Source organism: Melospiza georgiana, chromosome 1, assembly GCF_028018845.1.
Source record: "Melospiza georgiana isolate bMelGeo1 chromosome 1, bMelGeo1.pri, whole genome shotgun sequence".
NCBI lineage: Eukaryota > Metazoa > Chordata > Aves > Passeriformes > Passerellidae > Melospiza > Melospiza georgiana.
In genome coordinates, this window is record NC_080430.1 from 147,880,452 (window position 1) to 148,024,630 (window position 144,179).

Here is a 144,179-nt window from a genome sequence, read left to right on the forward strand (position 1 = left end):
CAGCAATTCTTACTTGCCCTCTATTCTCCCTCCTTCACCTTTATGTGCTAAGATGTTAGCTAGAGGTAATCATTTTTCATATACAAAATTTAAACTATACATTTTTATTTCTCAGACACAGCTCATGCAAAACCCAGTTTAGAAATGAATGTTTTGATTTAAACATCCATTACTAGGCTCAGATTGACAGCAAAAAGAATTCACTGAGAATTTCTAAAAAAAAAATGTCACACAGTTCTGGTGACCTTGTTAGAAAATATAAGAGATTGCTGTTTCACAAAGTAAATAGCAAGTCTCATTTTCCTAGAAATTCTCCTCTGTTAAGATTCAACACACTAAAATTGTTCTCCAGTGGTAGAGCAACACCTGCCTGCAGGGGAGCATTGCAGGAAACAGACTTACACATTGTACTAAGACCACACCCTGCAGACAACAGAGGGGTATAAACAAAAGCTGCATCACCTCACTGAATATTGAAATAATGCCATAAATCTGAGGATTCCAACTACTACTACCAAAAAAAAAAAAAAAGGCAAAAACCAAAACCCATCAAAACCGCCCAAAACACCACCTATTTTAAACAAGAGCTCAACAGATGATTTATTGCATGTTGCTCTCAGACCCTATTATGATGGAAAGAATAAAACCCAAACCAAATGGTCCTACATGATGTTAATAAAAAAATCTTCTTTGCAGAAAGAAATCAAAACACAGGCTCTAAACCCACCAGATAACCCTGACCAAATGGACCACAAACAAGGCTATGGATCCTTGTTGCACTCTAAGGCTCCCTTGCTTGTGTCACACTCTTTAACTGTAAGACACAGTTTTACAACACACTACCAACTCTTCATCTCCTTTTTCCCAGGGTGTTAATAAGGCTTAATTAGCAAAATAACCATCAACAGTAGAACTACATTTCCCAGAGTGGTCTTCTTTTTGCAAAGCAGTTATTTTTCAATACCTGTCCAGATCCCTATAACAGAGAACTTTCTTCTTGAACCTATGTCAGGGAATGGATTTTAAGACCCGATTGAATCAGTCAATACAATTGGTATTGTAGAGCTGTTCTCAATTCAGGGTTTTCAGGTATTTGTAAATGAAGACAAAAGATTAGGTTCTTACAGGGACCCTATCTTGTCCCAGCTTACTCCACTGTTGCATCTGTACACTGCTTTATATTATAACTACTTCATAACAAAATTTAAAAGAGGAATAAAATTTTCTAAGAATTTCCTCAGCTCGGGAAGTGTTAAATGACATGTGGCACGGGAATCATCTAGGGCTACATTGTGAGCTTTTTGGGGGTGCCTTAAATTTTTTTAAACACACACAAAGGGTTTTTTAATATGAGATAGTATTATTTTTCACATTTTTAATGCATATTAACATTTATTTCTTCCAAAATTTCTGATATTGGTGCTGATGTCCTTTTTTGGTGGGTTGGTTCTAAGACACTGCAGAAGCAGAAATTAATTCAAAACTTCAGGGCTTCTTTTTTCTCAATTTGGATAAAGAAACACATTATAAAAAGCAATAGATGTGTGTGAGGCCTTAGGGTTTTGTGGGTTTTAAGGGTGGACGTTGATAGCTTTTTTAAAACCAGGTTAGAAATAATTCCAGTAAAGACTCCTGCAGTGTCAGCAGATCTGGATAAAAGTAATCAGTACAAAATGATGTATAGGTTTCTTTTCTTTAATAAAAAACCCTTACCAAACCAAACAAAGCCCCAAAAGGAAACAGAAGTTGAGAGTTCAATGTAAATAAGGAAAAGCTAGCTGCTGCTGCCACAAATGAGTGGTTTAGGTTGCTTAAAGAATCACCAGCAAGGGATCAGCAAAAACAGGTTTGATATCAATTTGCAAAAGCATGGCAAAGTTTGGTGGCAAGATTCACTCTACTACTTACTATATAAATAAGGCCCACAAATAAAAAATGGCTGGGGAGTAACCTCTGAAGAGTTTTGCTGAGAACAGGGACACAGATGAGTAAGGAGGGGAAAAAGTAAGGGATGCAATGGATAACAGAGATCCTCCTGTTGATTCTCAAAGTCCAGAGTGGATGCCCTTGCCAAACTTATCCTGAGACTGGATCAGCAGTTTAGGTCTAAAGGATTTAGCATAATGAGACTACAGAAAATATTTTCCATATATTTCCATATATAGTGAGGGGTACTATAGTGGCAGGTAAATTTAGGCTTTTATCTTTAGTTTGACATAAAAAAGGGTAACTGGGCACTTCTAGGTTTGAAAAATATCACATAATTGTTCACAATCTTTAGGTTGGGTGAACATTACCAAGCAAGATACAGGATGCATAAAATCACACCTGAACAAGTGGGATACACTTTATTGTCTTACAGCTTCAGGGCAGAAGCTCAGGTCCTGCAGTGAGCTCTGTCCTGGTGCACTTGCAGCCCCCCATGCTTTACATAAAAGGAGGTTTGAAAGTGAAGGGCAGGCTGTCACTGGGGGCATTGTATCCAAGTTTTGGCCAGGCAGTTCAGCAGGTATTACTGTTCCCTGGACTCTTTCATTGTGCAAACTGTTGGATCAGATGACCTTGTGGGGTCTTTTTCACTCTCCTTTTCTTTGGTTCTGTATCATGCAGCTCCCTGTAAGATTGTGCTGTTTGTGCTGTCAAGAAAAAATATTCATGTTGATGATAATATTCTCCTGCATGTAAAAGACAACAGCATCTGGCAAAGCAATGTTTTATACAGCTGCACTTGACCACTAACCTGTTATGTTAAGGACATTTGAATAGTCTTCCATATTGAAAAACCAGCAAGACTTTTAACACTGCTGTAGATAAATACCATAATCTTGAAATGAAAGCATATGTTTCTTTCACACATTCCCACTTCTATGCTTTAATTTGTCCCAGCCTACCTGAAGTGTTTTTACTGAAATTAGATCTGTTACTAGTGTAAAATTATAGCTGTTCTATTTCTGTGATATAAAAAAAAAAGAAATGGAAATGTATCTGGTTATACTTAGCATTGGATATTTTTAGTATTGTTTCCTAATCTTGCTGTGGAAATCTAATGCAATGCAGAACATAAGAGATCACATTATTATACTTATAGCTACAATATAAGCAATCAAAAATAAAAAAACCCTCACAAACCCAAACAATAATGGATATTAAAAATCTAATTATTTGTGTCGTTTAGAGAATAGTATTTGTTTTATTGTACAACCATGAATATGGCACATTTGTGTAACACATTCTGTTTATTGAAAAACAAATCCAAGATGAGATAATTTTAACTGCATATGGTATCATGGGAACAGGAGATTTGTGGCAAAATACCAGGAAAAAAAAATCTCAGTAATGAATGAAAAAATCAGTAGCTGATAAACTTACAGCAAGGGACCCATTTGTCCTTTAGGATTGTTATGCTAATTTTTGGGACTTGCTGGAGCAGCAAAGTAGAGATTTTAGGATGAAGGCATCAATTACCAAATACTAATGCTATAAAGATATCATTCCCTTCTCAAGGTAATTTCAAACACCCATTCATACCCTACTTTTCAAGCACTGCACTTTTACTTGAACTCTGTAAGAGGTAAAACTCTTCAAAAGTCAATAAAACTTAAAAGTTTCCTTATGAAAACAAAAGTGGTTTCCTTGGGAAATATTATGTTCTAATCCTCCACTAATTTGAAAAAAAGATAATAAAATATCTAGAGGCCCCTAAATGAGACCCAGGATTGAGATATTAGACTACTGAGGTATTATTTTTAAGGAAGTGTGTGCTTGGATACATTTTAAGCCTTAATAAGCACTTCTCACCTGAGTTTACATTTGTGGCTGTTCACTGCCAAAATAAGGCAGTGCATGAATAAAATTCAAACTATGGATTTTTAGTAACTTATTTTGACAAAAATTTATTTCTCAATATAAGTCACATAACTGCGTTAAGTCAGAATCCCAAATTAATAGGGGAAATGATGGGGAGGGAAATGAGGGAAGGACACTGCATCTAATGAAAATATTCCAGCAGGAAAGCAAAGATATATTTTTGCCTTAACATTTCACTTTATACATTGATCTATAATGAAATAGTCCTGCTATAATGAAATTGTCCTGGTTCTTACTTTCCCTCATTTTGCGAAAACTTAATAAATAGATGGAAGTGCTGTGATACTTGGGAATGCATGGTCAGGACTATTTTCTTTCCATTTGAGTTCTAAATTAAAAATCTGAAATCAGGCCATTATCACCCATTGAATTCTCAGCACAGTTTATAGAAAGAGGTGTTTGGGGGTTTTGCTGGGTTTTTGTTCATTTTGTTTTGTTTTTCTATTGACTCCTATTTCTCTTCTCACAGCCACATTTCCTTTAACATTCCCTAAAGCAACAGCTCTTCTTGCTGTGTCATGCAGGGCCAACTCTTCTTGGGGTGTCCTGTGTAGGGCCAGGAGTTGGGCTCAATGATCCCTTTGGGTCCCTTCCAACTCTGAATATTCTGTGATTCTATCGTTCTATGTACTGTCTAAAGCTAAAGAAGTACTAACTTAAATACATAGTTTGCTTACTGCAAAAATTTAAAGTAAATTTAAGTAAGTAAAGATTTGATTTCAAGATATAGGACCAAAACAAAATGATTAGAAGTTTCAATAGAAATTAATCTAAACTTATGTAACAGATTTAAGGAACAGATTTCTTGTGAGATAAAATTCACAAATATAGCAGGTGACAAAACTCTGCCTTGCTATCCAAGATATTTTTTAAAATTATTAGCATTTACCAATGTACACACAGCTGAAATATTTTTAAAAGTAATTGTTTTGCATATATCTTCTACCTGGCTTTGTGATATTAAAAAATTAAGCAATGAGATACACAAGCAACAGTCATATCAACATTGTGGAGATGGTATTGATAGGTAGATTGAAAAAAATTGACTTTAGAAAACATTAGACCTATTTAGAAACATTTAGACCTATTTTGTGTTATAAGTGCAAATGTCACTATTTGGAGTTGGACATAAAAACACAGCAGTCTCCTCAGGAACTGCTGGTGAGCTGAGCAAACCTCTCATGGCAAAGACTGATGATTCTCTCTGTTCCTTAACTCTTTGCATCACAAAAGATAGCAAGGACAGGATGCTGAGAACATTTAGCATTGTTTGATCCATCCACTGTGTCCTGGCAGAGTGGGTGCGTGTGTAAAATCCACGTTTCACAGACTGATTTGCATGTGTGCTTTGAGTGGGAGCTGAGTCTTGCTGTCTTACGTGGTGAGTTCCTCTGTCACGTGTTGCCTTGTAGAAGGTACAGAAGGAGAATGGATCCATTTCCAAACAGAAAATGCTCTATGCCTTTTTTTGTTTGTTTTCTCCTCCCCCCCAAAATTGCTTCTTTTGGGGGTCTCCTAAAGCTGCTGCTTTGCTTCATAATCTCACTTCAAGTATGCAAGGCCACTTAAAAGCAGCATTACTTTTGTACACAGTTCGGTCTCAACACAGTCTGCAGAGTTACTGGCTCACCCTGTGACTTTTTAAATAAGATTTTTTTATTCCAGAAGAAGAGTGGACATTTCACTGCTAACCCTCCTCCCTCTTAAGAGAAGCTTAAGAAATGCTTTTTCTAAGACTGCTTTACTATTACTGTGTAGAGTTAAAGTTTAAAAGTAAATACAATAAACCACCATCACCAAATGGCCTCTATTATATAATAACTTTAGTTTACTCTGACTCTCTGAGGATCTGAGCAGTCTGAACAGTGTTATTTTCTGATATATTATCAGAAGAAAAGAAACTGTGGTTTTCATGCACAATAATGAAAGAAATAGGCCATGGGTAAATCAGAAATGAAATATTGCAGAAAATAGTGGTATATAGAAGATATTAAGGCAGCAGATTTATTTCAGGGTTGGAGTAGCTAATATTCTTCACCTTGGTTCCAGTCAGTAACAAGGAAAAAGGCACTGATATTTTCAAAGCTCAAGTTTCCAGTAAACTCATGCAAGACAGGAAAACACAGATTACAATTTTGAATTGAGTTCTGTTTCTTTTTCAAGAAAACATCACCATACAAAGATAAATGTTGGGAGCCACATCACAGTCTTACCAAGACAACAGATAACTTATGGCTGATGAAGCCTTGGCAGTTAGGAAAGACAGTCTGTGAGAGACAAGCTTTTAATGGATTGAATATAAGAAGAAAAAATTAGCCACAAACAATTTCACCCTGTAAAAAGCTGTCCTAAGAACAAAAGAGAACATTCATTAGCACACAACACAATGTGCTAAAAGATGTGAAAGCAGGAAGAGGACAGGTATAACAGAGATAAGGGTGTACTGGATTTGGCATCACCCACGTTCGGAGCAATAAAAGAGCTATGTGGGAGGACCAGATGCATCAAGGTTTGTAATACACGTTGATTGTCCCAGCACCAGAGGAGGCAGTCACAAAGTGCTCAAAGCAAACCACTTTTGTAAGTGCACTAGGCAGGAATATAGGAAATTAAAGAGTGCAAAATTTTGCAAAAGCTCCTAGCAGAGGAGTTTAGCAATGGTACAACATTCCTTTATGGTTACAGTGTAAGATCAAGAAAGGATTACTAAAAAAGTATTTATATTCAAATATGACACAAGAGAAAAAGACTATCTAGAAAAAGTTTTCTTGCCATGATAATGTTAATATCTTTTGCATCATTAGAACTACAGGAAGTGTGTATTAGCAAGTACATAATAGAAAATGCCAAAAATCTAGATTTTTAACAAATACCTGTACAAAACAAATAATGTGCTGTAAAATCATTGCACCTTATTCAAAGCAAGATTAGAAAAGACCCTTTTAATATTACAAAATGCTTCAGAGCAGAGTATACAAAGTTCCTCAAGATGCCTACAGGCACATCATATGACCAAGACACAGGTGTGTGTGCAGCTCCAGGACTACACTGCTCCACAGGACTACACTGCAGCTCCACTGCTACAGCTGCCATGAGCAAAATATCCAGAGGAAAGAAAAAATCCTTCAGATCATGGCATACTTGAATATAATGACAAAGGTGGTGAACTCACTGCAATGTATTGACTCAATTACTGCACTAGAAATCAGAGAGACTGCTCTGATACAGTGTGTTAGACCTAGAGAGAAAGTAAAGTAGAATGATAAAATTTATCTGCTCTAGATGATGTAATTGTTTTTCTCTACAGGTTTCATCCATTCTATGTACTGTGTTCTACCTTGACTTGGCTGATTACCTTGATTAGGTCCAAAAAAAAGCTTAAACTTTGAATTATGAGGCAAAAGGTATAAAAGAGAAAGATGCAAATTTTTAGAGAAAAGCTTTTGAAAACAATTTGTCATGGGTGTTTTGATATGACAGCACTCTCTCAGCGGTTTTTTCATATTTTGAAACACATGCAAGTTGAAAAAAAATAAAAGGAAAAAGCCACAGGAAAATTGGAGAAAGGAGTGCCATGGTGCTTTCATCACGCCTAATAGAAATTGGCAAGTAACAGACTGCAATATTAAGGAAGCCAGAACCCACTTAGCAACATGCTAGTCAGAACTATGGTGAGTCACATCAATCACTAAATGTGGTATTTGTGACAAACCATTTATCCAAACAGACCCTGCTTCTACAGGTCTTCAGCTCTGTGCTCTTTAGTGAGTTGAAGTCTCAAATAAATAATGATTCTGTGACAATCTGTTGTGGTCTGAGATTTAAATGAGGAACCCAGGAGTTAATCAGAGGCAAGGACTACATTAGAAGCATGTAAATTCTGCCACAGAATTGGAAATTCTGTCACCCCAGCAGGGTGAGAGCCTGTGGGTGCAGTGCCTTCTGTATCTGAGTGAGGGTGCTGCAACAGACCCCCTTGATCAGGTGCCTTGTGGCAGATTCCAGCCACAAGGTTGATTTTGCCTAATTACTGCCCACTCTGTTTGGTTCCTCCCCTGTGACAAATGTTCCATCCATTCAATGGTCACACCAAGCTGCCACTGACTGCTGTGCTCAAATCCCACAAAGCCAACCCTGTCCTGGGCTGCATCCACACCCTGTGGGCAGCACAGAGAGAGGTGATTCTGCCCCTCTGCTCTGCTCTCATGAGACCCCTCCTGCAGTGCTGCATCCAGCTCTGGGGTCCTCAGGACAGGGAAGACTGGATCTATTGCAGCAGGTCCTAAGGAGGCCACCAAGATGGTCAGAGGTCTGGAACACCTTCCCTGGGAAGACAAGGCTGAGTGAGTTGGGATAGTTCAGCCTGCAGAGGAGATGGCTCTGGGGAAACCTTATAGCATTTTGGCACTTAAAGGGGGCTTATAAGAAAGATCAGAACAAACATTTTAGCAGGAGCTGCTGTGATAGGGCAAGGGGTAATGGTTTTTAAGCAAAAGTTAGTAGACTCAGACTAGATTTAAAGAAATTCTTTACAATGAGCATGGTGAAACACTAGACCAGGCTGCCCAGAGAGGTGATAGATGCCCCATCCCTGACAACATTCAAGGTCAGTTTTGATGGGGCTCTGAGCAACCTGATGTAGTTGAAAATGTCTCTGGTCATTGTAGGAGCAGAGTTGGACTAGATGGCCTTTCCAACCCAGAGCATTCAATGATTCCAAGGAAATGACAAATACTTAGTTGTACTTGCAATAGTTGGAACAAAGACTTTGGTGAAATTACTGCCTGTAATCACTGCTTGTTATGTTGATCCAACAAATAAAGAAAACGTAAGTGGATTAATTTGTATGGAATCCATATTTCAGAGAGAGGACACTGCTCAGTTTCTGCCTCTTTACACATGGTCCCCTCACAGCCTGCTGGTACAAGAAAGTGAATCTCACTCCTAAGAGTGAAGATACCAACACATCCTAATGCTTCTAGCACATATGAGTATTAATTTTGGCACCTACAATTTTAGCTTGTAGATAGACACACTGTCAGGTCAGATAACTGGTGCTAAAAAGGCAGCAATGAATATTAGTCTGACATGGTTCCTGACTGATGTCCACCTACCAAACTAACTTCCTGAGACTACCACATGCATTAAACAGCAAAGTAGATGTGTGCTGTTAGAGAGAAAACACGTTTCAGTCATGAGTTTTAGAAGTCTGGACTCATGGATTTTCAATATTCATGAATCCTACAGCTAATACTTACTGGGCAGCTCCTTGAGCAAGGCTGCTTTGCAGGCTCTGCATAGATTTCAGCAGTAAAAAAGCAATCAATCCTTAAGAAGATGGTGTTTCCTGCCTTTCCTGGACAGTAAAAGTGATGCTCAGCAGGCTTTTCCCAGCTAACCACATCCTGGGCTGCTTTCTAGGGCCCAAGGCTTGTAATTTCCCATCCTGTCTGGCCTTGTCTTACTTTATTGCATCCTAGTGAACTTCATTGGAGAAAACAATATCCTGCATTTGTTATGTGCAGGTTTGAGTTTGAACAATAGGGTACAACATGGATAATTTTATAATTCCTATATTATTACAGACCTGGAGAGACCCAAGTCTTCAGACTTCCAGTAAGTCTTTCTTTGTAGAAAGCCAGAGGGAACTGGTATAATATGGGAAGAAATACTGTGGTTTCTTGAAACAACAAATGTTTGTTTAATCAGTTACCAGGGAGAATAAGACTCTTTCCAAGAAAGGTGGATTGTTTTTTACACAATTTGTAATAGCTACCGTTCTGTCTGAGGTCCTGCATGCTTTAGTACAACTTTAAGTACATTTAGGCTTAACTGGAAAAATAAGGATTGTTTTGCTCCAGGTCACTCAATAAAGATTACACTCCTACATATTGTTCTGTGTCAAGAGTTGTATGTGCCTGCCTGCTTCACAACAGATGGCTGCATTTCAGTACTTTTATATAGAAGACGTATATGGAAGGTTGAAAAAAACATTCATTTTAATTCAAATTCTTCCAGCTGCTTGTATGCTTTAGTTCTATCCATTGAGCTTGATGTCATGCAAAAGAAGTTTTTAAATAGAACTTTGCAAATTTGCTCCTGTTCATTTTGTATCAAGATTTATTTGGAATGGTTGTACAGTGAGTATAAATCAAGTATATTTCATGTTGTAACATACCAGACATTGTTTCATGGGACATTGAAATATGTGAAATGCAACAAGGAATAAGACACCTTAAAATATAGTCTTTTGGTTATCAAAGTGAAAGAGCACTTACGGTTCTGAGAAGGGAGCCTTAACCTCTGCTTCCAAGCTTTGAATGAGCATTTCTCATGCTGGTTTACTTTTCAGAGCTTTTTTCCCTCCCTGTATTGCAGGGATATGAGTAAGATATATCGCAGATTTTTTTTCCCCCCATGAAATACAGAAGTAAACATTTGGTTATTCAATTCACAGACATATGAGTATTTTTTCATGGCCTTTTAAGTCTAGATCATCAAAGTCCCTTATTGGCTTACCCAGTAAACACTGATTTAAAATGCTACTTTATGGCTTTGGCTTCAGTGATTTAGTAATTTTCCTCTGCTTTGCCCTTGTGCTCTGTGACAGAGCAGAGCTGCTCCGGCTTCCTCCGGGCTTTTGTCACCCAAGATTCATTGATGAGACACCTAAGGACTAATAAGGGAGCGATGTAAAGCATCAAAGCTAAAGAACAGAGCGAATCACCACCTAGAACAACAAATGCATCCTCTGAAAAAGGTCTTTTTAAGGTCCTAAAAGTCTTGCAAGCGTCTTTTAAACTTTGCTTCTCTTTCCTGCTTTAGAGCAGGGTGAACCCCAAACCCACTTAGAGCCGCACATCTGAGGATCAGAAATACAGTTTTTTGGCAGGTATTTATGAAGTGATTTGTATTACTAGAGGCAAAAGCACAGAACGCTGGATAGAGAATACGCTGTTTGTGAGGGGAGAAAAAGAAAATAAAACCGCGTTTGCGCTACTTGCAACACAAGGTCTGCCTTTCTCCGTAAACGTGACAGGGACGGAAAGGACGCCGTCCTGGATCCTCGACCCCTTTCACAGATCCTACGGCCCTGGAGAGGGTCTCGGAGAGGACTCGTGTGTGGGAAGGGTCGCTGTGGGGTCTGAGGGGCTCTGTGAGTCTCGCCAGTGCAGACATTGCCCTTAAGGCAGCCGGCTCCCGCCCAGCTCGCGGTGCGGAGCGACTCTGGGAGCGCCCCTCAGCACGGGACCCTCACCGACCGCTGGGAGGCGGGGCCAGCAGCAGCGACCAATGAGAAATGGCGGCTAGTCTCTGACTGACAGGCCACGCCATCCAATAGCAGCCTTCACTTGAGCAAGGCGGGGACACTGGGGGAGCTCTGCTATCCCCGCCCATTGGAAGGGGCTGGGGCGGAGCATCGCCCCTGGGCGGGGCTAAAGGCCTCAGAGGGGCGTGGTCTAGGGCGGTATATAAAGCTGGTGCGGCGCGTTTTCTGCGCTCAGTGAGTGCAGTGTCGCTGGCGGGGCTGTTTGTGGTGTTGGTCTGTGCGCAGCCCCTGCCGCCGCCTGTCTCTTTTATTGTGTGCGCGGCTCTCGTCTTGCCTGGGTCAGCGGCTCCCGGGGCGCGCCTCTATCCCTTCTTTTCCCTTGTGCGCTTCCGCAGAGCGATTTGTCCGCGCCCCTTGTCCGCTGAGGGGGGGCGTCCCCCCAGCCCGCGCCCCTTTTCTCCCCCCTCCTGGCCGGGGGCTTGCGGCGCTTCCTTCTGGATGCGTCCCCGCAGCCCCGGGCGGGAGGCGGCCAGGGGGAAGCGCTGCCTCCGAGGATTTACCGCTGCCTGGGACTCGGACCCGCTCCTTCCCCGCGGGCGCACCCGGCGCCCCGGCTCCGCTGCCGCTCCGGGCCGCCGCCGCTGCCATGGACGAGAAGTACCTGCCCGAGCTGATGGCGGAGAAGGACTCGCTGGACCCGTCCTTCACCCACGCCTTGCGGCTGGTGAACCAAGGTGAGGGGCGGCGGGGCGGAGCGGGGCTCCTTGTCCTGCCGTGGGGACGGGCCGGAGTGAGCGGCGGATGCCCAGCCCGAGGTTCTCCTTCCCTTATTGCACCGCCTGGAAGGGTTTGTTGTGTTGAGGTTCTCGGTGCGAGGCTCACCCTTGCCTGGCACCGCTTGGGGGGTGTGTTGTGTTCAGGCTGTCGGTGTTTGCCGGCTCCGGGCGCCTTCCCCTTCCCCGGCCGGGCAGCATCGCCCCGGCGGCCGCGCTCGCTGGGTGCCCGCCCGCATTGTGCCCCTCTTCCCTCCGTGTGTTCTCTGCCGTCGCTCGCTGCTCGAGTTAGAGGTTACTCCGAGTTGAATGGCTGTGTCTGCTGTGCTCTGCTCGGGCTGCATGTCAGTTAAAACCCCAGAAGGTTTTCCTATTTTACCCCGTTTGTGAACAATGAGCAGCCGATTGTTTACATGTGTGTGAGCCTTCGGAAGAACGAGCCTGCTGCCAATGGCCTTTCCTAGGAACTTTGGGCTCTGCTACATTTTAGTAAACCTTTATAAAAACACAAAGCATATTTTGTTTTGCAATTATATAACTCCAGATAACAAATTGCTCCCACCCCTTCTGCATCTGTCAAGTCAGATGTGCTTTAAAGTGCTATCTTTTTGTTTCAGTGATGCAGTGCTGATTAGAAAAGTCATTCTGTGTGAATTAAAGTATGATTTAATGTACATTTGGACATACTGTATAATTGGCAGGCGACTTTCAAGTACAGCACTGGAGAGACAAATGCTTGCTCTAGTGCTTAGGATGCTCAAGTGAAACAAGCTATGAACTGATCCTCTAACACACCAAACAGAGTGATAGCCATAATGATTTTGGCTTTAATTGCAATGTTTACAAAGCCGTGCTTGGTGTGCTTTGCATTCTGTAATAGGAACAAGTTTAAGTTGATGTGGGTTCTTCTAATATGTTGTAGGTTTTGCTGTGTAGTAGGTGCAAATGCCTGTCTCAGAATCAGAAGGAGAATTGCTGTTGTCTGAAACACTCTGGAGTTAGGGGTAGCTGTCACAGTTTAAGCTGTAGAATGCATATGCTAAGTGAATTGAAGGTCCATGTCCATGGGTGGATGGAATATTGCATATTTTTCCAAACTTTGAATCTGTAAAAATGTCCCTGTTGATTGTGGGAAAAGGAGAATTGTGTTAAAAAACAGTTATTTGTTGTAAATGAAAAAACTTGTAAAAATTAAACTTGATGGCTATAAATTATTGAAGTCCCTCTCCAGGTAGTGAAGAATCTTTTTGCATGTGTAAATTAACTCAGGGAGTTACAGAGCCATGTGATTTACTATTTTGTAAACAGTGTTAAAGAAGGTAAATCTGTCTTTCTGACTGAGTTTATGATATTTTTTGAGGTTCTCATTGAAATGATAAATTGGAGGATGGAAACTTTTGCTTTTCATTATGGTATCTGCATGCATATATTCAGCTCCAGAAAAAGAACCTATATTTTCAGTGTAAAAATGCAGATGTATGTGCATCCAACCTCTGTAATCTAGTAGGTGTCTTGATTTTTTTTTGTTTACTTTGAAAGTCAGGTCTTGGATTGAATTGTATCTGAAGTGTTTCACACATTAGAGGTGGAGAAAAGAAAGATTGAAGGTGACTAATCAACTGGTTAGCTCCAGTTTAAAATGGAAATTTGTATAATATCTATGTATAATAGTTTAATTGTAGAATGCCCAAAGAGCCAGATCAGATGAAGTCCCTGTATAATACAGGTGGGAAATATGACTTCAGGAGGGGATGTTTCACTAACCCATCCTGCCATGATACTAACTTTATCAGGGGTTGGTTTTTTCTCAATTGTAATAATTCTATGCACTTAAATGAATGACAATTGTTAGTGCAAATGTATATGTAATGGTTGTGGCTTGGATTTTGTATGCCAGGTCTACTGAGTATTTTCTATACTAGTTCATGGGGAAGTAAATGAAATAGTTTGTCTAGTTTTTTTTTAACTGGGTTTGTTTATCTTTTAAGTCTAGAATGAAATAGGTTTCTAAGTTTGGCTTCTTTTGGGTATCTGTGAGAGTATGTCTTAGCAAAGGTTTTAAGTGCTTTAAATAACCAGCTTAATTATGTAATAGCATTTTGGTGTCTTAGTGGCATTAAATTTGCTATCTGTATTTACTTAAACTGAAATACTGTACATCAGCTGGCTTTCTTCAGAAACTCAAGAGTAATTTGTAAGAGTGGTATGGATGAAGAATCCTTCTGAGATGCTGAAGTAATTGAGGTGTGTTTGCTGCTTACACAAAAGAGCCACATGGCTAACAAATTTCCAGTCATGTTGAAATTTGGTTTCTAGGGAAAATCCTGGGTCTAGGCTTCTGAAATGTGACAATTACAGCTTTCAAATGGAAGTGGGTGGATTTGCATATTATGCTTATAATTACACATTATAATTTGTGTACACACAAATTACATAATTTTAAATTTAAAAAGTGAAGCTTGACCTGCTTCAAGTTCCTGGGTAACATTTCAGTTAAAAAAGAACAATGTGGAAATAACTAAGATGCTGTAAGAATATTTTCGTGGGCAGTATTATTAATCTGTCTTTCTGAATTAAGATATGAGAGGAGTTTCTCTGCCTTGAAATACTGTTTGGAAAGCACTAAAATCAAATATTAGTATCCTTCAATGTTCCTGCATAGTAAGTCCTGATTTTTCTTGTTGAGAACTCTGTTCAAGGATTTGATGCCCTGTTTCCTTGAGACAGAAAAACAATACTTATTGCTTAAATTTGTTTTAAGCAGTCACTGAAACATTTAACTGCTGCTTAAATTGTAGAACAGTGGGAATCTTTTCCAGGAGACTAGACTTTATCCCTTGTTCTAATTAAGAAGATGTATTTGTATAATTGAACATTAAGCCATCCTAAAAAGAGGAATTTTTTTTTTGCCCATAAACCCTTAAGCATGTTATAGATTGGAAATGGACTTATTTGCATGTGTGGTAAGATGACCATGCTAATAGGATTAATTTGCAGCTGGTATCAGACACTGGGAACTGGAATTTTGTCCAGTTATTAGTTTATAGTAAGTTCTGTAAATGAGGAACCTGGGGAAAGATGGGCTTTTATGAAGAAACAAGAGCTTAGTACATTTGTGTTTTCCTATTTTCTACTCTCATGGGCTCATCTTTATGCAAAATCTGAAAAATATTTGTCTAGGAGAGTGATGGTAGTTCTGAAATCCAGCCTTATTTCAAAGGCTGTGTTTGCAGTTGTGGTTGTTTGTAAATGTTGGTAAATGTGCAAGTGTAGTGTTGATTCTCATAACTTGGTTCATGAGTGATGCTCTAAAAATATTCAAAGATCTGAGACAGAAAAGTGACTTTACCTTCTTTCACGTTTATTTATAGTAGTGATTCAAGACGAGCAGTTAGTGAATGTTGAATGAAGTATGTGAAACTGCAGATGGAAGAGGCAAACTGTAAATAAAACATGGTGATACCAGACACATTTCCAACAGGGGAGATGTGAAAATGGGTGCTTGGCAGTTGTTTGGTTTGTGTGGATAATTAAATGTGTACATAATGAAAGTTAGAGTTGCTTCCATTGCTGAAAGACAACTCTCTTGTGCAGACTGGACCTCTGCAATATTTCCTTATGAGCTCATTTTAGCTGTTTTGATACTTGCAGTACCTGAATTTGGCAAGGCTTCCTTTAGAATGTCGATGAGATGATGTTCAGGAATACCAAGCCTTGCTATCAGTAGATGGCTGTATGTGCTAACTGTGTTGAGTGGCTTCCCTGAGCCACGTGGCTAGTGGTGATCAGCTGGGGATTGCTGTCTCTTGTGTCAGATTTTGCTTGGAATTCAGTAATCACAGCTGTACCTCCCTAAAATCAGGGAGAATAGAGTGTAAGGGAGTGTACTCACTTTCTGCTTTGTGGAGGATATTAGTGGTCTGATTCTTATTTTTTTTTTCTTTTTAGTAGAGATGGCTTTGTAGAAATGGTTGAAGTAGGAGCTAAGCAGTAAATTAAGGTTCCATATATATTACTGATTTTTGTTGTGGTTTAAGCTCAGCTTGGTTGGTAGGTATTGTGCAGCCACTCATTGCTTTTCCCTCGGTGGAATCAGGGAATTGAAAAAAGGTACAATTTGTGGGTTTAATGACTGAAATAAAGTAAATTATAATAATTATACTGGAAATTAAAAAGAGGACTAAAACCCAAGAGAAACAAGTAATGCCTAATACAGTTGTTCCCCAAATGCTGACTGATGCCCAGGCTGTCCCTGAGCAGCAATCAGTGGCTCTGAGTCAACTCCCCCCAGTTTATATAGTGGGCATCCATCCTGTGCTGTGGAATATTCCTTTGTCCAGTTCAGGTCACCCCTCCTGGCTGTGCTCCCTCTGGGCTTCTTGTGCACCTGCTGCCCAGCAGAGCGTGAGACACTGCAAAGTCCTTGATTTCGAGTAAGCACTACTTAGCAACAACCAAAACATCCCTGTGTTGTCAGCTCCTACTGAGTCGGAATCACAGCACTGTACCAGGCTCTAGGAAGAAAATGAATTCTATCCCAGCCAAAACCAGGACAACTTTGAATAAATCTAGGTATGCAAGGGGATTTGTGCTTTTCTTTAGTTTATCAAAAATAAATGTGATTGTGGAGTGACATAGCTGTGTTCTAACATAAGTAATGACACTGAAGCATCCGCTTTCCTGTGTGGACAAGTTTTGTGGCATGGCACAGACACATGGTGCTGCTCATTCAGTCACTAATGGTGTTGAATCACCATCAGTGTAACCCCAAACTCTCTTTTCTGTCATTATAGTATCGATCACAGAAACAATACTAGTTGTCCTACTCTCTGAGGATTTCAGAGCACTTCATGAAGGTTATAGGTGTTTTGAAAATGAGATATGGCTGGAGAAAGCTGACTGTGTTTTTAAATTACTTGGAGCAATATAGAAATATAGTAAGTTTTGTGCTCCTCAGGTTTTTTTCAGACAGCTGGTCACTTTTAGTTGCTATTCGTAGAAGTTAACCAGAAATAAACTCTTGCGGTTTTAGTCTTATTACTAGAAGACAAGAGTCTAAGCAAAACATTTAGGTGGAATTGGATATTTCCACGCCAAGTGTGATGAAAAATTCAAGTGGTTGTAATAGGAATGGATATGATGTAATGGTTCCACCGTCAAACTAGGGAAGGCTGACTTGGCTTTTATTTCTGTTTTCTTAAAGCAGCATGAGAAGTAGAAACTCTTGGAGGGCAGAAGGGATATTTCAGGGTCTGTCTCTCATCTCAGCTATCTGTATCTGGTAAAACTTCAGAAGTTCACATTTTTATTATGATTGCTCTTTGCTTTTACTACAGTGAAACTGTATTGGAGCAGTCAGAGGGCTTCCTAAAAGTTAAATTTCAATCTTGCTCTCTTAAAAGGCTGCGGAAGTGGTTTATCAGATATTCCAGTCATGTTAACAGGGCTTCTGCAAAATGCAGCTGAAGATAATCATACTTTGTTCACCCCTGGGCTCATCTGTTCTGAAGCCTGACTGAGCCTAGAGCCACTCACTGCAATCACAGTTAGTGTAAAGCTGACTCCTAATTCACTTGCACACTCACTTTGGCAGTCAATGAGAGAGATTGAATTTAAAGGTTTCAAATGCAGCCTGACATGGTTTGTCACTTTCAATCCTTTTTGACACCAGCCATGCAAATTAAAGCTGTAACCTTCTGAGTACTTATTTACTGGGGAAATCAGGAAGAAGGTCACAGCACTGTTCCTCTGGCCTGTGGCTTGTTTGACTTTTCTTGCATATACTTAAAATTTATGTATGTGACCTTTCTGCCCTCTAACTTCCAGTGTAATTAAGAAACAAAAGAATTTAGGATGCACTTTTGTTTGAAAGAAGCAGGTATCAAGGTTCAGAGTTGAGAAGAGTCTGTAAAGTATTCAGTGTGGTACTGCATGACTTTTTAATTAGTATTTAGCAGGGTTCAGTAAAAAGCATGTTTAAATAGATTAACTGGTAACTGACCTAATATTTTATGGTGAATTAACTGACTGTTCTTAGCTGAGCTGTGCAGGAATCTTGCAGGCTTAATGTTTACATTATTAATACTGTTTTTCAAATAGAAGATAACAAAGGACAGGGCTTCTATACTGGGCATGTGGAATATCTTGATAAAGTGGATTGTCTACCTCTGAGTCCTGGGAAGGCAAGTCTCACCCATGCTATGGGAGCTGTTTGGTAGGGATGGTGATAGTTCTGGGAATTATTTTAGAGCCATATATTTCTAGCCAAGTGTGATTTTTTTTTTTTCCCCAAGTGTAACAGTAGCTAGAAAATTAATATCTTTATGGCCTTAAGCTAAGGCCATAAGGGCATATGGACTCAGGAATTTAATTTTCTTGTGACATTCTACTTGCAGAAGTCCATATGTCTTAATCTTTGAGGAAATCATGGAAAAATACAATGCTTTGCAAGTTTGAGAAGGTCTATAGGCCTCTTGCTTGTCTGATTGGTGTGTGAAAGGGGTCTTTGACTTGTGCTTTGAGAGCTTGGCTGCCTGCAAGAGTGAATAAAGGTGCAAAGAGGCTCTGAAAACCAATGGTGAAATGTCTGGCCAAGAAGTACAAATGAAAAAATGCACAATGCTTTAGCAATAGATGATTAACTCTTAAAGCAGATATAAGGACCAGTAGATTTTGTGCCTTGACATCTTGGCCTCAGAATGAGTTGCATGTATGGATATTTGATCCCTGCTAAATTGTTAAGCTCTTTGAACTGTCAATGACTTGGGCTGTACAGTAGCTGTAGGTTGGCTGTTTATGCCAAGGAGCAAATTAAAAAGCAGTAACTGGAGAGGTAGCATGAAGAAGCATTGTTAGAGTGACTGATGTATTTTGTACCTCCACAGCTGAGCAGTGCATGTTTTATTCTTTGTGTGTTTATCCTATCTTAAATTTTTCCTTTGCTTAAACTTGTCTTTGTCATATTTATCACTTCTGGTTCTTTTATGTTGTGTTGTTGTTTTTCAGTATTTTTCCTTATTGTCAAGGCAAACTTATTAAGAAACTAGGCAGTTAAATGGATTTCCTTTCTATCCTCCATCTCTAGTTGCTATTTGCTGGATGCCTTTCATTTCTTATTTTGATGTGTTTATCAGACTTTTGGCTGCAGGTAGCAACTCAACTTCAACAAAGTTGCAAGGCAGCAAAAAAATGTCAGTTTAATTCTTGTAGATGGTAAATCTTTCACTTTTTTGGCTTGTATAGGTGTTCTTTTATAGATCTTTATTTTCTAGGAAGAATTTGTTGACAAAGTAATTGGAAACCTAAAAGATTAGAAATCATTTCAGTAAACCCATTGTACTTGATCCAACAGAAAATTTGTTATAGCAACTGCTGCTGTGCTGATCTTGGTATAATATAGTGACAGTGAAAACCTGAAGTTGCAAATCCTTTGAGGATTTACTGATTTTCTTTGGCTTTAATAATCCGTCAGGATTGTTCAAAAGGAACAGTCTGAGTTAGATGCCTTTATGTGGACAAGACAAAGAGTATAGGAAAATGTCTTAAGCACTGTGTGCAGTTTCAGACCCCACCATATAAATCACAATATAGGAAAGATATAAAACTATTAAAGGGTGTTCAGAGGAGATAAAGATGAATGGTCTGGAGGAGAAGCCATCTGAGATGTGGCTGAGGTCCCTTGGTCTGTTCAGCCTGGAGAAGAAGGGACTGAGGGGAGACCTCATTGCAGTCTGCAACATCCACAGGAGGGGAAAAGGAGGGGCTGGCACTGATCTCTGGGGGTGACAGCGGCAGGACCTGAGGGAAGGGCCTGAAACTGTGTCAGGGGAGGTTTAGATTGGATATTGAGAAAATGTTCTTCACCCAGGGGAAGGCTGGGCACTGAAACAGTTTCCCCAGGGAAGTGGTCGCAGCACCAAGCCTGACGGAGCTCAAGAAATATTTGAAGTTTCAGCCACATGGTGGGATTCTTGAGCTGGTCTTGTGCAGGGCCAGGAGTTGGACTTCAGGCCTTGTGGGTCCCTTCTAAGTCAGGATATTCTATGATTCTGTAAATTGCTTCTCCTCTCACTGCTGCTGCATTTGTTGAAGGCTTAGAGAAGAAATGTGTCTGTAGCCTTTTATTGCCTCAAACCATTCAGTAACACTACTCTGGGAAGGAGATGTGTTTGAAAGCAAAAGGTTTTAGAGGTTGTCAGCCAATTTTTCCTACTGCTTTGGGATAAAAATGATTATTTTCAGATGTAGAAATGGAAGGACTGCTTCTAATGTGGTCATTCTTCCTTTCATGTGTCCTTTTCTGTTTGCTGGTAGTGGACAAAGGTTTTTGTTACTGGTTCATTTTGATCCATGTCCTAATTAACTAGAGGTGGTCAATACCAATCCTGATGTGTCCCTGGGAAGAGTTTCTGCTCCCTACAGTATTTGAGGGTTAAGGAGATTTTTGTTGCTTTTTTTCTGCTGTTAAGCAGAAATGTTATGGTGCCCTCTATGCTGACTTCAGTGATACAGCTCCATGGGGTAAAGCAGTGAAGTAAAAAAATCACCCTTTCCTTCTCTGTCCACCTCCAGGCTGCTGCTAAATGATAAATTTCACTTCTGTTAAAGGGAAAGGCACTATGGTTTTCATGTCTCTTTGGTTATTTGACTTCTATAGTGTTTAACTCTACCCCATCTTCCGTCCTGAGCTTGAAGGAAAGCAGATTTTTCTCAGCTATAGAAGCACAGTTTGAATATGATGTTCTTGATCCATTTGTAGAGTCATGAAAGTTCAGTAAGCATTTTGTCACTTTATTAAGTATCCAACTGCTTCATGACTACTTCCAGCCTATTATTTTAGGCTCAAGAAGTCCCAATTTTGAAGAAACTTGCTCACAGATCAGTTTTCTGCCTTCCTTTAAAGGATTCCCCAAAATCTTCGTGATAGTTGGAGATGTTTCTCAGAGGAAAAGTGTTTGTTCTTAATGATTGGTTCAGTTTCTCCATTTAAAGCCTGGTGTGCCTGGAGGAGCTAAGCTGTTTCACAGCAGATGGGCTGCAGTGATACCTTTAGCCCTTGTTAACACTTGCTCCCTATGTAGAGTTATCCCAGTAATATCCTAGGCTGGATAGTCTGCAAGGTGAAATGCAGCACCTTGGTATAGATCTTAAACACTGCAAAAGGCTCTTGTGGTCCAATTTGTCTTGTGTTACACAGATTAGTCTTAAAGATTCTTTTTGCTTATCATATACCCTTGACCTTTTTATTACACCATGCATCCATGGTCTGGAAAAATGATTAGGTTTTTATTGGCCTACTGTATAAAAGCATACAACGAAAGATTTATCATGTTTTTAAGGCTTGCTGTATCTCTTCTTTAGAACTTTTTGTTTCTGCAGGCCCCTGAGTCTTCACACAATCCTGTTAATACCATGTGAAACAAATGCTGGGAATGATGTAAGTGTAGTCATAAAATGCTTGTGAGGCCTGTGGTAGTTTTGGCTGGGGTTAATTTGTTTTTTTTCCCAGTAGCCAGTGTGGGGTTGTTTTGGATTTGTGAGGAAAGCAGTGTTGATAACACAGGGATGTTTTCATTACTGCTTAGCAGAGCTTACACAGAGGCCCTTTCTGCTCATTCAAGGCCTTTTCTGCTCCTCACCCCACCAGCGAGGAGGCTGTGGAAGAACAAGGAATGGGATGAGACACAGCTGGGACAGCTGACCCCACTGACCCAAGAGATGTTCCAGACCATATGGCATCGTGCCCAGCATATAAAGCCGGGGGGGAAGAAGGAAGAGAGGAAGTTTGGAGTGATGGTGTTTGTGTTCCCAAATCACCATTATGTGTGATGGAGCCCTCCTTTCCTGGGAATGCCTGAGCACCTGCCTGGCCATGGCAGGGGTGAATTGTTTTACTTTGCTTATGGGCATGGATTTTGTTTTACCTACCATTAAACTGTCTTTATCTCGACCCACCAAGTCTATTAATTTTACCCTTGCAATTTTCTCCCGCATCCTCTTGCAGGGAAGGGAGCACCTATGTGGGGCTTAGCTGCTAGCTGGGGCTAAACCATGACAGAGGATTAATGACCTCTGAAGAATTTTTCCAGCCTTATATGATCTGTTAACTTTAGGATCTTGGGCGATTGCAAACTATTAATATAAGCACACTTTGGAAAGAGCAGAAGCATTCCACAGTGGGCTTTTCCTACAACCTTCTAATACAGCGCCTTACATGTAGTGATGCATAGGTATTGACGATGCAGCTTTTGCAGAACGATTTTTGAATGCATCTTTGCCAGGCAACTCTATTATGATTAGGGCACTAGTTACTAGAGAAGGCGTTGTGTGTGCTTCATTTTCGGGGGAGCCGTTTCGCGAGGGTTTTAGAGCGTTTCGGGAATTATTTCTGGAGCGGTGCCAGGAGGGGGCGGCAGCGGCCCGGCCCTGCGGGGCTGTGGGATCGGGTGGGATCCTCGGGAGAGCCGGGATCGGGGCTGTGGGATCGGCTGTGATCCCTAGGAGAGCCGGGATTGGGGCTGTAAGAATGGGTTTGAGGATCGGGGCTGTGGGATCGGGTGGGATCCTCGGGAGAGGCGGGATTGGGATCGGGTGTGAGGCCCCCGGGAGGGCCGAGGGGAGCCGGGCTCGGGTGCCAGCCCCTCCAGAGAGCCGGGATCGGGGCTGTGGGATCGGCTGTGATCCCCGAGAGAGCCGGTATCTGGGCTGTAGGAACGGGTGTGATCCCTGGAAGAGCCGGGATTGGGGCTGTAGAAATGAGTCTGATCCCCAGGAGAGCAGGGATCTGGGCTGTACAAATGGGTCTGATTCCCGGGAGAGCCGTGGTCGGGGCTGTGGAATCGGATGTGATCCCCCGTGAGAGGCAGGATCGGAACTCCCGGATCAGGCATCAGCCCAGCGGGAGAGGCGGGACTGGGGCTCCCGGGATCGGGTGTCATCCCCCTGGAGCAGCTGGGCTCGGGTGTGAGCCCCTCCGGAGAGCGGGGACTGGGGCTGTACAAACGGGTCTGATCCCCCGTGAGAGCCGGCATCGGGGCTGTTGGGACCTGGCGTGATCCCCCGGGAGAGGCAGGATCGGAACTCCCGGGGTCGGGCATCAGCCTACCAGGAGAGGCGGGACTGGGGCTCCCGGGATCGGGTGTGAGCCCCTCAGGAGGGCCGGGCTTGGATGTCATCCCCCCGGGGGAGCCGGGCTCGGGTGTCAGCCCTTCGGGAGAGCGGGGATTGGGGCTGTAGGAGCGGGTGTGACCCCTGGGAGAGGCGGGATTGGGATCGGGTGCCAGCCCCTCGGGAGAGCGGGGTCGGGGCCAGGCGGTGCCGGTGCCATCGGTGTTGGCCTGTGGCAGCAGCTCCCCCAGCCAGATGAGTCCTGTCTGTCCCCAAGGCGCAGGTGTGTCCCTGTCCTGCTGTAGCCCCAGCCCCCGCGAGGGAATGGGGGCGGGAATCGGAAGAGTAAAAGCTACAAAACTCTGGGTGAAGAGAGGATACTTGGATAAGCAAGGTACAAGCTGCACACGCAAGCAGATGAAAACAAGGAATCCATTCTCCGCTTCCCATGAGCTGGCAGGTGTTCAGCCATCTCCAGGAACACAGGATTCCATCACACCTGACTGTGGCTCCAGGAGACCAATGCTTCCACCTGGAAAATCCTCCCCCTTCCTTATTCCTCCCACTCCAGATGTTCACCACTTCCTTCTGCCCCTCATCTTTTCTGCCCCACATCTCAACCCACGCATTCTTCAAAGCCATGCTCTTCCTATGCTCAGGCTCCATCATTCACAGCCTAAGTGGCGAACAAGATATCTGAAAAATAGGAGGGCTCCAAAAAATACTACCCACAACCACTGCATGCCTTACCATCGGCAGCCTCACCCTAATAGGAGCACCACTTCTAGCGGGGTTCTACTCAAAAGACCAAATCGTCAAAAGCCCAAACACATCCTAACTAAACACCTGAGCCCTTCTCCTAACCCTACTAGCCACATCATTGAGGATGACACCATATCATACATGGGGATGGTTTTAAACTAAAGGAGGAGAAATTTGGATTATATGTTAGGAAGAAATTCTTCTCTGTGTGCTGAGGCACTGGCACAGGTTGCCCAGAGAAGGTGTGGAAGCCCCATCCCTTGGAGTCTGCTCCAGATTGGGTTGGATGGGGCTCTAAGCAGCCTGGTCTAGGGGAAGGCATTCCTGCCCATGGCAGGGGGTATGGAACTAGATGATATTTAAGGTCACTTCCACCCTAAACCCTTCTATGACCTGGTAGCTTTGACCTGTGTTGTTTTCTTCATGTATGCTTGAACTGTTAAGACTGCTGTCATCCAATTTGAAAAATCTTGAATAAAATTTTAGAAGAAACTTTCCCAGACTTCTGAATTTGAAGTTCTTAGAATATTCCTTTTTTATCAGCTGATTAAATGGAGAGTACGAGGAAATTACCATAATGGTATTTATAAATTATTTATTTATAGATGCACTTATATGGTTTGGAGCTCTGAAATAATAGGCCTTGTTTGAAACCCTAAGTAATAGTTCACATAGTTCAGTATAACATTAATTAAAAATGCTGGTGTGTATTTCATTACCACAGAAGTGGCAAGTAGCTGGCTGTGGGATCAGGTCTATAAAGAACTGGAAGTGAATTATCCTTTAGATTAATGCCCTGATAGTGGAAAATGGATGTGATTTGCTTTCTTAACTTTTAGGTTATGGTTTAGACTTCACTGGTGTGCTGAGCACTGTGCTAACATAATGTATTTTCTTCCTCTGAGTAGGTTGTAGGTCCTGAAGGTACCAATCCCTTATTCCTGTTCCTGTGTTCAAAGCAATGACCAAAGCTTCCAATGACTGCCTGGGCTAGGAGGCTGCTTGCTGTGATGCCTTGCATGGGGCTGGTGCTGAGTATTTATTTAGTTACTCTAGGCAATAGCTAAAGTACTCAACTTGCTGGATAGCCTCCTGCTTGGTCATTTTTCTGGGGAAAGCAGTGAAATGGATAGGAAATAACTAAATCAAAAGTACTTTTTCTCCCATTTGGATGAAGTACAAGGTAAAACTGTAGGTTTAATTCTTTACTGTTCTTTCAGACTATTTTGCTGAACTTTGTATTATTGCACTGGAGTAGTAGTAACTGGCTGGAACTCAACCCTATAGCTTCTATTTCAGTAAGTGTTTTAGCTGTGACTTCATTATTTCTAAGTCTGTGCAAATGATGCTAATCCCATAGGTATGTCTTGTCAGCATCTGTATGAGGTATTTTTTGGCTTCTCATTTGGAAAGGTTTCATTGCTGCTATCAAAGCTGAGATTTGAAGCTTTTCTGCAGAGTCATTGGAAAAGAGCTGAGTGGAGGGAATGCAGAAAGCAAATGTAGTTCCTTTATTCAGGTTTGGTACCTTAAATATGGCTGTGCATACTGTTAGTAATGGATGTCAAGCTGTGCTGTAATAAAACAAATGTTAGCATTATTTTTCTTTCATTTTATTGATGACTAATCAGCTGTTTTAGCTGTATCAGTAATAGTCAATCAACTTTTAGTAATAATACCTTTTCCCCTTACAGTACTTCGTCCTCAAAACAGCCATCCTGTCATGGGAGAAATTTTACATATACCTAATTGAAATCCTAACAGAATAGTGAATGCAATTTCAATTTGAGCCACAAGATGAAGAAATAAGAGCAGATGGCCCCTTCAGAAAAATAGATTAAACAGAATAGATATTCCTGGCCAGCTACATAGTTAATCTCATGCTTTTGTCAAGGGGTACTGCCAATACATAGTTATTATGCAAGGATAAAGTAAAAGGTGTATGAATTTAGTGATAAAAGCTTTCCTTCGTTCCCAGCTCTTTCTGATAATTTAGTGTAATGTTCGTATTTTTACAGTTACAGTTAGAGCAAGTATGAGTAGTAATCTATTAAATTAGTTGTGTCTTGCTTTAGAAAGGGATCCTGCAAAAAGAGCAGCTCTGGGAATTTAGTTCCATTTATGATCTATGGAAATTCATGGTAGCATTTCCGGTATTTTCTGACTCTGTGACACACTGATGATCGAGTCTTTAAACCCACATGTCAGATTTGGTAGAGGGATTTGTAAGTGTGTCTCTCCTGTTGGCACGAGGAAGAGTTTCTATTCCCTATGGTTAAATGTTCTTTTCAGAGTGGGCAGTCAGATTTTTGAGTTCTGTGAAGCACCTTTATTTCTTGGGTGTATGCAAAATAACGCATTCCAGCCTCTTTAGGTGGTTATTCTGTATTTGACTGGACATGGCATTCCTGCACTTGCTCTAAGGTCGAGGGGGAAGTGAGATTTGAGACTTAGTAACACAGGACCTTTTCTGTAGGAAGACTTCAGGTGTGCACAAGTACCCATTGCAACTCTTGGAGTTTCTTCCCAAATGCTCTTTTTTCTTTGTTTCTCTCAAGTAGCAAGGAGCAATAGAAGTCTGCCCATGAATTGGTTATTGCTGTCTCAGCTGTTCTTCGTCTTTTAGGTACTCCAAATTTCTTAAGTAGTTGTATTTTCTTAAAATTCGTTCTCTTTGTCCTCTGCCACATCTAGAAAATAACTTCATTTTGTACTTTCGGAAAATGGAGTATCAACATTTTCTTTCCCATATAAAAGCAATTTAAGCATCACTGAATCAAGAAGTAATGGCACCTCAGGTAGTTTGCGTTGGCACTTTTCTTATTGTTTCTTGGCAGACAGAAGTGATGAAGGAGCAGAAACTTGAATATATGGGGCTGTGAAGGCAGGTGGGGGACAGGCAGGGCAGGTGTCTGGTTAGAAGCAGCTTCTGCAGGTTCCCAGCATGAGTGTTAAAAATATGACTGGTTTTGTTTTTGCTGTCTCACCTTGATTGTAGGTGAACTTCCCTGGCTGTGAATTGTTCTACTGCACTTAAAGGTGTCAGCTGTTTTGTGCCTGTGACACTTTGTAGTAGTTGATTTTCAGTGTGTAATCTGTAGAAATGTACTGAAATATGCTATTTAAACTATTGAATATAGGGATTGGTCCCCTAAGAACACACGTGCTCATCACTGGGAAAAAGTGTTCAGTGAAAGTTTGCATTCTGAAATTAGCTGGATGAAAACTAAAACAGTAACATGTCTGAAGTTGATTTATCAAATAATTGTGTGACATAATTTGGCTGCAGTAAAACTCAGGCATCACATTTTAGATTTCTATATAAACATTTGATTTTAAACTGTCTTCAAAACAAACCATTAAGACAAATGAATATGCAATGTCTTGACTGCTGAGTAGTTGCACAGAACATGCAGTTTTCCTGATTCTTACAGTTACACCATAACCATGTCTGTTGGAAAGAAACTTAGACCTTTAAAAATACTTTTTACTGAAGAAAGATGCTTTTTGTAAACAAATTTACTAGGTCAAAATATAACTTAACCAGAACTAACTGCTTAGTTACATTTAAGGTAAACATGAAGATAATTTCTTTAGAGAAAGATTTTGAGTCAGAGCTGTTTCTTACCACAAGTAAACCCACAACATAAATGCTACTAAAACAGTAGTGTATTTTAGCTTTGTAAGGTGTGTTTCAGCAAAAGCTTACTGGCATAAGTTGGTAGTTAATTCAGATATTTTAGGTATAAAACATGGTTTGTTTCAGTTTTTCTTAAATTTGGAAAGATGCATAATGTTTTAGTAGGTCAATGCTAGAAATACTAGTTTAAGAAAAAAAAAAAACCCTCTTTTTTCATAGATGCCATGAAATTTGGAAGATTGCCTTCCTCAAGGAAGGTGCTGCATGGACAGGCACATGGTCCTACAGAGGCAGAGATTTATCTGGAGCTGTAGATGTGGCTGCTTTCCTGCAAAAACTGGTCTGTTGAAAGATCTTTGGTCCTTTCCTTAAGATTTACAGCTGGATTGAATCCCTAAGATGGGACTTTCAAGTTTTATAACATTTCTAGGGAAGTCTGATCTTGTTCTGCAATTCTGCAAAGTGGTTCAACTAATTTCATGAAAATAAGTTTAATAGTATAATATTTGGAAAAAAAAATGAATGCAGTAGCAATATGCATTATTCTGTGTAATATATGTCTTCCTACACAGAAAATAATTCAGATTTGCCTGCTTTTGAGCACATGGAAGGGATTGTAATTAATGTTATCCCTCAGCTAGTTAATTTTTAATTTGGATGTTTGAAGTTTTTAACATCCAATTTATGTTGAAACTCATACAAAAAATAACCACGCAAATTTCTTTAAGCTGCACTTTCCCATAGGACAGTAGATATGCAAGCTGCCTTTTCCTGCCAAGTTACATTACTGCAGCCCAGGACTGTAATGGGTGACAAAAAATAAAAGTACTGTCTACAATAATTTTGTCAAAAGTGGTTCTTTACCTCTTTTATGTGCTGGCAGTGGAAGTCATTGCCTTCTGAAGGAATCATGAGGTGGTTTGGGTTGGAAGGACCTTAAAGGTCATCTGGTTCCAATCCCCCCTGCCATGGGCAAGGACACCTTCCACAAACAAGGACCAGCTTGTTTAAAGCCCAAAGCCCATCCAACCTGGCTTTGAGGTTAGAGGATTAGGGTTGTGTTAACCTAATCCAGGATGGCGTGTTGGAATTAGCCCCTTCTCTTTTACATGTGCCAGCTACAGTCTGTAGCTTTGTTTCTTACATCTGTGGGTAAGAATGCACAAATTCTTTAGGATGCTTTAGGTTGTTACTTTTTTCATAAATATTATGAAAGCATTTTTAAAATTTGTGATTTTTTTGTTGTTTTGCAGAGTAAAATATGCAACTCATCTATTTTATGACCCATGGCATACACCTGTTTTTGTGGTTTTGTGTTCTTTCTATACAAGATTACTTTTTCACAGCACACTTGCACATCAGTTGTTTGTGCTTTAGTAAACAAAGTTTCAGACAAGGAATTTCTCAGGATTCTGAGAAATTTACATCAAAGTAGCAGGAAGCTTGTGTTAAAAATCAGCAATTGGAGAAAGTTACAAACAGTAGGTTGAAACAAGAGATTGTACATGAAGGCTACTCCAGTCTATACTGTTTTCAATGGTTCATCTTCTAGAGGCTCTAAGCAGTGATTGCATTCACTTTGAGTTCATTCAATCACTACAATGCCACAGAATATATAGATGTTTTGTATCAATTCTATAGTAAGATTGAAGTTATACTTGTTGGTAGAGTTGTAGCATCAGTGGGCGTGAGTTTAAGTCATAGCAGTGTCTGATGCTAACTCTGAATTTCACTGAATTAAATATATAAGAATTATATATATTATATAAGAATATATATATAAGAAATATATATATATGTTATATATTTATAATTTAAATATAAGGATTATAAGAATTTAAAAACACTATAGGTACTTGGAATAGCTTTATCTCTGTTCCTTTCCCTAATCTTGTGTGAAATATGGACAGTGACAAGTTTTTATTGGACAGAAAATGCATTTTGGACAATATTGCATTCTGGGAAGCAGTGGGAAGAGCTGCGTGCTGTGTGCATTTTCAGCCATGGACACTGGAGAGGGAAAACAATGGACTGCTGTACCCATATCTGTTTCTCTGGACTGTTTTAGCATTTCTATGATGAATGAATAACATTGATTTCTACCATGCTTTCAGGTAACAAATCATGGCTTTCTATGTTCCAGTATGTCACGAGAAATAAATCTTGGGCTAGGGTAAGGATTTATTAGAACTGATATTTTTTTTTAAATACCAAAGATGGAACAAATCTTTCCTCCAAAAAAAAAAATTCCAAAACTCTTCAACAAAACAGCAGAAATCTTGCTAAAACTTGCATGAGAGGAAGGATCACCACTTCCACAGTGCTGGCAGTGCTGTTCTGGTGCAGCCCAGGTGCTGGTGGCCTTTGCAAGTGCACCTTCCTGATGGTGCTCATCTTGTTTGAACTTCAGGTCCTCTTCTGCAAAGCTGCTTGTGGTGTTTGGTTTCCAGGCATGGGGTTCTCTTGTATGGAGTTGTTCCTCCACAGGCTCAGGACTTTGCACTTCCTTTTGAGCTGCACAGGACTGCTGCCCATTCCTCCACCTCTTCCAGGCACTCGGAGTGTCATCACAACCCTCTGGTGTTTGGATCACTCCTGGTTTTCTGTTGTGTAAAGCTGCTGGAGCTGCACTCTGTGCCATCATCCAGGTCACTGATGATGATGTTAAAATATCATTGAGCTCACCACTGCTGTCCGGCCCCTGGCTGGCCTGTCTGTGGTGCCCCTGACAGAGTCCTTTGAGCCAGGCAGGTCAGTTTGCACTTTTCAGTCTGCCTCATGTCTCCATCCTGTGCCTCATCAGTCCACATGAGGATGGGGTGTGGGAAGCTTATCAACAGCCCTACTACAGATGGGGTGGACACATCAGCTCTCTCTCATCTCACATTGTTCCATTGTTCATAGTGCTGTTTAGTGTGGGTGACTTCCCTGCCATAAATTTGTGCAAATTGCTCTCATCCTGATCTTCTGTGCTTGGAAATGGTTTTCAAGAGCTGTTTACTGCATCACCTTCCAAGAGATCAAGGTGAGACACACCTTGCTGTGGTGTCCCAGATCCTCCTCCCTGCTCCTGAAGACAGGACTGCTTTGCCTCAGTTATCGGTGACATTCCCTGATGACCATGACCTTACCAAACAGTGGCCTGTTGATGGCATCAGCCAGATCCCTCAGTATTTGGCCATGTTTCCTGAAACTTCTGCTGTAGTGATGGTTTCAAGTAAATTGTGACTTACAGAAGCTGTAAGTTGTGTTTTACTAGTGTTTATCAGTGGGATATGACACATTCCTGAATTAAGGATTGCCAGAGTGTGAGGCTCTACCCTGGCCTTCTGTCATTGGAATGGAGGCTCTGGCAAGGCTCTAGTTGCTTAAAAATGATTTTTAGAGAAGTAGAAGATAACACTTCTTGGTCTTGCTGATGGCTACATAAATCTTGCATAATGCTAAGGAAACAGCTGTACACTTATTTATGTAAGTATCAGTTATACAAAACACAGGGATGTGTTTTGTTAGCATAGCTATCTTCTAGTATTAAGTATGGTTTGTTTCTATCTGCTGGCAGATTCTTAGACTGCAGACTTTGCCAGTGCCTTAAAGTGTGGTCTTAATAGTGCTCAAGTCTATTTAAGGGTCAGCAGCTGGATGTGCTATGGCTACTGCCTCACCTTGGTAATAGTTTAAAATGTGATACTTGCATATGGAGAGCTGCAGGTTGTGTCCATTTTTCAGCTGAGATCTGATTTACACCTTTTCTTGTGAAAGTTGTCAGAGGAGTCACAGAAAGTTTGTAGTACTCTGCAGTGCTATGTACATGATAAGGAAGGAAGATTATAGGCCCTTCTTGATGTCTCACCAAAATGTCAAATGAAATCTTGTGTAAGAGCGACCTGGCTGTGTTCATATGCTGGAATAAAAAAGGTGAAACAGCTGCTTGTAACAACTCTTGATACAGAATATTAATTTCATTTTGCCTGGGTCCTATGCACATCTTACAAGTTATGTAAGATGCTCTGTACATTGGATTTTATTTTTAAGGTACAGAACAAATGAGTTGACTTTTTGTAGTTAGTGAATGCTTGACCTTGCTAATTTAGAAATATTCATGCTTAGGGAAAGATCTGCAGTAGGTAAATGTACAGTAGGTACAGTGGGTAAATCACAGATTTTAGCATTTTGTTATAAGTTATCTTCACAATGAGATAAATAATTTTCAGTGGAGTAGGTTGAGGATATGGGACTGATGTCTACATCTACATCTTATTTTCTTCCTGAGCAAGACTGATTAAACATCTCTTAATACCTTATACATGATTTTTACAGTTCCTACTGTGCTACTTCCTCCCTTACTGCTAATATTAATCAGCTCAAACAGATTTTAGTGGAGTCATTTTTGATGTGAAGGTAATAGGTGTTCATTTAGATTTGAATTGCTTAAATAAAAAAGCACATTCAAAATATTTGTCATATTGGTGACTGCAATGTATTTTCAGATTAGTGCAGATAGTAGTACCTAGACTGTCAAATAGAACTTATAATGCCTGTGAATGCAATTTAAATAAAGATTGGTTTGAATCCTTCAACAGGGATATTATTATTAATTTGAGGATTCTGAATGCTGTAGACATCATTCTGGCATGAACTGCTTATTTTATTGTAAATTGAAATTAGATTCATTGTCAGTTGCTTTTACAAAATTAAGGTGGCATATGAAAGACAGTTATTTGGAATTCAGCTATTGTAATAATGAGCATTAGTTGAAACAAATTAGTGTGGTTTTTTTTTATGCACAATTCACACTCTTAATGCATTACTTTCTCTGCCAGTTCAGAATTAGGACCTATTATGGATGCAAAACTTGCAGTTTTTGAAAGGACTTTTTAAAGGATTAAAATGTTGGCTGAGGAGAATATGAAGTTTTCTGAGGCTCTTAAAGGAATGGGGGTGGGTACATTAATAGAAAAACAGCATTAAAAATTGAAAATTCTGTTGCATTTTTTATTTGTGTTTTAGACCCATTCAGGATGAGTTTAAATGTTGCCATTCCACATATATTAGTTTCCTTATTTTAAATATTTTGAAGCTATTTTTGTTTGGTTTTTCCTCTTTCCCTAGTTTTCCCTTTTTTATTTTTTTATGAAGACACACTAATTAGTATTTACTTTGGAAACAGAGGGTACAAAAAGGGATATTTGTCTAAGCATTTACTCATATCAGCAACTAGACATTGTTTTTCTGGGGTATTGGGATGCCATGTACAGTTGAAATTGGGAAATTCTGCATTTTTTTGTGTGTCTACACAGAGAAACTGCTTTGAAGCAAACTGAACTATGCTAGACATGTTTTAAGATGCTCAAAAGTAGGAGGATAAAGTTGTCTCTTCTGTTTAGTGCAGAAATTGGGAAGGTTGTGCAGCTTCTGCTGGTCAAGAGGACAGGGAATGAGCAGTGGGTCTCTTAGAGGCTGTTGTAAGGAAGTCTATGAGGTTTATTTCAGCAAGCTTTTTGGAATGTATTAAAGCCTTGGTGTGTGATTCTAGTTCAAGTTGGTGCTGTGCAGTGCTGTTTTCAGCTCAAAACATGAGAAATATTGGTTGGAGAGGTGCTGATTCAAAGAACTTTGAATCATCCTCTACTAGGACAGGGATTAAAGGAGTCCAGGGTAAAAGATGTGAAATCTAAAGCACAATCAAGACCATTTTACCACAACAGTAATGAGATTAAGCTCTCATCAGTTTAATCAAACTTAGACTTGTAATTGGGTTCACCATCTTGTGTACTTTGGATTTACAGAACTCCTGGAAGGCAATTAGTCTCTGTGGGCAATTAGTCAGCATCCAGCACAGCAGATTTCTATGACTTGGCTTCATTGGGAAAGTTTTCATTTTATTCTTTTATAAGAATAGGTATTCTTAAAATATGTCTTCTTGGATAAATGATGGGTTTTGCCACAGTGAAAATTTCCAAATAAACAGTATGGAATGCTGATATTGTCAGTTTTTTGTCCATTAAGGATTTTTTTTTTCCTCTGAAATTCCCGTACAACTGACTTGGAGTCCCCTTTTCCTCTGGGAGCTTGTCTCTTACCAAAGCTTGACTGTGTTTTTTAAAGGGGGTCTTCATAAAATACAAACTACTAAGTTAAGGTCTCTTTTTTGTAGTGCCATCACTTTGATTTGTTTCTGATGTGAAAGCAAAAGGAATCAGGCTGCCAGGGGAAATGGCCATCGAGCTCAGTGTTCTGTCTCCATCAATGGGCAAAAGCAGTGAGCTTTCAAGAGCTAAAAGGACAGTGCAAATATGTAAAGATACTTAGTCTTCAGTTTGACTTAAGAGCTTTCTGAACTGAGGAGGGTGTGACATTTCTAAGTCAACTGTGAAGTTGTGAGAATTCACTGAGAAATGTATTGCTGTTGGGCTATGCTTCAGTAGTTGCACAACATGCTTGATTGAGTCAGTCTAAATTTTGATGTTCCCTTTTCTTAGATACAAGGCAATAAAATTGCCTAAATAAAGCAAAATCTATTGCTTCTATTGTATCATGTTAGTAATTTGCAAACCCACTTGATTTAGGAGTATTTTTAAAGGATAATGTAATTCTTAGAATATTTTCACTTTCAAAAACGTGGAAACTATTTCTAGTGCAATTGCAGTGCAGTTCCATCAATGCCCTGTTCTCTTAAGCTGTGATCATGTGGATATCCTTGAATGAGCCTTGCATTTTTCACATTTTCTTCCATCCAAAGCAGATTTATTTGGATATAATGGTGTGCTTGATAAGACATCTGAATGTCAGGAATTAAAGTAGAAAGTTTCTTAAGGATTTGCAGGCAAATTGACCTGGTTCCTGTTTCTCCTGATCTTGTGTAAAGGAAATATTGCCTTAAGGACAAATGCAGTAAACATTTCTGTTTACTTTGAGGTTGACATTAGTTCTTATATCTATGATATTGATTTACTACAGACAAATAGGGCATCACTTTGCTCAGCATTTAATACAAGTATTTATATTGGCTTAGCTGAGGGAGCTGGAATCCTGGATTGTACTTCTGCCCCAGGAAGATTAATTCTAATTGAAGAATAATATGAAACAATTCTACTTCATCATTATCTGATGTATTTACCACTGTTGTTTGGTGAATTAAATGAGGACTAATCATTGCTTAGATCTCTGCTATGATTAAATCTAAAGAAAAAAATCCATCCATGCAGTTGTTACTGCATGCAGTTAAATTCCTGTTGCATTAGCTGCATCCTTGGTCTGAGAACATGAGATTTTAATCTCTGGCATTATGGGAAGCTTTAATCACATGTTTATTTACTTTTTGTGATCTAGGAAATGGCATTGCTTCATATAGCAAACCAGTGCAGAATGTAATCTAAGGATTAAGAAAAGGCAAATCTTCCTATCCATTTGACCTTGAAAATCTGATTGGATTTCCTGTGTGATCTGGCATGATTTTTCCCTAATTATCTAAAGCTTGAGATATGTGAATGATATTTCAAGAGCTGTGCAGATGTGGATAAAATTCCAGTGCTCTGCTGTATTTCATGTTCATCTTACATTTGAAGTGCAAAGAAATAAAAAACAGTAAAATCGGAGATAAAATGTGATCAGTGGACTGGACTTTGTTCATATAAACCCAAGTCTTTTACAACAGCAATGAAGAGGAAGAAAGTCTTAAATCAGTTTGATTAACATTAGACCATAGCAGGAAAAAATTACTTAATCTTACTTTGTACTGCTTTGGCAATGGACTATAGCTGTTTGTTAGTAAAGTAATTTGTCTTTAAAACAAACGGGGAAAATTGTGATCCATTTTGCTGAGAGCTGATTTGCAGCCTCTTAATGGGTTTCAGTAGCTTCTTCAAGCAAAAAAGAAGTTGTTTAAACAGTGCAAGTAAAAGAATAAAGGGTTTTTGCTTAAAATGGTCAATAAAGTGTGTAGATACTTGGCTTAGGAAAACTGATTTTTGGAGTAAGTAATGTGTTTCTTTTAATAATTACTTTAGTGACTTGAAGTTCAGTATCTACCAGAGGAAGAAGAGAATGGTCTTATGTTTTTTATCAGCTCAAAGTAGTCCCATATTATGAACATATTTAGCATTAATCACATTGTTGCAACCAAGTCCTTCAAATACCAATTCAAATAACTTTTCTGAGCTAAAGTGTTTAGGAAATACAACTAGCACTGTATTGATCTCTTAAGGGATTTATGCAGCTGGCTCAGCTGAAGAATGTTACTGAGGTAGAACTCTGTGCTTAACTCTTCAACTGCATTTTAAGTGCATCTGAGGTATCTGAAACAACTCATTTCCAGGTGTAATATTTTTTGGCAATTTCTAGGAAGTTCCTTAAGCCACTGCTGATTCATAAAGTTGTGATTCTCAGTTTCAGGTGGGCAGGGGGATTGCTGTGCATGCCATGCTGTGTATTTGGGGATAACAGCATATGACTCAACATGAGAAAACAAATTTTTAGCATTACCAGTTCATAAAAACTTGGTGGGCTTTGATGCTGAAGGTACTTTTATTTTGTAAGTTTAGATTCTTCAGGAAAAAGTCCTTTACTGTAACAGTGATTACAGTGACTGAAAACTCGTAAGTGTCTTACATCAGGCTGGGGTCAGTTGAACTGCCTAGGAGGTCTTGGTGCATTTCTCTGTCACAAAAAAAAAAAAAAAAAAAACAAAAAAAAAAAAAAAAAAAACAGCAAAATGCATTTATTTAATTTAATATTTAATGGAGTTTACCTGTGCTTTTCTGACTTAGAAAAATTTTCATCCTAACATTTAAAATCAATATTAAATCAAATCATATCAAGTTTTGTTGCAACTGCATTTGCCTCAATCATTACAAATGGATGTATTTTTATTGCAGTTTTAATAATCAGCATTTCATGGTGTAAAATATTTCTAAGATTAGCAAATTTCTGGTCAGTTTTAAGCTTTGAATGTTTATACTAACAGAGTAATGCCAACGGCAGCCTTAAAATTTAGTGTTGTGTTTCTACTTGTATAATATAAAAGCCTCTAAGTACCTAATCTTGTTTTTCAAGAGAAAGCAAAAAGCTTTGTCACTGCTGCCCTTGTTATATGAGGAAAGAGCAGTGTTACAGGTATATCTGCATTTGAATGCTGTGACAGTATTATGGTTTTACACCTGAATCTGATCTTTGGAAACTTTGACTTCTAAATGGTATCAGTCACCTGATTCCTGAATGGGAACATCGCACCAATCACACTATAAAATTTTAGTATTAATTTCACCTGGAAATGAGTTCCAAATGAAATTGATGTAACTTTATATTTGTTTAATTGCCCATAATTCCCTATTCGGTAATGTGGCATTTCCAAATTTGCATTTTTACCTAAATTTTGAATATTGAAATATTCTTGAATATTGAATATTCTTCAGTTGTTGTTAGCTGGTGGGATAATGATGCTGGAGACTTTTTTTTTATTGAGCATAATGTAACAAAGGACATGCTGGAGTAAGGTTGCTTTGATAGGGCTTCACCAGAATTTTTACATTGCTACAATCCATAGGAATCAAAACTTCACAGAGGCTTGACAAGAAGTTTTAGAAGTACAGCTGGGGAATTCTTTTCCTTCAAGAAGCCTTCAGATAGTCTGAGGCTGGCTTGACTTCCTTAGTTTTCAGGACTGAACAGTAACTTGGATAAATTGTTTATTTCCTGTTTTGTGTTAGTGAAGTTAAAGCTTGCATGGAAGATAAGTCTCAGTTATTAAAAAAGACGTTGGCATCTTAATTCTGTAGTGGTAAATTGAAATGGACTGGTATTATAAAACAAATCTGCTAATAACGCATGGATTTTTTCCATAGTTAGAAATTTGTTGGTTTATTCTGCTTTTCATTGGACCTAATTTCAAACCAGACTGTCTTTGAAGGTGTACTAAAGGCTGGTTTCTCCTATATTTTTGATTGGATTCTTTGTGTTCAGGTTTTCATTACAGTCTCCTCTCAGCCTAATATCACATTCCCATTAGAGAAACTGCAGGGTCTTGATGAATGTCTTTAATTTCTAGTGGTCCAGTAGAGTAGAAGGGTGTTTCTGTTGTAACAGATGAACTGTGGAGATGCTTGTGGAGGACAAGTGCTAGATTCCCACGGGAGAGCTTCTCTGGCACTTGTGAAATGGGTTGGGTTTTGGTGTGTGCTAACATCTTCAATGCTGCAGCGTGATGGACCCAGTCCACAAAACTGCTTCACTTCATCTCCCTGTGTGCTCCTCATGAATCCTCTCTAATGAAATGAAATCCGCAGCTTTTCATTAGCACACTGGAGAGTCAATATTTGGAGAAAAGTATAATCAAGAGTCAGTTTTGTGTGTATCTCTGGAATGAATTGAGTCATGCAAGCCAGGGTTTGAACTTGTAAATACCATTCCTAATAATGTCATTGTTGGTATAACACTAATCTCGGATTTTTGGGTATGATCTATGTGCCTCAATTACATTTCTGAAATTCTAAAAGATTAACTTGACATTTGTTCCTCAGTCCGCTGTAGAAAGCCACCATTAAAACTGATTCTTTATTTATAGAAGAGGAAGAAAATTGTTGAATATTAAACTATGCTATGTTTTTTAATTTATACACGCTCAAAGGTATTTAGGAATAGTTTTCACTAATTGAGCCATATAAAAAATGTATCCTAAGTGTTAAATGAGTACACTATTTGCAATGCTAATTCAAGGTGCTGATATAAACATGAATATACAAAAAAGGGAAACATGCTTTATCCTGTTGGCCTTGTATAACCAATTACATGTATTGATTACACAATATGTCATAAGTATGCCCTACAGTATTAGCTTTGAAATGTATTTATACTGAATATGAAGATTCTTGGCTTTGTTGCATTAAACTAAATTGTTGCATTAAACTAAAAAAATAAATTTTTTCTTTAACAGAAATTGAAAAATTCCAAAAAGGGGAAGGAAAGGAAGAAGAAAAGTATATTGATGTAGTCATCAATAAGAATATGAAGTTGGGACAAAAAGTTCTGATTCCAGTAAAACAATTCCCTAAGGTAAGCCCAGTTTTCATACTTGATAAATATTAGTTCTTATAAAAGATATTTCACTAGTATCTTAACTATTTTTTAATGTAACATTTGAAACTATTACCTTACTTCTACTAAGGTAGAAGTGATTCTACCTTAGAGCTCCTACATTCTTTATTTGTTGGAATAAATGTGCAGGAAAGGGGTGGTGGTCACATACTATTTTATGTTGAGAGCAATAATTGAGCCATGTTTTTGGGACAGCAAGATCCTCTTCTTCTGAATATCAAGAGGAAAAACAAGTTTTGAAGTTGAATCTGATGCCAGACTTTGAAACTTTCTTATTGTAGCTGGAAGTGCAGCTTAAAATGCACCATTAAGGAACTAATTGTGAAAATTTTCTTCTCATCCTCTTAAGTTTCAGCCATTGTTATTCTTGAATGAATTATAGCTTGACTGCTAAATTATGCAGTCTGTTCTGGAGGGGTAGAGACTGCTTCATTAATATCTTTGCCCACCATGAATTCTTAACACTTCTTTACTGCCAAGTATTATCCTGCACTAAAATATTGCTGCCTGGAAGCATTTATGCAACATTCAGTAGGCTGTGGAACTTTATTATTTTGGTGCTGCTTAGAATTTTAAGGTTAATGTTATGACAATCAGATTAGCATTTTTTTTTAATTTGTTTGAAATGGCTTTTTCTTCCTAGTAGAAATTTCAAGACTAGCTGTTCATGGAGGGGAAAAAAGTCACCATTCCTCCCTTCTGTTTAGGAAAACCTTTTAATTGTTTGGTTTTTTTTTCTGCACAGTATCAGTGTTTTTCTCACAGGCCTGTGCAGGATAACTTGCAGGGATTTCTTTCCTGCTGTTCAAAATTTCATTAAATATTCTTTGAGTGAGTGCAAGGCTGCGCATCATGTGGGCACCTCTTTGGAACTCTGACTTAAGTCATCTTTATGGCTAAGTAGAGCTATAAATGAGCATGCAGAAACATGAGAATGGGAAGGTGAAATACATGAACCCCTTATTCCATGGTCAGTGTTTGCAAACAGGATGTTTTTCTTCTAAATGTTGAGATGTAGATACTTGAGCTCAGGGGCAAGAAACGCAAACTGGCCATTAAAAAGGGAAACACTGCCTGCTGAAAGATACTTCTGCTTCTTTATCTAGTGTCAACTTTCCTTATAGGATTAAACACTGAAATTATTTAGGATAGCTAGTAGGAAAACCTTTGCCATATTTTGAATGGCTAGAGATGCTCTGCTGTTTGATTCTGAGCCATAAAGACACTGAGCTGGAATAAAGCCTGCTGTGTGCTATGGAAAGAACCCTGAACTTATATCCAGGCAGGTCCAGAGGTGCAAAATAAAGCAGCTGTGCAGAACAGACATGGCATGAGAGTTCCTGCATCTCTAGTAGGACTACTCCACAGAAAGAAAAAAAATCTATTCACATAAATCTCTCTTCTGCCTGGGTGAATAAAATCCTAGATACTTAATATTTAAGAATAATTTTACCACAATATTTGGGAGTTCAATTTCTCTCAGAAATTTCCATTTTATTGCATGTAAATGGATATTTGATGAAGGTTGCTCATTAAAGATTCTGTAGAGTCAAATGAACTAAAATTTCTCGCTGTATAGGGAGTATCAGTTCAGAATTATGATAGGTACTCCTGATACGTCTGAAAAGCACCTGCCCTAAACCACAGTAAGTCACTGCAATTTGCTGTCACTTGGTATTAGAACCAGACTTGTGGTTTTATTTTTGAGATTGAATAAATTATGATACATTGTATGAAATTACATAACTTCAACATGGCAAACTAAGAATCTTATCCTGGCATACTGTAGTCTGCAATAAGTGACATGAGTTTTAGATGCCTGAACATGGGAGAACAAAATCTTTTTGCATCAATAAACTTTTGAAGTGCTAATCCTATTTCTATTTTATGTGTTCAGAGGAGGGATCAGAAGTTAGAGATGCTTTGTCAAGATTTGTGTGATGGATATGGGGTTGTTCCAATCATCCTGGTTCCCCTGAACTCTATGTAGAGTGCATGTGTTGGATATTTATCCATGTTGGCTGATTGGTGACAGCCAAGGTGGCTTCACTAAGGACAAGCTGTGTGTGACAAAACTGGTAAACTCCTTTGACAGGGTTGGTAGATAATTATTCCTTGGTTTACATTTGCCAGGGATGACTCTGGGAAAGAAAGATGCCTCTGCTGTTTGTTTATATTGATATTTAATTAATCGTATCATAATTTCTTGTTATAGAAGACATCTGTGAACCAAAACAACCCATCAGTGCCCTGCCCCCAAGCAAGACAACTTGCTAGACCTGAAATGTGTATTACATTGCCTTTTCCTTCTTTAAAACTTTTCTGTAACTCTGATTCCTTGAATAAATCATAATAGCCTCAGCACAGGTCAGGCAGTGCAGGCTCTGATGAGATCAGCCTGGCATGGTAATTCCTGCTCACATTTCCTGTCCTGTCACATCCATTCTCATGAGCCCATGGCTGGGTCCTGTGCAATTACCTCTGACAGCCCTGCAAGGTGACAGGTTAAGTGCAGCAGAAGCTCTTCAACTAAAGTGCAGAGCAGCTGGGTTTCTGTTGGAAAAGAAACTGGCAGACCTCACATTCAAAAGTGTGTATTGCACTTTTTTGGGCATATTTGCTCACCCCTGAAAAATGATGAGGTTTTGATCTTTTGCTTAGTGTACAAATAGTTGAGTGTTCCTGGTGATGTGGTTGATTGGCCTCCTGCCTGAGAGCTCTTGGTTCTTTCTGTGATGCTCTGTAATTAAATACTTTAGCTGGGAACCTTTGTCTTACTCAACCCTTGGCAGTGTTAGTTAACATGCTTAATCTAATGCTACAGATAGTTGGTCTAAATGGGATTTTTTCATACCTGGGCCTTGATAGAAGGTGATGGAATAACCAAGACAACCTGAATTTTGTCTGTGCTATGAAATAACTCAAGATGGTTAGTCCCAGGAATTATGTTCAGTTTCTCCTTGATGCTGAATTATTAGTTGAATAAATTTCCTTGTGTTATTTACAGACTCCTGTAAAAAAAGTCCCTGATTTAATATGTCTTGATATGGTGACAGATAGCTGGTCTTACCTGGTAAGACAAAACCTTATAGAAGCTCCTTTATAGATTACAGGCCCAGTCATATCTTTTCAAAATATGGTTGTGCAGGGTCTTAGAGTTTTTTGGTTTGGTTCAGCTCTGCAGATGCCTCCAAGAGGCCTGAAGAGCTGTGATACAGAAATTAATCTGAGGTATTTAGAGGAAGCTTGAATAAGCTTTGGTAATGCTGTCTGCAATCCTGTTGTAACTGGGACAATCTACTACCAGTAAGGATTAGCCAGGTTGGGCTTTTATGCAGCCTTATAGGAAAAGGGCCAACTTTTTGAGGTAGAACTGATTTCTAAATCAAGTTACCTGTAGAAAGGAGTCCATGTGCATGCTGGGTGTTGAAGCTGCAGGTAGTGGAATGAGATCTTGTTAGCTTAGGGCACTGAGGTTAGAGTGACTTGATCTTCGATCTGCTGAATACCTCGGCTGACTCTGGGTTGTTTGTGAGAATGTGATGCTTAAACCTGTATTTCTGTTGTGTTTCATGCTTGAAAATAATCTTCAAACTTGCATGGACTTAAAGGCATACAAAGTGAGCTGGCCACTCAAGGAAGGTCCTGATGCTGTTGTGGAGGGACTCTGGATCTGTCCCAGCTCTGCTATGACGAGCCATCACGTGTGAAAGGTGTTTCAGAGCTTTGTTGTGTACTTGTGAGGCAGGAAGGTGTTACCCCCTCCCATACATTTAATGAATATGCATTGTGAAGTAGTTTTGTCTCAGAATCTGATTTTGCTTTGACAGTTTGCTGAACTTGGGTGTTCTGAATTAAGTGGAAGAAATAGCTTCCATGGGTGGTAAATGGAATCATGATGGCTTTCCATGAGATGGATCAAAACTGTGGGGAATAATTATTTCCATTTTGACAGGCTACCATTTTAAAAATTGCCCATAGATCTACACTTAAATACTGGGTAAATCTCAGAAGTTAGGAAGAAATGGTCTGTTTTTCCCCAAAGTGATACTTTAAATGTATTTTCTCAAAAGTTACTGACTTGTAGAACTGGTATCCATTTAAGCCTTTTAGCTCAACTTTTAAAGTGAAAATACCTGTTCTAAAATATCACTGTCATATACAATATAGCTGTCATTGTTATGTAAAGTCATTGAGAGATTAATATTTTAATCATATGACTAGTTAGAAAGCAATTTTTTGTAATAGCTCATTTCTTAAAGCAGAAATGAGAAAATGTCATTGCATGACCAGAAGTAATGTGGAGAAATAAGCATCAATAGTAATCACAGAGAAAACTTTTGAGCAGCTTTATAGGAAAATTGACCAAGCTTTCTGCTATGAATAAATGTTTAAAGACCTATTATCATGTTACATGAAGCAGAGTAGTTTGTGGTGTAACAATGATGCTTGAAGCACTTACCTTTCTATAAAAACTTTATCTTTCTGAGATGAATAGGAAAAACCTTGAAGCTTGCCTTGTTTCAGGTCATTCCAGAGGAAAGTGCTCTGAATCTTAACTTTTTTTTTTTCTAGTGACCCTGTCACAGAGAAACCATTGCAGAAAACTAATATATGAAGATAGCTTTCCATGGCTTTAATAACAATGGAGTGCTTAAAGCTTTACAGGAAAGCATTTGGTCAAGCATTTATACTTTCACTAAGTGTTTTAAGCTGGATGAACCATTCTTAGCAGACTTGCCTTGGTTGGGGATAAACAAGGATTACTTTTTCTATTATATCCCCTTTTCTGTAATATATACATTTAAAAATGTGGTAACACTGGCATTAGATTTTTTGTTATTATAATTCATATAGTAGATCAAATGGTTCTTAAGAGAATATAATGTTATTTGAATGTTCTTTGTAGCTGTGTTTCTCCAGAAATGTGTTCAGGGAATAGTTTCAAGCAGTGCTATGGTAAGGAAGCAAATCTCTAGAAAACTGTTCAACTCATGTTTTGATTTGGTGATTCTGAGGAAATGGGTGCTACAGAGTGATGCCCATAATCTCCATTGTATGATAACTGAAAAAAATGCTTCTTAAAATGAGGATTTATGAGCAGCTGAGAAAGGAGATAATTTTGAAGCAAAAAGCTTAAAATAATTTTTTTGTTGCTTCTGTTGTGAAAGATGTTTTATATTTAAGATGTATTTGAAATTGGAGATTTTTGTTACAGACTTCAGATAATCTGTAAAAGGGAAATAGATACACTCCTTCAGTACAGTGAACCAGTATTTGCCAGCCAATAGACACCACGGTCAAGATAAAAATCCCATGTCCCAGGGATTTGAGGAAGGGCTGTTGTACTGCATGTTGTAGCTTTACCCACCAAGTAAACCAGTTTTCAGATTTTAGGAATCTTGCATCCTTTTGCTCAAAAAAATGTATTATCAGATGATACTTTGTTCAGAAGGTACCATTTTTCAACAGCAGATATTATTTGGTTAGAAGTGTAACTGAGATGCTAATTTTTCCCATTTTATCTAATTGTTTCCTCCCAGGTCTGTTTATCAGAGTCTTGATATTGTTTTTGCAAAGATGTAATTTTGCTTGAGATGCCATATTTGCCAAATCCTTCAGAGCTGGTCTAGAAGCAATTTTGATTTGGGGACTTTATCTCCTCTTTTATATGCCATTGTCCATAGTTTACTGGAACTTGCCTTCTACATTAGAAGCTGTCTTAGTGCAGAGACAATTCCTAACTTGACAAAGGTGATCCAGTGTAGAGTGACATTTATGGTTGTCTCTTAAGAGTTCATCTGTCCTGTAGAACTGAAAACTTCACCAGCTTGCACTGGAGTACAGTGTGACTGCTTTTATACAATGTTAAGCTGAAGTTGGTGAAGGTGAGGGCAATTTTTGGTATATACAACAGCTTGAAGGTGATTGTGCTGTTTGAGAGGGGTGAGTAAAGAGGGCAGTCTGGCATGTCTGATTCTGTTCCAGCACTAGTGAGTGTGGCTGGTTTGACTGGGGCAGAGCAGCTCAGATGCCTGTTTGTTACTATCCACTGTATCTAATTCAGAGATAGTGTATAAGCTTGAGTTCAGTAATAATAATGAATTTTATTCTTTGTTCTTGTGCTCTTGGGGCAAATAAACCCTAAAGGTGGAACATGGATAGCAACTTGTACGTGAGAATTCTTGTGTAAGAGCTTACCTGGATCTGCCAGGCTTACTTGCTTCTGTAACACCAGCATATAAACAGGATTTGTTAATTTTGTAAGTAATGTTTCTTTTACTGTGTGCTGGATTTGTACCTTCAGGTTTGAGATATTCTATTATATGATTGAAAGCAGAGTATAAGTAATAGTAGTAACTTAGTGACTGATAATTTGAGTGTGTCTGTATCTATGAAATATCTCAAAATAAACCTTTGACCACATCTTCCAATTTGATGTAAAAGGGAAATAAACCAATAGTTTGAACAAAATGCATTACATGTTCAAAGTAAATAATCTCTTTTCTACTGTAAGGATTCCTTCAATATCATAAATGAGTTTTATTTATGGAATAATCAACTGAAATGTTCCAAAGCCTCTCAGTTTTGTTATGGGGGAGCAAAAATGCTTTGTGAGTGTGTTTCAAGCCATATTTTACTATTTTTTGTTTGTGCTTTTAAGCTACACCTAGAAGCATTGTGCTTTTAAATTAGCAGAATTTCAGACTTGCAACACAAGTTTCTTATGCTTCAGACTTGTCAAATCAGATATTTGGAGCCTCGGTGCTCAGAAAAGAATAGTTCAGTGGATCTCAGGATGCAGACAATACATTTTCATGTTCATTAAATGTGTCTAGAGCATGTCATCTGTGCAGTCCTTGTATAGCTTCAGTAGTGTCTGACTTTGGCACTAGAGATTTCATGGTTTTTAAAAGATGACAACTTTTGGAGGTATTTAAGTTTGCTATGTCAAGTTTTAGATTTACACAATGTTAAACTACTTGGTTTTAACTGAAAGAATATAGCTGCAGTAAAGAGTAAGTGTTTATTTTTGTTCCCAGTAGCTTAAAAGGCTATTATAAGTAGACATAAGTAATCTTAAGTGATGCTTGAAAAACTGAGGTGGTGTTCCTCTACATGAAAGATTTACTTTCAGCTGAACTGTGAGCTTCCTTTAAGGAAACTCTTGATAAGGAGTTGACATCTCGAGGTTCAAATCTGTTACAAGTTGTTTCAATTGATTTGCTTTCCTTAGTTATATCTTCAGAAACAGTAAAATCAGAAGTCCAAGATAAAGGAATCTCTAGAGAACATCTGTGCCTTCAGATGTTCAACCTTCTGTTGAAATAATGATTGTAAATTAAATTGCGCAGGACCCCATCAGTGGCCTTGAGTTCTGAATATTCTCAGCAAGGGAAATTTCTGCCTGTATCTGTTCAGTCTTTCTGATTAATATTTTTATTGACTGTGTCTTAGGACCTATATGAAAAAAATGGACAACTCTAATAAAAAAAAGAAATTCCCTGAGAACTTTTTGATGTGACCTGATAATTTCAGAAAAAGACTGGTTCATACAAGACCTTAAATATAATAAGCTCTGTGGACTTTAGTGATCTGTAAGCCATTTTCTCAATAGTATTGTGTCAGGTCTACATCGGGAATAGAATTTTCAACCAGTAAGGGGAATAAACTTAAATTCCATATTTAGTTGAGATTTAATACTTGTTTTTCTCTTTGTGTAAAGCTGAAATAAATGAACTGGAGCTGTAGACTTTGTGCATTGTAGGGTGAGTGCAGCTGGACATTTGTTCCATTCAACGTTGCATCAAGACATTTGGGACTGTCATTGCCCCATTGTTAGATCCTTTCAAGTAACTCCAGGTGAACAGGGAGATCAGTGCAGCCCATCTGGGCTCTTCAGTGACATGGTAGTAGAGGGACAAGCAAAGAACTTGTTTCATAAATTTGAGTGTATCTAAGCTTGTTTGCTGTTCAGCATCAGTATATTTTATTTCTGCCTAAAGTTATCTTTTTAACATGATTGCGTCACTTCACTTGTTGAGTACCTCAACCTTCTTATCTGTTGTAACCAGTTTTCCAGCATTGTTTATCAGGGCAAAGGGGGAACAATACCTTCTTTAACCTTCCTTTTCTGGTTGAGACATCTGGAGAAGCCCTTCTGTTGCTCTTTGTGTCTTTTGCCAGATTCAGTTTCAGCTGTGCTTGGGCCTTCCTCACCCCGGCGCTACACAACCAGACTTTATACTCTTCCCAGGTCACCTGTCTTAACTTGCCACTGTCTGAGTATTTGTTATTTGCCCTTTAGTTTGACCAGCCTGTCCCTGCTCAGCCATGCAGGTCTCTTGCCTGAATTCTCGCTGCTGGGAATCACTAACTCTTGTGTTCAATAGAAGACTTCCTTGAAGATCTGCCAGCTCTGTTCCACTCCCTCATCCCTGAGGGTGCTCTCTCAGGAGATCCCACTGACTAGCTCCCCAAAGAGCTGGAAGTCTGCTTCCCTAAAATTCATGAGCCCAGCTTTACTCCTAACCTGAGCCACATCCAATGCACTCCAATCCTGCTGTCCCCATTGAGCTAATTTGCTTTGGTGACCAGCAGATCCCATAATGCCTCCTTTCTGGTAGGTCTGTCTGTTACCTGGCTCAGGAAATTGTCCCACATGCATTCCAGGAGTCTCCAGGGTTGCCTGGGGCTCACCTTGCCACTTTTCCAGCAGGTTTTGGGGTGGCTGAAGTCCCTCAGTAGGACAGGAGCCTTGGGCACGATGCCTCCTGTTAGCTGGAGCAAGGTGGCTTTCTCAGGGCTCCTCTTGACCAGGCAGCCTGTATTGGACATCAAGTTATCCTTGAGTTCAGATACTTCTGTTTTGCTGGAGCCACTGACATTCTATTAATTGTACTATGTGATTGTACTTAATTTTTTTTAAATTTATGATCTAATAATTTGCACCTATGATCAAAAGCTGTTTCAACAAAATATCCCTTTTATTTACTCATTGCTCATTAATTTACAATTAAAAATCCAATGAAGTTAATGTATTGGTTTTTTGTTTGTCTGCTTTCTTACAGTTCAACTTTGTGGGAAAACTTTTGGGTCCACGTGGTAATTCTCTAAAGCGTTTACAGGAAGAAACACTGACAAAAATGTCTATATTGGGAAAAGGTTCCATGAGGGACAAGACAAAGGTAAGGCCTGACTATGTCAGTGGAGTTTTGATACTTCACCTTAAATTTTTGAGGAGGGGAACAAACCTTGTAACGAAAATTGGAACAAATGAAAAGCATAGGAGATCCTAATATTGATTATTGGTTAATGTCTCTCTTTGGCCAGTCAAGCCAAGATTCCACATGCAGTGGAATCAAGCCAATAGATGTCACATAAAGGAAGGCAGAGAATTTTATGGGAGCTATATTGCTGTCAAAGAGGGATACTGGAATGGGAACAAGTTGAGGCTTTTGTCTTGATCTTCATGGGAAAAGAAAAAAAAAAAAACCCTGAAATGCATAATGTGTTCCCGAGGTTGTGAGATGTAGCCAGTGAGTGAATGAGCTTATTTTCATTTGTGTGCTGTTATAAGAGTTTTAGTGTTAGTATTTTCATAGAATCACAGAATGTCCTGAGCTAGAAGGTGCCCACATGGATCATCAAAGTCCAGCTTCTGTCTTTGCAAGTAATGGAGAAAGTAATGGAATCATTGCCAAGTCTTGTTACAGAACTAAAATAAAATACAGTAATAAAGTGAACTTAGCAAAAAAAGCACAGATTGACCTTAAAAGTTTGGTTATGGGAATGATCTTAAAAAAATGTGCATTGAAATTCTGTATGTTTTGTTGGTGCTGATTGAAATGCTTTTTTACCAGATCCTAAACAGAAAATGGTGACTCTTATATTGCTTATTGCTTTTATCAGCCAACTCGATTGATAAACAGAGGAAGGAAGTTTCTTAGCACTCTGTATTCTGCACAAACTAACTGCACAGTGATTTTTTTCGTCTTAAGAAAAAAGGAGAGGGAACATGTGGTACAAGTACATACTAAAAACCAGTATGTGGAGAACTCAACTAGCTTCCAGGGCTAGTGACTCATATGTTTTGAGTAACTGTGCCTAAAGTATTTAACTGAGAAGCACCTCCTATTAAAACTAAACATTTGAGCTGTGATGTTTATATTAGGTTACTTTTTATTTTTATGATCTCTTATTTTTATTGACAAAGTAATGATTTTGCTGACAGAGTCTAATCCTGCTGAGTGACCTCTTAATAGTCTTGGTCTGGGTGCTCTGACAGTCATCTAGACTGGTTTTTTTTGGTAATTTTCCTGTTTTAAACATCTTCATAGTTAAACACAAATCATGTTGATAAGAATGTTATTCATGAGGAGCAGAAATAGATTGTCACATATAAACCCCAACCCATAGTTAGGGGTGTGCAGGGGAGATTTCAACTATCATTGCAATTTACAATTTTAGTAATCTTAAAGGTGAAGTGCTTACTTGGTGCTTGCCAAATATGGGAAGCTGCAGAGGAGTGTTAGCTTTTTAGACAACAGAACTGCTAATTATTTGATATAAAACTATCATTGCATCTTAAGACCTATATGAAAAAAATGGACAACTGTAATAAATACTTTTTTTTTTAATGAGAAAGTAGTTTTAGTGCTGATTTCATCCCTTTGGACCAGTCAAGTACACACAGGCGAGGGGCAGCCTGAGAAAAGCAAGTGCTGCCCTTTTGGTCTGTGAATCTTTTGCATGTGAATGTCAGTATTTGAGAACTGAGCTCTGCTTTACTCCATTGAACTCAGCTTTGCAGTCATTGAAGTGGGTTGGGTGAAGGAAGATGAAAGAAATAAGCTTGGTACTGAGATAGCTAGTGAACTCTTTTTGCTAATGTTCTCTTCCCTCATTTCATATGCTGTTAGCTTTATGTCCAAATAGCACACACAGTTCTGTGAAGGATGCACTCATTGGATAAAAACTGCAGTGTGAACAGCACAGTAATGCTGAGATTGAAATAATATTGGTAAAAGAAGCTTGCTCTTGTGGAATATTAGATCAAACCTGTTTCTGTAGACTTGACTTTCAAGAAAAAAAAGTGTCTTCTTCGTGAAACTGATGCACCTGGAAAAGCTCTTAGAAGCATTCCTCCTTGTGCTACAGTTTCTCTACCTCAGCAGAAACTGTTGGCTCTTATTTCGCGTTACTTTTTTATTTGCAGACATCTGAGCATGACTGAACAGTGTCTGCAAATTCCTCTGGAGAAACTTGAACACTTGCATTACAATGTTTCAAACACAAATGTGTAAAAAACAATCTTTTTCTTATCTCCTAGGAGGAAGAGTTGAGAAAAAGTGGAGAGGCGAAGTATTTCCACCTAAATGATGACCTACATGTTTTAATTGAAGTATTTGCTCCACCTGCAGAAGCATATGCCAGAATGGGACATGCATTGGAAGAAATCAAGAAGTTCCTCATCCCTGTTAGTATTTTTTTTTTAATGAGAATTCTGGTAGTCTTGAGTGAGAACAGTTATCTCTAAAATTGAGTAAGCTGGTCTAGCAAAGGTGTCCCTGTCCATTGCAGAGGGTTGGAACTAGATGATGTTTAAGGTCCCTTCCAACCCTAATTGTTCTGTGGTTCTAAACAGTGCACAATTCGTCAGATCATGTTGCTTGATTTCCTTTGTGAAAGAAATTATGATTGTCAAATATTTGCATTTTGATACAGGCAGTTTACTGGGTGAATCTGTAACTGTCTGCACAAATGTCATGACTTGACCTACAGTAAAAGAGAACCTTATTCTTGCTCAACTAGTCATATGCAAAGTATCACAGACTACAAATAATTGTAAAAGTCTGTAAAATGTGTGCCTTTAATGTTTTCTTTCTAAATATGAAGCATCAGTTTAAGAATTAATACATTTGAAGCTTTAGTATTTCTCTCACCTGTAATCCTGGTTTAGTATTGAGTGCTGAGAATCAATACAGGTTTATCTTGTATCTTCATTTTTATCACCATACTAGTGATACATGAGCTATACTTGTTCTCTGATGTATACTTCAGCTTCCATTGTATGGGTGTATAAAATGACATCTGGTTTCCAGTACAATTTTGTATTCCAGGTTTGGGATATATCCAGTTAATGGGTTTCTAATGTCTTATATTAGAAGATAACTTCATCTGCTCCTCATGTAAGAAGCAACCTTACTTCTTTTCAATCTTAAACAGCTTGAAAAAAATCCAGCCTCTCTTAGGAAGTTCTGGGGCACTTGAGGTGATGTTTCTCTGTGTGAAGTTCCATCCTGTTAAAGGGAACATTTTTTCAGTCTCTATTGGTGATCAAAGGAATAGTATAGAAAGCAAAGCATTCTCAAGGTGCATTGACTTCTGTTTATTTTTACTGCTGAAAATGTTACCCAAGTGTTAGTGTTTATTTGTGTTAGATCTGGGAATTGTGGGAACCTGGCTGAGGAAAGCTTCCTGAGGCATGAGTGTGAGTGACAGCAGCTTGGAAATGTCTGAGTGGAGCCAGAGTGGCTGTATTGGGGACCAGCTGGGATTGTCTCTTACACAGTTGGTGCTGGTGACTTAACAGTGCTCCTGTGTGTATTTTGAAAGCTACAGTTTGGTCCACATCTGTGTAACCACCCAGAGAGTGGCTGGGCATCAGAACAGGCACCCTTGGGAGATGGTCACAGCACCAAGCCTGAGAGAGTTCAAGAAATGGACTCTGTGCTCTCAGGCAATGGTGGGATTCTAGAGGTGTCCTGTGCAGGGCCAGGATTTGAACTTAAATGATCATTCTTGATCCCTTCCAACTCAAGCTATTTTATGAAACTAAGTCTCCAGGTGACTGGAGCTGTGTGCTCCTGGAGTGATTCTTCTGACTTGTTTTTGTCTGAAATGAGTTCATGTGCCCCAGTACTACACTGTGGTATGAACCAAAGGATGAAAAATGACAATTGTCAGCAAGTTCAGTAGGAATATGTCCTGATGTGAAATAACCCTAATGTAGATGCACTTTAGGACAGTTAAAAAGCAAAAATGTCTTGGGTGTTATGTTCTCATCTTATAAAAAATCAAGCTTCACATTGTGCATTTGTCTGCAGGTTCCAAATTGCTTTTTGCTGGATGCATATGAAAAGAGGTGAATGAGCATACTGCTGTTCAGACAGCCTAACACATCAGACAGGGGATACTCAACAGAATATTTGTAGTAATGCTGGGCTGTCGTAATGTCAAAGGTTTCTCTATTTACATGATTCATGATTTAATGGTGTGGAGAGATAAGGAAAATTAAATTATTGGCTGTTCTAGACAGCAAACAGCTGCCTTTTTTAGATAGAAATATGTTTAACTTGATAAATGCTTCTTGCACGTGCTGGAAGGAAGGATATGCCTGATCCTCATGCCCCTTTCATCAGAGGTCTTATTTTTCTTCAGTGAGCTTGATTTCCCTAATGTTGCCATAAATGAAGTAAGCTTATCAAAACCTGGTCATTAGTGTGTTAAGGCAGTAGAATTACAGACTGATAATGAGCAATTCCATTGACTGGTGCTTATACACTTTTCCATCTTTATTTTTTGATCATTGCATCTTTATTATACTGAGCTGAACTGATGCTCCATAATCTTTCCTGAACTGTGGGATCAAGCCAACACTGTCTTAATTTCCCTTTGGCTTTTCAAATGTAAGCTTATCAGAATTGCTCTAAATGCTGTAATCTCTTTCACCTGCCCCCCCTTGCAGCAGCCACTGAAGGAATAAGGAGCAGCTTTTTCTTCTCTAGAACAACTGTTTGGTTCACTGCTGCCAAATGCAACTTGGTTTTTAATTTTTTTTCTCCAAGGTCTGCTGTGGCTTTCTTAAGAAATTACCTGTTTTATTTCAGGAAAGATGTCCTGCTATGAGTATATATGATTATGATCATAATTTGCATTCTTCTTACAATGAAGAGTCACTCTGACTTCCTACAGTTTTAGATGCTAGACCCAATTTATGAATATGCTTACTGTTCATTTTTCAGATCAGTGCTGAACATAACATCGTGTTTGGTGCTAGAATGCAGAATACAGAATATCCTTGTGGTAGCTGACTATAGCAAAAATGCCTCAGTCTCTATTACTGGATCTTTGGATCCATGGGCGAGCATCCTTGCATTGAAATTGAACCCCAGCAGCTGCAGTGGTGTCATTTCATTTAAACTATTACATGACTCAACCCAAAACATAAAAACTGGTTTTGAGGGTATTTTTGGCTATGCTTATGTTGCCTTGAGTCTTACCTTTCTTCTGCAGTTGGAATTGTGGCATCAAGTATATTCTTTTACCTTCCTTTAAATTATCCAGACTCTTTAGTTCTCCTTATTCTGGCCAGACTCTGTGGTCAGCACTCATGTTTGAGTATTAGATTGGTGGGTGTTGTCCTTGATACTGGTTATCTCAGAATTACTTCTGTCAGGTCAAAAAGCCAGGTACTTTCAACCTCACCTGCCCCTGTGTTATACCAGGGTTTCAGGGCCAGCCTGGATGGAGCCCTGAGCATCCTGGTCTAGTGAAAGGTGTCTCTGCCTATGTCTGGAGAGTTGGAATGAAATGGTCTTTAAGGCCCTTTCCATCCCAAACTATTCTGTGTTTCTATGGCTATGGCAGTTTTGGCCATTAGAACTTAGCCTGTTTTGCTTAATTTTTGAGCAGTGGCAGTCATTTGTTTTCTGACAGATACAGCACTAATTACCCTTTGTCTTTGGTTACCAGAGATTCTTGTTTTCCTTGTCTTTAAAGCCAAGTATAGAAATGTCTTTGAGAGAACAATCTATACCAGTTATATGACAATGTGAGCAGAATTCACAACCTTTTCCTGTAGCCTGTCCTACCTTTTGCATATTTGGTTTGTAAGATGTGGTGATGAAATAGCTTTTAATGGTATTTTGAAGAGCTTGGTGGCCTTTGGAAGCTCTCACAGACTTTTCCTTAAGTAAGCTGGCAAGTAACTGTAAGGTGTAAAAAGGAAACCTGATAATTATTGGTTGCTCACTGTCAGGATAAAGATCTACTTGAGTGCTTTGCAAATCTACAAAGGGTTTTTAGAGACCTGTCCTAACATGATATAAATAAATAGCTTTGCTAATGGTTTGAGTGATAAATTGAAATAAGGTCTTAAGCTAGAGTGATCCTAAAGAGCTGCTGCCAATGTGTTGATCTGGCTGGGTGAAAATCATAGATACAATTTTAAAGAAGGTTTAGTTAGATCATGTAAGTGTGGGGACTGGTGGGATGAAAATCTCTTGCATGGATCTTGGTGTAAATGCACCCTCCATGGTTGGATAAGACTGTAGTTAGTCAGGGTAGGCTATTTATTCATAAAATGAGAGTACATCTGTTCAGTTGAAATTTAACAGCAACATTTGACTGAAATACAAGTGCTGCCACTGCCAAAGCTGTTCAGAGGAGGAATGCAGTCTAAAGGCTTTCCATGTCTATCTTCTAGGTGAGGAAAAGATTATTGTCTGCTTAATTTGACTTGAAGTGCACTGTTTCCAGCAGTGAGTATTCATAAATTGACCGTCTGCTACTTTTAATTGAGGAATCCATTTCAGAGTCTAATGGATTAACACTGCAGCTTATCGTGGCTGCCTTGTACTGCCCCTTCACTCTGCATCCTCCTGCTGCCTCTGGCATCTGTGATAAGGGCCATGTTTTCTGTTCTGTGCTGTGCACAGTGGAGCCCTTCTCTGTGACCCAGGGCTGCTGCTGTGTCTGGTAATGTGCTGCAGGAAAGTGAGAAAGCATCAGGGAGAAAAGAAAAAGGGAACCAACACACACAGTGGCAACCTGAGCACATCTTTGCTAGGAGATTAAATTAATTGAGTAAAAAATGATCAAAGGTATTTTTCCAGGGGCACAGTTCTGAAAAAGATGTTTTGTGAAGAAATTATAAAGGGCATCTGATACAGGCTGCCAGAACTTTGATACTGTGTGTTGGTGGTACAGTGTCTTGGTGTTTTGTTCTATACAGGACATAGAATTTTGCATTTGTAGCCAGCTCTGATCCAGCAACAAACAAAAAATACAAAGTGGGTTTCTGTACAGTAGCTGGCCAGAACAGTGTTCAGTTTCCTGTTTTTAGTCTACTCCTTGTGATGGATTGGTTATGTATTGGGTCCTGGCCATTTAATAATGGACTCTGTTTCTCAAAAGCTTCAATTATGCCATTTGAAACAGTTATTTCAGTCTTTTAGACCTTTTTAATATTTTCTATTTTGTTTCTGCTGCTAAATTGAGGATGATCTCAGGTGGGCAGTTGGGAGTGAAATTTCAGAACCTATTTAAGGCAATTTGGACAAAATGCTGTTATGGTGCTGCTTCTTTTAACACCAGTAAGTTCCTTCAGCAATGGCATATAAAGGACAGCTTTTTTATTTCCATTTATAGAAGTCTAGGAGAAGCAGAATGCTTCAAGGATAATTGAGAGATTTGAATTCATGGAAGTTTTAATCTCCTTTCAATGCAGGGTTATGTTTCAGAGTCTTTAAGACTGCCTGACAATCTTTTGGTCCTTGTCTAGTGAATAAATGTAATAAACTCAGATTTGCAGTGAGATGCAGATTCTTTGTTTTGTCATTGAGTTGCAAAATGGGCGGTATTAGAACAAACCCTCCTTCATGAAATGGGAGGATTTGCAGAAGAGCTGTTGTACCACAAGTATCCCTTTGTTCCTATGGGAGCACCTATTAATATTTTGATTCTCAGTTAGTACAGATGCACCTTGGGTAAAATAGTTATCTTTAATTCACCTTTATGGCTGCATTCTGCTTGTCTCACTTTAAGTGGAGGAGAAATGATAGAAAAATACTTATATCTCCAGAGTTCAGTGCTGGGTCTGTTTCATTCCTGTGTGCTCTGCTTGTTTCAGAGGTTGACTCAAGGTCCCTGAAAACTGTGCTTGAGAAGTACCATATTAATTCTGTCTGTAAAAACATGAGCTTTCCTTTTGCTAGACCTTGAGAGTAGAGGATTTGTGCAGACAGAAATAAGCCATATGTCCTTGGCATTTTTACCATTGCATATCATAGAATTTAATTTTTTGAGCTCTTTTTATTAGATAACAGTGTGTGTGTGTATTGAATGAATTCCTGTGTTCATTCTATAACACCTGACTTTAAAAGTGTGGATTCCTAATCTGTTCCTTCATTTTCATATGCTGTTCTTAACAGTGTATTTATTCTGTACTCTTTTGCAACTGTCTCTCTCCCCTCTTTTTCCTGCTTTTAGCTCACAGTCATTCTACAGCTGGAGTTACAAACTAGATCTCAGTTCAGAATATGGGATCTTGATTTTTTTTTTCTGGTTTCCTCCTATCTCTGCAGCCTTTTAACTTTGCAATTTTAATTGGTAAAGCTACATAAAAATTTATGCAAATGGAAGAAAAACATGCCTGAGTAAAAAAATAGAAGTTATTATGTAGAATTCTCTAATAATGTTTGGACTGAATATTATTCCTATCTTATTAAGTATATTAAACTTTTTCAGTGGAATGTTCAACTTTTTAAGAGGAGCAGTGTTTCCTGAGAGTGGTGAGTAAAGAATTAAATTTTTTCACACTCTGCCTCTCCCTTGTTTTAGGACTACAATGATGAAATCAGACAGGCACAGCTTCAAGAATTAACATATTTAAACGGTGGCTCAGAAACTGCAGAAGTTCCAGTTGTCCGTGGAAAAGCATCGATTCGAGCGAGAGGAGTGCCTGTTCCTGCTTTGTCCAGGTATGTGGAATTTCATTGGAATCTATGCATTTCAAGCTTTTCCCTTCAAACACAATTTCTCCCCCAAGTACAACATGAAGGATTCCCAAAAGAAGAGCAAAAGATGGGGGAAACAACCTTCGTTTATTGATGGAAGTTTAATTCATTTGGACTGAATTAACAATGCTCTTGTGGAACTTGAATGCTGCCTTTGTAAAGAAGCAGTGCACAGCACAGGAGATGTTAAGTCCTACTGTGAGCACCTTGATTTCTAAGTTGATTTCAATCTAAGTTGCTCCTTTGGTGCAGTCTGTGTTTGGGCCCTATGGAGCTGACAGCAGTAAATCTCTTACCTTGACTGATGTGAATTTCAGGCAGTATCTCCAATTTACAGAATGTTTTTCTTTTTTTATGGTACTACCAAGTTTTCATAGTCATGATGAAACGATACAGAAGTGGTCTGTAGTTAGAATTTGGATTTTCTTGTTTGAGTGGCACTTTGTGAAAAGTGGCTTTTGTTTGATTTGGGAGTAGGCAAAGTCCACTGCTTTTGCTGTTTTTCTTTGTCACAGGAGATGTATTGTTTTTACTCCAGCATTCCCCATCTTCACTGCAGTACTGGGATGGCAGTTGAAACTCCTTCAAAGTCTCAAGTGTGAAAACAAAACCTAAATAAAGTTCATAACTGTTTATGTTACAGAATACAGGGATTGTGGTTGCAGCACCTAAATGTGACTGTTAATTGTGGTGATCTTTTCTTCTGTTTTGTGTACAGTTCTTGTCAATGCACCTTGAAACCTGCATTTCTGAATGCAAACTAATTTCTTGTTTCAATGCATTTCTCTTTAACTAATTTCTTAATAATACCCTGAAGCATTTTACCTCAGATGATGAAGCATGTTAGAAGAAGCAGCACTAAGGAAATATTCTATCTATATAGATCAGTTTAGTTACACGTATCCTGAAAATGATTCCAATGCAATGCAGAGTGAATCTTAATTTAAAGAAATTATTTTTATTGTGGGTTGTGTGCTGGGAGAAAAAATTCTCTCAATTATCAAATTGTTGTTCTTGTATTTTGTAATATCATGTAAATATATATATACTGCTTTTCTTGATTTTAATGTTGTGAGTAATGTTAATTATATACCAAGACTCACCCCTTGATAATGTAATCAGCCATACAAGAGTTCTTTCAAATTGGAGACCTCATTTGGTCTTGGAGGGAGTTTTATTGAGGTTTTTTTATTGTTGTTTTCTTTGTTGTTGTTGTTGTTTTGTTTGGTTTTGGGAGTTTTTTTGGGGGGAATTTGTTGTTGTTTTTTTTTTTTCAAATTTTTTTTTTTTTTTAAATAGCTGTTTGTAACTTTGCCACAGATGCCTGTAATGGTTTTGCTACAGACTCTCAGTATGGATATATTTGCAGCACTATTTAAAGTTTATTTAATTTTCCATGTCCTTCAGGTAATATTTCTGGGATACAGAAGCTATTCTTTGGTTGTTTCCTATCACCAAAGCTTGATGAATAATTTACACTGTTAGTACCTAGTATGTGCATATGTCAGTCTTTTTTTTTTTAGAGTACTACATTTCTAACATCACAAGTTCTGTCCTCTGGATTTTCATAAATGTTTTTTTCAAATCTGCTTTTTATGCAAGAGATACACTGTTACAGAGCTTACAGAATCCTTCAGAGCTGGATTGTGAAGACACAACCATTGAAGTGTCTTCAGGGTAAATTTAAATGCTATTAGTGTTGGATTTGGACATGACAGTAAAAGACTGTGGTTTTGTCATCACCATTTTTCACATATATTCTAAAGGAAAGTTAAATTGTGTCTGTTTGACTTGTCCTTACTTCAAGGCTTGTCTTTAACTCCAAGACACTTTTCTCTCAAATTGAAGTGCTCTGTTAGCATATTCCTTAAGTGAAGTTCAATTCTGTTGCTACTGAGATTCTACAGCCATTGAGCTAAAGATCTCAAACTCAGTTATAAAGCTCTGATTCTTTTTTAGCAGAAATGGATTTCAATGAATAATACTTTTGTTGAAGCAAAGCTTTAAAGGCTTTGTCTCAGAGATGGATAAAACAGTTTCAATAGGCAGCATCTCTGAGATATCCAGGAGAAGTTGAAGCAAAGCCTCAGAAGACTTGCAAAATGAAGTTTAAAACCTTGATCCTAACCTTTCTTTGTAATTTGCAGAATGGTGTTATGATACCAGCCTTTATACATGAAACATCCTGTTGAGTGTGTTTAAGTTCCCACTTCTGAAACCTTTATTACTCCTGAATAGTTTCAGTTTAAAAAAAAAAGTACTAATTTATGCCTTTTTTGCTTCTTATCAGACATGTGAGAATTGGATATAATGCATCTTATTAAATCTATTTTTGGCTCCATAACAAAATTTTATTTTGTGGAAAACAGTACATTTGTATTTACATACAAAAATTCTAGTTCATACACAGACATTCCTGTATGTGGTAAGTAATTTCCTAATGCTTGTGGATTGGAAACTCTGTATTCTTTTTTCTGGATTGTTCCAGATTTTCTTGACTACAATTTTATGACTCTAGAGCCAAGTAAGGTTTTGTGGGTGCCTGGATGGAATTTGTTCTGGAAGAGCTGTGTGTGTATTGCAGGCTTTAGATTCAGGAATGTTCTTTTCTCATCATTGATCTCAGAGGATACAGCTGATTCCTATAGATATTTCTTTTCTCCCCACCTTGCCCCAAGTTTGTGTCCCTAATACTGTTAAAGATGACCTTCAGATGTAATCACAGCACTTCTATTTTCTGTAGTGTTCATGCTGAGCACTTTGACTATGTTAACATAACCCCTCTTCTGTTCAGCAAGAAGGGAAAGTGGTGAAAGTCTGGTTTTTATTCCTTTGTTTTTATTATGATCTTAAATAATTTTCTGGAGGCAACTGTATAAAATGATCATACCAGTTGCTTTTTAATTTATTGTGATAGCAAGCTTAGAAGGATCCATGGTGTTTAATGTGATGCTGTTAAGATGTGAAACCAGAAAATGTAACTCTTTAGGTCTCAATGTTTCTTTAGTGTGTGCATTCCCATCCTGAATCAGGGCTTTATAAATGATAGCAACCAAAATGTGAATTTTGATTTCTGATTAACCAAAGACTTAAAATACATATTAAAACACATATTAACATTCTAGTAGAAGGTGTCCCTGCCCATGGAAACAGAGTTGGAATTTGATGGTCATTAAGGTTTCTTCCAACCCAAACCTTTCTATCACTCTATACATGTTAATGTACACCTCCAAGGAGGTTTTGCAACTAGAGCAACATTTCTCTGTAGAACTTCACACTATTTTAAGAATAAAAATAAGATTCAAGAATCACTCATTTGTGACTCCAACTGAGATGTTTTAGAAAGGCAAAATTCTAGAGGATGATAGTAATAAGTCTAAGAATTTGGCTTAAAGTTCCTTGATACGTTGGGGTGGCATGGGAGGAACCATTTAATGTCACTTATGGCTAGAAAAGAGTGCTAGAATCACAGAATGGTTTGCCTTGGGTGGGAGCCCTAAAGATCATCCCATTTCAGCCCCTTCCATGGGCAGGACAACTTCCCCTAGACCAGGTTGCTCTAAGTCCCACCCTGGCCTTGAACACTTCCAGAACTGGGGCATCTGCAACTTCTCTGGGCAACCTGTGCCAGTGTTGTCTCACCACCCTCATCATAAATTTCTTCCTTATGTCCAATCTCAACCTGCCCTCTTCAGTTGAAAGCTGCTGTTCCTCATCCTGTCAGTAGGGACCCTGATAAAATTACTCTTTTTCTTATAAGCAGCTCCACTTAGTTATTGAAAGCCCACAGTAAGGTAGAGCAGGCTGACTCCACACCTCAGATTAAGAGAGATTGTATTTAAAAACAATATTCTCATTAAAGAAATGACAGATTTCTGATTTATGCTTTCAAGAGGGTGTGGAGGGGTTTTTTACCAATTTATTACTCATATTTCAGTCTGTGCATGGCTGGGATCCTAATGGTTGAATGACTGTCACTGTCTGGAGGAAAATAAAACTTCTGCAGAAGTTTTCAGTTAGAACTTGCTGTCTCATATATTAGAAGTAAGATGAGCTGATGTGGATCACTGCTGCAGTGTGTTCACAACTTCCAGCTGCTTTCCTGCCATGTCTGGAATGAATTGGTTTCTTTTTTTGAAGAATCACTTTTTTTCTTGAGAACATGTAGATAGTGAAGTGCAAAAGATTCTGTAGTACAAAATAAATATTTGACAAAGCCAGCTCAGGATCTAGGCCAAAGGCAGATATTATTAATGTTCATCATGTTTTGTTTTAGTTTTGTGGTCTCCCATTTCCCACAAAATTGAAACATGAACGTATGTATTGCTGTTTTGAAATATAAATATGAAATAAAACTTGTGCAAGAGTGTTAACTCAATGGTGGCTCTTTTTTGTTGTTCTTGTTTTTTTCTTCAAGAAGGATGAAAAGTCAGGAATCTTGAGTTCTGAGTTGTGTCCGGATATCAGTGTTTTAGTATTTTAAAATGTCAGCACCAAAATAACAGGTCTGCTATTTTTCAGATGTCTAATATAAAACAAATATATTTACTGTTTGAGGAACACTGAATGTAGCTGTCTGTGCTCAAATGAAGATAATATATCAACATCTGGTAATCAAATTTTTTAGATCTATTTATTGAACAGTGTAAATCCCTGCAGATATGTAGAACTATGAATGATAAAGTTAAGGAATTTCAAGTGTTTCCTCATTGAATAATGTAGTTTTTGAGAACTGTCCTAAATTTTGCGAGTATTTTTATTTTAAACTTGTTCTTCCATTTAATTTTTCTGGGGGGACAGAGCAGAAAGGATCTTCATACCATTAACTATTCAAATTTTTTGTTTCACTAAAAGTGAAGGAAAGCTGTAAACTGACTCTAGTTGAGGTTTCATGATCGGAATAATTTTATTAACTCAGCCATCCAGTGATGGGCTAAACTGGAAATAAAAATCAGTGTGATTCTAGAGCAGAGAAAGTGCTAAATGAAATGATGGAAGTGGCTGTTGCTGAGGGCAGCTGGAGACGAGTATAAGTGAGATGCTGTGCCTGCTGCTGTGGGCAAGGGCAGTAAATTAGTTTGCTGGAAATAAATCCTAGAAACACTGTGGGACTACTAGAAAGTAGAAATGTCAAATATTATTGCTAATAAAGGCCAAAGAGGAAGTGTATAAGTTGGTAAAATACTATTTCAGTGGGAATCAATGATTAGATCAGTACTCTTAAATTCCTTCTGAGCATTCACAAATGTTTTGAGTCTAACATTGTGTAGCCTAGTTCTAAGTGGCACTAGATTTTGGTGTTAGATTTTCTTGGAAATGCTTTTACTTATGCAATAAGTTCAGGATTCATGCAATGAGATGTTAATCACAAAATTCAATACTTTAGTAATGCTGCAAGTGGACACAGTAAGGTAGACTTTGCATTTGCACATTTTTAGACATTACCCATCATCTATCATTGCTCCACAGTGTTTACAAATCACTTTAGCACCTTCTGACACTTTTGTTCGAGGATTTTTCTCCCCTTCTCTAGTGTGTTTATGGTTTTATAGAAATTATGCTTCACTGTTTTTTCATACACTGAATTGCAAGTGTAAATAGTGAAATAATGTCATGAGAGGAGAGTTAGATTCCAACAAAAGCAGCTTTCATAACAGTATCTTCAAGGGATGATGTAGTAGGTGAATTCGATTAGATTATTCCTCCCATTTTGTCATGAAATAAAAGCTATTAAATGAATGATTGGGATTTGCTTTAGTTAGTCTAGTCCATTGTACCCAGATATAGAAGCCTTTTTTTTAGTACAGAGCCTACTCCCAAATTTGGGAGTAAAATTATTCAGAATTTAACAATCTAAATTACTTGTGTGTTTAATGGAGAAGGGTTAACCTCTTCACTGGATCCACCAGTGCCAGATTAATAAATTCAGGAAAGTCAAACCCAAAGTGATTATAAAGATGAAACAAATATTTCAAATTGTCTTGAAGCAGTAATAATCTGGCAATAAAATGTTTCTTTGAGGGCAGGGCACAATGGACTCAAGTGCATAGGTGGTGAGCATTTTGTTGCTAATGCCTTTTTGGAAGTGACAATAACAGCACCTGGCTAGGCAGCAGGAATTGCTGAATGTGTTTACTGCCAGTAATTAAATACTAGTGTGTATTTGATAGAAATTGCAGTTAATAGGTACTTAAAGTTTTTCTCAAAAACAGCAAAAAGAAATTCAAATGCTAGAGTACCCTGTGATACTCCAGTACTTGTTTACTGCAGTATCAGACTCTGAGGGGTTATTGGCAAGAACCTTTTTATTTCACCTTTCCTGGAAATAAGACACCATAACCCTGTTCCAAAGTATTTGCACAATCAGAGTTCTCAAAAAATTTGGAGACAGATCTGTGGAGTTTCAGTGCTTATTTGTGCATGCAACAAATCAGCCTGGATATATGGACTCAGCACTGTAAGAAGTTTTTATGGATTCTTACTCAAAAGGAGTTCTTATTGAGGACACTCAAAAAAGATTTCTTACAGGGACAGAGGTGACACCATGGTAGAGAGGAGAGAAAATAAGGATAAAAAAATACCTTTCTTATGTTTTAGAAAGTGAGCTGGTAGTCAAGGCTGACAATGGGCTGACAAACCAGCCTTGATAATGTGTAACTTGTTACAAAGTTTTTATAAAGGAAATAAAACTAATCAGCAGTCTGGTATTAAGGACGAGGGGAATTGGTGGCAGCTGAAATTTGGCTTGCAGAAGGATGTCCTTGGGCAAAGAAGCAAACAGTGGAAGTGGTCTAGGAGCCATGAGAAGTTTGATTTGATGGTAAAGTATCTCTGGATGTGATAAAACAAAGCTGGGATAAAATATGTAACATAATTGTTCTAATTATTAGCAGTTGCACAAAGATTCTTTTATTTGTAGATGAGATAGTGTACAGGGGAAAGAGTGGAGAACAGACCCTCTGTGCAGTTTCTTCAGAGGCTTTGGAAGCAGATGGATACCCTGAAAAAGTAGTTGATTAGGAGATGAAAAGTCCAGGAAAGAAGGAAATTTCAAAATCAGCTTCATTCAGTTTTGTTCAGTCCTAGGTGTCTGGAGGAGCTCAGCACCTCCTGTTCCACTGCTCCCCTTGAGGAAGGTGTAGATTGTGCTGAGGGCACCCCTCAGCCTTCTCCATTCCTCTGATGCTTCTGTTGGACCCATCAGATAAGCCTCAGTTGTCATTGGTGGTATGAGGTGTCTTAATCTACTTAATTGTTCCTGATATGTGAAGTGTTCTAGACTGCTTATCATCTTTGACACAGTTCCTGATGCACTTCCAGTTATTTTATGTTTGGGTTTTTTTAATTTTGAAATAAGCTGATTTAGGAACAAGTCTCTGAATACACACAGTTGAGTAGTGAAGTTTTGTGTGTACTCTTATGTTTTCTAAAATTGTTTTTTTTTTAGTGTCCTGACCTCTGGACCAATCTTAGTTTTTGATGTTCTGTAGGCAGTTATAGTGCAGAACCTATTGGTTTGTGTAATGGTAGGATATATAAGTTTATATGTGTGTAGTTATGAACTCCCAAGTGTCCCCTCCTGTAACTGATTTTTTTAGCAATTTTATTTTCTAAAACATTCAGGTTGGGATTCACCTACAAATTGTAGTAGGCATCTGAACCTCTGTTGCAGTTTATTGAAAAATAGTGCACGTATTTTTATTTGTTCCTTTTGTTCTGTAATTTGTCCATAAGCCATTGGCAGCACTATCCAGTGGATTACTGTAAGAACAGCTCTACATGAGGAACTTCTTCAGTTATTCTTGATTGTGTAGCAAAACCTTAATGTACATGTGCATGTAGACATTCATATATGTGAATTGATCTGCTCTGGTGATTGAGGCTTGCTCTGAGAGGTTTCCTGATTCTGGGACAATTGAAGGACTTCAGTTATCTTGGACCTGATTTTCTCAGTATGTTGTTTTGTTAGGATTCTTCCTTTGAGGTTAAGAGTTGGGTTCAGCCTTGCAAGTGATACCTCTTTTAAAACCTGTTCTAGCTTTACTGAGCTCCTATTGCCCTTTCTCAAGTGTTTTCTTTTTTGATAGTTGTTATTTATTTGCTCTGACTTCCCACAGAATTGCTGTTTCCCAATATCATATATGCACATTTTACTCTTTTAAGCATTTTTAAACATAAGTTGTATAGCTGCCCTTTTCAAATTAAGCAATACCTGAACAGATCTGTTGTTTTTGCAAAGGTGTGCAAAGGTTCCTGTTCAAGTGGTTCCTCTATATTTTGAGTCTGTTCATTGTAAATGTCTGTCAAGCTTCTTTAGTTCCCCTATAGCTTCTTTAAAAATAATAATTCTTAAATTAAAGGATTTAAAATTTACAAGCTTTTATACAAGTTAAAAGAAATAACAATTTACAGTTTCTAAAAATTTCCTCTTAGCGTCATGACCTGATACAACTCAAGTTCGTGTGGTGCTCATTGAGCTCTCCTGCCACTGGGTTTTCTGTCTTGGTGCTTTTCCAGCCTCCTCCATCCTGGTGCAGTAACATGAGAACCATACATCTCAGGGTAAGAGGTCCTGTAGGAGGAAGGAACAGAGTTATGAAAAGATCATAAATGATCTCGTAATGCAAGAGAAATATTATTTCCTACCCATCACCACTCCAATCCTATTAACTGTTTTTTGAAATGCAGAAAAGACCTCATCACATGGATCTGGTTTTCTAATTACTTCTCAAGAATAAATCTATGGTAGCTTGAAAAACTGTACCTTTTTTCTTCCCTTAAATGTTTTTCCATGTTTTTCAGCCTTTCATTTCCTGCTTTCACTTGCACCCTGCCTGAAGGATGCTGTCATGATTATGCCTAATGATTCTTCAATCTTTTTACTGAGAGTTTTGTCTTTTTTTTTGACTTGTTACTGACTATATTCTCTGCTGCTAGGTTCATTTCCCTTTCTCTGGCTTCTCCTGGAAAGTATCACATTTGCTATTTCTGTATATTACTTTAGCAGGCTGTGTCTGGAAACTTCACTGCTCACCCTTGCCCCCACTACAATGAAGTCAAATAAGCAGCTGGTAACCTGTTCTAAGGGGGCATTCTACAGATTAGCTGAAACCAAGTAATAAGGACAGTTTTAAATCATTTACTTTCTAGGCTTGTTTAAAATACTTTGTGACTGTGTTTTGATCAGTAATAAAATTAATAAAATCTATCCTGGTTGTATTTTTACATTTTTTTGCATTCCTCATTCAGTGATGCAGTTTTTGAAATGCTACTTATTTGTGGTAAAATGATTTTCTTGTTTTGTGATTCTTAATTGATGTGAAATTATATGATTTGTATAAAATGGGATAGGAAATCATAAGGCCAAATCTGGATCTTTGTCATACTGTTCTACTGAAATAAGGACATTTTTACTCAATTAATGGGCTTGAGATTGATTAGATAATGGCTTGGTAGGTAGAAAGATAGGGTAGAGCTTGTGCCTTGTTTCCTTCTATGTATCTGTTAGAGTGTATGATAAGGGTCTGACTTCTTTGGAACAATTCTATTTCCAACAGCAGTCATTCAGACTCCATTATAGCTCATGGGTTGAAATTACCTCCTTAAAAAGGGTATGTCCATTAGCAATGTTTTAGATTTCTTGTTTAAAAGGATAATTGATGAAAATTTCTCACAGATTGTACCTCTAAATCTCTGCCTTTACTAGAGGGAGGTAGGAGGAAAAGCCACTTCTAAATGGATCAAATGTTTTTTGAAAACTGGTTCAACTGAAGTCTCATATTTTTCATTCATGTTAAGTGTCCAAAGTAATGGAATGCAAGTTAGTGCCTATCATGCTTTCAGAATTTTTAGACCAAATTTACTGTTATTTAGAGTTCTTAAATACGTATAGGACATCAGGTTCTATCCTATAATCACCCTGCACATTTTATTACATTTGGATGTTTCCTGAAACAGATGGAAATCTCTTCAGAAGCAGAAGAAAACGTACTTTTTGTGATGCACTCAGTGTCTCACAACCAGTGTGATTTTTGGGTTGTGATACAGAAGCTTTCATGGAACTGGAAGGGAGAAGCTTTCATGGGATCAGAAGGGAGCGGCACAGATTCCTCTGTGCAGGGTTTGAGTATGATATTGCCTACACCTTCAAACAAAGCTGTTACTCTGTGCTTGTGATTTCACATACTAGAAATCAAATTCCAGTGAAGTTGACTGATTCCAGCAGGTTGTTTTGGGTGTGCCCGAGTGTGTGAGAATGACTCAAGTCAGTGCAAGGTTCATCACTGAATCCCTTGTCTCGTTTGTATCTTCCAGCATTTTTTGCATAACACGCGCAATCGGATTTAAGCCTACAGAGAAAGGACAAACTCTAAATCTCTTCTAGACTTTTTCTGGTTGTAGCAAAGCAGAACTGCCAGGATGTGGGGGAGGGAGGTGTTGGAAGGGAGGCCCTGGGTATGGTGTCTAATGGTCAGTGATCCGTGTGTTTGCAGGGGCCGTGGGGGAGTGCCTCCACCGCCGGCAGGAGTGCCCAGAGGGGCACCAGCTCCCCGGGGAGTCCCTCCCAGCAGAGGACCCGTCAGTCGGAGCCGGGGACTTCTGGCACCCAGAGCACGAGGAGTTCCTCCCCCGGCGGGGTACCGGCCCCTGCCGCCGCCCCCGGCGCAGGAGACCTACGGGGAATACGTAAGTGGAGCTGTGGGTGTGCTGAGCGTGGAGCGTGGGTCGTTCTGGAGAGGGCAGGTCCCTTCAGAACTCTGTGCAATTAGCACCTAAGTGCTGACCCAACATCTCTGACAAATGTGGTCATCTCTATCATTTCAGGCTTGAGCTGCTTAATTTAAAAAAAATAAATTGGGTTATATGTATACACCATCATAAAGACATTTGGAGTACATTTGGCAAAATAGTTATGTGCCTCTTAAATGTTTAATATTAGGTTTCTGCTTTCCAAAAAATTTGAAAAATCACGATTGTTGTAGACTTCTAATTCTCAACTAAAACAGAATAATATTCTAATCTTCCTTCCTAAGCCTATCTTAGTGGTCATATAGTAGTTTAATGGTCAGACATGTAAAATATTTTTATGAAAGCTTCAGAACTAATCCTAAAATTTTAACAATGCACCTCAATAAGCCATACATACTCATCTTGATTTTATTGTATTAAACATTAGAATCATATCAAAATACTTTTTATGTTGTATATGACAAAATGATGCAGTTATGAATTGTTAAGGAAAACTTAAATTGAACTTACAGAGCAGTAAGATAGAGAAAAAAGATCAATAAGTCAAAACTATAGTGATAAAAATGAATTTAGTCTTTTAGGAAAATAATACCTTCAAGGACAGTGCTTTTAATACTAAAGGTTTTAGTGTGCCCTCTTTACAGCCAAGTGTTTCTGGACTTCATTGTTTAGACTAACAAAAAGAGATTCTGTTTTCCTGAAAATTTGCTATTTAGATTTTTTTTGCTTTTGTCTAAACCATTATTTCACCTATCTTCACCTCTCTTCTTCCAAAGATCCCCACCAAAACCATCTAAATCAAATACCTGGTTTTCTCCCTTTTGGCAGAAAACCAATTTTCTATATAACACTTGTAGCTCTATAAGGGAAGAAATTCAATGTTGTTAATATGAACATTTATGCATATAATTGAAAAATTCAGAATTAATGTAGTTCATTAATTTTGAGAAAGAATACTTTACCAACATGCCTAAATTCCCCCTGGCTATACTTGACCAGTCAGAGTGGGTACTGCAAATAAGCAGTTCTCTCACAATGCCTTCCAAGGAATCAATCCTCATTGTACACCTATTTCCAGGACATACATTCTAGAACACATAGAGAGATGGTAGAATAGAAACCTCTTTGAGTAACTTCATATTTCTTTATGATCTGCTATTTATAGAATGTGTCTATAGAAGGGGTGTGGAAGTAACAGCTGCTTGCCTCAGTGTCGTGAAGTATGCTTCACTTCTGGGAGAATAATTAGAAAATAGCACTGTACAGAAAAATAGTGCTGCACTAAATAACTTCTAAAAAGAATTCTCTTTAGAACTGGATCCCTTATCTACCATAAAAGATACCTTTGCAGGGATAGTTATAGTTGGTAGATATAGTACTTAAAGCTGTAGTTGGGAAAGCAGTCCTACATGGTCTATATTTTCTTTAGAAGAACGTTTAGCAGGGACATAAGCCATTGGTGTGTTGCATGTTCAGTGTTAAATTTGATGCTTGGTGGTTTTTACTTGTCCATTTGCAGGACATTATCTAAGTGCCTTATCTCTGTCTTTTACAGGTTAAGGGAGCATGGTATGAGTCTTTAGTAGTGTTTCTGTGCCTTCTTTACTGATTCCTGCTTAGTTATATCTAATACTGAAGCATTAGTTTGCCAACCTGAGCAGAATAAGGTCTTGCTGATTGGGAAGTGTATGTAGAATGAGAACATCAGAAACACTGGGGGGTACCATAAACTATTTTAAGCACCATCAAAGCTTTGGAGACTGAGATATCCAGAGAGGTTAGAGAGAAACCTTTAGAAGCGTATTGGGTTTTTGTGGCCAGGTTTTGGTAGCAGAGGGCTGCAGGGGTGGTTCCTGTGAGATGCTTTTGGAAGCTGCTGCTGTGCCCAGCAGAGCCAGTGCCAGCCAGCTCCAAGGTGGTCCTGCTGATGGCCAAGCCAAAGCCCAATGGTGGTACTACCTCTGGGATAATGTATTTAAAGGAAGGAAAAACATCCCAGTCTGGAGCAGTCTGTTTCTAAATGACTTCACCCCGTGCAAGGTTCCTACTCTGCAACAGTTCATGACGAGCTGCACCCCAGGGGAAGGGCTCACATTGGAGAAGTTTGTGTTGGACTGTCCCTGTGGGAGGGATCTGATGCCGGAGCTGGTGAAGAGTGGGCAATGTCCTGTCCCTGAGGAGGAGCAAGCAGGGGCAAGGTGTGGTGAGTTCACCACAGCCCCCACTCCCATTCCCTGCATTGCTGTGAGGGAACGAGTAGAGAATTTTGGAGGGAAGTTGACACTGGGAAAGAAGGGAAGGGTGCAGGGGAAGATGTTGCTCAATTGAGTTTTAATTTCTCATCATCCTACTCTGATTTCATTGGTAATGAGCTAATTTACCCCAACTGGGTCTGTTTTGCCTGTGACAGTAACTGGTGAGTAATCTTGAGCCATGAGGCTTTTATGTCCACCTGAGGAGGGGAGTGACAGAGTGGCTTTGGTGGACACCTGGTGTCCAGTAAGGGTCAACCCACCACAAGAAGACTTTCTATTGAAGATTGGAAAGTCCCGAGGATTCATGAAGCTCTTGATTCCCTTAGGCCTTTTCTTTGTACTCCTTAAATGTGAAACTGTACAAGTCCAGGAAGAAGCAAACTGTGTGTGGATGGAAGCTTTGAACCACTCACTCCTGTAACTGAATATTTAAAGGTGATTTAGGGTTTCAGTATGTAAAGTCCTTGTCCATTTCCTCTGTTGAGTGCTATTAAATCTACCTTGTTACAGACAATGAATTACAACATCCTTTTTCCTTCAATCCTTTGCTAACTCTGTGTAGTCCTTGAAACCAGTGAATTTTTAACATCTGTGATGAACTCAGTTTTGCCTCTTGCTTATCCTGATATCTCTCCTTCCTCTGCTTGATTAATTGATTGTTTTTTTTATAAATAGTTGTCTTCAAAATGGGAAAGAGAATACCTATTTCATTCTGAAAAATTTGAAGGGTTACATTTAGAGGAAGTATTTCACATGGGGAAAACATCACAGGCAAAAAGTCCTTAATTTGAGATGCATTTTAAGTTAAGATCAAGAAAACTGTGAACATTGCTGTCCTGTGTTTAGAGCCCACAGGGAAGTGTTCCAGAATCTTGTCCATTACAGAAAGCTCTGCTCAGAGTGAGCTGCCTCTGTCTTCTGTCACCTTTCTGGGGTCTGTGCATTGGTGGCCTTTGAATGCTTTGGCTGTCTCTGCAGAAGTCACACAGCATACTGGACTAGCAGCAGTAGTGGCACATCTTTCCAGTTCAATATAAGCAGTTTTCCCACTCCACTGTTGCCAGTCTCATTTATGTGTGAGCCTCAGCTGCAGGACTCATTCCTCCTGAGACCCCACCACACTGTTAGTACCATGATGAAGCTCTTGAAGCCACTAAATGACAGTTCCTTATCATTTTCTCTGAAGACTGACTCTTTAATAGCTGTAGCATCAGCCTGTATAGGAAAAATTCCATCCTCTATAGCCAGCCAGTTTTATAACTCACTGCTCTGGTTGCTGTGATAAACTTTCTCTGAAGACTAGCAGGACTCTCATTTTTCTTTCCTTGGCTGCTTAGGTCAGGAGAAAACATGTTGTGACGTGTGAAGCATGGCCAGGATTATTTTTGTAACAGCTGGATGAGGGAAACCATTCTAGGTGAATGCTACATTTGTTGAAGAACTTACAGATGGTTTCAGGAACATTTTTCTCTTAATTAAATGGGATTTTTTTTTCCTCTACTCATTGAACTGTACTGTGCAATAGACTAAAATATTTTTGTGGATTTTGAAGCTGACAGATTATTCCATTACGATAAGAAATAGAAACTGTATTTAAGTACTAGCTGGAAATTTTAAGCTTTTCTACAATTTTCCAAGAAGCAGGAGTGTAAGGTCAATTCCTTAGCAAATGTTGAGTCAAGCATGGGTTAGAGCAGAACTGCTCAGTCTCAGTTACTGCCTCATCACATTTGTTGCTCTTGGCCTCGTCCTGCTGTTGCCTTCTTCTCAGCTTCCAACCTCTGAGGCTTTTTTCCAAATTAGCGACACACAGTGGGACTGAAGCTTTTTAAGACTAGATTTTTATTTTATGCTTTTTTCATTTTACAAAGGCAAATATTTAGTAAATATTCTACCAGTCTTTCACTTCTGTACTTTGCATGAATATATTTGTGATGATGCTGTGTCAAGTCCTGTTCTGGCTGCTTAATTGTGTTAAATGCAAAGTGAGTTTTATCTGAGTTCATATTTTTAGGCATTAAGAACTTTAAACATGGATTTAAAACCTGTTGCTCTGGCACTTAAAAAATAACTCATCAGTCCAGCATGTTGTGGCCAAGACTTGCTTCAACACTACTTTGGAAGACTGTCAGATCTGAATATTCCTCCCTGTTCTGGATAAAATTTGTGGCAGAGCTTTATTTCTGGTTTTGGCCAATTTGTATATGTTTTCTTGTGTTCAGAAAAGGGTTAACTCAGGGACAGAGTTTTCTGATGCACTGATCACATGTAATTTCTAGCAGCTAAAGCTCCAATGGCATTGCTTTCTGTATTAAGGAATGTCAAGATGGAATGTCTACCAACAGGAGACCAAGGGAGCCTTTCTAATGTTAAGTAAGTTGTAACTTTAAAAAGAACACTGTGAGTTATTTCTAATTAGATTTCAAAAATATTTTAACTTGGATACAGATACAGGCCTCTCAAAAGGATGTACAGAACAGTTGGATACAAAATAGTTACCGATAGCAACAAACTTCAAAACCTACTCTTTAAAATCTACATTTAGTTATTTCTTCTTTCTGCAAAACCATAAAGGTTAGGGATTTTTTTATAAGATTTATAGTTCCTGAAGCATTCATTTGTGGATATTTCCAGAAATACATTGCTTTACTGTTGAACAAAGCACATCTCAGACTCAAGATTGTAGTTCTCACACTAGGTCTGTGTTGTGAGACTGTAATTATCACTGAATGTGTACTGTGAAGTACATGTGTATTACAGATATTACAATGCTATGAGACTGTGCTTGTCCTGTTTCCCATGAGAAATGGGGAAGACCCAAAACATTACCATAACCTGCTGTCTAACAAAATCTCACGCAAAATAATGAGCAGATGGTGTGTTGTTCTGTCTCTTTTTATAAGTAAAATCTCAGTATTTTTTGGTACTGGGAGGCCTGTGGATCAAATTCCTGTTACAGGTATTCATATTCCCTTGGGTCTGTCTGGAGATGATGTGCTGACCACCAGGATACTGTCCCAGCATACACAGCACTTTCTGTCCTTTTGGTTTGGCAGGAAATCCTACAAATTTGGTAAGCCTTAGGGAAAGTTGATTCACAAATAATATTTGTCTGGATGGCTAAGAAATTAATTTAATGATCCAGTCAGTATAACAAAATATGAATGTAGGTGTCCATTGGATAAAAGAGTAATTGCAGTCTTACTGTTCACAGGGGAGAGCCCATTCCATTGAAAACCCTATATCCTGTTATTTAGTTCACTTCCTTAGAAAACCAGTGCAAATTCTGTTTTAATCTCCATCCTTAAGTTTGAATTCCCTGTCTCCCTATTGAGATCATAATTAATTTAGATTTTGAAAAACTGAAAATTTGGATTACTGTGGAAGCAATTTCTTGGAGCTATTAATACATTGCTGATTTTGAGTGGTGAACTGTTTTTAAAGTGGAGTTTTCTCATTGATATTCACTTGCTGTTTGGGATTAAAGAAGGTAAGATCTGTAAGGGAAAAAAAGAGAAAAGTCTCTGTATACCATATAAAAAAACCCCATTTTTTTATTTACAAATAAAGGCTTCTTGAAGTTGAGGTAGTAAAATATTAGTCAAAGTAAGGGCTAGTCCAGATGGCATAAGACTTTGGAAAGAATTTAAATTCTATAATGGAGTTCAAGTGTAATTTCAGTGTCACTTTGCAAGATTTACACCATGTTTTAATTTACCTTGTTCTTGTGAATGTTGATAACTTCCTGATGATGTGCAGCATTTTAAATCAGTGAGTTTATCTGCTTAGTTGTTTGAATGTGAAGCTTTTTGTTTGGGTTCCTGGAAAGGGCTTGAATTAGATTCAGTCTCTAAGAAGCAGAGAAATTGTCTTTTGTCCATGCTGTCCCTCTTCCCCTTTGTGGATAATGTTGTGGTTTCCATTTAGGTATTGTGCCATTTTCTAAGCAGTTTGTTAGCTGAGTTCTGGCTTTTTAGAAGTGCTAACACTGTTCTTAAATTCAGGGAGAATTTGTGTGAGACTTTTGAAAAGCAAGTTCATAACATGAAAACATTATTTCTTGGCTTTTTCTTTCCAATAAAATGTTCTTTTTCGTAGTAAATAGGACAAGCAAGAAGCAATAAAAGGGGGAGGGAGGGGAAGGTTTTGTATTTTAAGCCCTTCAAATAACTGCTTTGTTTAATTTCAAGTCTTGTATCTTCTTTGGGGTTTTCAGGATGAGATGGAGAGAGAATGCAAAATGTTTCCATTTTCCCAGGAACTGGGGTGACATTGGCTAAGGGAAATGTGGGATGCTTTGCAGAAAAAGCTGAACAGCTTTTCCCCTTGCCTAACTCAATGTTCACCTATAAAGTTCCCATAAAATTCCTTTCTAAGTATTTTAGTTTAAGCTGCTTATCTGAAACTTGGTATTATTGAATGAATCCTCCTGATTCTGGCACTGCTCCCTGCTGTTGTGTATTGAGAACCAGACTTGTTTTGGTCTGATAGTAATTTGGTTTAAATGTTGCTGTCTATATTCATTAGCAACTCCTCAGGGTTTTTTTGAGGTGCATGAAAAACAATCCACTCCTGCATCTCTCATTCCATGAAAACCTTATTTGTTCTGGTTGGATATGCTCCTTCTGGATGAAAACAGATGAAAATCTCCAAAACAAGAGCTTACAGTCTGTGCATGTTTGCTGCTAATGTCCTTGATGTTGGTGCTCAGACTTAAGATGGTTGTAGCAGCCCATATTTGCTCTGATTGCCTCATATTCCCTGTTGATTAAATGAGGGGGGGGATGTTATTCCCATGTAACAAAATGCCTGTTCCTTCCCTTTACAGTTCTAATTTGCCAAAAGGAGTTCATTGCACTGATGTTTTGTGCTGTCTCCTTCAAGTTAATCTCTGCATAAACTTTTTTTTTTCTTTAAATTTGATAGTTTTTATCTAAAATAAATATGTGAATGTGCTTCTCTAGTGTTATGGGATGGTATAGTAGTGTAAGTATTAATTTCAGAGAATGATGAGGAAAAAGAAACAGTGTAAAAAGAAAACATTTTAGCTGTAGTGGTAGTGTCCTTATTTTTTTCCCTTGGATGGATTTCCTTGGATGGGAACAGCTGGAAAATTGATTTCGTATTGATTTCATGATCTTTTTTCCCAGCTCTGCAAATGGCCTTTGTTAAAAGCCACTTTTACCCTCTTCTTTCTTTCTGTTTCTCGGTCTTGTTCTTTGAAACATTGTTCATTTTCCTTAAAGAGGTTCCAAACAGTAGTCTGTCATTGTCACTGCCAACAGATTCCAATTTAAAACCAGCGTTTCCTATTCTTCACTTGCAAGAGTTTGTTCAGAGTACTATTTTAATTAAACAGCACTGATGAACAAGGCTTAGCATGATTTATAATGTTTTGTGGAGTGCAGGGGTTGTGGCAAAGATTGCTTTTATCATTTTTTGACCCATGATAGTAACTTAATATATTCAAATGGTGCATATTTACACATTGCCTTTGATTCTATTAATGAATAATGTCTGTTCTTTACACGGAGTAATTACAGCTACCAGTGCTGCTCTTTGGATTTATTGCACCTGTGGGCACCATCACTGAGACCACTGCAGGCAGAAGCTCTCTTTAAATGGAAACACTTATAGGTTGGCTTAATAAAGGACTTTATTATTAAACTCTGAGATTTTAAAGAGTAACTCCATATTCTTTTCAGATGATCTTTGTTGTAACTCCAGCTTTTTTGTTACTTTGGGGGAAGATTCTTAAGCCTGAAGTCGAGGCAGTTGCTCTTGATACCTTCCTGGTGGGTACTTCAAATGTCGGGTGATAAATACCTGTAGTTTAAAAGGACTTCAGTATTTTCAGCTCTTTTTTCCCCACATTTCTGTTGTAAGCACAATGTTCAGCACACTTGCTGCCTTTTGATCAGACTAATCTGATAAGAGTTAAATTTTTCTGGGTTATTCTGAAAAGCAGAATAATGAATAACAATGGAAAGGCTTCTGTTCATGGCATGAAGACATGATCTGGAGTGGGCTTTTGGGTTTTGAAGTGGGAGATGGAATATGGGTTCACCAGTAAACTTTCTGATATCTGAGTACATTTAGGAAGAGCTATTCATAGACAGATGTAGTGTGAATAGAGAGGGAAGTCCATTGTGTTACATTTCATAGATTGAAGGAATACAGACACTGTAATCCATGTGAAGAATAATGGCTTTAAATATGAAAGTGAATGCTTTTATAAGTACCTGAAAGATGCCCAAAAATCAGCAGGAAAAATGTAATGAGAAGGTTCTTATGAAAGTATTATTCTTTTGTTATTACATAGAAAGAAATCTGTATAGCAATGCTTGGGCTTAGTAGAATGTACTTAGTACAAAGGTGCACTTCAGTACCAGCTTTCTGTGTGTAAGTTCAGTTCTGCCCATTTTTATTATATATGTGTAAAAATGATGGTTATTCTCATTTAAGTTAGCATGGTATTTTATAGCACTGAAATATGCCAGATGGCCAGGGATATTTCACCTAAATACTAAATAAAGTTAAAGAAAACATTCACTGAAGCCACTAGAGGTCTGATTCAGAAAGAAAATACTCAAGTAGCATGAATTTAATTTAAAATTCAAAAATTCTGTGGCTGTTGACCTTGTTTGTAACCTCCTGAAAGAGAAAGTTTTCCAATACTGCATGACTAAGAGCAAATACTGTCAGTGCTAGTTCAGGGAAAGCTCTGAAACATATTTCAGCTGCTCCTGCCTAATTGCTACTTCAAAGGAATTGTGCAGAGCAAACACATATTTTGGAATTTGAATATCTTATTTCTTAACAGAACAAGCTATTGAGAGCAAACCCATTTTATTTTTGGATCATGTTGCACATATTTATCTTGTTTTTAGTGTAAACTTTGAGGTTTATAACTGCAAATATTAGGGAAAAATTCTTTCCTGTGAGGGTGGTGAGGCTCTGGCACAGACTGCCCAGCAAAGCTGTGGCTGTCCCATCCCTGTAAGTGTTCAAGGCCAGGTTGGATGGGACCCTGAGCAACCTGGTCTAGTCTGGACACATGGAAGGTGTCCCTGCCCATGACAGGGGATGGGACAAAATGATCATTAATGTCCCTTCCAGTCCAAACCATTCTGTGATTCTATGAAATACATCAGTAAAAGATAATGGATCTACTTAAGTAGATTACTATGATCTCAAAAACCCAGCTTGACAATTTTAATTCTGACAGTAGTCCCGCATATAAACCACAAACCAGATATCTTTCCATACAAGGCTTCTAACAACCATCATCAGCAATATCATAATGCAGGGCTTAATTTCAGCAGTTGTCAGGTTATTAACACATGGAGTGGTGAACAGTGATGAATCCTGGGCAAAACTTCTCTGGAAGACAAGTGCTAATTAAAGAAGTAGTTCAGTCTGATACAGAATGGACTTCCCCCAAATTTTCCTTCTGTTCTGCTGAACATCTTATGAAGGATCTTCTCTATCCAAATTTATTTTGTTCCTCTGTTTTCAAGAAGTCATAGAAACACCATAACTTCAAAGCAGACTCTTACCATCTTTCTTTCGTGATCCATTTTCTCAGTGAAATACTTAATATAAATCTGAATGAGAGGACTGATTGCTCAAGAGGTCTCTAATGATTCCTTAGGGGCAAAGCTTTCCTTACACATTAAAAGGTTAATTTCAATCCTCCACTGTTTTTTGTTGACATTGCTGGATGTGCCCAGTTTGAGCTTTGGAAGGGATGTGGAAGGGATTTGGAAGTTTTAAGGATGGCTAGTTCACATTTGGGAGAGTCTGTGAGAGGAGACCAAATGTCATGTAAATGTTCTGGAACAGAGCAAAGAAATTGGCTCAGGCAGCTACTGCTGTTGGTCAGGGTCTGTATTGTTAACAGATGTCTGTGTATTGCATCAATAAGTAATAAAATGCCTGTTTGGAATAACTGCCAGCAGGCAGTGGAGTTGGGGTTTAGTCTGTGGCTTATCAAGAAAAGCCTTATCTGATGGGCAAGAAAATCCTAAGAGCCTGTTTTAATTTTTAGTTTCAGTGCAGCGAATTACTGAAAGACAAAATGCATTTCCTTTTTTGAGTGACTATTTATTCATGGATCCCCATGCAACTGACAGTTGAAAGAATCCTAGTTTCTTCTTCCAAACCACTAAATAAACTCACTCAACTGTGCTGGCAAATGTTCACAGACACCCTTCTCCTAATCACTGCTGGGAAACAATCATGTGCACTGATCTAGCAGTGCTGAAGCCCTATTGATAGGCAGGTTGCCTGTTTTCCAAAGAAGCAATTTCAAATGACTGGAAAACTTGCTAAAAACTCATAGGAAATTAGGTTTCCTGTCAGTTGTTTTGAGGATGTCACTGCCTTCTGCTATAGCAAGCTGTCAGATTCCCATCATTGGAAAGGTTTTCTACCAGAGTTAGACAATCCGTCATTTGTCGTTCCTACCTAAATTGATTGATACTGATTGTTGGTTTTGTTCTCTGTCACTGCTGAAAGATCCTTAAACATTCCATTTGTTAAAATGTTGGTTCTTTCATGAGGCTTTATCCTTTAATTGCCAGGGCTGGATACAACACTTATTCAGAAAACACCAATAATATATATATGTATGTAGGCATATATATGTATATGAATGTGTATATATATACACATATACATATACAAAAAACATGTGTGTATATATATATGTATATATGTGTGTGTATATATGTATATGAAGAATGATCCCCCAGTCTTCAAAGTGTCTTCTCATTAGTTCATTCTTATCTGGCAACATACTCCTAAATATCCACTGAGGTTTTTGGCATATTTAGACAGGATTTAGATATTAGGATATCCTATGAATTATTACAGTAGATGTGCCATTTCTGCTTTTCCTGTGTTTAACTCACTTAGGTGTATTAATTGGACAAAACAGTAAATTGATGACAGTTCTTCAGATTTGTATAGCTCATTCTTTGTGAAAACACATAATCACTGTCACTTGTTTTTATCTTAAACTTCTGTATGGCTGGGGTCAGTAGTTTCTTCAAATTGGTGTTGAAATACAGTACTGTTTTGAGAAGAGTGTTACATTGTGTACTTAAATAGTGTGACTAATGTGGAGAGAAGTAAGAAATCCTTACTTACAGTTTCTTGTTCAGTGCTAAACTCCCACAAGTTGAAGTGTTTTCAGAGGGCATTCAGAGTAGTAAAATTATCATTCTTACTAGTCTTATCTCTAGGGAAGTTCTTTCCTATCCAAAGTTACACAGAACTGAATTTATTGTCCAGAAATAAGTCAGCTACCTAAATCAATTCTAAAATATTTATTTAGATGTTTTGACTCCTGAGATACTTCCCGGAGCTTTCTTGAAGATCAGTAGCTCACTCAAACTCAAGAACATGGAGACGTGAAATGCTTGTACTGTCATCTGCACAAGCTAGTGTTAACTAAAAAACAAATCTTCCTAAAGCACGTTGCCAATAGCCTTAAATACCTTTAAAGAAATGATGATCTAAGATGTATAGGTAGGAGGGATCTCAGTATTCAGATTTTCCATTTCATGTTGTTCAAATGTTATACATATATTTCAGGAGAGTGTTGTCTTTGACATATAGAACTGGGTTACTGCTGTGTTTCTAGAGAGTGCTTGAAGTTAATATTGCATCTTTTGTGTCATTTCAGGAGTATGATGATGGCTATGGAGCTGCTTATGATGAACAAAGCTATGATTCCTATGATAACAGCTATAGCACTCAAGCACAAAGGTAAGCCTCCAAATCAACTGTAACTGCATTTGAAAAATTCTGTGGTTGGCCAGTTAATTTTACTTAGAGTTTTCCAATTTCATCATAAACAGCAAAAATTGTATTAAAAGATTTTAGAAACAACCCCCAGGTTACTTGTCTTTAGTATTACATAAGTACAAAAGTTAAATTTGTGAGAGGCTGAAAAGAAACAGAATTGAGAACTTGTACTGGTTTTAGTGATGCCAAATCCTAAATCAAAGTTTTCAAAAGTTCCAAAAATTCAGGGAAATTTAGTTCAGATTTGTTGTGGGAGGGAGGAGTGGATAAGGAAGGGGAGAGGAGAAAAAACATACAACTTTATAGGAGATATTAACTTTTCTGAAACACAACTGATTAAATTTTCTTACTACTTTTGCAAAGATATATTCAAGTATTTTACCTGTATTTGACTGTAAAAAAATACACCTGTCAGTTTGCTTTACTCCTCTGGAAATCCTTGTGACAAATTTGAATCTCTTGCCATTTGTTTTCCTTTTCCCACTTCATTGTCAGTAGTATTTTTAACCATTTAACCATTTTTTTTTTTTAATTTTGCTTTCTTAAAGGAGTCATTATTTTGCAACTCCATGAATAACAATATGACCCAACGATGGGAAACATGCTGTGAAGTAAAACTACTTCTTTTATGTGGTTTGAACTTCATGGCAAAAATCTCATTACAAATATAGCAGCTTGGATGATCATCTCCACTTCTGGAAACAGAACTTCTGTCCACATTTTACTGAGCTGTAATTTATTTTCATTCCTTTTCTCTCAGACCAAGCATTCATAATTTGCTCAGTAGTAGATGTTTTAATGTTTTTGACAATGTCCTGAAATTCTATGGCAAAGTTATGACTTGCCTCTGAGGTAGGGTTACTGAGGTTCCTGTTGATGAATCCCTTATAGTGAATTAAACTGAAAAATGTATTTGATGCAGAGTTCTTTTACCTTCTGCTAAATATGTAAAATTTACAATGCAGCTTTATCTGAAATAGTACAGAATTGTTCGTAACAAAGTTGAGAACAAAGCTGTTTACACATGGCATCTGCTCTGCTGTAGAGTTGTCACACCCAATTTCAGTTTTGTTGTGTAAATGAATATTTTTCTGTGCTCAACAGCTTAGTCAATGTGAAAAAGCATAGTGGAAAGTTCAAGTGCCATTATTGTTGAAAACTACAATAATGAAATTACCTTTGTGTCTGATACTTGGCTCCTACTGACTCTAAGCTTGATAAAAATATGACTTAAGAAACCTGCAGTGTAGAAACTTCAAAATATGAGATGCTGTAGAGTGTTACATTTTGAGAACAGTTGCTGGTAATGGATTTTTTTTTCCCCAAAAGACAATTGCCAAAGTAGTCCTCAATTTTCATGTTGGCAATTCTGTTCTGCCTTCTTGCTTGTGCTGTAGGTAAATGGGTTTATTGCACACAAGCATTTGGACTTCATTACAAAGTCATTTGCCTGATTCAAAATTAAACATTACTTGGGTTTGATTTTTTTTCCCCACATTAGGAAGGTTTTCATTGAGATTTTCTTTCTTTGAACTAAAATTAGGAAAAAAGCAAATCTCCCCAGGAATGAAATTGCTCTTGTAAACGATTAATAGATAAGAGTATGTATAATATTCTTAGATACATTTGCACATGCTTGGCTGTCTAGGAGACGTTTCATAAAATGGTTGCTTTACTTTGTATTTTGCCTGTAGTTTCACAAAATATATGTTGTTAGATTATAACAAATTTGTTACCTTCTTAATGATTATTTGACATTTATCCCCTAATTTTATTTAGTGCTCTGTGGAAAAAGAAAACGAGAAATTTTTCACTTGCACTTTCCTCACAGGATATCAACATTTATTTTCTGGCTTGGCAGAAAGATTTTTAGGATAGTATTGGCAGGCAAAAAATAACTATAAACATCCATCTGAGCTACGTAGACCAGCATTCCTATCTTTAATCTGAATATCAAGTTGTAGCCCATATTGCAAAATACCATTTTTAATCAAAATTATATACTTATCATATTTAAGAGCATTGCAATGCCCTTACCGTGAAGGAAATTAGGCAAAGTGCATTGTTTTCATAATTTAGCCTTTTTTATTCTTGATTTTTTTGCCCTCCTAAAAAAAGGAAAGAAACTGCATTTGCACATGGAGAGCAGTGATGTGTTTAAAATGCATAATTTGGTGACCAGCATGGGGAAATAACTTACCCTTTCCTTTTCTAAGTTGCAAATAGTTTGAATAGTATTTCTAGTATTTCTTGTGATACTGATTCCTTTAGAAATACTGTGATATTAGTGACACTGTGTATTAAAGAGGAAATCTGAGAAATAGGTAGTAAACTGAAAATTAGTTCTCTCATTAAATTACTTGCAGTGATTTTTAGTACATGACTAAGTTTGAGTGCAGGAACAGGGCTTAATGCTCACAAGTGTACAGTGATGATATTTGATATGGCAGTAACAGCTAAAATTTTCATTTTCATTTTAAATATTTGGCTTATTTAGTGATTCTTCGTTTAAAGATAGAAACTTGCAATAGAATCTGAAATATCTTCAGGAATTTTGGAGATCTCTAAGAGGTTGCTCAACAGCAAATCTTTCGCTCTAGGGGCACAGGAGTGCATTCTCCCAATTCAGTCTTCAGCACCACACACTGTGACTCTCCTTTATTGCTCTTTACATCTGGGCATTTCAAGTGTATTTCCCATAAATGGCCAAATCTGAGCTGGATTAGGTTGAGTGACATGTTTAGATATGAAGAATAGGAAACTGTGTATTTCTGTGTGCATTAAGGTAGTTGAGACTTTGTTCTGTAAATAAAGTATTCCACTCTATGTACTACTTTCTTGCTGACACCAAATCATGAGTGGTTAGAAGTTTAATAGTATTTTATTTGACATTGTGGGAATCCTTCCTTGTACCTGGCAAGCTGAAGTTTGAGTTAAAACCTGCCACAGCACTAACAAGAGAGAGAAACATGAGGATTTTGAGTTATCTATCTTAATGCCGTGTAATCATATAAAAAAATGTTGTTTTCCTTTAGAACATTTTATTATCCACTGTTGCTTGTTCATGGAACAAAGCCCCAAATAGTGCTTCAGGATGTCCTTTAACAGAATTATTTTTTTATGGTGGAAAAGACTTAAAACATCCCTTGAAGCTGTACTGTGTTTTACTAGGTATCTAATTGATTTTTAGAAGATTAAATTACATGTATAGTTTTTTGCAGAGGGATTGTTAGATAAGTTTATCACTATAAACTGGGATGTTTAATAAACTGGATTGTTTAATCTTGTTATAAAAACCTGAAATTATCTAAATTTTTTTTTAAAAAATTGCACTTTCTGAAAATCAGAGTAGCAAATTCTTCATAGAATCATAGAATAGTTTGAGTTGGAAAGGACCTCAAAGATCTTTTAGTTCCAATCCTCTGCCATGGGCAGGAATAACTTCCAGTAGACCAGGGTGCTCCAAGCTCCATCCAAAAAGCCATATCCTCTTCTCCTATCACTTCATGCCCCAATATGCAGTCAGTCTTTAGGGTTACATGATGTGCAGTCAAGGACATGTTATGTAATCAGGAATTCCTTCATAAAATTTCTCCTTCATGCATATTTATAAATTTCATGTGTGCAGTTGTGTGCCAAGAGCTTTGTCAGCATGTTATGGTAAAATATGAAATAGAGTTGTGAAAGCCAAACTCATGACTCCTGGTGCTGATATTTGCCTATGTCAGACTCGTGGTCTTGTCACCAGCATGTATGCATGTTTACACAACTTAGCTCACTCTTAAAGGACTTCCCAAGCCTGTCTAGAACTGTAATGATTTATTTGGATTTATTTCAGAAAGTTCAGGGTGCTTTAATGGCCTGATGTTATTGCTAGACCAATAACATCAGGCCATTATTCAGCTAATAGTATTGTGGAGGGATCAAGAGGATTTAGTTGAATCTTCATTTAAAACTGTAGTTTAGACATTTTCAGCATGAAAAAAATCTAGTTATTTTAAATCTCTGAAATAGGCTTCAAATTGAGCCAAAGTGCTTTTGGTCCCTTGGTGACTCCGTACACGATCTGCACAAGTATTTGCCAGGACAATAAGGAAATGCGAGGCAAAGGGAAATGGATGCTAATAAATCAATTGTCTCTGTCAGCTCCCTGTTTAATGTTCTCTAGAATACATAAGATTTATCACTGAGGAATTGTAGAATAATGGTGGTGTATGGAAACAAAGTCCACCAGGGAGATGTACTACATCATTTGGATTTAGCGCTGCCATCTGCTTAATGGCATTGAGATGACTACAGAGGTACTTATGATCAACCATTCATAGCAGTGACAGATGCTGCAGAGAGTTAACATGCCAGGCAATGAGGTTTGGTGCTGAAATCCAGATTATGTGGCAAGGTTGCTGAGAAAGGGGGGCTGGGTTTCTTACCTCTCCAGTAGCATTAGAGAGTTTACTGTGTGATTTTAGGTTTACTATTGAGAGATGAGGGCTAGTACAGTTACTGTAGTGCAAAAAAGAATGTGGACAAGCCCCATCTGTCTGCTTCATGCACTCAGAAGCTTCAAAGAACTTCTTTAGTCTTGTCTGCTAGCATTTAAAATGGAATAGTTTTCCTAGGAAAAAAAGAAAAGGTTTTTCTAGATTTATTTTGAGCCTACAACAGAGATCAGAAGCCTAAACTATAAGAGGAACACTCTGTGTACCTGTGTGCCAGTGTCTGGTGAGGAACAAGAATGAGTCATTTATGTAGCAATGGCATTTTGTGTTTAATTATAATTCATAATTTAAAAGTATTTTAGATCTTCATTCGAGGTGATCTCACCTTCACTCTGTTGCAGAATTTAATCTAAACACACACGTAAAAATGGGAAAATTCAGACTTGGAGAAATTGCTGGATTTGTTTGCAGTTTTCTGCATTGTTCTGTAGTTCCCACATTTACCTAATACTGCTATACATTTCTCTTGGCAGCAACCATTTTGCCATTGACTTAAGCAGTGTTTCTCAACTGCTCTTAGTGCATATCTAGCAATAATTACTATCACTTCCAATCATACCAAAATGTGATAAATTCAAATCCCTGCAAGTTGCCTGTGAGCCTGGAGCCAGACAGTTAACCTAATCTGAGCTGAGGGAACTGGCAAACTCTTTTCAGTATACCTAAGTTTATTCAGTGCCACTAAATCATTCTGTGGTTATTGCTGATGTGTTGGGAAGTAAGAATTACACACTGCAGCTTTGTTAGATCATTTGCTTAAATGCCTTTATGGTAAGCCCTAGGCATGATAAAGTGTGTCATAAGGTGTTATGAATTATATAATTGTTCAGGTTAGAAAAGACCTCCAAGATCAAATAAAATTGTCAACCCAGCACCACCATGTTCACCACCAAACCATGTCCCAGGTGCCACACTCACACTTTTAAGATTTTCACTGTTTCTTGGGCAGCGTGTTTCAGTGCCTGACCACCCTTTCAGTGAAGGAATTCTTCCCAATATCCAGTGTTTCTCACATGGCAGAAGACCTTTCCACAGCCTCCTTTCAGGGAGTTGTAGGGAGTGATAAGATTCCCCCTGAGCCTTCTTTATCATCCATTACCTTATTTACAATTAATTTCAAAAGTGACTGATTCAAGACAGAAAATTTCTATGTAATAGGGAAGACTTTGCACAAAAACCGTGTGGTGTGAAAGGTTTGAGGAATTTTGTGTTTGGTAGCTTATGGTAGTTCCCTAACAGTGGAGAAACTGGATGTTGGTTTGGTTGAAAAGGACTTAGAAAAACACCTTGAAATCCAGCAGTGGCCATTGTTCAACTGATGCTTGAAGAATACAACTGAATTGGTTTGCTAAAATCCTTCAAATCTCAAAGTACTGCTTTTTATATTATTCCAGAGGCACTTTAGTTACAAGAGAAGCTGATTCCTGGTGTGTAGCTCTTGGAAATACCGTCCTCATTTTCCACTAGGAGCTCAAATTTTCAGGTGTTTTTTGAAACTATGCTTAGTAGTCATACAAAAGATGATGGCATTCCTGTTTAATAGGAGGATTTTCATGAAGAGCTGAGCATATGGATTTGAAATTGGCTTATGGAGATGTTGCTATTGGTATTTGAAAGTTAATTGCTAACAGTTTGTTTGTGATGCTCAGTGTTTTAAATTTACATTGTTGAGTTTGTCAGCAATCATGCATTTCCAGGATGTATAAATATGCATTATATGCAAATGAGTGTCTATTACTGTAGTTTTCCAAGATGTAATTCTCTCCATTTTAATGCTTGTAGCTGTTTGTATTTCATGCTTTGACTTATAAATCAAATCATTCTGCAGGAGTTTGATTTCTAGGGATTGTGCAAAGTGTTGGCATTCTGTGTTGCTGTTGTTTATGAACACCTGGTATGTACCAGAGTGTACTGGAGGTTATAATTCTGTAAAATAAAGCCTTAAAGCATTAGCATAAATAAGCTAATGTAGCTTTTGAATGAAAATCCTGGCATGTAGTTTCCTGCTTAATTTTTGCTCTTACATTATTGAAAGAGATTATTTACTGCAGTATTTCAGATCTAATTTTTCAGGTTTAGATAGATGTTTTCCTTTTCCTTCACAAGTTAAGGTGTGACAAGGTAAACTATTCAGAAGTGCCTTAGTAAAATAGATAGTTTTAATTGAGAATCTAGTGTATTTTAATCTTTCTTAAATTGATTTACATAAATCTGGTCTGAAATGCCAGTAAAAAGGAGTATGACTAAGATGATTCAGCTGTAGTGATGGAAAAAACACAAGCATATCTCATGGTGCACTCATAAAACTGGAAAAGGTTTTTTGAATCCTCATGGTGATATTAGTAGATGGCTTCACTGTTTAATGAATGTTAGGATTACTCTTCATCTTTACTAATTATAAAAAAATAAAATTCATTTGGTTTTTTCCTAATTTTGCCTTTAAATTTAAATGTGTCTGTGCCTCTTTGTTTAGGAAACAAGTAAAAATGCATTTGGAAATAAATTTAGAAAACTGCTAGAAAAACTACTATGCAGGTCTTAAAGTAGTAAAAAAAACCCAGTAACATCAAATTACAATTACTGAGGAATCAAGAAAAGTCATTATTTAATAAAACTGTATTAATTTTGCATTATTGGTTTAATTTTACTTTGGTGATTTTACAGCATCTTAAACTTGATGGTTGGATTCCACAATACAATTAAATAGGATTAGTAGTTGTTAGGATTTTGAATTTTTTTCCTTGACTGATTACAGAAGTGAAAACATGAGGAAGGGAAAGGTCAAAGTGGATCTTCCAAATCAAAAATAGGAAAAAAAAATCATTTACAGGAAATATTTGTAACCTGAAGTGCTGTGTTGTACCCATTAGTGTAACTAGTGGAACCAGTCACAGCTAAAAAAAAAATCTTAATTAAAGAAAGGCTTCAAATTAACTACAGTTTGTTTTAAAAATAAGGTTCTTTAAGCTTGGAGGATGGAGGTAACAAAGACAAAGGGAGAATACCCAGTTGCCAGGCATCAGCAGGATGCTGTAGAAATGTGCTGGATATATGGGTTTTGGAGACAGAACACGGATAATCAATCTTACAAATTAAAGTTATTAATTTAGAAAGGACTTCTCAAACATCTCACATTATAATTAACTTCCCAGCAGTTTGATTAAGAGATACAAACATGAGGAAAAGAGACTACATATTCTCTCCAGACTAGAGAAAGGACATCTTAAATTTACATTTGCAGACTAGAGAATGACATATAGATACATAGATATAGATACATAGATATAGATACATAGATATAGATACATAGATATAGATACATAGATATAGATACATAGATATAGATACATAGATATAGATACATAGATGATATAGATATAGTGAAGACTTTCTTTTTTCCCTGGTGAGGAGTGGAGAAGGAGCTTCCCTGCCCTGGAAACTCACACTTGGAAGCCAGTGCCTATTAGCTGAATGAGAATTCAGGCTGCATCAGCTCAGAACATATTTTTGTCACAGACGTGTTTTTGTAGATGAAAATTTGACACTGTTTTGCTGGTTGACAGTCAACACACTTTGGCTGCTTACTAGCAGTAATTGAAAGTTGCAGTTTTCTCTCTGAGTACCCTGTTGTATTCAGTTTGCTTTTCAAGGGAAAAATATTCCTTCTTTCTGTTGGTAAGGAAATACCTACTTAATTGGGCAACTAAAAATTGGAGATGGTTACAGGAAAACTTTATAATGGTCTTAATTGTTTGTCCTTGTATTTTATTTCAGTAGAAATACTGAGGGCTATGAATTGTGCTTTTAAGCATTATTTTGATATAGTTCAGGTATAGATGATGAAAAATAATGTATTACTAAACATCATAACAACATTTATCTTGGTGTAATTGTATCATGAGTGCTGTATGTAAAGCCCCTGAAACATGAGTATGGATAGAAGTAGTGAGGCCAGGAAATGAGTCCTTGCACTTAAATGGATTGAATTGTCCTTGGGAGGATGAGTCCTGCCTTGCTATACTTGGAGAGGCAAGGTTTGGACCCTGCTGGTGCAAAGGATAGTGGGGAAGTACTGGAAGGGTCATGAACATGGTAAAGCTTATGATTATGCAGCCCTGAAAACAATTAAACCTAAACTTTCTTTTACCAAATGTATTCCTTGATGGCACTTTCATTATTTTTGAATTATATAAAACCATGAAGGAATGATACCTTTTCTCTCAAATGTTCTTCAATTTCAACTTGTAAAGCCCCAAATTTTTAGAAAGGTGTTGAAAGTTGTACTGTTCTTCAGTAAATTAAAAGTATAAGAAGGTAAGATGTGTATCTTCTGGAGTAGTATTTGTGCTGATGGAATGGTGACAAACCACCTGTGCCCTTTTTGAGGGCAGTGTTGTCTTGTACTCCTGTCTGTGATGAGTGACATCATTTTGGATCTCTGACAACAACATATGCAGAACTTGGGGGATAACTAAGAATTACCTGGAATAATACCCCAGATCTTTCCGGTATTGCAGTGAATAGTCTAAGGAATTTTTGGCTGATATCTCTCAGTTCTTCACTGGGCTGCTTGCACTGCCCAGAGTAATTTGTCTTTTTGGAGAGAGAGGGAAGAAAACATCTTTTTCTGATGTTAATGTTGTGTCATGTCTTTTTCTCCATTTAGCAGCAGAAATATGATTGGTACACCCCCAGATAGTTAAAAACATCAAGCTTCCTGTGGTAGCAGTTCACACCCTGCTTTGCAAAGCAGACAGATGAGGTGCAGGGTGTCTGGGGCTTGGTTCTAATTCACCAGCCAATCCAAAATGCTGGATTTATGCAACCTGAGTTTTTAGTTTTTCTGCTGCTACTTTCCTATTTCATGTAGTTAATTTTTGACATTAATTTGTTTAACATTTCTCATGTTCAGGGATGTTTTGTTGCTTTGTTCTATTCATAGTTTCAAGGTAAAACTGTAGCTCCTGCTGCTGCTGTTCCTGAGAAACCTGATTTGTACCATGTGCTTCAGTCACCTCTTTTAATTGCCATTTTCCTTTCCTCTCTTGAGAGGTGGCATGAGAAGGCAGCGGGGAAAGACTAATTGAGTTGAGACAGAAATAAGTGGACATTTCACATGGTAAAACTGCTCTAGGCAACTGTGTAGAGTTCTGCTAGAAATAACTAATAAATCTGTGCCTGGTAGGTAGCACCAGAATGCAGATGCCTCTGAGGACGTTTCACAATTCAGAAGTGACATTTCTCATTTCTGCCATAAAAAGTAATTCCTAAATAGTGATTGCAAAGGGGACCATTGAGAGAGCACTCTGGTCACCTTTTAGGATTACAGGTAACAGATCTGGTGTTCGTATCATCCATTTGAGAGTAGAATAGGCTGTAATTCAAGGAAGATTGTGTCATTTTTCTGTATTTTATAAAGCATTCATGTAGGGGTCTCAGTTGGTTTCTGAGATCATTATCTGTTTGACAGATATAAACTGACCTGCAGGGATAAAAATATGTACTAAAGAAATCTCTACTAAGTAGCAGCTGAACTGAGGATTAACTAAAAATTTGTCTACAAGATGCAAGAAAAGATGTGGGTCTCCTCTTGATACTCTGGATTTCTGCTGTCCTGCTGTAAGCTGGGTTCCAGAATAAGGTGTTCTAGTGATCCACAGGAGCACTGAGAACAGCTCCCCAATGTGCAAGACATTACAGAGTGGTGAGAAGCTTCACTGCAGTGATTGCTGTCATGGATGCTCTTCCTGTTTGCTGTTGACAGATGCTTTTTGCTATCAGAAGTAGCTGGGCATGAAGGAATGATGGAAAGAGGCTTATCCTTATGGAGGGGTTCTCTTCAGATGTGATCGTTTCAGTCAGGGTCTATCATATAAGAACTCTTGCTAGAGAGATCCTCATTTGCTTTTTCTGTTTTGTTGTTCTGTGCAACTCTGGGTGGGAGCACAAAGGATGGGTGCTTGCTGGAGCTTCCCTTGGCACAAAAGAAAACCTTGGTATTTGCAAGGGTTTTATTGTCACTTTCTGAAACTGCCCTGGTTTCTGCATAAAGGGATCAAAATTACTTTTGATACTCATGTGGAAAACCCAACTTTTTGGTCAGTTTTCCCTAATAAGCATTACTGGAAGCTGAACTGTTGGCAAAGGCTGTTTTTCATCAGAAGCCAAAGAAATTTTCAGATCACTTGGTGCTCAAACCGGGCTTGTCAGTGCTTAAGTCTGAGATTTTCCAGTAAACTAGAAGTTTTCAGTCAGAGACCTTTTAATCTTCCCTTAGCAAGCAGAAACCTGCCACACTGCTTCTGTTTCAAACACAGAAATGTCACAATGCCCATTCTAAAAGATGCCTGTATCAAATGTAAAGAGCTGTGGCAATCTCATTGATTAAGTGCAATATTTTTTTACTACCTTTGTGCATTTTTGGAAGTACACTTGGACTGTGTGGTTGATCTGCCTGTTTTAGGCTTGTCCCAAAAATAGCCTGATGACCTCTTCTGATATGGAATCACAGGATCATTAAGGTTGGAAAAGACCTCCCAGGACAAGTCCAATCTTTGACCAAGCACCATCATGTCAACTAAACCACAGCACTCAGTGCCACATCCAGACATTTCTTGAACACTTCCAGGGATGGTGGCTCCACCACCTCCCTCAGCAGTTCATTCCAATCCCTGACCACCCTTTCAGTGAAGCAATTCTAACTGATGTCCAATCTGAGTCTCCCTGGTACATCTTGAGGCCATTTCCTCTCATCCTGTCTCTAGTTGCCTGGGAGAAGAGACCGACCTCTCCAGGAAACAATTTCTTTTCAGGAGCAATAAGGTGTCCCCTGAACCTCCAGGCTAATGGCTAAACTCACCCATCTCCCTCAGCTGCCTTCACAGGACTGAATTTCCAGACCCTTCCCAGCTCTGCTGTCCTTCTATGGACACACTGTGGTGTCTCAATGTCTGTCTTGTACTGTGGGACCCATGAGAGTGGGTTGAAACTACTGCAGATATTTGTCCTAGGAGAATATTCCAATGTCCCTAGGCAGAATAACCTAATAGTTAATAAAGTATAAAGGCTAAAGTTCCTTGAGACTTCACCATCATGCTGAGAGCAGTTATTCCTATTTGGTTTTTGTAAACATTTGGTCTATTATGGTTCATCAAGATATTTTCAGAAACAAATCAGCTTAGTAGAAAAGCCTGAGAAATTGAGGTCATTTTTCTTAGGGCCTTTGAAGGCTTATGTTGAATACCTCTAAATTGAAGTATTTTAAGATATTTCTCACAGTGATTCTAGAGAAATGGCAGGAAGCTTCCCAGTCCTCTTTACTAAATAAAGCCATGGAGAAGCACTTCTGTTTCATCAGCACTGCTGTGCTAGGATCTGAGCTTGCTCCTTTCTGTCTGAAGCTTTTTCTCTTAACACAGAAAACAGGCTCTTCCCCTGGCCTTACTTACACTCTTTAAGCCTCATTTCACACTTCCTCTGAACATTGTCGGATTACTGCCCAGCCCTCAGCAATTAGAAACAACATACTTAAATTTATTGTTGTTTTCTAATCCTTCCATAGCATTAAGTGGTTTCAAGTTTTTATGCTGACATGGAAAATCAAAACAATTTTTCTTTGCCATCTCTGTCTTCTCTCTTGTCAGCCCAAAGCCATTATGCTGGAATGGGAATACAAAAGAAGCTAAAAAGAGGGGATATAAGCAAAAGGTCTGTGTGTACAAAAGATCTGAATCACAGCTGATACTCCAGTGTTGTTTGCACTTGTACCATTTACTTGATGATTAGGAAGATGCTTGACGACTGAGCTGGATATAGCATGTAATCCAATTTTTTATCTAAAAAAGTAGATGCATAGGAAATGAGGAAAATAAAGAAAGTGATTTCATGGAGACAATTCACATATGAAAACAAAAGAACTCCAAGCAGAGTCCATGTCTAGTTGTGTGAGTTCAGAAGGGAATAATCCATGTCATGTTTTCTCCTTTTTTTTTGTGAAAAGAGGGAGTCACATGGGATAAAGAAGAAAATTAACTGAGTTTGTGGACTTTTTTTTTTTTTTCTATGAGACAAAATGAAAGGAAGAGGAGCAGCTTGACCTACCTGGTAGTGGAAGGTGTCCCTGCCAATGGAATTAGGTGATGTTTGTGGTCCCTTCCAACCCAAGTCTTTCTGGGATTCTGTGAAAAGGCCTTTCCTTGAAGAATAAGCCCATTAAGGGAAATAAAAAGCTTAATATTCTTCAGTCAGAGAATCTGCTAAGATGTCAGAGAATTATATATAAAAGAGTCTAAATGTAAAGGATGATTTTAAAGCAAAAATGTATATCATATCTTCTGTCCACAGGAAGAATTATTTAATGTAGTACTGAAGTCTTTGCAGCAGAAATAACCTCAGCAATCTCAGTTATCTCAGTTAATGAGTTAAAACGTACAATTTAGAAGTACAGTATTGCTTTAGGGTGCTTTGAATAAGCTTGCTTTTTGCAGGCAGTTCCTTTGAAACAAAATACAATTCTATAAGCTGTGAGTTCATACACAGTACTAGAATTTTCTGTAATTCTAAAAAAACTCAAAAAAAATCGTTATCATCAGTCTTGGTTGTGAACATCATGGAATATTTATTCAGACTTTTTAACAAATTAGGTTTTTTTTTCCTTTTTTTTTTTTTCCTTTCTCCACCCAGACCTTACAACCATCTGTATGTACTCTTTCCTTTGGGTCTTGAGGTTTTCTTATCTGAAGTTTTGGGCTTGTTTAACACAGAGCTGACTGGAGAATGTTGGCATTATTCATAGAAACATGAATGCAGTAGGAGCAGGGAGTGCTGAATTGCACTGGACAAGTTTCCTTCCCATTGTACTTTGTATTTTTCAAACAGATTATTAATTTTGAAGGGTTTGTCTGTTAATAAAGATGAGTTGTATATATACTTTCAGTATAAGTGAAAGGTTCCTTCCTTTCTGATGTTTATTTGTTTTGCAGTTTGTGTGCTGTAAAGTGAGTCATTTTTTTTGTTTAATAAATGTATTAGATCTATGAAATGAGACTCCACAAAGTCATTCTGACAAGATTGACAGATACAGGGATGGAGCTCAGCTGCTTTAGACTTCTAAACTCGATCATAGTCTTAAAATAAATAAGTTCTATGTGGAAGGATAGTGAATGTCAGTTTTCTGTTCATTGTCAGAATAAAGACTTTTATTACTGGCTGCTGCAGGGAGAAAATACTTCTTATTCAAACTTTACCCTTATTCTGGGGTCCTCCTCACCTGAGAAACCATAGAGAAAAGGGTTTGTAGGGATAATTCTTTGTGGATCTTCAAAGTTCAGTAGTTCAGTTGGTTAAGTGTTTGTTTAGGAAGCATTATACCAGCAATTAAAAATACTCATCCAGGCTTTTTAGATATTCATATGCACACCAAAACTGTATTTTTTTCCTGGCCTGGTTATTTTGAGGGTTTTAAAATATTTAGTTTAAGGGAGAAAAAAAAGAAACCAAAATTATACACAAACAAATTCAAGCACAACAGTCTTTTGTCAGTTCAGAAGTAATTGTGATGTGTTGTTTGTTTTATATAAATGCTTTACCTGCTAATTCATGTTAAGGCTATAAATTGTTTATTTTCACTCTGGTGTTTATTTTGTTAGCAATCAATCTAATGTTAGGAACATTTTGTCAATATTAGTAATTACTTGCTAGTGATCATATATTAGTGATTTCCTTCTCACTCAGGAGGTGATTCTATGAAAAGGTCTTTCCTCACAGAATAAATCCATTAGGAGAAATAAAAAGTTTAAGAGTCTACTGATCTGGTAGCATCATCTCATAGAGTATTTTCCAAATAGTGTCAGCCCTGAGTCTGGCTGTGGTTAGAAAGAAAAGGAAAAGAACTATTTAGGCACTTGTTTTTCATATCCTACAAACTGTGTTAAAGACTACACGTGGGTAGACTTGGATGAAATACAAGAGCATAATGGAGTGCAATAAGGGCTATTCTTTAGTTTCCATTCAGGGGTCTTAATACAAGTATAAAAACCATTATGAAAGGGAGGACTGTTTTAGGCCATGATTATGGTATTCATCCACACTTTTAAATCCTAACAACTACAGATTTCATCTTTTAACATAATTTCTATTGTCATTTCTTCCTGTTAAAATGATAGCCTTTATATTTGTCTTCTGCTGTCTTGTTTTGAAGACACTGGAACTTGTACACACACAGCAGCTGTATAACCTTCCAATCACCAAATATTTTCCTTTTATTGCATTCTTATCAGATACATATCTTTGAAGATATAAAAGCAAAATACTAGTAAGTGATGACAAAGAATGTATAGATGAATGAGGTGGTTCAGTACCTACATCTCCATTTCTTTTTCATTAACACTTGTAAGATCTTTAACTTTCCCAACTATAATTTTAAAAGGAAAATTCCCACAATGTGGATGAGTAGCCAAGTGATGAAAAAAAAATCTTGAATGAAATTAAATACAGTTTCTAATCCATAAACAGCCAGGACCTCAGTTGTCACTGCCACATGGATACTTACCTTTCTTAGGGCATGTGCTATATCCTTCAAGCTCTCTTTTCAGAGGTAGAATGTGTAATTATTTCTTCTTATGTTTTCTTCCCTGCTCTCTCCATGTCCCTCCTGCCCTGCAGTGGAGCAGATTACTACGACTATGGCCACGGACTGAGTGAAGACACCTACGACTCCTATGGTGAGTGGCTTTACAGCTCAATTACTGCAGCAACAGACTCTTGGAAGAAAAAAATCATAATGAAAGGATAATTTCTGTGAGGCAATGCTTAGTCCTGCAGCAGGCAATGGCTGCTCAGGGATTCCTGAGGTGTCACAGAGCTCTGCGTGTGCTTATTGAGAAAAATGCCCTCTGTGGTCTGTTAGCTAAAGCAGTCATGGGAAACTAAAACTGAAGATGTAGAGAAAATAAAACGTAAATCATGATGCATGCTGCCTTTTCATGTCTCATTCAGTAAGATTTAAGGAAAAAAATGGGGGTGGAGGACCTTTTTCCAGGAACTTTTGGCTGCCAAAAGCAAATGCTTGTGGTGTGGTCTCCGTGCACAGCTTGCATTGAGACTTGGTACAAGGTAGGAATCTGCTGAAGCTCCCAGCTGAATTAGGGCCTAATTGAGTGTGGTTTAGCCTTGTATGGTCCTTTTGTTTTAATTCATTTTCATGCATCAGTCCTGGGAAATCAAGCAGGGAGTCATTATGTAAAGGTTAGGGAAGTATTTTAGGAAGCTAATAGACATGAGGGCAGGGGTTACTCTGAATAGAGACAAAACAATGCTTAATGAAGCAAAAAAAACATATGCCAGTTGTAAAGATTTTTTCTTTTTTTTTCTTTTTTTTTTTTTTTTAATATACGAGTGTGATAGTGACAGGTTTAATTAAAGAAATCTGTTACAGGTTAGAAGCATAAAGCATTTTGAAAGGCACCTTTGATTAAGAGATAAATGTTAAGTCTCTGACTAGAGATCAGAGAAATATAATTTAGGTCTCTCAATCTCAAACATTTGAGGGTTGTTAATAACCTGTGTAAAAGATGTGATTCTGAGTAATGAATGCTTCAATGATTTTGGGGCTCCACTTGAAATTTTCCAAGGTCTATTTCTTTAATTCCATGTGGAAATGCTTCCTGCTTGAAACTAAAATGACCTTAACTAATTTGTGATAAATGCACCTAATGCAGTAGTTTGCCCAATATACCAGCTTAAACTAATTTTTTGCTAAAGGAGAAAGTTCATCAAAAGAAGAGGTCACTTGAAATTCCTCTGTTCCCCAGCACTATCATCAACACCCAGTTGGTGTTGATAGATATATAGCTTAAATCTTAATTTCAACATTAAAATAAACTGTTTGCCATTATAAACCTGATATTTCTAAGACTATTTCAGTAATGCAAAATTGATGGGGGAAAAATGTGTGAAACAGCTTAATGTAGATAGACTGATGGGGAGAGATATTGATTGCAATATTTAAAGCTGAAAATATGGATTTTACATTTCTTTTGCATTTAAAATTGGTTTTCTATTTATCAAAGTACAGCCACTCAGAATATTAAGTGATGTATTTATTCAAGTTGAAAGAAAAACTATAAATACCTTTAAGAATGATTATAGGTTGCGGCCACTGTAGTTTTTGCACACATAAATAGTTACACACTTTATTTCTTAAGTATATCCCTTAAAAGCAGAGTTAGATATTAATAACCATCTTCACTACATGTAAAGAACATTGGATGCCTCAAAATAAGTAACACTGCCTAGTGAGCAGGTAGTTGTCTAGTGCTGGCTGGGAGGAAATTCAGATTCCCAGGTGGAATCTCAGCTTTTCCTTTGAGAAACTGAGGTGACAATCCAGAGGATGTAGGAAGAATATCAGTATTTTTGGGATTTGGAGCCCTGAACAGCACCAAAATGAAAACTGAGAAACAGTAAGATAACTCTTTACTCTGCTGATTTGATCAACGGCTTGAGAAAGAGCAAGTATTTCCCTTAAAACTGTAACCAAGACTTGTAATTTAATCAGTTCTTACAGCACTGTTTAAAAGCTGGGATATTTTTAATTCCTACCTCTCAGTCAGCTGCCAGTAATACTATGCTCAGGGTCTTTTTCTTTTTTAATGTAAATCTTGCTTTCTGTGTGATGAAGAAGCACAAGAGGTTGTTACCAGATGCCCCTGGAAATCGCCTGAGGTGAAAGTTTAATTCTTTCAGCCTTACACCAAATTTGAACGTGTCCTTTTTACCTCCTAGGCAAATGTCCTGACCACCTGGGTATGATTTATAGCCTGGACTCTGCAGGCAGCCACCTGCCACCTACATTATTAAATAGCAGTTAGGATGAAGCTTCTGCGAAGGGATTGTGAAACTGAACCCTTGACATATGGGATCTTGTCATCTAATTTCAGATATCTCATGTCAGAGCAAGTGACCTCAGCCTTCAGATTGCAGGGGTTCTTTGATTTCTTTTTTTTTTTGCCTTTTTTTTTTTTTTTTTAAGACCAAGTGATGTCTCTGTTTATTCTGCCATACATTTGGATTCTGCCTTTAGTTTCTGGATTGCATTGGGTTCACTGGAACACCAGTCTGTTTAGGGCAGGGCAGTTCAGCAAAAATAAATAGGGAAACACATACAGTGCTTTAATGTATGTTTTCTTTGGGGGATTTTCTTTAGTGCTGCTTTTTCATTTTTGTTCTTGCAGATGTGACATAGTACTCTGATTTGTATACATCATTAAAGTGTAGCTAAGTACTGTTTCCTTATACTCTAATTCCATGTTTTCCCTTTTGCAACTGCCTGACATAGTAGGTCTGACTCTCATTTAAGATAATATTTTGTGCTACTTTTTAAAAATATTTATTACCATTAAAAGGTGGTAGGATTATGAATCATTAAATACAGCACAAGTTTTATTTTACAAACTTATTTTATAGCCAGAATTCAAGCAACCAGTGTTACTTGTCCTTTTAATTTTTTTTTTTTTAATCTGCCTTCCTATTTCTTGCATTTCAGAGGATGTCTATGTTTGCCTCTAGAGAAATGGAATATTGTCCCTGGCATGTTAAAAGCCACAGGTGTTTGTAGTGATACTTGGGGCTTGGTTTGCATGTTTGAATTAGGCCTAAATTGGCACTGATGCAGAGAAACTTATTTCTGAGGGCAGGTTATTTCCTTATACATAATTCATACCTTGCATTCATTTCATCCCATTGCAATTATTGGTGTGTCTGCTACAGGAGCTGACGTTTCTGTGCATTTGCAACAAGCAGGTCCAGCTGAATTTCCACAGCTGTAGATATTTTGGCCATTATCCTCTCATGTTCCCTGCTCCTGTGTGCTGAGGAATCACTGTGGGATAGCTCAGATAGATGTGCTGTACCCAGATTTCTTGTTTCAAGTGTTAGACTTGTACACCTTGATTCCTGTCAACAGAATGTGGCTGTTTGATTCTCAGATAAGAAAAATTACACTCAGCATCTGAGAATGTTGGAAGGGCTCTGACCATATTTTCTTTTCCTTGTAGGGCAAGAAGAATGGACCAACTCACGACACAAGACACCTTCTGCAAGGACAACAAAAGGAGTCTACAGAGACCAGCCATATGCCAGATACTGATTGTACTGTCTGATGTTGTGAAATATCCAATCTCCACCAGTCCTGTATACTGTTCAAAGTAATTTTTTCTATGAACAATCCCTTTTTATTAACTCAAAGTGCATAAAATTCTGAATGGATGGACTGAACTTTAAACATTTTGTTGAAAGAACAACCTGGACAGAAAGATATGTAAAACAAGGAACTTTGTTATTTCCAAACTGTGTTTGAAAAAATAGGTGATCAAAAAAATAACCTTTGATTAACTAGTGTTAAACAAAAAATAGGTTTACTAAATACGTTAGTCCATTCTTTTTAACATAAGTGTAACCTTTTATTTTAAAGGTTTTCAACAATTTAGTTTTTAGCTTTTATTTTCAGCCATTTGCTAGATTTTCTCTTTGCAAACATGCGTAAAAAGGGAAGCAAACTACAAATGCGAATAATGTGGTATTTTGTAACTCAAGTCTTGAAATGTTCTGTAGTGTTAAGCAAAGTTTTACCCTTGCTTGATACTAAATAAACTTTTGAAAGAAAATCAGTGTGTGTGAGATTAATTTTATGCTTTATCTTATAATAAAACTTCATAAATAGTAGTAAACAGGGAGAAGTGTTTAACAGTGATCAGCATAAAAGGCTCATATTAAACATTGTGCAACTTCTTTTAAAACCAAATGGTTTAAACCTAAATGTATCTCTCTATATACTCACAGTAGATATAAATGCTGTTTAAAATATCCAAATGGTATGGATCTGCTTGAGTGCCACATTAAATCAAAATACTTTTGTTTAAAAATGGTTTAAAATAGCTAATGAATTTTCTGGAAAAAGATGTGACTAGTTTTCACCTTGTTGAGCATTTTTTCACTAGTGCAACTTTGGAATTTTTATGAGAATTTTGGTACCTTAATGACCACCTCGCTCCGTGCTGGAAGCAATAAACACAAAGCTTTTAAAGACTTTCTGACTTGACTAATTGAGGTCGCTTTCGTCAGAGGCAGAGGATGTGTAACCCTTAAAACGGTCTTCATTTGCAAAGGTAAATAAATCAAATAAGATTTTAATCTCACTTAAGTTATCTTAATATAACCAATAAAAACAGGGAGGCTACAACTTAGAAAGTTTCCTTTTAGAATGTAGGAAAGACTTGTGAGGACACCTAAATTCTCCTTTTAAAACGTTTAGTTTGTGTTAGTCATCTAAAAAGCCTTAGCTTAGCTAGTTAAATTTGGACAAACTATTCCCTATTAAACAACTGTAAAACCTCATAACCAATAGTTTGTAATATATTCTTTTTCCATAAATTCTAGTAACTTAAACATTGCAAATGTTATCTAAAGCCTTTTTTTTAAGCATTGTTTCTATTAATTACAGTTTGATTTACATTGTTTTCTTTAGTTTTTATTTCAAATTCTTTGAAATTTAGTAAAAACATCTTTTTTTGTTTCTCTCTTGTCAGGAAACTCACTTCCTTGGACAGCCAAGAGAACAAAAACCCTAATCTTCTGATGCTTTGGTAGGTATCTTTGCTCATCTCCGAAATTATTAGATGGAAAATTGAGCTTTTCATCAGGTTCTTAATTCTGCACAAAGCTTTAAGTTGTGTGTCACTGTCTGAGTTCAGTCCTGGTAGGAAAAGTAATAGTTTTAAACTTCCATTAATCAGGACCTTAAGCTGTCGCAGTGTGTGGACACTCCCCTGGCAGTTTATTGAGGGGTGTGCACAGCTTTGGCAGCATCTCAGACAATTAAGTCTTTGATTGGACAGGGGAAGCTGAAGAAACCAAATGTAATTTGATGCTTGTCGTTTTCAAATAGGAATTTAAAACTCTAATCTGGTCAACAAACATGTCTAAAATCTGAAAAATACATTTTGTAAACTGATTTTCAAAGCAGGCATTTCTGCACAAATAGCAGACTGGTTTCTGGCATTAATTGAAGGAGAACAAATCCATTAAGAAACATTAGCTGAAGAATAGCTGGCTCTACTGTTTCTGGTCAATTCAGTATATAAAGTAAGAAATAATTTAACTGCATTTATGCTCAGATGGTGTATATTTTAAATAAAACAGATTTTTTTCTACTTGGACTGGTAATTCTTCCTGCTAACCTCATGATCTCAGTGTTTTTAGTTGACAAGGCTCAGATAAACAGAGCTTTATACTGTGAAATATTGCATAAGTTGCACTGCCTCTGTGTACTGCAGTAAATTTAAGAGGCTGCTGTCACAGGCTAAAGGAACCTTTTGTACATACAAAATGGCTTTAGAACTGTTTTGAGTGTTTTAAGGGCTTAAATCAAAGGACTCTAAGAGTAGCAGAGCTTGAAGAAGATTTCTCCCCTTTGGGGCTCAGAGGGGAAAGATTTAATACCAGCTGCTAGAATTCCTATGGAAAAACTGAATATATAAATATCTTTTAAGAATATTTATAAAAATTGGCACAGTCTCTCCTTCTGGTCACATCTTAAATCACATAATATGATGAATTACATAGGAAGTGTTCAGCTGCAAACATCATGTATTATTTTAAATAAACAGAAGGAAACTTCAGGGGTTGAAACTAAAATACTTAGTAGCAATGATGGCTAGTAGATAAATGAGTGAGTCAGAAGTGGATTCAGTGTTCTGTATTGTTTATCTAACTCTTTTATTTAATGCAATATTTTCTTATTGCCTCCAGTATGGAGGATGAATGTGTAATCTGCATGTGTGATTTCTTCCACTTCTCTGCTACTCTGCCCTGAAGTCCTAGAGAGCCTTAAATTATTTTAGGTTCCCTTCAGGGCGGAAAAAAGTGTCTCCCTGAAAATAGATGCCCTAAGTGCACCATTGAATGATTACCATGTGAATGAAGTCTTCCTTCTTCCAATGCTCTACATCTTATTTCTCCTAAGAAAATGGGTTTCCATGCCTCTTCAAAAAAAAAAAATGTATCAATTCTCATGTTCTGTGTGTGCACAATAAAGTACTTCAGTTCAAACAAGTGGTATTGGATATTCTTCAAAACTATATTTTTGCAGTGCAAAGCTTATCTTGGCATTTCCTCAAATAACATGCACAAACATTGTTCTGCTATTGCATTTTTTTTTGTGGGTATTTTTTTTCTGTGGAGTAATCTGTTAAATTAAATCAATTTGATTTTGAGCAGAAGGGAAAATAATTTAAAAGGTCTCTACATGAAAGAAAACCAGTGTAGAAGGCAGCCTTTTTTCCATTGTGACAAACTTAAAGGTGTGTTTTCATTCTACTAGAGTTTTGCATTCTGACGCTGGCCTGTTACTGTATGTTACTGGCCAAAAAAGTTGTGTTAATGGTCATAATATCAATAATTTGCCTTTATTGAATCTTCTTATAAAATTTCCACTGAATTTCAATGATAGCAGTTTCTGCAATGCTTGCCTAGATCCCCATACATTTATTATATGCAGAATGGTCTGATTCCTCTAGTTGCACTCTGTCAGGCTTCAGAGAATATGTGATCTCTAGTCTCAAGATATATACAAATAAAGTGTATTTTGCTCTTTTTCAGGAACTTCTGCCATGTTAATTATGGACTGCTTAGAGCACTGTACCCATATGCTCAGACACTGACAAGACAGAGTATGAAAATCCTGCTCAGCATTTCTTGTATGAAAGCCTTAAAGTGTATAACAGCATACACTTTTCAAAAATAATTGTATATTGAAACTCTTAATTGTATAGTGATGCAACAATGTTTTATTTGGAGCTCAATAAAGAATTTCTAAGTTCCTGTTACAAAGCAATAATGCCACCTCCTTTTCTTTAGTGAATCTTTTTAGCCTTATGCAGCAAGTGTGAGAGAGTGTGTGAAGTCTCATGACTAGAACTTAAATGCTTCTGGAAATAGCTTGTCTAATGTAGGAACAACATGGATAAGTTAAAAAGAAGATTGGTGTTTTCTGCTGAAGCTTTTTTAATAGTTAATTGTAAACAAGTCTTCTCCAGACAAGATTCTTGGGTAGAAATAATGCTCCAACTTCCATTTCCTTCAAAAACTTGTATAAAAAGGTGCTTAATCCCTGTAAATTATACTATGCTGCTTATTCTCTTTCACTTGGTGTTTGATGCATAGGAATCTTTTCTCTAATACACAGTCACAGGTTTTCTAGTAGTAGTCTTGGATGAGGCTTTTACACCTTGATAAATCTTGTATCCAACAGTCATGTTTCCTCAGTGCTTTCTGTTTTATATTAATTGTGATTGTGATAATTTGTAACAGAAATAAAGTTCTGATAATTTATTTCCTTCTGTTCTTTTTCACAAATACTGCTTGCAGAGCACATATGCCCCATTCATCAATTATGGTTCCATCAGATGCATTTTTCTTTACTGAATCTCAATTTATTGCCAACTAAAGTATAATTTGGGTCTGTGTTGTTACTGGCTTGAACATAAACAATACCACTTTACAGTTTCACACCAAAATGCTGCCTCTTCAACAGGTTCTCATAACTTCTAATTCCATATACTGACTACTGAAAAATAGCTTTGAAGATGTGGGGTTGTGGATAAAAATAAGATTTCCTATGAACTGTGGCACCAATCAAATTATCTTGAGTAAGGCAGTTTTTAATAGACTTAGTAAACTGACCATTAAAGTCTGTATGTTTAACCTCTGAATATTTAAGGTGATTTTGTCAGTTAATCTTGCCATCTGGAGAGGTTTTCCCTGACTTCATCTCTCACTGTGCTAAAACTGCATTTCTAAACTATTTTCTACAGCCAGGAATAGTAATTATTTAAATAAGTGAAAGCAAAATCAAGAAAAAAAACTTCTTTGAATGAGCACAAGAGATGTATAATAATGATTCCTTCAGACTGACAGGCAGGAGCCTCTGGTGTGGAACAGCACCTGACATTTTAAATGCAGGCCAAGTATAAAAACTTTATATAGATACTGTGTGGGGAATTTAGATAAGCAGAATGCAATTGCACTTTCTGTAATTTGGACACCAGGATTGCCAGCACAAGCTCATTTGAGGAGTGCTGTGAACTACTCAGGGAGTGCAGTATCACCTTCCACTCTGGAGTCATGGGCTGTTTAAGGACAATACTAAAGTATTTTTGGCTGGACTTATGTGACTGTCAGGGCTGTCTAGAAAATGTGGCTTTCCTGGGGTCTTGTCTGATTGCTGAGAGGCCTAAGAGGAGTCACTGGGGTCTGGTCAAAGTGAGCTGCCCGTGGCCGTCCAGCTGTTGGGGTTACAGCTGCTTTGCTTTGTTTCACTGAGAGTTTAAGGACTGGCTGTCCTTAACCATTCTCTGATTCTGTGGGTCCATTTCTGCCGGGTTTTATCATCATTAGGTAAAAATACAAGTTTTTGTGATTGTGTTTTGAGTGAAATCTGGTTCTCATTTGTCGCTCACTGCAGGAGCACACATGCAGCCTTGTGCTGCCTCAGATGTTTCACTGTGGGACAGTCCTGATGCTCTGTTCCCAGAGGGGACATCAATTTACTGCAAAGGTTTTGAGGAAGGATGTGAGCCTGCTACTTCAAATGAGTTGTCCAGTCTGCATCACAGCCTGTCCCACTGCGTCTCCTCTGCTGGAGATGACCCCACCTGTGAGGTACAATAAATCTATGAAAAGATCTTTGTTCCGTGACTATGAATTAGAACATAGTTTGAGGTCAGACATCTTTCCAAGTGATGTTGAAGAACATAAATTTCATGCTGGAACTTTATACTTCTGAAGGAAGTGAAAACTTAAACAAAGGAACTGAAAATTTAAAGATCAGAATGCAAAGCTCGACTTAAAATGAATATATAATGATTTGGTATAAATAAAATCAAATCTGTTCTTGAGTGATTCTGCTCCAATTTCCCCACACAGAATTTTGCAATCTTTTTAAAACTATTTTGGCTATTATAATTGGATTTCTGTAGTAAGATCACAAAAGTGTGCTAAAAGGGCAAATTTGTAGAAGAATTTCCGCGTTGCCAATGTCCAAGAACACCAGCATTGCTGGCAGCTGAAGTAAATACACACCAAGAATCCAAATATCTTTGACTTTATAACTTTATGAAAAAGACTAATTGGATGAAGGGGCTGAGAATTACTTTCACAAGCTCAGCAGTTTTGTCTGAGACAGCTGCATTTGTTTAATGGGGAGAAAAACCCCTTTGGTAATGGAAATTATTGAAGGTATTTAGTATTAAAGCAGACATTGTGAAGATAAATGTTTGTGCAGCCTCAGATACTTCATTGTGCATTGACCCTTGTCTTCAGGCAGGCTTTCCACATGACTGCAAGTCAAGAGAACATCTCTGGCAAACCTGGATTTTAAAGATGTTTAAGCTGTAGCCAGGGGCCAAAATAAAGCTGCTTTGCTGCATAGTTCTTTTTTTTAGGTCGTTTTTCCCATCAGTGGGAAGGTATTTAAAAAGTGTGAGATGTGAACACTTAAAAGTAGGACATTAAGAAATAGGCTTAATGGACACTTTCACTTTTTGGTCAAAGATGTACTTGACAAATATGAAATTAAAATAATTTAGTAAAGGTTTATGGCAAAATTTATCAGGAATCTATATATCCAGTAATCAAAGAAACTCATTTTCTTTCAAGATAGCCACTGAGCCAGAAATCCTGACTAAACAAGATTCTGATCTTATTATGCAGAGAAAAATCAAATATAAATCAGTCCTTGGAATATAGTTTCTGCTTTTGCAAAGCTAAATACTAAACCCCTTCTTTATGCTTAGAACCATTTGGCATGAAATAGCATAAATAATTTTATCTTTATGTTCCTACTGAAAAGTAGAATAAAATTACAGTTTTCAACCGAAGTGAAATTCCAGCACCTTTGTGAAGTTAATGGGAAGTTGTGGCTTTTTTTCTGACCTCCAGAGAGTGATTTTTTCTCCCTTAGACAAAACACAGAAAACTGTTCCAAATGCTTACTCAAGCAGTAACCCAGGAACTCAATTTTTTTGTCTTCAGTGGCAAAAGAGTGGTGGTAACTTGTGCTCTTGCTGTTGATCTCTTTATGAAGATCAACACAAAGATCCTGATGTCCTAAACATCTCAGGAGGATGAAACACTTTTTATTCATTTGAATACCTGCCTTGTTTTTTTTGTTTTCTGTTAAAAGTTGAAATTTCTTAGTGTGGAGATAGCTGTTGTCTTTCTTACTGAAAGAAGATATGTAGACTCCATCTCAGAATTAACTACTATTATTATGATATTAAAAAAAAAAAAAGGAAAAAAAAAAGGAAAATAGATTTTCCTTGAGTTAATTCTTCTGATAGTGCAACTATCAGTTCAGAAATCCATGGATGAAGATGATCTTGCTTCAGATAGTGAGACTCCTAAACCTGCATTCATGGACTGGGCTTTTGCTAAACCATTTTGCAACATTTATGTTACAATATAAATATTTACTATTTAGAAAATTCGATGGACCTTTCAGGATTGTTAATTACAGTTGGAAGTCAAGTGAGAACAGACTTCTGCCTGTCCGCATACTGGAAATCATCTGACTAATGTGGATTATCTGAATTATCCACATGTGAAAGTTGACATTAATCTTTTTAGTAGAAGTTTACAGATTCACAGAAAGAGAGTTGGAAGGGACCCACAAGGATCATCAGGTCCAGCAATTACAGGGACTGACCCCACAACCTTGGGGGGTTACCAGCACCAAGGTGCTCTGACCAACTGAGCCAATCTCAATTATAAGCGACGACTAAGACAGAACAAACCTGCATTCAAAATTCAAAATTAGAGCATATACCATGCACAGTTTCATTATTTTACAGCACTTGAGGCTCTAACTTCAAATGGTTTGAATAGAAAATTCCCTTAGATATTTAAAATACTCCAGTAATGATTTTCTCATACAGCTTACTAATAAGAAAAGTGTGTGTGGTTTTTTCATTATTCATTTTAAGACTATATTTTTTTTTTGACATCAGAAATAGGATCATTCCAAGACTGACAGAATTAATAAGTCAAGAAAGCAGAGCTGATCCTCAAGCAATTTTCCTGAACAAGCTACAGGATGAATGCATAAGGGATAGTGGCAAAGTTTTGTGGAGTGTTTGATGGTGGTGACCATGAATGCATTTACCTTATTACACTCATTACAGGCTTGAGGAAATGAAAATGTAAAAAATAATACAAACATATTAAAAACTGAGAAGTTGTTAAAAAGAAGCCTAAATACTAAAAGACAACTTGGATTTCAAAATCTGGAATTGAAGAGGAAAATCACCACGTTCCAGAACATATCTTCCCTAAATTAGCTTGGGAAGCCATGCAATAGCTGCTAATATGCTTTTTTCTTCTTCTTTTTTTTTTTTTTTTTTTTTTTTTCCTGTTTAGGTTATTCCATCTATTTTTCCCTGAAGCTCACTCTCAGTTTAAAGGTATTTGATGTAAGGAAGTTGAAGTGATATATCATACCAATGGAGCAAGATAAACACAGGTCACAGTTATGGCCTGGGATAGCTAACTTCTTTTTAATTTTTCTGCCTATATGTAACTGGTCTGGCATTGAAATTTCTCACCTAGAAGGAACAGCAGCACAAATTTTTAGTGATACACTTCAAAGATATAAGCATATAACTTTTGTAAATGCCACAATCAATATTCCTTTGAAAGGTCACTTTGTGTACTGAATAATATTTATAGGCATGTGTACATAATTTAACGCTTTTGGTAAGGGCTCTTCAGAAGAATAATTCAAAGGACGGAAGGTGATATCTTACTGTGAGAGACTTAAAAAGCTTGATTATGGTTTATAATTGCTCGCACAGGGAGAAAATAACAAGTACTAAATTACTCTAATCTAGTAGCGAAAAAAATAAGAACTAATGCTGAGTAAAAACCCTGCAGTCTTAAATAGGAAATTAGGCTCAAATGAGAGTGATTAACCACAGCAGCAAGCTACATGAAAGGAATGGGCTTCTCTTTGTTTTCCTGCGTAGCAGCGAGATTGGATGATCTCATAACTGTGTCTGAGCCTGAGTCATGGATCAATGATTATTGTATAATAATTCTCACTGTTATTTTCTTTAACTGATTTTCAGAGTAATATGTGAGAGTTAAGATTATCAAAATTCCTTTTACTCACAGGGATGAATTCTCCATTTCTGTCTATGTGATCTGTGTACTGCACATCCTACTGTCTTTGCAAACTGAAGGGGAGATCAGTTGGTATTTCCTGATGTGACACACCAACACAGCTCTTGTTCCTCGTGCAGGCTGCACCTAGAAGTTCTGGGTATTGCTGTGGTAACCTCACAACCTCACACTTTTTAAATTACACTATCTACCTTTTGAATTAACAGAAGGCTCTTAATTTTGTTAAAGAAATAGGCTGAATTTTTTTATTTCTGACTTATGTATGTACAAATTAGATGACAAACTCTTGACTGTTTGCCCAGGCTCCCCTTATCATTGACCAAGAGAAACAATCTCAAAGGATAAATCAGCTTTTTGAGAGAAAAATGGATTGAGCTTAGGGGGCTGACACCCTCTGAAAGCACTTGGCTCTTCCCCCTTGACTCATGTGTGTGATTAAACTAATCTGGATGTTTAAACCTTAGATGTCTGAAGTAAAGAATGATGAATCTCACTCATATTTCTGTTCCAAAACCGCCTTTGCTGCTACCTTTAAAACAACAGCAAGGAGGAAAGAAAGGCAGACTCTTTTTTGATGGCTTCTGCTCCAAATATTTCTCTATCAACCTTCTTAGTTTATGCATTGATCAGGAGGTTTTCATGCTCAGTATTTGTTTCCAAATAAACAAATTCTGTTAAGCACAGCCACATGCTTTTGGTTGTAAGCATCTAAAATTTCAGGATTAGGTAGAATATTGGCTGAGAGGACTTGTACAAGAGGGAATTTCTCTTACAATTCAGGATATTCTCTGAATTTCTGAATCTGTATTCTTGGGGCTAACCTGTGCAGGGACAGGAGCTGGACTTCAGTGATCCTTGTGATTCTCTTCCAGCTGTGGATATTCAGTGATTCTATGAATTTATGGTTATGCTGTAGATGTTAGTCACTGTTTAAGAGAAAGCTTTAAAATCTGAAGGAAAGCCTCGAGACCAGAAAAAACAGGTGAATTTCTGTGCATAAATACTTAGAACAATGTGAAGTAAAAGTTTTCCTCTTTCAGTCTAGTGTTTGAAATATTAGTATCCAGTCCACACTAATAACCATTAGATGTTACACAGAAGGAAAATAAAAACCTCCAGTGTACTTATCCAGTTATCCAAAGCAGTTTAAATAACCTTATCCATCCTTTGGAATATGTGCAGGGTATCTTTTAACTAGGAAACAGAAAATATGCAGCACTTCTGCTAATGAAAATCTAAAACTTTATGCCTCTGTGGCTCATAACACTTAAGGAATTCACTAACTTTCAAACACTGTTCTGTTAAGGGAGTGGTGATGCAGGTAGATAATTTTTGCACTATACAGAGGAAGAGCTGAAGCAAGCCTGAAGTTTAGCATTGGTGAAATATTCCTTGGAAGTTTAAATTTTCCTAGAAAAACATGGGTCTGCAGAAGAAAAAGGATGGGGAACAGAGTTATTGTTTAATTTTAAAATAATTTTTTTCATAATTTTTTTTCAAAAATTGTGTCTTTTGAAAGGATGTCTTTCTTTCAGGTCAGTGTTTTAGTCAGCATTTACCCAACACCCAAATGTAGGTACTTGAGAGGAGTCCAAACTGACACAGGTCCTTCCTTCTTCTGCTTCTGTAAAAAAAAAAATACATGAGAAGGAGGTTAAAAATACTCTGCATGCTTTCCTGCTGTTACTTTTTCTTCTCAAATCCATCAAGGTAAATAAAGATGTTTGCAAATCTTTACTTCTCCCTCACCCAGCAGGCCTTAGGACCATTACAGCTTTTCTTCAATAGTTTGGAAGCATCTGCACAGCGTTGGTGTCTATTGAGGTTTATGTGTTTCAGGGGTGTCAGACCCAGATAATGTGACCCTAAGGCTGGCCTGTAGCTGTTCTAGGCTCCTTTATAGACAGTTGTGGTATAAAGCCTTTGAAGACAGGGGGGAGCAGTGCCAGGTGGGATTTGGTTACACTGGGAAACATCAGGAACTCTGCTCCTAGGCCAAGAGCCTCATTTGGTGCCTCAGGTTATCTCACACCTCCTTACTGACTCAGGGAAATGGCTTTTGAAATAATTGCAGTTGTTAACAGAATTTAAAAAAAATTAATAATTAATAAACACACTAAATATTAAGTTGGTGCTCCCTGCTCTGTCTTCTGTACTGTGCAAACTCAGACTTTAGGTGAGCTGATTAAAAATAAGTTTACAGTGATCAGCATATGTCATCAGGAATGTGTTTATTTCCTTGTGCTACTTCCCCACCAGTCCTGTTATTGTCCTTCACTGCTGAAACCTTCTTCTGCTCATTCCAGTGAAGGCCTGTGCAAGTGGAAATGCTGTTAATCAGATGGTGCTTGAGGAACAGTGCTACAGATTAATTATCCCTGCAGATCTTTTGTTCTACTACAGGTACATCTAGAGAACAAGGCAGAATTTTCATAATATATGCAGGCAATTATTTTTCAGGGAGCTTCTCAGTATTAAAGCATCAGAATATCTAGCAGACTGCAATATATTATTTATTTTCTTCTCAGCACCTAGTGAGTATTTCAGGTCTAGTGAGCAGAACACAACTCTGCATTAGTACATTTATCTGTGAATGTCTTTTTCCTACTAGCTCCATGTAAGACACATTAAAATTTAAAAAGCCCAAAATTAAAAATTAGGATATGCCTCATGATGTATCAGTATATTTCAAAAGAAAAATCAGAATTTTAATTCCCTGGCCGCACTATATTTAGTTAGAATGGAGACAGGCTGGAAAGATTTACAGCTTTGATTTAGACAGCTCATGATCAGAACACAAGTTGCTGACCTTTAGGCAAATTTCAAAAGTTTTTAATAAGGTACATATTTGCAAATCAGGGCTGAAAGGAATAGAAATATTAAAAAAAAAAAGAAAAGAAAAGTAGAATAAAGACTCTGGAAAAAAAGATATGATCAAATCAAATGCAATTGGAGAAAAAAAAGCAAATGGAGTGACTGCAACAAAAGGACTGAGACAAAATGAAAAGCAGTGAAAAGGACAAAAACTTGCCAAAATTATTCCCACTGAATTCCCAAAATCAGGCAACAAAGTTAAACAAAAAGACAGGAGTAGTAATTGAAGAAATTAAATGCTCCAAAAGGATAAGAGATAATTCATAAAAAAATCTCAGAAACAAGAAAGAAATGATATGAAATTCACAGAAATGGCCCAAACCTTGCCCAATTGATCTTCATTGAAATCACAAGATTTCATTTAATTTCTTGCTCATTAAACTACTCTTTTAGTCTTCTTCCTAAATGGTCAGGGAAGAAAATAAAATGAAAATCTCATTTGTGTGTGGAGATGTGGGTAGGGAGTGGTCACTCAGCAATCACCATCACAGTGTTAATTGAGGTTGATAAGCACTGCTTACCACGGAAATTTCCAGATTGATGGTTTGAATGCCTCATTTGTTTGGGTTGCTGGACCCTGTGTCCATCTGCAGTGAATGGGAAGAGCAGAACTGACTCACAAATTGCTGGAAATGGTTGAGGGTTTTTTGGGTACAGATCAGGTCCCCAGTGGGACTTGACAGCATTGGCTCAGCTGTGTCTCCGTCCTTCACTTAAACCTTAAGTGCATATTAGGAAAATTTCTTCCCTGGTGGTCAAGCATGGAACAGTCTGCGCAGGGAAATGATGGAATCCGTGTCCTTGGAGGTGCTCAGAAAATGTGTCACCGTGGGGACATGGTTTGGTTCTGGACCTGGCAGTGCCGGGTGAATGTTTGGCCTCAATTTTCCAACCTTCACGTTTCAACGATTCTTGCTCCCCTGCCCAGGCCTGTAGGTGAGTTTCAGTGTGCCACAATCCTCCCACCCAGGCTGCTCAGGCAAAGGTTATTTGTGCCAAACTCTGATGATCTATCAGATCACCTCCTCTCCTCCTGATTAGAGCACTGATTTGAGAGCCCCACAAGAACTGCCTCAGTGCTCTTTCTCTGGGTGCCTTTTACATTTACAAATGCTTTAATTAGGTGTAGCAAAATTCTTTTATGGGTAAATCCATCTCCACCTCCTAAGCCTCTGGTGAAGCTTGTTATTTGTCTCTTAGATATCCAGCAAAAGTGTAATTTTCATCTGCACTTCCCCCTTTAATGAGTGAGTAAAGCACATTGATGCACATCTAATATTCATCCAGAGCCAGGTATTTATTATCTCATTTCAGTTTCCTGTTGACTCAGTAGGTGGTAGAGCTTTTGACTCATATTTGGATTGCTGCCTTTCCATTTTTTCAGGGTGTTTTTTTCTGTATTTTTTCTTCCTTTTTTCTTTACTTGTTTTCCCCCACCCCTTTTGAAACCAGCCAAAGTTATTTACACCAGCAAACTCTGTCTGTAACCAAGAGATTGCTCGTGAGTGAATTTGTATCTGCTGCTGTGACATGAGAACAGCACTTGCAGCAGCAGCAGCAGCATCAGAGCAAAGGGCCCTGTGAGGTGGTGGTTGCCAGGCTTCAAATAAGATATCAGCCTTCAGACTTTGCCACAGAGGAGTGTTTAAGGGCCCTGTGCTACAGGAAGCCTAATTTCCATCTCTGTCCCAAAAATCTGAAAGGGTAATGACTGCACGTTTTGTCTAGCGAAGTTCCTGGTGCTGCTCTGCTTTCACGTGCAATTTTTCCTTTCCTGTCAAGTTCCTGTGTGGCATCACTATGTGTTATTACACAGCTGCTTCTCTTTACCCCAGAGAGAGTGGCATTTCAGCAGAAGACAAAGCAATTGCTGTTCTTCAAGCATGTGAAATTCCCTGGGAGAAAAGAGCTCCTAATCTTCTACCTTATTTGACTTTAAAATCTTTTTCAAACATCTGCAGATTTAAAATCCGATATTGGTAGGGATGCAACCTTAAATTATTATATCCTTGCAGATGATTACTTCTTTTCGCCTCCCCCCACGCAGAAAAGAAACAAAATAGTCTTTTAGGCTTACCAAATCAGACTAAATAGTTGTAATTAAATATCAGTGTACTAGAGGTCATTTGTGTTTGAAACGAAAAAATAGCCTTAAAATCCTACCAGATGTGCTCCTCCTGCCTGTTCTTGTGATGAGTTATATTTAATTTGAGTTTGTGTTTATTCCTACTGTAGTTTTTCAGCTGACTTCCTCCATTTATACCAGGAGATCTGACATAAGTGTTTTGGTAAAATTAGATAATAAGTAAACAATCTATTATGCAAAAAAGATGTTAAAAACCCAACCAACCAACCAACCATCCAAAGAAACAAACAAACCACAAAACACATCCATACACCAAGTACCTATTTTTCTTTTAAAAAGGAAGATGTATCATCTTGGCAATTTCACACAACACAGAATGAGGACTGTGAGGTGACCTCAATGCAGCTCGTTCAGATTAGCCACGTGTGGTGTGCAAGCTCCTTCCTGTCACAGAGAAAAGTCTAGTCATGAGCTGCTTCTGGTTTTCAGGACTAGCCAAGCTAAGCTTAAAAATAGCTCCTGCAAAATTCAAGGATGCTAATTTTTCCAAACCCTCAGGATTGGTCTTTGTGTACAGCTCACCTAAAAATAGTCTTCTCACAAAGATTCTCTGTGCATATATGAAATTCACTTTCCTGCTGTGCAAGCTCCATAGCTTACCTTCATTTCAGCAATTTTTCCTTTTTTTAAAGTAGAGGGTTGAAAGAATTTCCACAATGTAGAATAAGAATTTGACATGGTAGAAGGTTTGTGTCTCATGAACAGGACAAGTCATGGTCACGACTGGGTTGGATGATGAGTTGGAGTGCTGCCCTAAATGATGGGTATGAGATAACAAATCCAAATGAAGCAAAGACTTATATTTAAATAAGTTAAGTAAAAGTTATTCAGTTTAGTATGAGGTTCTCTGATTCATAGAATGATAAAATTGTTTGCATTGCAAGGTACCTTAAACAACGCCTCATTCCAACCCCCTGCCATGGCCAGGGACACCTTCCACTATCCCAGGTTGCTCCGAGCCCCATCCACCCTGGCCTTGGGCATTTCCAGGGATGGGGCATCCACAGCTTCTCTGAGCAAGAGAGCTGAACAGGCTGTACAAAGTGGTGACAGGAGGGAGGAGTTTCCATGTAGGTATCTAACAAAGTTTCTTTTGGTTCTTGTTCGCAATGGTGGATTCTACAAACGTCAATTTCATATCTGGATATCAACTGCTAAAACTCAGTGAGGTGGTGCCTGGTTTGGACACTGAGCTTGACTTTGGGTATTTTAGTTGGGATGGTTTAACAGGGACAAACAAAAAAAATGCTTTTTCCCTCAGCGTTCTGTGGTGGTTTGACCAGGAAGAAGTGGGAATTCTGGGATGTTGTGGTCAAACCAATGGGTGCTTGGATTTTGATATTGGCACCTGGTGTAGCCAGTGGGTTTTAGGACACACCTCCGAGAACACACAGGGGTTAAAAGCAGAGCTTCGGGCCTGGGAGGCTCTTGGGGCTTTGAGGGACGGAGGTCGGATCTCCCTTCCCCCGTCCAGCCGCTGCTGCTGGGCGGGGCAGGGGCAGCCATGCGGTAGGCCTGGGCCTGGACAGAGATGGGGGTGAGGAGGCCCTGGAGGATGGAAGTGTGGAGGAGCCCCAAGAGACATCGGGCAGCCATTCCCCCCCCCAACCTTGAAGACAGAGAGAGAGAGAGAGTGCAGCCTGTGTCATTATCTTGAAACTCAGTAAACATGTGCTGGCAGCAGGCAGCCCGGCTGAGGAGATGGGGGGGTGCAGCCAGGAGTCCAGCCGCCTGGAGGAGTTTTTAACCCTTTTTGGACAATGAAAACCTTACAGAACATTAACCCTTCCTAGACGAGTGATAAAAGTGGAGGACGACGAAGGAAATGAACGAGTGATGGAGGTCTGGTCTGGACCAGAGAGAGAGAGAGAGAGAGAGTGAGAGATGTTAGAAGAATGGAGAAGATGGAGTGGCATTTTATGCTGGACTCTTTCGTGTAGCCATGGACAGAGCCATGTTTCCGTGTGATACAGAGACTGAGTCCAGGGGGAGAAATGTCCCAGAGCCAAAGAAGATTCAGTGTGGGTACCCCTCGGCCCCAGGGGGTATATAAAATATGGGGGGGACAGATGTCCCAAAGGTGGGAAGGTGAGATACTGTGCTTTTCTGGAACTGGACATAGCATCCTTAAAAAGACAACCCCGGAAGCAGCCCTGATCCCTGTTCGGTGGTGAGAGCACCGGAACAAGGACGGAAGAGGCCACCACGACACATGGAAGGACTCCCTGTCCTCTTGAGGAACTGAAAGTTTGAGCAATCTAAAGGGTGCTGCTGGACCCAGAACTGGTGATTTTGGAGGATGTACTGGGAATTTAGGGCGGAGGAGGGGGGAGAGTGATTTTTGTGAGGTTTTCATTTTCCTCATGTTTTCTTTTTTTTTCTTTTGTGTGTAGTTTAGTAATTGTTTGTGTGTAGCTTAGTTAATAAACTTTTCTTTATGTTTAAGTTGGAGCCTGCTTTGCTTATTCCTGGTCACATCTCACAGCAGATATCAGGTAGAGGGTAGACTCATGGGGGCTCTGGCTTTGCCAGGCCAAAACCATAACACATTCCCATCCTATTTCCCACCTCTCACATTACCTATGTTGCTGTGGGACATGCTAATGAATGTGTATTCCTGCAATATGTACAGAGACACATCCTACATTTATTTCCTCTGTAACAAAAGTTGAAAAGGTCATTCTTACTCCCATTTGAACCAACAGTAATTTCAGTTTGCTCATCAAGCAAACTGGAGGGAAGGGCCACATCAAGAGGAGCACGGTTTACCTGAATTTGATGCACTTTTCCTTTGTATTTTATGAATGCAATGAAATCCTTCTGGAAATTATAAGTGCTAATCTGATAACATTAACTTGTACTGCAAGACATTATTAAGCCTTAGCTAAATTACTGTGCTATGACTGCACTGAGTGCAGCACAAGGGATCCCAGTCCTGCTGCTGGTGCTTGTATTCATTCAGCAAAATAGGCTCAATTGTCTTTTCCCCCTCAAAAATAATAATTCAAAAATTCTTTCCAAAGCTGGATAAAAGTATCTCAAACCTTGTTTGAAAGACCACAGAAGACATTGCCTGCCCTTCCTTTCCTTGGGCAAGTATTGTGCTTATTCTAGCTTTTAACAATATTATGTCTAGGGTATCATCACTGATTTTAAGGTTGATTTTTTTAGTCTCTAGCTTCCAGCTCTTGTTAACAATGCCAAAATAAATATTATGGTGTTTGCATGCAATCCTATGGAGCGAATTAGCCCAGACCTGCTGCCAAGTATTTTTTATTTTACACTAGAAAAGTGTAGATCCTGAGAATATTACATTCTGTTTGACTAGGAGATGCAAGTCTAGAAGGTGGCACAGTGACGTCTCTTCTAAAATTTCATAGCATGCCGCTTCACAAGTGCCAGAACTGGCACCGTTGAGAAGGTCTGAGGAAGTCAAGTAGAATCTGTCCCCAACAACACAAACACCACAGGGAGGATAGCTATTAGGAGAACAAACTGTTGGGATAATACACAGGAAGGCTTCAGGGGGGAAAAAAATCCAAACAAGGTCAAAACCTCCAAACAAAAAACTATCAAAAACCAGAGGGTGATATTCAGAAAAAAGATGTCTTGGAGTGTAAAATTCCCTGCCCTGTTCATTAGCCAGCACGTTCAGAGAGCTGCCTGTGCAGGCAGATGCAAATGCTGTGCTCCATCACAGAGTACAGCACAGGGAGAGAGGGAGCAGCTCCACTGCTCTGGTGGGACTGGGAGCTCTGCTTAGCTAAGCCAGAGCTTTTGGTCTTTTTAATAAAATGACAGTAATTTGATAGTAATAAACATTAGGCTGTCACCGTAACGTAGCAGTTTGCAAATAATGTTGACATTATCTTATGCTTCATGTCAGAATGAGGGTCTGCTTCATCAGCTGATTAATGGGGAAATTGGATGAAATTCTTTAAATCTGACAAAAGGAGCTCCGATTGCACTGGGAATAAATTTTATTTTCACCTGTTCCTTTTAAGCCCTGCTAGTGCTTTTTCATCTGCTCTTGTTGTTTGGGTTTTTTCTTTTGTTGTTTTTCTTTTTCCTAATTTTGAGCATTTGTGCAAAGCTGTGGCAAGTTCTGCATAAATTATAATGTTGGCTTAACTACTAGAAGTGCCATTTAAAGAGGCTCTGGAGCTGTTTTTTTTTCTAGAAATACAGTTATGAAATATGGAAGTTTTGCTTTTTGTAGTGAGGTGTTTTATAGGGGGTTGGTTGGTTGGTTGGATTTTGTTGGTTGGTTTCCGTGGTTTGGTTTTTGTTAAAGTGCTTTCATCATTAACTTCTGTCTCCCTGCTGTTACAGATTGCTGTTGTTCCTACATAGTAGTGATCTAATACAAATGATGATCAGCCTTCCAGAATTCATTTTAGAACTGAGACAGTTATGGACACAGAAATTTGCCAATGCCTTGCCAGGGATTCCCTTGACATTGCAGCCCACCATTGTGAGCCAGGAAATCTATCACACCACGGCCCTCCCAACTACATTTTTCCAAATCTTAAACTTGACTTTCAGGATTTCCTAGAAATGCATCTGACTCTAACTGACGGGCACCAGGAAGATTTGAATTTTTGAATTTTTCATTCATTCATTATAAAATTTTTCATTCATTTTATAACTGTGTATAATGCATTTCATTATACACATTTTATGACTATGTATAATGCATTTCTTGCCACTGAAGATGAGGGTCAGGAGTAGGCAACTGGACATTTATACAGATGCCAGACAAATTCTTTTCAGAAGGCAAAATACCACCATGTAGTATCCCCCTTCAGAGGTGTTTGAGCTTTGTGCTGGAAGCACACCTGGCCCATACTGGTTGCTGTGTGTGCTGAGTGTGGAGAATGATGAATATTCCCACCTGTCCATTCTCCCAGGTGTCTCACACAAATGGAATATCCAGCACCAACGTGCTCATTTCATGGGCTCAACAGGAGTTCAGGTTTAATGGGACCCCAAAGGACCTCTACTGAAACTTCCTTCTCTAAACAAGGTCAGCTATGGGATCCTGAAATACGGCTCAGTTTGATCCATTTAGGTCTTGAAAAGCTCTGAAGATGAGAAGGCACGATGTAGCTGGGCAATCTGCTCCACTGCCTGGCTATCCTCATAGGGGAAAAACCTATTTTCTATTCAATGTGAGACTGATATCCTCCCACCACACACCACAGGGAAAAGCCTGGCTCCATCTCCCTGGGGACCTTGCCATGGCAGCTGCTGTGAGGTCCCCGAGGCCACCTCCTCTCCATGCTGAGCCCTGCCCATCCCTCAGCCTCTCCTCCATTCCAGCCCTGAGCACCTCAGAGTCCTCCTCAGGACTTGCTCTGGATTGGTGATATATTTTCAGTATTGATTCTGTATTTAACTCTTAATTAAGTCTGTTGAAATATAAATTAATCACTTAAGCCCCTGTAGACCTGGTACCAAGTGCTCAGACCTGTTCTGTGAATGGTGATAACCTGCCCTTTCCCTCTCTGAATCCCATGGGCAACAGGACAGGATTATCTTTCTTTCAGGATGAGAGATTCAAACATATTACCCAAGTTGGACAGAGGTGTTTTTGTCATGGGACAGAGTGTCCTGGTTTGAAACCATGACACAGAGTCAGTCCTTTCCCAGCTTTGCTGGACTGGACCTCAAAAATCCATTTGTTTTTGCTGGCATGGGATGACAATGATGATTGAATTTGCAATGAGTGTCAGTAAGTACTCCCAAGAGGCACTTGACACCCTCTACAGGAAAGTCAGCAGCCAGTATTAAAAATCAATTAGCATTTTCACAGCACAACCTTTGCTATACAATGTACAATGACCTTTATAGGCCAGAGAAGAGTCAGTTTAATGTACTTAATATATAATGCCAGGTGGTAATGTCTTCCCTCACTTAGGTGGCTCATGATTAAATTCAATTATCTCAGCTACCAATTGACCTTTATCCATCTCCCACTATTTAGTGGATGGAAGTTGGTAAAAGCTAGCAGGGTGGATACATCATGTTATGACAATGTCTTCTTACAAGTGGGAGTGAGGCCTTTCTGATATGCAGTGCTATTAAGCAAATTTTGTATTCTTCCGATAAAAGACAACTTGTTGAGATGCAACCAGGTTACTTTTGTGTCCTATGTGTACATTTTCCTTTCCTCTTTCCACTCTCATGCTCAGTTAGAGGTGTTCAGTGGATAAATATTTTCCATTTAACAAGAGTAGGAAGAGAAATTTATGATACCCAGCTGGTGGTCCAGTAAACAAGGAGGGATTTTACCCTCCTTATTCACCTTTGGAGGCTTTATTCAAAGTGCATCCAGTGGTTGATACTCTGCAGAGCCACAGTGCAAGAAATGGACTTTGCAGTAGTTGTTCATCTCCTTGCTGATGCAGTAGCTTCCCATGATCCAAATATTTGCTAGCCCTGAGGTCTGACAAAAAATGTTCTGAGGTCAGTAGTAAAATGAAGTATCACAGCGCAGTCTCCTCTCATGTACAACTAGATTACTTCATCTCACTTACCCCGTTTTTAAATCTGTGCCAGGGGAAGACTAGTTGATATTTCTAAAACACATATAATTTTTCAACCTCTTCGGTTCAACCCGAGGAAGAAATTTTCATTTACAATTGCATTTTCATTGAGAAAGTTTGAATTTTACAAGGCTCCATCATGTACATGGCACATTTGCTCATCCTAAGACTTCTTGACAAACTGCTTCTGTTTCTTGTAAATGTTCCTCAAATCACTGTGTCCAGGATACCAGAGCTTGAAATCTGGTTTAAATGAAAGCTGATTTGGGCTCTCCCTGTGGAACAGGCTGTGGTTAACTCTTCACTACAGCAAAGCAAACACAGCATTTATAGAGTATTTTTTTAAAATGAAACAGCACAACTTTGTAAATAATTGAGTATTTTGCTTCTTTGGTTCTTCACCATGTTTCCTTTCTACTGAAATACTCTGGAAGCAAAGGAAGGGCAGTTTTATCATGCCCTATTTCTATGGGCTCTTCTATTCTTTGTTGATTTTCACTCTGCTCACAATTTGTCGACACCTAATATTTTTTTCCCTATTGCAATTGTCATCTGGAGCTCTCATTTGGCAAAGCTCTCCTTAAGATGTTTTCATTTCCTCTCCAGGCTCCCAAGATGCCAGCATATGGCCATGGAGCACCGTCACTGAATTACTGTCTCTTTTCATGGTAATTAGTTTAGACTTTTGGACCACATCTATCCTGGTTAATTGAATGGCACCAGGGAACGTTCCCAGCAATGGGAACTTGATAGAATGTCCCGTTAAAAGGCTCCTGCTATGATTTTGGCCCCATCCAGCTGGCACTCTCCCAAATGCATCCTGGACACAGCCAGGGAGTCTGCACAGACCCGGGACCATTCCCAGAAACCAGTTTGGATGCCCACCCTGTTTCCAAGGCTGGGAGAGTTTAACAGTACAGATAGAGGCAAATCTGTGCCAAGGAATGATCCCAGACACATGTAGCATAATTATCCAGCCATATTGTAACCCAAAAGCAGGTTTGGACTCCCTCTTTTCCTCTTTATCTGGAAAGAATCACGATTAATGACATTAAAAAATCTAACAACTATGTGTTTTTTAAACAGGCATAACATATATCTTGGGAATCACTATAATTTTCTGTGACAGCTGAATTGGTGCTGTTCATTTCAGTCATTGATTGTACAGATACTTGCACATATTGCACCTGTGTATGGGACCTGCTCCACAGATGAATCAGGACTGAGCAGTGAAAGGGCTCCACTGCCCAGGAACGTGGCTGGTGGCAGGAATGAGGTGTTATGTGATGGATAAGAAAGAGAATATGGGGATGGAAATGAGGATTTCTTGCTGATCATGGTTGAATACTGAACTAAAGCTAGATACTATCCCTCCACCAAGTGCAGAACTCCCAACAGATGCTCCAAGAGAGACTCAGAGCCAGTAATTTAGCCTAAGGTGGAAACTTTTATTTTTGACACTTCAGAAAAGTAGCCATTGTCTGTATCTGCTGGTTGTAGACAAATTCAGAGTGGGCTACAAAGGGGCAACCATGACTCATTGTCTTCCTTAATCAAAAGCTGTGGAGGAAAGAGAGGCAGGAATTATATCTTTGTGAAACAATCCTATATAGCTGTATCTAGGTTGATTTTTTGGGGTATTCAAGTAGTTCCTTGAGGATTTTCTAACTAATCAGATGGCAGATGTTTTTATGCCAAGACCTTTCCTTCTCTCAGAAAACCTGGAGGTAGCTCCTTTCCCATGGTTACAGCTCCACATATCACTTTTTCAGGTGACCAAACACCCCCTTGAATAGAGATTTCTTGCAGTGAAAGCCTTCCTGTCGTGTGCATCAACCACACATTTATACAGATGTTATGGCCTTGACGACACAGGTTGGTGTTGGCTTGGAATGATCTTAACCTGATTGTAAATATCCCAGCTGCAGTGATTGACAGGAAATTTGCAGCAAAACCTAGAATTTCACATCAGAATTAGAAAGATCCTGCAAATAATTTCCTTTTCATGGAATGTGCAGTTCTCTTTTATATCAAATGAGGAGAAATTCTTCTCTCATTAAAATGGAACAAAAAAAGTTTTTCAATTCAGCCTGCTATTAATATTAAAACATTGTAAAAGCAACCCTGTGCCCCAGAGATGTACAATTCGATGTCCCTAGAATGTAATATCAAGGATAGCAGGTATTATTGATTAATTTCATTATACAGGGTACACTATTCACTTTGGAGAGCCACTCAATACTAGTTATCAAAATATATGCAGAGGACAGGGAAAGGTTACAAAACTGCCTGGAGAACAGAGCTAACAAAGTGAACTCTCAGCTGTGAGACCTGTGCATGACTTAGTACTGCTAATAGTGTGAGTTTGTGCATATTAGAAATCCTATTGATCATCAGGAGCCACACTTCAAGTCAGAAATAACAAAGGCAGTAAGACAAACACAGAAAATAATGGCCCATTAATCCGGGTAACAGAAGCAAACTGTGAAGTTTGAAAGTCCTTGGTAGAACAGTTTTGTTCTACTCAGAAAGTATCTAAAGAGTAGAGGACATGGAAAAGTGGTGTCTTTCCTCTGTCTGAGATTGGTACTGCCAACAGGTACAACTGCAAAGCCACATATTTACTTTTTAATGCTGTTATTATTGTTTCCAGTGTCCTTAACATCTCTACATATATAGGTTTGTTTTCACCAATTGGCAGTAGCTTCCACTAAAAGCAATTTACTATCTAGAGGGCAAATATAAGGGTCCTTTCCCTGAAACAAAAATGCTCTGAAACCACAGGCCATTTGATTAATCCTTCTCTGCTTTTACCACCTTTCCTTTGCATTAGAAACATTTATCTGTAATGGCTCCTTACCTCATCTTGTTCCAGCTGATCCTCCCACTACAGCTGCAAGACCTAATGCTTTATGGTAATACAAATGAATAATAGCTCTTACATACCAAATAAAAAATTAACTTCCACTTTGGAAGAAACAAAGCCCCTCCTTAAGAAAGAACAAATAAATAAACAACAAAAAACACTCCTTCCCTAAAACATCTTACTGTCAGTTCTTAATTTTAAAGTTTCATACTTTTGAAACTGCACAGAAAAATCAGACTATCTGGAAACTTTTTTTATACATGATAATTTTAATCTAAACTATAGCAATTTCACTCACTCTACATGGACATTTCTAGTTATTTGAGGTGACAGGGACTGTGAGGGAGGTCAACTGTGTCATCTGGCTGATGAATGTGTTGGACACCATTCAAGTTTCCTCTTGCCGGCTGAAATGAGGATCCTCTCCTCTCTTCTCCCCATATGGATGTGGTCAGCCAGCCACCTGCAGCTGGGGGCTGTTACATCCATGCCATCACACCAACCTGCACTGCTCATGAAGAATTAGAGTTCCATTTTTTATTGCTAAAGAGGAAAGTTATAAGGAAAGATGGCCTAGGAAATGGAAATCAGCACACTGGGCTCTGTGGCCACCTGTGTCTGACAGGCTTGCAGGTTCATTTAGCTGGTGGAAACACATGATTCACTGGATTACAGGGAGAAGATGGAAACTTGAACCCACCTGAATCCTGTAAAATTACTTTTCCTCATGATGTGGCAGCTTTGTCATCTTTTACTGTGACTTATGGGAGATAACAAACACCCTCTACAGGGAGGCTACTCTAACTCTCCTATTGATTTTTGCCAGTCCTGTGTGCTTGTTTAATAAGAAAAATGTTGCTCAAAACCGAGTCTGATAATCTTAAATATGTTATTTACTTTTTGAAAGGTGAGCTGGATTATGATTAATATGGTAAATAGCTCAAACCTAATAGAGTCAATGCTTCTTTATATCTCACAGTGGTCCAGTCCTGGTGCAGAGAAGAAAGTTACAGTCGAGCCTGAATTAAACACTCCCAGCTTTCATGTTTGTGGTTTTGATTTATTTATTGAGATCTATGTAGAGGCCTCCATTCAATCACAGGAGCTAATGTTATCCTGCTACATAGCTGGGGATGAAAAACTCAGCTGTCTGCCAGGTACAACCTCCTTTCACTGCTTGCCCTGCCCTTTTCTGGGGTCAGTCAGCACTGGAACTTCTTCCTTTTGATGATCAGCTGAGAAACTTGGCACATGTGTTCCTGTGAGTGTATCACACACAGCTTTTACAGGGAATATGTGACAGCTCCTGTCTGTTGTTTGCACTGTGACAGGCACCTCATAGTAAGGAGGAAGGGCACAGGTGACCCACACCAACCTGCACAGATCCCTGCCCCTCTCTCCTCTTTATTCCATCTCACTGCCCTTTTTAACTGAAAACACATCCCACCCATGCACCAAGACCCTCAGCAACTCCCTTAGGAGTCACCCTAGGATGGGACCAGGCCCTCATCAAATACCTCTTGCATCCCTCCACTGGAAATGAGGATTGTTCACCATGAGACTGCAGAAGATGCAGATTCTCCTTGGCAGGGAAGGCACGATGGATGATCCCAGGACAGCCAGGGCAGTCCTGCCCTTCCTTGCTGGCTCTCAGAAGAGCTCCAAGGCCCCTGTCAGCCATGAACCTGCTACAGAAGGCCCTTGTGGTGTCTTTCCTGTGGAATGCACAGCAACAGGAGTTCTCCCTGCTATTGATTAGTAACAGCTCAATATAAAAATGTTTTAGGCAGCAGAGATTTACTGGAACCACCATTTTTCCTGGTGCTGCTGACTCCCAAAGACAGAGCTCATTGCACTCTTCCTGAGCTCATCCTCCTTTCTCCTGAGATCACTGGGTACATTTGTCATCTTGTGCAGGACCCTACAGACAACAGTGCTTGCTTTGATTTTCCTCTTGGCATCCCAGCTGGGCACTGATAAGTTGTCTTGTCATGCTGAACCACGGCTTTGTTTTGATATTTTTTTGCACAGTGATACAATATTTCCCAACATCTTACCTTGAAACTGGAGCTGGGCCTAAATGGATGGAAAAAAGCCCCCGCTGGTAAAACTTTCTTGTTAAATGGAAAAATTAATATAAATAAGATATTTAATAAATAAAATTAGATATAGTATTTTATATAAAGTGTTATAAAATAAGATATAAGAATTTATGTGTTAATTAATTCTCACAATGGAATTTATCTACAATGTGGGTGTGGTTTACAGTCACAATTTTAAGCTAGTGGTAACTTTTTATATTGTCAAAATGTAAGTTACCTACCAACTTTAATAAACTATCTGCTCAGAATGGCAAAATTTTTCCCATGTTCAAAATAGTATTGAAAAGAAACTCAGTGAGTCTAAAAGACCAATCAGTATAATATTTTTCTTATTGATGCTGGGAGGAAATTCTGATGTGTTTTGTGAATTTGTACCAGGAACATTGACTCTTCAGTCAGGATTCATTCTGCATAAGGAAACAAGCACAATTAAGTTAGTAAGACAGCAGTGACACTGTCATGAAGAATAATGAAAACCCTGAATAACTCATGATTACTGGTCAGCCTTCCCAGAAAGCTGTGATTAAAAACATCAGCTGCAGGGAGGTTTTTTGTGTGCTTCAGTTAGCTCACTTCTCTGCTTTAAAAGGAATAAAATAAAACATACATCAGAAAGGAACCAATACAAAAATGAAATTGAGGAATATTTTAAGGAGTTGAGTATTGGTTTAGTAAGTGCTGCTTTGAGCAGTGAAATGTGAGTGGTGAAACATCTGCTCTGGCTCTCATGACAACATAATTGTTCTAATTAAGTGTGTTTCTATGGATGGAGAATGCCTACCATACCCCAAGTTGAGGTTCCTTGGGGATGACACTAACTTGGGTCTTCCTCTATGAATTTCATCACAGCATGAAGAAATTTGGTAATTTAAATTTAGGTTCCTTCCACCAATAGAAAAGTTTAATCCATTTCCCTACTCTTGTCTTTTCTTGCCTCAGTGACTCTCCCATCTTGCAAGTATTTTCCTACTTACCTTGACCTGTCTGCTCCTTTATCTCACATATCTTCAAAGAAAAAAAGGAAAAGAAAAATAAAACATAAACAAACATTTTAAAAAGTTATTTTCCTTCTTAATTTCTTTTCCTTGTCCTTCTCCTGCTCTTATTAATGTTGCTGCCTAAAATCATAATCTGAAATTATTTGCTGCAGATAATACCAAGGTTCTGTTGAACTTTCAGTTCCTTAGCAGAGTTCAATTTTAGGTTTCACTCTTTCCCAAATTAAAGCCCTTTGTAACCGCTCTGACATTCCTGCCCTGCTTTTGATCAGCTCTTGTTTCCATAAGCAAGAATCTTGCCTGTCACCCTGCCCAGCACCCTTCCTCTCCTCTCCTCTCCTCTCCTCTCCTCTCCTCTCCTCTCCTCTCCTCTCCTCTCCTCTCCTCTCCTCTCCTCTCCTCTCCTCTCCTCTCCTCTCCTCTCCTCTCCTCTCCTCTCCTCTCCTCTCCTCTCCTCTCCTCTCCTCTCCTCTCCTCTCCTCTCCTCTCCTCTCCTCTCCTCTCCTCTCCTCTCCTCTCCTCTCCTCTCCTCTCCTCTCCTCTCCTCTCCTCTCCTCTCCTCTCCTCTCCTCTCCTCTCCTCTCCTCTCCTCTCCTCTCTGTGTCAGTCACTGCTGTCAGGAGTGATCTCCCAGGCACTGAGCCCACATCATCCCACCCAGACGTCCCTCTGTGCTTCCCTCAGGAGTCTCTTTTCTTATTAAAGAAAACCAAAACAAAGCACCTATTTGCCTGAACTGAACCAAATGAACTGAACTGAAACATCTCCCCAGCCTGTTTCAATCAGTATCACAGTGTCAGCTCCTGCCTCTGCTCCACCCACCATCTGCCAGCTTCCACTAGTTGCCCTCTCTCTTAATGCCATTTCTTTCCCATAACAAATGGCAAAATTCATGGCCTTATCCTCCTTAAATACCCTCAAAGTCCATCCTCATCATGAGCCCTACAAAGAATTTGATGCTATGCAGCCACACCCTCTGCAACCTGGATTTTTGCCTTTGTTTTCTTGGTTTTTCCACTTCTACCCAGGTGTTCAGTTTCAACTTCACTGGAAGCAGTTTTGCGGTAGAGCCTTCATTGGCTCTGGTTGGAAAGCAGTCTTGACTTATCAGTGTGAGAATTTTTCCTCCAAGTGTCCCAAGTCTAACTTGATGTGTTTTTGCATTTTACGTTTTACAATTTATGATTTTAATCTCAGAACACTTAGTTTCAAATTGGATAGACTCTAAAACCTACAGTGACCCGAGAGACTGTTGTAGGTGTGTAACAGAAGCAGCCCCACATTCATGTTTCTCTTGGACTCTTCCTCAGGCTCACTGGTGCTTTCCCATAACTCCCACCTTTGTGAGAAACTGCCCTGTCAAGACTCACAAGCCTTTTTCTTTTGACCTTCATTCTTTTTGTTATCAGATCCTTTTAGCCAGTGCCTTTTCTTTTCATCCCTCCCTCTCTGCCTGAATGACTCATCTGTTGTATCCCTTCTGGCATTTAACTTCAGAGTTGTCTGGGCAGGGGCTCTGTTGCTGTGATTTAACTTTATAGCATCGGGTCCTGAGGGACTCAGATCCCCAGTGCTGGTCTCACAGCACTCCTGACTTCCCAGTGATTCTGTCTCCTACATCAGGCTGCTCAAGAAATACCTAAAAATATATTAAAAATATAGCAAAATGACATATCCCAAAAGATTCTGATTTAAGGCTAAATCTTTGTTTTTCCTGTACACTTTCTTGCTGAACAGTCCAAGTTAAGGACAAAGCGTCAGCCTAAATTTACCATCTTTGGTTATCTCCTGTCACAGTCTTCATCTTATTTTAATGCAGCTTACTTAGACATGCAAAAAATAAAGGTCATTTCTTTCTACTAAAAAGAATTTGTATTTCTTTTTTTTTTTTAAGAATGACCTTATTGCTACTGAAGAGACAGACAGGCAGTTGAGGAGTCTGGAACAGTTTATTCCAGAGTTTATCAAGCCCGGAGAGTGTGCTGTGGACAGCGCCCAAGCAAATGCAGAAGGGGAAAGGCAGCTGCACCTGGTGGTTTCTCCAGAGGTGTGTCTGAGCTGAGGACATGTGTGCCTCTCTCTAAAGTCATGCCTTGTGAAATAAACACGGCCAGGAAACCTTTATCCTTTTTAATGCCTTTATTAAAAGTGATCAGGTCTGGGGGGAAGAAGAACCAACGGATCTGTGATCACTCTACCGCTGCTCCCAGGAGTGACTCGGAGGAGGAAGAGTGCAGCTTTGTCCACTGGTCTGTGGGCAAATCTGCAGTGCTCCTTCCTCACAAGAGGATATGGACGTTCCCTTTGTTTTTGTGTCAACATTTGAGGTCCTCTGTCTAGCCGAGGTCTTGTAGATTACGGTGAGGGGTAAAAAGATCTTGGTGAATATGAGATTCTCTTCTTCATCTCTAGACATTGCTTTGATTCATCAGTTTCGTATTGGCTTGTTGTTTTAGGGGTTTTGGCTAGGTTTGGTGAGGGGTCTCTCCCATTGCATGCTGGCTCTGAGGTCATTTGCGTGTTGACTCGATGTCCCTTCCCCTTCACTGTCTGGCTGCCATCCTCCAGGAAGCAGCAGGGTGTCACTGACAAAAGGGGGAATTCTTAACCATCAACAACAGGTAGTTAACAAAAACGACAGACGATTACAATAATAAAATGTTAGAACTCCACCCTGGCAGCAAGTAGCCCAACCTGTGAACTCTGCAACGTTTTAAAAAAATGGGCAGCTTTTCTACTCATAACACCTTGATTGATAAGGCACAGATTGGTGATGCAAGTGCAGATGGAGAAAGCATTGGGTTAGGAGTGATGGCTGCAGGATGTTCATGAAGACACAACTTTGTGTTCTTGATGGTGGGAGGCTTGGACAAGGGCATGGAGTTTTGCTTTAAGGAAAGGGAATGAGGGAACAGAAGTGATGTGTTGACTCAACTTACATGTGTAAATTGTCCAGAACAGAGCTCAGAATGGACCTACAGCTGTGCTGGCATCCTGACAAGCCAATGCTGGGAAATCCTTGTTTAGGTGCAATGCTCTTTCAGACTACACCACAAACTGACTACAGAGTTTGAGATAATTTATCCCCCAGCGTCTGTGTGCTGGCTTCACCAAGGTCCTGCTCTCTACCTTACACAAGAGGTGATGCTGAGACATAAGATTTTAGGGGAAGGCTGCTATCTGCCCCTGTACCATGAAGGTGGCATTACATTAATTCCAGGAAGGTAAACAAGAAGAGGGGGAGCTTTCACTGGGGAATTTTAAGGCACTCTGGAGTGAAAGCTGCCTCTCACTCCTGCAGGAAATAGTTCTTCCAAAGTGCCAGGAGAATTTAAATAAGAGTGAGACAGTACAGCTAAAATATTTAATACTAGACAACTTTTAAAATTAAAAATAAGGGAAAAGGTATACTGAAAGAAATGCCACAAAGGCACACAAAAAGACAGCTATTTTAAAATATCCTTAGGAGTATGAGAGACAGTGAGTTTCATATCATGGTGTTTTCCAGTGTCAAAACCAAAACAGAATGAAATAACTATGCAATATCAGGAATTACCCCTTGCATCTTAGGTTTTATTGTCTTTGAAAGCCTTTTTTAAATAGCATTTTTGAGACTATAGTCTTTTGTCCCTCTAAATCAGAGTTACATATAAAAGTTTGTTCTGCAATTGTTCCTTTAAGCCTCAGCACTGTATCTGTATCCTGGGTCATTGTGTAATATCTGAACCATATTGAAATCAAAGTAAACCTAAGGGTGGATTAGAGAAACTTGTATCAAGGTTTTCATGTCCCCTGGGTCACCATCTGTGTGCTTGGTGACAATTTCACTTGCTGTTTAATACCTTCATTATTGGCAGGGAAATTTCCTCTTTGTCTTTAGGGATTAACCAGAATAATGGAATTTCTATAGTAGGATGAATCTTCACAAGACAAAATAAGGAGCTTTTTCCCAAGTTATTAGTTTTATGAGTGGAAAATAGAAGTAGTAATAATAATAATAATAATATTTATAAGGTTAACAATAAGACTCCAGTAAATTATACAAGATGTGGCTCCTCCTTTATAAAAAGGCTCATACAAACCCTTTTTAAAAAAACAACCCAAAAAACACAAAAACCCCAAACAACCCAAACCCAAACAGAAGTAAAGAAAAATAACCCAATGTATTTCAAACTAATTATTCTGCAGTCAAGTGACATAGCCTGTTGAACTGAAGCCTGGAAAAGTCAGTGTAGTATGAAAAGTGACACAGTCTATAAAAACAAGTGTCACAATCAAATTTCTCTGCTCTGGTCATAGGCACATTCAAATTTGTTCTACATGATACAGTACAGGAGGTCCTGAAAAGCAGAACTTCTTTCCAATTTCCATGGCATTGAACCCAGCAGACTGACAATTGAAACAAGTTATCTAGATTTCCATCTAGGTATGCAATCAGAATGTAAATGCACTGGAAATTTTTTTATTCATGCTACACTGGATTTATCTCACCATGAAGACACTTTGCAATGTCCTTTTCTCAGGATTGGTGCTGAAATGTCATTCTTGCTAATGCTTTGCATAAAAAAGGGATTTTCTACAAAATGTGAAGTTGGCTCTCCTAGCTGGTAAAAGAATCAGCCCTGATGGAGGGTAAAGTAATAAAGGATACAACACTGGAAATATCAATAATGTCTTTTGCTTTGTGTGTGTGAAAAGGAGTGGGAGAAGCTATTTTAAATTACTTAATTAAACATAAAATGGGCATGCTGGCAGCAGCTGTGAGGCAAAGATGTCATGTATGGGATTGCTTAATAATCTCAGTTCCTGCCCATACTGAATTTTGAGAACTATTGCCTTATAATGGCTAAGAGGATCATAGAATCACAGAGTGGTTTGGGTTGGAAGGGGCCTTAAAACATCACCAAGTTCCAAGCCCCTTGCCATGGGCAAGGACCTTCCACTGGAGCAGATTGCTGAAAGATGGTATCTTGTAATTGCTGCTACTGATTGGAGAAAGACTGCAACTGAAAAATATGCTAAAATTACAGCAACAGGAATAATACTGCTCCTAACAATACTAACAGTAATACTGCTCTTATTTTGCCTCATCTTACCCTTACCTGCCCTCTTGCAGTACTTGCAGTTATTGTTTAAGAAAAGGAGTGATATCAATCAACATAACAAAAGGACTGCAAATCTCTACTTGGACCTTCCTACATCAGTTTAAATCAAACTTATTTCACATAAAGGCAGCTGGGAATAGTATCTAGTGAGATGCTAAAGCTGCTGTTTTGCAGTCCACAGAGAGCTCAGTGGGAGTTTGCACAGGCTCAGCACAATCAGGTGATGGGTGCTGCCAGGTCTGTGCCAGATCTCCCCTCTCAGTGGTGTGGGACAGTGGTGCCTGTTGGCTCCAGGCTGGGGCCATTTCACCTGAGAGCTGCAATTCAGCCTGTGAAATCTCTGTAACTGTTACAGGGCTGAATAAACAAACAAATAAATTACACACACACACACACACACACACAGACACAACACCCCCTGGTTTAATCCAATCCACTTTACACTGTGTAGAAATGGACATGATAGGGCAGTAATTGGAGATTAGGAAATTGCCACATATGAGACCAAGAGATGACACTTGTCTGGCAACACCCACAACAAAATGATTCCTGTGTGCCAAAGCTGGTTCACCCTTTTCCCAGGTTTTGGATTGAGGAGGCTGGGTAGGGAAGTCAGTCACCTAGGATCTGATATGCTGAAATTTTGTTTTACTGCTTCTCAAGGGGAAAAACAGTAACAATTGAAAATCATCTGTGACAGGGTATTGAGCCCTGACTTTGGAGCTGTGCAAACCCTGGAAAGCCTGAGAGCATGATGGTCTGGTAGCTATCAGACAGGGAGTTTTGGCTCTTGAGGATCCATGATGCAGCTCCATGCTCAGATCTTGTCCTATCTGGCAGGTGAGCTGTCAGGAAACAGGGAATTATCAGAAAATTTAGTAAGATGGTAGACAAGGAAGTGGGCTGCAAGGTTAGAATTAGACAAACCTGTAGGGAATCTGTGAGAAACCTGAAAAAGTAACAATCTCCTCAAAATTGCACAGTTTTGGATAATTCCTAAATTCTGATAAGACAGAAAACTTCAGCCTTGCTTTGCCTACATTCTGAAAAAAAAAAAAAAAAAGAAAAGGAATTCTTCTCCTTTTGTCCAGCCATTGCCAAAGAAATAATATTAAATACCATTATTGCTCAGACTTGTGTCCTTGGTGTTAATGGGATAAAGCACCCATTGTCTTTAATGGAGGGAAGTTCGGACTCATCTGCCATTTTCCAATTTCTGTTCACTGATGTATCACCCACAGGAATTGCTAAAATGTTGCTAAGAGGTAGATTAGCAGAAGGGAAATGGAGATGAGATCCCATATGGGTGAGCTTGACTCACCAGAATACATAATCAAGTGTTTATCCTCTTTTGCTGGCTCCAGAGCTATTCCTACGTCTTTAAAAGGTTCATCGAGGTCCTGATTAATCAAGGTAATCAAGGAAGATAAATCAATTAATCTATCAGATTTTTGTTGATGGTGATATTAATAGAAAAGAGCAATTGAAGGCATGAGTTTTACCAACATAATTCTAATATGGCCACAGACGTGTTTCAAACATTCTAGCCCTGACAAGACACAAGAATTACCAATACAAACTGTTATGTAGAGACTCTGAAAAAAGAAGTTTTGTCTTTCTCCCTAGAGACAACGTGGCTCTTTATTGATCATGAAATTTTATGTTTTTTGTTCCTCCTTGCTTTTGCATGCAGATTGCAGCCAAACCTAAGGTCATGTAGACAGATCAAATACAAACAGCAGAATTCCTTTTCCTTTAATGATAGGACAATATTTACAAGTGCAATATCATAATGGAGGATATCAGAGTGCTCAATTCTTCACACCTGATTTTGAAGAAAAAGAGGGATGCCTGCAGAAGTTGGTGGTATTTTTTGTAGCTTTATGGACACTCTGCAGGAGGCCCCACCTCTGCTGTTAGCTATGTTCAACTTTGATGGTTCTCCACATTCTCCATGTACAAGATTAATTAGTTATCCCACAGAAGGTTCCTGTTTTCTTTAATTTGGTAATACATCCATCTGTCAATGCAGACTTTCTCTGAAATCCTCTGCATCTGTGAACTGTCCATTATCAAATAACCTTTTTTAACTGTGGATTATCACTTTCTATTTTACTTCGGACAGAGTAGGATCTGATATCTTCCTTTTACTTCAGATAAAGATTAAGACCTGATATTTTCTTTTTTTTTTTTTTTTTTTTTAATTTAGTGCGGTTAGTATAACCTAAAGACATTTTTAATCACATTCATGTTCTATAAATTTAACGCTGAGATTTCTCAGCATTCCTGGAAATGCAAATTACTCAAATATAGTACCAGGATATATTTGTGTGTATATATGTATGTGTATATGTAACAACTGCTATATAAGTACAACAATATTGTTGGTATTTATCAAACTTCTTTAATGAAATTTTCTCACATATCTTTAGGCTTCAAACTGGCGTGAGTCAAAGTGATCTCTGTGCCCCTTCCTTTAGTCTGGAGAAAAGCTCTCAGAATTTGCTGTGCTGCCTCACCTCCCCCTGCATTTTAGATCACATTTTTGTGACCACATTTATGTTCTATATATTTAACACTGAGATTTCTCAGCATTCCTGGAAATCCAAGTTACTCAGTTATAGTATCAGGATATATTTGCGTGTATATATGTATGTGTATATGTAACAACTTCTATTTAAGTACAACGATATTGTTGGTATTTATCAGACTTGTTTAATGAAATTTTCTCACATGTCTTAAGGCTTCAAACTGGCGTGAGTCAAAGTGATCTCTGTGCCCCTTCCTTTTGTCTGGAGAAAAGCTCTCAGAATTTGCTGTGCTGCCTCAGCTCCCCCTGCATGGGAGAGGCTGAGGATGCTGAGGGGCTGCTGCTGGAGGCTCTGCTCAGTGGTACCCAGCCTTCCATCTGCTCCAGGTTGTTGCTAAGGAACGTCTGCTGCAAATAACAGCAGCACCTTCCCCACCTGCTCCCACGCCGGCTCCGAGGGCTCCGCTCTCCTCCTCGACTCCACAGGCCAGGAAGCACCAGATGCTGCAGGACTGTGTGGAAGTTTTTTCTCTCACTCTCCCCCCCATGCCCAGTCACTCCTTAAATCCTCCAGAGCTGAAGCACCTGCTGCCAGCCCAAGGAAGCCTCCCAGCCTGCTCCCTGCCAGCCCTGCCAGTGCCAGTCCTTACAGAGCTTTCCCCTCGGGCTCCCTTTCTCACCTTCTCTTCCATCATGATTCAGACCCAAATGCTTTGTGCATGGATTTGCAGAGGAAAGGTGCGAATTCATGCAGCAAGTTCCCTCCTCTCCACAAATCTACTCCCTTACAAGAGCTGTGACTTGGATCTCATAATTCATATGTGCTTGGAGGGAAATGAAAAAGCATGTCTCTGACTATGCTCATACTTTAATGATTACTCTCTTTGAATTAATTATACCCTTTTTGGTATTTTTTGAAAGGTCTGTGGCTGATGGTGTGAGATATGATTTTATAAGAACAGAAGAGCCCACCACTCATGTGATTATGAAATGATATACAGTTGAGCAAATATTCTTTATCTCTGCTGAGAGCTAAGAAAAAGTTCATAGGCAGAGCACCCTACTATGAATAATCTTCTTATTTCTAATGCCACCCAGCCATGCAGACCTAAAGATAAGTACAGATGAACTAAGAGAGGCTGAAGTTATTAAATGTAATGGAAATGGACTTTAAATTTGGCGAATCAAAATTTTGGATTAACTTTTTCCTTTAATACGCTTAAATTGCCACCACAGCAATTTCATTTTCCTCATCAAATTAGTTAAGTGGGAGATGAAGTGATGCAAGTTCCGATCTATCAAGGAATCACAGCCTCTGAGAAGAAGCAACTGAAATATGGAAGTGGCTGTTGCAAAGCCAGGCCTGGTGCCAGGGTGAAATGGAGACTTTTATTCTTTAGAAATTCTTCTGAAAAGAGGTTTGTCCTTCCAGTGGAGCAGTGTTACCCACCATCATTTGACATTTCTTTCAGTTTCAGGTTCTCCAAGCCGTTTTATTCATAACCTTGGGCTGTGAAAAAAGGGTCTTGCAGCATCCAACAGCTGGGAGAGAAAGATGTTTGGAGAAAACACGTCAAAGATGTTATGTGGAACTTCCCACAGCTGCCGATGCTTAATGCAGCCCATTACATGGTGGAACTGCTGTCCTGGAGGGAGTGGGAAGGCTGGAAATCTGTTTCTGAGGGATTCTGGGAAACCTATGGACAACATGGATGTTGTCTGCAAAGATGGTCTTGGGAGAGCCTGCCAGGTCTCTGTTTGCACTCCTGGCCAGGGCTGGGGGGCTGCAGCTCTCTCCTGGAGCTGGTGGTCTTTGTAGCCAGGGTTGTGTCCAGGGATTCACAGCTCATGGGCAGCACCACATCGAGTGAGGGGAAATGTGGGACATAAATGGCTGGGATGGGAAATTCCCTCCTGATCTCCCACCTGCCTGTGACACATGTACTTGTGAAAATTCTTCTTTTTTGTTTTATACAGTTTTTGGTACCTCAGCAGAAACAAAAGAAACCAAACCAAACCACACAAAACTATAACCTGTTTCCAAGCAGGCATGAACTTATAACATGAAATTGAAACACTTCAAAATCAAATCATCTCCATTAGAGAGACTCCACTAGAGGAATCACAAAGGTGGTGTGCTTTTTAAATTTCATTCCCATTTAATTTCCTTTAACTTTCTGTAATATCTCAGTTAAAAACATCCCAAATTAATATGAGAGTGCAAATTTAAATTATTATTGAAATCAGCAAAATTATCTGAAAGCTTTGGCCTTACATGAAAATGCTTCTTTATTTAAAATCAATTTGGTCTCATCTGTGCTATCCAGAGTTATGATTCCATGAAAAATAAAGTGTGTGAATAGCTTGCCTCTGGTTACTATCCCCATGAGTCAGATGTCTTTAAGCAGGTTTGGGGGCTATAAGCACTGTGGTTCTTCCCTTAATTGAATCAATGGGAGTTCTGCTAGTAATTTCAGTGGGAAATGGTTTTTCCAAATGAAATGTTTTATATTTTTAGGGCCTCTCCATGTCTGCATGAGGGTTCTTGTCATCTTGGGAATAGGTTGAGTCCAGCTTTAGACTGGGCAGGAGTAACAAGGCACCTCTGTAAGCATATCCCTCAAGAAAGTTGGTGCTGTGTAGAGCATCTCAGTTTAGCTACTAAAAAAAGAGAAACAACCCAAAGGGAAGCATTTCTGCCAAAGAATATGTCATAGGGACACCCCACCTGCCCCCAAAGGGCTGAGACATTGATCCAGGGCTCTGGAGAATACTGTGAAGGGATCTCCAAGCAGGTTTGTGTGGGTCATTTTTGCATCCAAAGCAAGACAGCATTCATGGTGCTGAGCCAAAGCAATTTTGCTTTCTTGACCTCTGCCCTATGCCATGAGGGTGCATTGCAGTCAGAGCAGCTTTCAAAACTCTGTCCTTCACCCTGTTGCTTTGGGAAAATCTGTGCTTTCTTAGTCACTGGGGAGATGATTTTCCTTCTTTCCTATTTTGCTTATTATAGCTCCTGTTATTTGATGGTATCGGAGTATGGGGGATTGACGTGTTTGAGTTGGTTATAATTTTTTTCTTGAATTCCACTTTTTAATTTTTTTCTTTGGGATGCATTGATTATTGATATGGGATAAAGACTTCTCTATTTACCCATTTGTTCATCAATTAAATTTTCAGGTGCCCAGAGATATTCATGTCCAAGGAAAAAAGAGAATCCCAACTACAATCACACGGAAATGTGAAACTTGTGGCTAAAATATCATAGGTGAATGGTGAGGGTTATCTAAGTGCTCCAGCTCACACCTCACAACAAACCAGGGCTCTGGCTTTTGTTTCTAGTTGCTCTGATCCCTCTTGCTCTGTTGCAAAGATACAAAACAAAATAATTGTGTCTTAAGGCTGCCAGTTCCTTATTCCCTATCCCTAACTAAATCTCCCTAATATTCATGGTAAGGAACTGATTATAGGGTGTGCTGTTGGCTGGTGGTTTTTTCTCCCTTTTTACCATCTGTCTGCTGTGATTTCATCTGAAATCCCTGGCTTCACCAGCTAAAATGTTCTCAGCAATGCATTTTTTTCCTCTTCTAATTATCCTTTTAATTTTCTTCTGCTCAACTCCCACACCTCCTCCCCCTTACCAGATTGTTTATATTTTTCCAAAGAGCTTCTGAGAATTGCTTATCCTGCTCTTTTCACCCTTTACCTGCTCCTTATTCCAGGAATTACTCTCTGGTACCCCCCCTTGCTGTGATCTTGCAGGAGTGAATGTGGATCACAACCTTCACAAGAGTTTCTGACAAATAGCCCCATGCAGAAGTGATCTGTGATATTAAGAGTGTTTTCCTGTTACTCAGATCTCTCTGTTCTGCATTAGCAAGTGGGACAGATTCCAGTCATTCTGAAGAGGTTTGGTACAAACCAATAGTACTTTATTTGTGGAGAGAGATACCTCATCCAGTGACATCACCAAGCTCCACAAGAAGCTGCTGACTGAGAATTGACTCAAAACATGGCTGTAAAGTAATATTTGAGTGTCTGGAAATGTGCAGCCTGGAAAGAAATCATGGGGCTGGTCCTAGGAACAGTATAGGTATGGAAGATTTAGAAATGAATCTGTCTTCTTCCCAGCCTGGGGGCTTGATCTGGGCACAGATGCAGACAACTAGCTCAAGGAGTAAGTGAGACTGAGGTGTCTGGCTCTGAAATCTCATTCCCATGACTTGTTTTTAGGTGGCATTCAAGACTGGTGACATCTGAACTCCTGCCTCTTCAAATTTCCTCAGCCTCAGCAGAGCCCTCTCTGAGCCCCTGCCTCTTGTCTGAATCCAATCAGGGAGCAGGAAGGAGGCAGCACAAGGCTGGTGTCTCCTGAGGAGCTCCATGCAGTTTTTAGATATTCCCTAACATGCAGTGACAGAACTGGGTTCCCCAAGAAGCTGTTGCTGGTGGTTTTATGTAATAGCCAACTCCATAAACATATTTGTAGATATCTATAAAAAGCCTTTGCTGTAGTGTCTGCACATGAACTGCTGTGCACTTCATGCAACATACATAGAACACAGTACATGTGAGGCATTCATAACAAATACACTGCCAGTTGTACAAAAATAACCATATTAATATAATATAATTATGTGTTTTATATAATACGCTTGTGGTTTAACCCCAGTAGGCAACTATGTAGCACACAACCACTCACTCCAGTCCTCCCCTGCTCCCTGTGGGATGGGAAAGAGAAACAGAAGAGTAAAAGTGAGAAAAGTCGTGGGTTTAGATAAGGACACATTAATAAGTAAAGCAAAAGCCATGCACACAAGCAAAGCAGAACAAGGAATTCATTCACCACTTCCCAAGTTCAGCAGTGTCCAGGGAAGCAGCTCTCCATCACTCATAGCAGTTACTTGGGAAGACAAACACCATCACTCCAAATTGTTCAAGATCATGGAGTCCAACCATTAACCCAGCACTGCCAAGTCCATCACTGAACCTTGTCCCCAGGTACCACGTGTACAGTGGTTCCACCACTCCCCTGGGCCTTTCCAAAACAGTGACAAGAGTCTTGGCAATGGCATATGCCAACTCCCCACACGCTAATTTGTATGTCCTGTGATCCAATGGACTTGAAGGTGTTCAGTTGGTTTAAGTGCTTCCTACCCACATCTTCCTCTGCAGAGGTCAGTGTTGCTTTCCCACAAAATCTGCTGGTGGGCTCAGGGGTCTTGGAGGCCAGAGAACAGACCTTTGGTGTGGACTTGGCAGAGTAGAAATGAAATTTTGCTTTTCAAGTCCATCCACCTCACATCCAAATATTTCATTCTAGCAAACACCCAGATTATTGCAGTTCAGAGATATTTCATAGAAGCACAGAATCATTAAGGTTGGAAAAAACCTCTAAGATCATTGAGTCTAATCATCAACCCAGCACCAGCACCATGTTATGTTCACCAGTACATCACATCCTCACGGGCCAAACCCACAAGTAGCTCGAACACATCCAGGGGTGGAGATTCCATTGCACTCAGGGCAGTTTGTTCCAGTTCTTAACAACTCTTTCCATGATTTTTTTCCTAAGATCTAAGCTAAAACTTGTGGGGAAAAAAGCCTGGGAAAACTTGAGGCCATTTCCTCTCATTCTGTCACTTGTTACCTGGGAAAAGAGAGCAACACCCATATCACCACAACCTCCTTTCAGGCTTGACATTGAATTATGTCTATCTAAGCTGCTGTGGTGAATCTCATAAAGATAGTCCAGAGCTTTTCACTCCTCCTCAGGTTGGTGTCCTCACCTGTATTCACTTTCCCTTGAGGCACCATGGTTTCTTGATAGCTGAGCTGTCCCTGTGATTCAGTGTAATTTTTTTTTTTTTTTGAACAGTAAATTTTACCGTTTGGAAAACAGAAAGGACATAACTTTTTCACACAGTTTTCTTTCATCAAAAACCAAACAAATCAATAGAAGTAGACCAGCTCTCACTGGTGATATTTTCACTGTCCATTATGTTCAAGCTCAGGGACATTCTTGGAGGTTAAATCCACTCCTGTGAAAACGGAGCAGTGCAGCAGAGACCTTGTTCTTGGTCAGCCAGTTGGAGACAAGAAGCCACAGGAATTTTTGCAGCTGGCAGGGGACAGATTGGCTCGAGCAGAAGAGTGGAGGACAAGAAGGAAACCCCCTTACCTGGACTTCTTATATGAACAAAGAAATGCAGCTGAGGGGAAGAGATCGGCAAGATACAAGACACCAGCTCATGGCGATGCAGATTTTATTATAGTGCAGCTACCGACCCTGAATCCTCCTGCCAGCCAGGGATGCTGCAGTATTGACTGTGCAGTCAGGTTTGCAGCACAGCAAGGACCCTGCCTGCACAGCTGATCAAACGAGCCATCAATCTAGTGACTCACTTTGTGTACTTAAACCTCCTCCTCCAAGTCAGGTTATAATTCATACAGCTGAACACATCCCAGAGCCACTGCCTTAAACTTAAGGCAAGAGAGGCTAAAGGAGGTAAAACAGCTAAAATCTTAAAATGACAGTTACTAATAATAAACATGAGGACTCCTTCTCCTGACCTCCTTCAAATGGCATCTCATAAAATCATAGAAATGAGGTTTTTCACCTCATTGGGGATTACCTTTATAGCAATGCAAGGAGGAACATTAGAAGATTACTGGAGTAGGAAATTGCTGACCATGCAAAGAGTGGGCAATGAACATGGCTTTAAAAGGGACAGGACTAGCCAGGTGTGAAAAAAAGGCATTGTTTCCTTGTGTGACTCTGCACCAACTAAAGGCATTGGGGCTGGATGGATCCGAGCTGGATCTCAATTTGTTTGCCTACAAACAGATTTGAGATGGCTTGAGGTGTCTGAACAAGCAAGTCTGAAGTGAGACAGTGCTTCACAGACTGGCAGTCTTCAAGACCAGATGCTAAAAGCCAGATTGTGAGACTCTAGGAGATCTGAAATGGCACTGCCATGATCACAGTGCACGTCTATAGCACAGATCACTCAAGTTAGCTCAGGTGACTCCTTGCCCTTTCATAGTCTGTGGCTGGCAGAGGGGAAACCTTTGATGCAGCACTACCCTTGTACACAGAGCATCTGCTGGTGCATTAGTTTAGGCAAATTTCATTTAATGGAATAGGGAAGGAAATTACAGTAGTGTTGCAATTTAGATTCTGAAGTGTGATGCAGGTCTGGGGCACAGACTTTGCGTGTAAGTCATTGCAGTGTTTCTGTGCTCACCTCCTGTGCACAAAATGGGCATAACTGCATTTTCCCTATTTTATAAAAGTGACCTGAAGTACGATGTGTTAATCAGGAGGAGAAGCTCTGACACCCAAATAGAAGGCATTGCCATAGGCATGGAGCTGATGTGCAGTAATAGCTGTTTTTTATCAGGTCAGCTGTGTTAGGGTCTTAAATGGAAACCAGTTATTATGAATAACACTGTAACTAGTATTCAGACAGCTTCCTAATGTTGCATTCAGTAGGAACAAGAAAATAATGGCTTTCTGGGAAGAGCTTTTTACTTCCTTAAAAGACAAAAGGCCTAAATGTTTTCTCCAGATATTCTTGTTTTCAAAGTTGCGAATCTTGTTGTGGTGAAGCTGATGTGCTAAAGTACCTTAAAAATTATGAGAGAAGTATGCCAAGGCCTCTGCAAAGGTAGCATGAGCTACTTGTTAGCAGCTCTTTAGACACCCATGTGCAGATTGGGCTAGTGGAAGAATGTGAAAAAATGTGGTCTTTATGTCCCAAAAGATAGTATAAGGGAACAATTAGATATCAAGATGATGCTTTTAATTGTTGTACTTATGTACATTTTGAGTCAAATTGGAGTAGTTTATCTGCTGACAGAATTGCAATGAGCGATACAGAGCTGAAGTGTCAGTATAAGTGAGACCCCATAAAATGGTCCTAACTGCTGCCCCTGGGAATATGTATCTTTGTGTCTTTCTAAAGCTAAAGCTGCTGTTGAAGCTGATGCAGCAGATGTTTATAATTGGAACAATGTTCAAAATTTTGCTCAGTACTTGGAGACTTCTCCTCTGACATAGCATAGTCCAGGGATATTCAGGGATGTCTTTGTTACTTCCTCAGAAGTTTCCTTTCCTCAAAGGATTCCTCTCTGATAGAGAGAAGGAGAACTATTAGAACTGGGTCAGTCCTTAAGATCCCATGCCTTAGAATCATTTGGAATAACAGAATCATTTGGTTGGAAAAGCCCCCTAAAACCCAACCATCAGCACAGCACTGCCGAGCCCACCACTAAACCACGTCCCTCAGTGACACATCTTCACATCTTTTAGACATCCCCAGGGATGGAGACTCCACCACTGCTATGGGCAGCCTCTTCCAATGCCTAACAACCCTTTCAGTGAAGAAAATTTCTTAGAATCCAATAAAAACATTTTGATGCTGTTTCCTCTTGCATTTGGAACATGAAGGATTGTCTTGAACATCTTTGTTTTGGTTCCCTGTCCAGTCACAGCCTTTCACTGTGTTCCATGAGGACAGGAGACCATTAGGACCAGGAGCTGGAAAACTGCACTGCACATAAGGCTTCTCCCTTGTCTGGCCAGAGGCCCTGCTGCTGTGCAGCACCCCAAAACTTCTGTGTGCCCTCACTGGAACCCTTTCCAGCTGTGCTGTAACATCTGCTGCCTGTAATACTATGGTAGCACAGGCAAAATGCATAAATAAACACAAAGGAAAGAGAGAAAAAGCCATTTGCTCCCTTGGGATCTTTATTCAAGGGAAAACAAGGCAAAGATTTTGGTGGCTCACCTCACATCATATTTTGCTCCCACACAAGAAAGGTGTAATATATCAGGAGTGCATGTCTGTTTAAAGTGTTGGCAGCTATTGCTTCCAGAATAAAGTTGGCTTTTAAGTATTGGGGGTCACATAAAATCCTATCATTATGTCAACATCGGATTGACAACCACCATGAAATATTGAAACCCGGCGAAAAAGAGAACTTATCAAAACTCTCTCAATATAATCAGTAGAGAAAATAAAATGAGTGTCAGTAAAGGCTTTAAGATTGTTTCAGAGAAAAACATAATTTTTTTCCTCTTATCTGTTCTTAATTCCTAAACTCACTTCATATTTTAGTATGTAATTTGGACTTATTGGCTTTTTAATAGTTTGTACAATAGATTCAGCACAAACAAGTTATTTAGTGCTCCATTGTAAAGACAGGTGGGAATCCAAAATTGCTTTAAGAACATAATTTCCTGATATGGAGAAGCATTTCTAATTTGCTATCTGTATTTATTGTGCTTTTATATTACAAAGTTTTAGTAAGAACAAAGTTGGGAAAGTGAAAAACAAAATGCAAATTTTCCCCCTAGTTTTGTTTTTGATGTTTGATTCTCTAGGCCAGAATCTTCTTTCTTGTTTCTGTAAGCAGATCAGCAGAACTGAGTGGAGATACACAGGTGTAAAGCCAGTGCAAATATTTTCTGTGTTAAGCTGTGTGGTGATCCTGCCTCTCACCTCCTTGTCTTATAAAAACCCAAGATTTTGATATAAAATCTAAAAGCTGTTCAGCAATAATTGTATTTTGCTTTTGCATCAAATTTTCCTTAAGGTTCTTTCTGTGACAGCCTCCATTTCATGACAGGAGAGATCTCATAGGGAGACCAAGGGATTTTTTCAGACTTGCTTAGAGGAACCGAGAGCAAAATTTCTATGGAAGGTGCACTACTCATTTGTCCCTTGTTATTAGGAATTGCAGATCATTTCTGGAAGGGTTTTTTTACTCCCAAATTTGAGTTCCAAGAAGGCTTTTTCTCATAAGATGGCAAAAGGGCAAATATTCTATGGCTGTCAAAATTAGGCAGCAGTATTCCTAGAATGCTTTAAGGAGGCAATTCAGAATTCACGCCAGGTGAAATATGGAAGTTTGTTGTCTCTGCTAAAATACTGGCTGGCTATGGAGAGAGCTGGCACACTGCAGATTGTGTATGTGGGGCTGAATTCCCTTCTCCAAAACACAACCAAATTGCTTCTTGGTTCACACTGCTCCCTGGACCAGCCTGACCATTTTCTGTGAAAATGGAGAATGCAGAAAAATAGAAATTTATATTTCAAACAACACTGGGGCTCCAGTCCTGTGCTGTTCTGGTCCTGTTTATTTCATTAATCAAGATGTAGCCAAAGAGACAGATTGGGAATTAAAAACACAGACAGGGATCAGATGATTCCAATTTCATCTACCAAAATGCCAAAAAGCCTACTGAGCACTGACCAGGCACCTTGTGCATAAATCAGCAGTGAAAAACTAGGAACCATTTTCAGCTAGCGGAGAATTTTTCCTTTCACTCCCAGGAAAAGACTCTGTTAGATGATGAGGGTGTATTGGGTAAAAAAGAAAAATTCAGTGCTTGTGTGTAGTCTGAAACCCCTCCATCATGAGGAACCCTGAAGCATGTAAGAACAGGGTGATGCAAGACATAGAGCAAACATAGATGCTCTGGTCCAGCTATGCTGCAGTAATCTGGATCTCAGATTAAAGCCAGACCTGCTGTAAATTCTTGGAGCTACCACCTCTCTGTTACTCACACAGCAAAAAAGAAAGTGAAAGAAGATAAGAAGAATGAAATTGTAGAACCACAAAATGGTTGGAGCTGGAAAGGACCTTACAGATCATTGTGTTCCAACCCCCTTCCATGAGCAGGGACACCTTCCTCTAGAATGGGTTGCTCGCAGCCCCATTCAGCCTGGCCTTGGAAACCTGCAGGGATGGGAAATCCACAAACAGAGGGATACAGTAATTTATTCAGGGTCTAGTGCAAAGTCACTAGCAGAGTAGAAAAACTAATTCTGATGTCCTGTTTCCAGATGACCAGGTTGCTAGCTGACTTTATTCATAGCATGCTGTTAGAGGCAGATCAAATCTCAGTGGGGGAAAAAAAGCCTCTGAAAGCACCATTTTTTATTCCTTGTCCAGGCAGGGGCCAAGCTACTACAACTTGGAAAGAAAAAGCTTAAAATAATGCCCAAATAATGTTTTTCAGAAATCCTCATACTTCTACCTGTGGCACATAAAGATTACAGATGTGTCTCCTGGAGAAACTGAAATTTGGCTTATAGTTAACCAATCAGTCTACTGCAGTTCTGCTGCAGGTCAGTTTTACTCTTTTTATTTTTTGTACCTACATTGTGCTGGCTTACATCTAAGTTGAAGCAACTCTTTTGGATAGTATAAGAAATATGTGGTTTTTTTCTCTAAGCCTGATTTCACCTGACTGTGTGACTATGGATTTCCTGTGCATGTTCTGTCTTGGTTTTCAAAAAGCATTGTCTCTTGCTGACAATGAAGCCATCTCAGAAGGTGAGCTCTCAGACAGCCTCAGGTGGGATCTTCTTGAGTGCTCTCGTATACAGACCTAAAAAAATCTTTTCAAACTCAATCGGCTTTCCTGTCAGTTGCAGCATTCCCCCTTACCCCTAGTTCCCAACCTCAGTGTCCTAATTTCCTCCCTGACTGATTGCATGAGTCTTTTCTCCTCCTGCTGCTGTTGTTGCTGTCATTGTTACCCTTGTTATTTGAGGATGTGTTCTGCAGCTCTGTAGGCATCCTGAAGCCAAAGTAAAATGTGTTAGGAAGTCACAAGGATGGGGAGGGATTCAGTGGGGACATCTGCTGACAACCCTGTTAGGTCAGCAGCCCATGACATTGACAGCCTGATAGCCCCAAGACCTAAAAAGCTGCAATACTGGAGAGCTGACAACTTCTGCTGCCAGGAATCTGAGGATCACTTGTCACTGCAAATGCAGGCACAGCTCCTGAGCAGTCAGGGTGAAAGCTGAGCCTGGAGGGCTGTGGGTACTTTCACCTGATGCTCTGGGAGATGCAAATTGAAAAGGGTCAGACTGCAGAAGGGTTGGTCTGGTTTTTCTCTTCTCAGCCCACATCTGTGTTCAGTGCTGGACTCCCCTTTGCAAAAAAGACATTGCAAAGTGCAGGAGATCAGCAAAGCCCCACAGGGATGGCTGGGGCTGGAGCAGCTGCCTGGTGAGCAGAGGGCCCAGAGAAGCTGTGAAATCTCCCTTGGTCAGTTAAAAAACCAAATGGATGAGGTGCTGAGCAACCTGATTGCAGCTGGCCTTTCTTTGAGAAAGGCAGGGGAACAGTGG

General features: G+C 38.8%; 1 protein-coding gene across 2 annotated transcripts; it reads left to right on the forward strand.

Moving 5' to 3' along the window:
- Positions 1–11,377: 11,377 nt before the first annotated feature.
- Positions 11,378–102,013, forward strand: KHDRBS3 (KH RNA binding domain containing, signal transduction associated 3). Of its 2 annotated transcripts, none has more exons than XM_058038372.1 (11): positions 11,378–11,871; positions 38,349–38,467; positions 47,581–47,697; positions 49,842–49,988; positions 56,135–56,274; positions 66,804–66,996; positions 79,006–79,088; positions 94,289–94,347; positions 97,681–98,790; positions 99,211–99,267; positions 101,282–102,013. In XM_058038372.1, exons 1-9 carry the CDS (start codon positions 11,784–11,786, stop codon positions 97,770–97,772), a joined length of 1,038 nt encoding a protein of 345 aa, XP_057894355.1. In that variant the 5' UTR covers positions 11,378–11,783; the 3' UTR covers positions 97,773–98,790; positions 99,211–99,267; positions 101,282–102,013. The 2 variants fall into 2 exon arrangements, with proteins under 2 accessions (XP_057894355.1, XP_057894439.1); XM_058038456.1 differs by having other exon boundaries at positions 97,681–97,830.
- The last annotated feature ends 42,166 nt before the right edge of the window (positions 102,014–144,179 follow it).

Excerpts from the sequence above, each read along its gene's own strand:
- KHDRBS3 (XM_058038372.1), top strand. The coding sequence starts at position 11,784 with ATGGACGAGAAGTACCTGCCCGAGCTGATGGCGGAGAAGGACTCGCTG. Across the intron at positions 11,872-38,348 it reads CTTGCGGCTGGTGAACCAAG|AAATTGAAAAATTCCAAAAA; the intron begins GTGAGGGGCGGC and ends TTTCTTTAACAG. Across the intron at positions 94,348-97,680 it reads AGACACCTACGACTCCTATG|GGCAAGAAGAATGGACCAAC; the intron begins GTGAGTGGCTTT and ends TTTTCCTTGTAG.